Source organism: Mustela putorius, unplaced genomic scaffold (genome assembly GCF_011764305.1).
Source record: "Mustela putorius furo isolate JIRA1106 unplaced genomic scaffold, ASM1176430v1.1 tig00000430_pilon_pilon_pilon, whole genome shotgun sequence".
NCBI lineage: Eukaryota > Metazoa > Chordata > Mammalia > Carnivora > Mustelidae > Mustela > Mustela putorius.
This window is the reverse complement of record NW_025421377.1, coordinates 18,425,121-18,547,016: the sequence shown is the minus strand read 5'-3', so window position 1 is coordinate 18,547,016 and position 121,896 is coordinate 18,425,121. Positions and strand designations below refer to the sequence as shown.

The window sequence follows — 121,896 nt, the reverse complement described above, 5'->3', positions numbered from 1 at the left end:
TAATTTGGTAACATTTTCATTTTTGACTTTTGCAGAATTTTTTTTTTGCAAAAATTCTGGAAACACGTGCAATTTTATTAATGCCATTTTGCCCTATCATTTTACTATGAAAAGTTTCAAACATACACGGAAGCTAAAAGAGCAGTATTAATAAACACCTACACGTACCATGTAGTTTCAGCAATTGTTAATGTTTTGCCATGTTTGCTTTAACTATATCTCTATTTTATTTATTTTTTATTTTAAGAAAAGATTTTGTTTATTCATTTGACAGACATAGATCACAAGTAGGCAGAGAGGCAGGCAGAGAGAGGGAGCAGCAGGCCTTCGGTTCCAAGGAGCCCAATGCGGGGCTTGATCCCAGGACTCTGGGATCATGACCGGACCTGAAGGCAGAGGCCTTAACCCACTGAGCCACCCAGGTGCCCCTCTATCTACTTTTTAAATATATATATTTAAAGATTTTATTTATTCATTTTACAGACAAGAGATCACAAGTAGGCAGAGAAGCAGGCAGAGAGAGAGGAGGAAGCAGGCTCCCTGCTGAGCAGAGAGCCCGATGTGGGGCTTGATCCCAGGATCCTGAGACCATGACCTGAGCTGAAGGCAGAGGCTTTAACACACTGAGCCACCCAGGCGCCCCATGTCCTTAATTTTTTTAAGTAAAGTTTGTTGAGGTATGATTTACAGCAAAAGTCGTCCTTTCTGAGAGTTTTGATACAGTTCTGAGAGTTCTGACAAAAATACCAGAGTATTACAACCACCATTATAATTGAGATATAGACCATTTTTACCATCTTAAAAGTTCCTTCATGGCCTTTGTTGTCAGCATCTTTAATCCCCAACTTCATCTCTGGGCAACTACTGGTCTAATTTCTATTTGTACAGTTTTATGTAGTCACATATATGGAATCATACAGGAGGTTGTCTTCGATGTCTGGCCTCTTTTACTTAGTATAAGGCTTTTCAGATTCATCTGAGTTGTTGCATGTATCAGTAGTTTGTTTTTATAGCTGAGGAATATTCTGCTGTATGGATGTACTACAATTTGTTTGTTTACTAGTTGATGGCATATAACTGGCTTGGGTTTATTATGAATAAAGAAAATTTTTGATTTTAATATCAATTGTGTTATAATCTCTAAAACAAATTCATTTTTAGAGTGCCATTTTTAATAAAGATATGCTTTAAAATTATTTTAACAATTGCCAATTTAAAATTATCTACATAAAATCCTAAGTAACTAAATGTGACTAGTACCCTTTCAAGTTAAATTTCTGAATACTTTATTTCCCATATACCCATCTGATATACATACTTCCATAGACTGATACACACACACACACACACACACGTATACAACACTCCTTATCTAGTTTAAGTAGTTGTGATAGAAAACTTCAAGATTTAGTCAGTTGCCATAGAAGTTCATAAGGAGCCATCTGGATGTATTCTGGGGGGCAGAGGGCCCATAATGACAAATCCGAGTTTTATAAACATTAGTTAATTAATGAGCAACCCTATTTTTAGATGGTAAAAACTACTAAATAGTGGTGGAGCTATTAAATAGTAGGACAGATGCCTAGAGAACTAAAAAATTTTGTTTGGGAATGGTGGAGTCTCCATAACTTTGGTTTTCATAAAGGTGCTGCTCCCTTTTCTCTGTAGAACAGACCAGTTCATCACCAACAGCATTTTACACCATGTCAAGTTTCTCAAAATACCTCTGAGAGTCACTGTCTCCAGTGGAATCATTTTACATGTGGAAATTTTACACATGTGATCGTGCTTGCTAAAATATCCACTGAGAGGTAGAAAGTGTATAGTGATTATGTGCTCAGTTCTAGAGTCAGAAAGCCAGGGTTCATCCCCAGTTCTGTTCTTTAATTGCAGTGTGATTTGGGGCAGTTTCCTTAAACACTGTCCCAGTTCTGTTGTCAGTAAAATGGGGATATTAGTCATCTTTTCTTAACAGGAATGTTCTAAGAATTAAATAAGTTACTGCAGGGAGAGAATTAAGAAAAAAAAAAAACACTTGGCATGCAGTATGAACTAAATAAATGATAGTTATTATAATCTATTCCAAATGTGACAGTATCAAATTATATTATGTAGTCTGATTGGCAAAACTTCTGCTAGATCAAGTAGAAAACTCCATAATAATACCAAGCATTACTTATTGAATTCTTAGTATGTTCCAGGCATTTCACCTAGATATTAAAAGGAATTAACCCAATAGCTCAGCAGTTTTACAGACATTTTACAGACAAGGGACTTGAGAAAGAAATAGTTTAATTAACTTGCCCACTATGATAGAATTTGTGGAGCAGAATGGAATCCAGCCTGATTGCAGAGTTAATATATAGCCTCTTTTCCCTACCAAAAATAAATTAAAAAACCCTTAGCAGGAGATAAAATTTGCTAAATCATGACAAGTTTTAAAAGTTTATTAGCTCAACTCTTGATTAATGGATTGATTCAGTATTTTGTTTAAACTTCTCACGCAAATTTTTATTAAGTCACAAAAAATAGAACGGTTTCATCGAATCATAAAATGGACAAGTTTTCAGAGCATCTAATTTAGCTCTCCCATTCTATAACTATGTTAAGGAAACACCCAGAATGGTGCCACAAGTTTTCCTAGATGACATTGCTAATGGCTGAGTAGATTTCAAGACACCTGATTAGGACTCCTTTCAGGACATTATACTTAAATGACATATATTCACCTTGGTCATTTTGTTGGCAATGCTTCATGAAAATATTACCCACATATGTGAAAAAAGAATACATCATCATCATATTATTATTTTTACTTTCAGAGTTGATGCATAGATGGGCTACAGGTGGCTGACAAGTCTGCACAGTAAAATATTCCTCTTCAAACAACTTCTGCAATTTCAACCTCTTATCCACTCGAGTATTATTTTTTTACTCTATAATAGAACCGTCGACACGTCTTACACTGGGTTCAAGGGCAAAGGCCGCTCTCCAGACGGCGTCTAGCTAAGTAAAACTCGTTTGAAGCTCAGTCTCCGCTTGGCTGGGGAGCAAAGGAGGATCAAGCGTTAGGAGAAATGGTGGGCGGGGCTACGGGAAAGACGGGGCGGGGCTACGGTGGGCGCTGCGAAGGGCGGGACTGCCGGAGCGTCCCGGGAAGGAGAGAGCCCGAAACGGCTCTCTATTGGGTCGCTCGTCTCGTTTTGCGCATGTGCAGACCGTTTCAAACCGCGGAGTTTGCTGGGCGCGGTGCCTGTGGGGCCGAGCCAATGGCTGAGGAGCGGTGGTAGCTCGCTTTCCGGCTCGCAGGTCCCTCGATTTTGCCGCTCTCCCACCTCAGGCTCCTGAGGCGCAGTCTAACCGCTCCTCCCGCGACTCTGGGCAGCGCCTGGCTTCTTCGGAGCCACGGCCCGCGAGGACTTCCGCGCCAGACGCCCGGGGCCGGGTGGGAACATGGCTGCGTCGGGTCTGGTAAGTGCAGGCTCCGGCCGTTCTGGTGAGCGGGAGCTCGGCCTCCCCGTGCCCCGGCGCTCGGGGCGGAGGAGAATGAAATGTTTCTTTAGCCTGTGCTGTGGCTTCGTGGAGAGTTCAGCGGGAAAGCCCGCGAATTCTTTGAGACGAACACTGATCGAATGCCGATAGCCAGAGTTCATTTTCGTGTTGTTTCCTCAAGGGTTCCTTCAATTTTGGTTGCGATGGCATCTTTCTCTTTAGAGAATCTTGTGATTTAAACTTTTTTTTTTGGCCTAACTTTACGTCTTAGTCCTTCAAATCATTTTCTGTCTGTAGACGTGTTGGGACGCCTTCAAAGTCTGGACGTGACGGTCTGGAGAAGCAGATTATTTGTACTTACGGATCTGCTGTTGGTAAAGTTTCCCAGAGGGCGGCTGTTAAGTAAAAGGCGCTTAAGGTGGGAAGGACTCAGGGGGGGCGGGCACTCGTTTTTTGTTTCCGTCTCTGGGCTCCCTTGATGGTCACCATTCGGTATTTCACACTTCGCTTAGGGTTCCTGTGTCGTTTACAACCCGCATCAGTCCCTGTCCTAGTGTATTTCCTACTTTCTCTCTCCCCCTTTAAGAAAATCTTGCTCAGGGATCTGCCCTTTATGTAAAGTTATACATGTGGGCTTGTGCGCCTGGCGATGTGTGAAAGGATGCTGGAGAGCGGACTTTTTAGGTGAGCACGCCCACTGTTTCCATTGTGTAGAATTTAAAAAAAAAAAAAGAGAGAGAGAATAAGGCCATTTTCATTGGAGGGAGAGGAGGGGAATAAAATTTACCAAATGTCCACAGTTCCTTTTAAAAAAAGACTTCTGGGACGCCTGGGTGGCTCAGTGGGTTAAGCAGCTGCCTTCGGCTCAGGTCATGATCCCAGCGTCCTGGGATCGAGTCCCACATCGGGCTCCTTGCTCCGCAGGGAGCCTGCTTCTCCCTCTGACTCTGCCTTCCACTCTGTCTGCCTGTGCTCGCTCCCACTCGCTCTCTCTCTGACAAATAAATAAATAAAATCTATTAAAAAAAAAAAAAAAGGACTTTTTTTTTTTTTTTAAGTCTTAGGTTCTTCTCAAGATTAAGCAGGAAGTTACAGAGATTTCCCATACGCCCTTACTCCCGCCCATGCATAGCCACCCCTGTTGTCAAGTATCCCCCACCAGCGTGGTGCATCTGTTACACGGGATGAACCTATACTGACACATCGTTATTGCTCAAAGTCCATAATGTACCATGGGGTTCACTCCTGGTGGTGTCCATTCTGTCCGTTTGGACAAAAATGTAATGTGGTGTCCTATAGCCAGGATTTTCACAGCCCCGATATCCTTTGTGTTCTGTCCATTTACCCCTTTCTCCCCACGCAGCTCTTGGAACCATTCATCTTTTTACCATCTTCATAGTTTTTGCTTTTTCCAGAATGTCATCGAGTTGGAATCACACATACATAGCCTTTTCAGATTGACTTTCATTTGACATTACACCGTATCTTTTCATGGCTTGATAGTTCTTTCCTTTTAGTGCTGAATGATAGTCCGTGGTCTGGATATACCACAGTTTACCCGTTCACCTGACATCTGGTTGCTTTCAAGTTTGGCAGTTAGAAGTAGAGTTGCTCTAAACATCTGCGTGCAGATTGTTGTGTGGACAGCTGTGTGGACAACTCCCTTGGGTAAATACCAAGCAGTATGATAGCTAAGTCATGGTAAGAGTCTCTTTAGTTTTGTGAAAACCACCAAACTCTTCCAAAGTGGCTGTACGTTTGGAATTTTTACATTCAAAAATAAATGAGGGGCGCCTGGGTGGCTCAGTGGTTAAGCCGCTGCCTTCGGCTCAGGTCATAATCTCAGAGTCCTGGGATCGAGTCCCGCATCGGGCTCTCTGCTCGGCCGAGAGCCTGCTTCCCTCTCTCTCTCTCTCTGGCTGCCTCTCTGTCTACTTGTGATTTCTCTCTGTCAAATTAATAAATAAAAAAAATCTTAAAAAAAAAATAAATGAGAGTTTCTGTTGCGCATTTGAAGTTGTTGGGTGTTCTAGATTTTGGTCATTCTAATAGGTAGAGTGATACCTCATTGTTTTAATTTGCTTTTGATGAAATATGATGTGAAACATCTTTTCATATGCTTATTTCCCATCTGTAAGGTCCATGAAGTGTAAGGTCCATTTATTTATTTATCTTTTAAAAAGATTTTATTTATTTATTTGACAGAGAGACGTCACAGGTAGGCAGAGAGAGAGAGAGAGAGAGGAGGAAGCAGGTTCCCTGCTGAGCAGAGAGCGTGATGCAGGGCTCCATTCCAGGACCCTGAGATCACGACCGGAGCGGAAGGCAGCCGCTTAACCCACTGAGCCACCCAGGTGCCCCAAGTCCATTTATTTTTTAATTGGGTTGTTCGTTTGTTTTCTTACTGTTGACTTTTAAGCATTGTTTCTATATTTTGGATAATAGTCCTTACCAGATATGTCTTCTGCAAATATTTTCTTCCAGCCTGTTTCTTGTCCTCTCATTCTCCTTTTAAATTTTTTTTTAAACCATGATCAGGGTTTTATTTGGATAAATGTTGGCATGGATTTAAAATCTGCAATTAATAATATTATCAATCATGTTAATAAACTCTTTTCTCATCCTGATCTCTGCCTTTCTTTTATGAATTTCTTCTTTCTTGAGAAGGTTGCTGTTCAGAATTTGGGAAGCTTAGACTGGTTGAAATTAGTCTCAGTTCTCATACTGACTGAATTTCTTGTTTTTCATGACCGCAGTCAGTCTTCAATAATCATTACCCTTGTATATTTCACCTTCTTTAAAGACAAACATTTTTAATCTGAGTTTGTGGTCTCACTTAGTATATGAAAAACATAAGAAAATGGTGTTTGTGTGGTGTATAATACACTAGACAAGGCTCTGGGAAGAATATAGATAGCTTATCATGAAGTCTCTGCTCTCAAGTTTTTAAAAATCAAATAGAGGTCTTCAAGTTTTTAAAAATCAAATAAGAGATCTTCATCTTGTTGAATAATTGAGTCGAAAATCCTTTAGGTGGGGTCAGGCAAGGTAGGAGATCCTTATGGGTGGGAAACTACAATGGCCCAGAGACCTGTGTTGGAGCCTGAGTACAGTCAGGAGGGTGGTTCAGTTCAGGATGTCAGAGCATGAGTGGGGTAAAGAGAGTGTTTATATGTGGTGGGGTCATTTATAGCCCATTGGGCCAAGTGAAAATGAGGATCAATAAATATTTGGTATTCATAGTATTTTTTAAAGCATGCTGTTTATCCTGTTACTACCCAGTTTTCAACTGGATTGATTTAATGATTAAAGATAGAACCCTAAGTATCTCAAATATCCTCTCGGTTTCCAAAATCAGCATGTCTCTGTGTTTTATTTTTCCTGTTGTTCCCAGTGATGAGGCTGTTTCCTAGTTGGAGTTAATGACTTTTTTCTTTGTGGAAGCATCCTAGCATTTCTTAGTCTCACCTAGGTATGGATTCTCTTAAATTCATCATGCTGGCTTATGCTCTACAGATTTAGGGAATTTGATTGTGTATTTTCTCAGAGTAGATCTCTTTTCTTTTTCTTTGTTCTTTGTGGAATAACAATTGGTCAGAAGTTGGACCCCCTGAGTTTTGGAACTTCTTTGTTTCTCCCATTTTCTACTTCCTCTTCATTTTTTTGTCTTTTTTTCCCCCTCTCAGACATATCTTAGCTTTTTCATAATTACTGCTTTTTAAATTTTAGGCAAAAATGTTTTAAATTATTAAGAATTTTTCTTGGGCTCAGCGTAGTATACCACTTTTGTTTTATGAGTCCAGTATTTCAAATCTCTTTTCCATGTACTAATTAGAGTTTTGTTTTTTGTTTTTACATTCTCTCTCTCTCTCTCTTTTTTTCTCTTTCATAGAAGCCTAGCCTGGGTGGCTCAGTTAGTTAAGTATCTGCCTCCTGCTCCGGTCAGGATCCCAAGGTTCTGGGATGGAGTCCCTCGTTGTGCTCCTTGCTCTGCAGGGGCTTTGTTTGACCCTCCGCAGGGTTTCTTGACACTCAATGTTACATTACTTTCAAATGTACAACATAAAAATTTGATGTGTTTATATGTTGGGTTATGCTCTTCTTTCTCATTCTTGAATTCATTTTTCTCTTGGGCCTTTTTCTTTTCCATTTTTAAAATTCGTCTTGATTTTCCTGTTTTGTTTAAATGTCTGGTGATCTATAGATGCTGGTGGTATTTAAGACTGAAACAATAGAATACAGTTTTTTAGCTCTGTATTCTTTAAATTCAGTTAGTTAGCTCTGTGTTGATGGGGTGGGGATGTGGGAGTCTTTTATCCTGTTCATTCCCTTTCTCACTCTTTCCTCCTTCATATTTCTAGTTTTCCTAGTTCTGCATTGTTACGGCTTTTTCCTGGGCAGATTAGCTTTACGACCCATCAAAAACTGGATCCTCTGAGCTTATTTTTGGCTGCTACCGCTTTTATCAATTATACCGCTTTTATCAAATATACCGCTTTCATCAATTAACATAATCCATTTTTTTCAATCTTTTAGAAATTTGTTAAATTTTTTTGTTAATAGGTGGTCCTCTCTTCCACCCTCTTTTTCATTGTTGTTTTATGTCATTTTAGTGCTTAACTATTATTCTACAGGGATCTGCCTGCAAGTAAAGGAGATAAGTAGATATTGCGAGTCAACCAATTTGAATTATTAGAAGCACAGATAGTTGGAATTTTGATGGAAAAGGTATGGAGGCAGGGTAGAGGAAAAGGAGAAAGATGGAATAAATCCCAGGGTGAGCAAATAGTATAAGCAAAGATTTTGAAACAGTAGATATGAGGCAAGTTCTCTTTAACTTGATCCAGATGAATTCCTCTTTATAATATTATAATGGCCAATTATCAAAACTTGCTGAATGAATAAATGAGGAACTTAAATGTTCACCAGTTCGATGATTTATTTTTCTTTTAGGATCATCTCAAAAATGACTACAGAAGAAGATTTTGCCGACCTTGCAGGTGAGTTATTTATTTAAGCTTTTTAAGTCATTTTTATTTCTATCTTCAGAAAGTGATTTTTAAATGAAGAAGGGAAAGTTACTTCTAACAATGATTTCTGTGCCCACTGATTAAGTATAGTCTACTTAGTGATTTTATATTAACGGAAATATTAATGCAATCACTGTAGTGACTTAGCAGTAGTGAGAAAAGAAATTTAGCTAATAAATTATGGTTCAGGAAGAATCAGTCTTAGTTCTGACTGACAGCCATGGGGAAAGCACTCTATAGAGTGGATTGAATGGTAATATTACAAAGATGCAGCATATTTGTTGGGGCTAAAAGAAAACATAGGTGTAGGTTATAAAGAGGCAATATAGGATCTTTGTAGTATGGAACTGTTCAGTATCTTGACTGTGGTGGTGATATCTGAACCTACAGATGTCATAAATTGCACAGAACTAGGTATTGACGTAAACTCGCAAATGAGTACAGTTGACCCTTGAACATCTTGGGGGTTAGGGTTGCTGACCACTAAAGTTGGAAAAGTTGAAAATCCTTACATAATTTTTAACTCCCCCAAAACTTCTACTAACAGCCTACTATTGCCTGGAAGCCTTACCAATAACATAAATAATCAACACATACTTTGTATACTCTATATTATATACTGTATTCTACAATAAAATAATCTAAAGAATAGAAAATGTTATTAAGAAAATCATAAGGAAACACAATTACAGTACTGTACTGTATTGGTAACAGTAAGTTTTTGTTGCCTGTTTACAAGAATTGTCTGTTATTACCTATATTAATATAGTCTTATAAAAACACTGTAGATGTTATATATATTACTAGCACTAGACATCAGACATGAAAATATGTGGGAAAGAAATTCATATTTATTTACAAATATAACAGGTATTGATAGAGAAGCAGTAATATGATTGCTTTATGGTAGCCTGGTGTGATCAATGATTGTTTTATGGTAGCCTAGTCTATACACTACTGAATGAATTGTAAAATTTTTATAGCGTACAGCATATGGTACAATATTTATTATATTCATAATATAGTTTGGAAACATTGTTACTCTTTTATTAAACCACTTACCTGTGAGGAGAGACATATTATATGGTAGTATAATTCTTTGAAAGGAAAGTTAAAGACAGCGAGATAACACATTATTAATTTTATATTAAATATCACTCACCTTATGCCCATGTAAAGATAGGCTATCTACTTCCGTCAGGTTTTGCACAAGATGTTCTCACAATGAATCATTAGGTGATGATGATGACAATGACACACAAATGTTTCATACGTTTTTTGCTATACAGTTAATAGATTTTCACATGTGCACACACACATACATAGTTCATTAATGATATGGCGTGCTGATTACTGTTCATTAAGTGGAAGTGGGTCATCACAAAGATCTCCATCCTCATCGTCTTCACATTGAACAGGCTGAAGAGGAGGAGAAAGAGCTGAGGTGATTGATTTCAGGTGTGATGGAGGCAGAAGAGGTGGGGAGGTAAAAGGGGAGGCAGGAGAGGCAGGCATGCTTGGTACAACTTTATACAATTAGACCATAATTTTTGTCTGATGTTTGCTTTTTCATTTCTCTAAAATTGATTTTATATGGTACCAGTGGTACCAATCCTTCTGCTGTTTACCTTATTTTCACTGTCTGTTATGACAGTTAGAAGGTCCATGTCATAAAAGAGGCCAAAAACAGTCTGGAGTAATTGGAAGCCTCTATCAGATTATCTAATGTCAATTTGTTTTCTTTTTCTTTCTTTTTTTTTTTTTTTTAAAGATTTTATTTATTTATTTGACAGAGAAAGATCACAAGTAGGCAGAGAGGCAGGCAGAGAGAGAGAGAGAAGGAAGCAGGCTCCCTGCTGAGCAGAGAGCCCGATGTGGGACTCGATCCCAGGACCCTGAGATTATGACCTGAGCCGAAGGCAGCGGCTTAACCCACTGAGCCACCCAGGCGCCCATCAGTTTGTTTTCTGATAGTGCTTCTGTATCTCCTACCTTGTCTGGTACTGATTTAGAAGTGCTCATCTCCAGATAGTCATCTTCTGTTAATTCCTCCGGTATTGATGTCTATTAGCTCTTTAATTTCTCCAAGATCCTTATTTTAAAACCCTGTACCCCAACCTTTTTTGCCATATCCACAAGCTTTTTTTTGACTTTTCTTGTTTGGCTCCATTATAAATCCTGTGAAGTCATGTATTACATCTGCACATAGTTTGCTCCAGCAGGATTTTATTGCTTTGGGCTTAATGGTTTTCATAGCTTTTTCTCCTAACAATAATGGTATCTTCAATGCTGTAATCCTTCCAGACTTTCATGTTGTTTTCTCTGTTACATATTCCTTAGCATAGAGAACCATGTGTAATGAGTCTTTACAGTCCTTATGATTCTCTATTCTGGAGGCTGAATTTGAGAAGTTGTGTTGGGGGCAGTTATACCGTTTTGACTCCTTCAGTGTTGAACTCTTGGGGTTTTGGGTGGCCAGTGGCATTTTTAATATCAGAAGAACTTTTAAAGACAGATAGATCCTTACTGGTAGGATACCTCTTGAATTCAGGGACAAAGCACTGGTAGAACCAGTTCAGAAGAAGGATTCTCATTGCCTAGCTTTCTTGGTATCGTACAGCCCCAAATCTGGCAGCTGGTGTTCTATCTTTTTCCTTCAAAGCTGGGGTTTAGCAGTTTTGTAGATAAGTCGGTCCTGATTATTATTATTTGCACAAAACAGTAGAGTTAGCCTATCCTTTGCTTGCTTCTCTTCCTTAATAATAAATGTCCTCTATGGCATGTTTTTTCTAGAATAGGACAATTTTGTCTGCTTTAAAATATGTTTATACAGAGATCCTTTTTACTCAGTGATTAACTTTTTCTGCCTTTTTTTTTTCTTTTTTGGGAAAAGTAGCTTTATTTATTTGAGAGAGAGAGAGAGAGAGAGCATGTGTATAAGCAGGGGGAGGGGCAGAGAGAGTGGGAGACAAGCAGACTCCTTTTTGTGAGGGGAGCTCGGTGAGGGGCTTGATCCCAGGATCCTGAGCCAAAACCAAGAGTTGGATAATTAACTGACTGAGCCCCCCCCTTTTTTTTTGAGAGAGGAGTGTGGGAGCAGGCATGCAAGCAGGAGGGAGGGGCAGAGGGACAGGGAGAGAGATAATCTTAAGCAGGCTCCATGCTTGATGGAGGGCATGGAACCCGATGTAGGGCATATTCTCATGGCCCTGAGATCATGATCTGAGCTGAAATCAAAAGTCGGATGCCCAACTGACTGAGCCGGTTTTATTTTTTATTATTATTATTATTATTATTTTGAGAGGGTGTGCACAAGCAGCGGGGACAGTGGATGGGCAGAGAGAGAAGGGAGAACACTTTAAGCAGACTGCACCGAGTGGGGAGCTCCGTCTCCTGATCCTGAGATCATGACTTGACCTGCAGCATCTGGGAACTTGTATGCTGCCTTTTTTTTTTTTTTTTTAAGATATTATTTATTTGAGTGAGAGAGAGCGTGATAGGAGAGATCAGAGGGAAAAGCAGACTCCCTGCAGAGCTGGGAATCTGATGTGGGATTCCATCCTGGGACTCTGGGATCCGGACTTGAGCTGAAGGCAGTGCCTTAACCAACTGAGCCACCCAGGTGCCCCTGTATACTGCCTTTTGTTTAACAGAAGAGTCTTATGTTATCTTGACTTTTTAAAAATTAACATATAATGTGTTATTTGTTTCAGGGGTTCAGGTCTGTGATTCATCAATCTTACACACTTCACAGCACTTACCATAGCACACACCCTCCCCAGTGTCCATCATCCCGCCACTCCATCCTTTCCACCCCCTTGCACTCCAGCAACCCTCTGTTTTCTTTTCTTTTTTTAAATTTTTATTTATTTATTTGACAGAGAGAGATCACAAGTAGGCAGAGAGGCAGGCAGAGAGAGAGAGAGGAGGAAGCAGACTCCCCGCTGAGCAGAGAGCCCGATGCGGGACTCGATCCCAGGACCCTGAGATCATGACCCGAGCCGAAGGCAGCGGCTTAACCCACTGAGCCACCCAGGCGCCCAACCCTTTGTTTTCTGAGACCAAGAATCTCTTAAGGTTTGCCTCCCTCTCTGGTTTCGTCTTGTTTCATTTTTCCCTTCCTTCCCCTATGATCCTCTGTCTTGTTTCTCAAATTCCTCAAATCTGTGAGATCGTATGATAATTGTCCCTTTCTTTTTTTTTTTTTTTTTTTAAAGATTTATTTATTTATTTGACAGACAGAGGTCACAAGTAGGCAGAGAGGCAGGCAGAGAGGAAGGAGGAAGCGGGCTCTCTGCTGAGCAGAGAGCCCGATGCGGGGCTCGATCCCAGGACCCCGGAATCATGACCTGAGCCGAAGGCAGAGGCTTTAACCCACTGAGCCACCCAGGCGCCCCTAATTGTCCCTTTCTGATTGACTTATTTTGCTTAGCATAATACCCTCTAGTTCTGCCCATGTGGCAGATGGTAAGATTTCGGTTTCTCCTTTTTGATGGCTGCAGAATTATTCCACTGTGTATATATACCACATCTTTTTTTTTTTTTTTTTTAATATTTTCTTTATTTATTTGACAGACAGAGATTACAAGTAGGCAGAGAGGCAGACAGAGAGAGAGAGGCGGAGGGAAGCAGGCTCCCCGCTGAGCAGAGAGCCTGATGCGGGGCTCAATCCCAGGACCCTGAGATCATGAGCTGAACTGAAGGCAGAGGCCCAACACACTGAGCCACCCAGGTGCCCCTATACCACATCTTCTTTATCCCTTCTCTGTTGATGGACATATAGGCTCTTTCCATAGTTTGGCTATTGTGGACATTGCTTTTTTTTTTTTTTTTTTTTTCATTTATTTATTTGAGAGAGAGACAGTGAGAGAGAGCATGAGCGAGGAGAAGGTCAGAGGGAGAAGCAGACTCCCCGTGGAGCTGGGAGCCTGATGCGGGACTCGATCCCGGGACTCCGGGATCATGACCCGAGCCGAAAGCAGTTGTCCAACCAACTGAGCCACCCAGGCGTCCCTGGACATTGCTTTTATAAACATTGGGGTATATGTGACTCTTCAGATCACTACACTTTTATCTTTGGGTTAAATACCCAGTAGTGCAGTTGTTAGGTTGTAGGGTAGCTCTATTTTCAACTGTTTGAGGAACCTCTATACTATTTTCCATAGTGACTACACCAGTTTGCATTCTCACCAGCAGTGTAGGAGGGTTCCCCTTTCTCCACATCCTCACCAACACCTGTTGTTCCCTGACTTAAAATTTTAAACCATTCTGACTGGTGTGAGGTGGTATCTCACTGTGGTTTTGATTTGTATTTCCCTGATTCCGAATGATGTGGAGCACTTTTTCATGTGTCTGTTGGCCATTTGGATGTCTTCTTTGCAAAAATGTCTGTTCTAGTCTTCCGCCCATTTCTTGATTGGATTATTTTTTCTTTGGGTGTTGAGTTTGATAAGGTCTTTATAGATTTTAGATACTAGCCCTTTATCTGATACGTCATTTTCAAATATCTTCTCCCATTCTGTCAGTTGTCTTTTGGTTTTTTTGACTGTTTCCATTGTTGTGCAAAAGCTTTTGATCTTGATACTTTGATGAAGGCCCAAAAGTTCACTTTTGCCCTTGCTTCCCTTGCCTTTAGTGATGTATCTAGGAAGAAGTTGCTGTGGCTGTATTCTCCGCAAGGATTTTGATGGATTCCTATTTCACATTGAGGTCTTTCATCCGTTTTGAGTCTATTTTTTGTGCATGGTGAAAGAAAGTAGTCCAGTTTCATTTTTCTGCATGTGGCTGTTTTCCCAACTCTCTTTGTTGAAGAGACTTTTTTCCCATTGGACCTTTTTTTCCTGCTTTATTGAAGATTAGTTGACCATAGAGTTGAGGGGTCCATTTCTGGGCACTCTAATCTGTTCCGTTGATCTGTGTGTCTGTTTTTGTGCCAGTTACCATACTGTCACTGATTACAGCTTTGTAATAGAGCTTGAAGTCTGGAAATGTGATGCCACCAACTTTGGTTTTCTTTTTCAACATTCTTCGGGCTATTTGGGGTCTTTTCTGGTTCCATATAAATTTTAGGATTATTTTTTCCAGTTTGTTGAAAAAAATGGATGGTATTTTGATAGGGATTGCATTAAATGTGTGGATTGCTTTAGGTAGCGTAGATGTTTTCACAATTTTCGTTCTTCCAATCCATGAGCATGGAATGTTTTTCCATTTCTTTGTGTCTTCCTCAATTTCTTTAATGAGTATTCTATAGTTTTCTGAGTATAAATTCTTTGCTTCTTTGGTTAGCTTTATTGCTAGGTATCTTATGGTTTTTGGTGCTACTTTGAATGGGATTGACTCCTTAATTTCTCTTTCTTCTGTGTTGTTGGTGTATAGAAATGCAACTGATTTCTGTGCATTGATTTTACATCCTGACACTTTACTGAATTCCTGTATGAGTTCTAGCAGTTTTGGGGTGGAGTCTTCTGGGTTTCCACGTAAAGTGTCATATCATCTGCAAAGAGTGAGAGTTTGACTTCTTCTTTGATGATTTGGATGTATTTCTTTTTGTTGTCTGCTTGCTAAGGCTAGGACTTCTAGTAGTATGTTGAATAGCAGTGGTGATAGTGGACATCCCTGCTGTGTTCCTGATCTTAGGGGAAAAGCTGTCAGTTTTTCCCCATTGAGACTGATATTTGCCGTAGGTTTTTCATAGATGGCTTTGATGGTATTGAGGTATATGCCCTCTATCCCTACACTTTGAAGGCTTTGATCAAGAAAGGATGCTATACTTTGTCAAATGCTTTTTCAGCATCTGTTGAGAGTATCATATGGTTCTTGTTATTTCTTTTATTAATGTATTGTATCACATTGATTGATTTGCAGATGTTGAACCATCCATGCAGCCCAGGAATAAATCCCACTTGTTTGTGGTGAATAATCCTTTTAATGTACTGTTGGATCCTATTGGCTAGTATTTTGGCAAGAATTTTTGCGTCCATGTTCATCAGGGATATTGGTCTGTAATTCTCTTTTTTGATGGGATCTTTGGTATTTGAATCAAGGTAGTGCAGCCCTCACAAAATGAGTTTGGAAGTTTTCTTTCCATTTCTATTTTTTAGAAGAGTTGGAGGAGAATAGGTATTAATTCTTCTTTAAATGTTTAGTACAATTCCCCTGGGAAGCCATCTGGCCCTGGGCTCTTGTTGGGAGATTTTTGATGACTGCTTCAATTTCCTTACTGGTTATGGGTCTGTTCAGGTTTTCTGTTTGTTCCTGGTTCCGTTTTGGTAGTTTATACATCTCTAGGAATGCCTCCATTTCTTCCAGATTGTCTAATTTGCTGACATATTATTGCTCATAATATGTTCTTATACTTGTTTGTATTTCTTTTGTGTTGGTTGTGATTTTTCCTCTTTCATTCATGATTTTATTAATTTGGGTCCTTTTCTCTTTTCTTTTTAATAAGTCTGGCCAGGGGTTTATCAGTCTATTAATTCTTTCAAAAAACCAGCTCCTAGTTTTGTTGATTTGTTCAATTGTTCTTTTGTTTTCTATTTCATTGATTTTTGCTCTGATTTTTTTTTAAATTTTATTTATTTATTTGACAGACAAGTAGGCAGAGAGGCAGGCAGAGACAGAGAGAGGAGGAAGCAGGCTCCCTGCTGAGCAGAGAGCCCGATGTGGGGCTCAATCCCAGGACCCTGGGATCATGACCTGAGCCGAAGGCAGAGGCTTTAACCCGCTGAGCCACCCAGGTGCCCCTCTGCTCTGATCTTTATGATTTCTCTTCTCCTGTTGGGTTTAGGCTTTCTTTGCTATTCTTTCTCCAGCTCCTTTAGGTGTAGGGTTAGGTTGTGTATTGGAGTCATTTGTTGAGAAAGTCTCGTAATGCGATATACTTTCCTATTAGGACAGCCTCTGATGCATCCCAATGATTTTGAACAGTTGTGTTTTCATTATCATTTGTTTCCATGAATTTAAAAAATTTTTAATTTCCTGATTGACCCATTCATTCTTTAGTAGGATGCTCTTTAGCCTCCATGTATTTGAGTACTTTTCACCTTTCCTCTTGTGATTGAGTTCTAACTTATGAAAATATACAGGGAGTGATCCCAGTCTTTTGGTACTGGTTGAGACTGATTTGTGACCGAGAATGTGATCTATTCTGGAGAATGTTCCATGTGCACTAGAGAAGAATGTGTATTCGTTTGTTTTGGGATAGAATGTTCTGAATATATCTGTGATGTCATCTGGTCCAGTGTGTCATTTAAGGCCTTTATTTCCTTTGCTTGGATGATCTGTCCATTTCAATGAGGGGGGATGTTAAAGTCCTCTACTATTTATTATTGTTGATGTGTTTCTTTGGTTTTTTTACTAATTGGTTTATATAATTGGCTTCTCCCATGTTAGGGGCATAGATATTTAAAATTGTTAGGTCTTCTTGTTGGATAGACCCTTTAAGTATGACATAGTGTCCTCATCTCTTATTATATAGTCTTTGGTTTAAAATCTAATTTGCCTGATCTAAGGATTGCCACCCCAGCTTTCTTTTGATGTCCATTAGCATGGTAAATTTTTTTCCACCCCCTCACTTTAAATCTGGAGGTGTCTTTGGGTCTAAAATGAGTCTCCTGCAGACAGCATATCGATTGGGCTTGTTTTTTTTTTTTTAAGATTTTATTTATTTGACAGAGATCACAAGTAGGCAGGGAGGCAGGCAGAGAGAGGAGGAAGCAGGCTCCCTGCTGAGCAGAGAGCCAGATGTGGGGCTTGATTCCAGGCCCCTGAGATCATGACCTGATCAGAAGGCAGAGGCCTTAACCCATTATAGGGCTTGTGTTAATCCATTCTGTAACCCTTTGTCTTTTGATTGGGGTATTTAGCATATTTAGTTTCCCGGTAAGTATTGAAAGATACGAATTTAGTGCCATTATATTGCCTGTAAGGTGACTGTTACTGTGTATTGTCTCTGTTCCTTTCTCATCTATGTTACTTTTAGGCTCTCTCTTTGCTTAGAGGACCCCTTTTAGTATTTCCTATAGAGCTGGTTTGGTGTTTGCAAATTCTTTTAGTTTTTGTCTGTCCTGGAAGCTTTTATTTTTTTATTTTTAATTAATTATTTTAATTAAGATATAATGTATTATTTGCCCCAGGGGTACAGGTGTGTGAATTGTCAGGCTTACACAGGTCTCAGCACTCCCCATATCACATACGCTCCCTAATATCCATAACCCAACCACCCCCTTCATACCCCCTCCCGCCAGCAACCCTCAGTTTGTTTTGTGAGATTAAGAGTTTCTTATGGTTTGTCTCCCTCTTGATCCCATCTTGCTTCATTTTTTTGTTCCCTACCTCCCACTCTGCCTCTCAAATTCCTCATATCAGGGAGATAATATGATAATTGTCTTTCTCTGATTTATTTCGCTCAGCATAATACCCTCTAGTTCCATCCATGTCATTGCAAATGGCAAGATTTCATTTCTTTTGATGGCTGCATAGTATTCCATTGTATATGTATACACCACATCTTCTTTATCCATTCATCTGTTGATGGACATCTAGGTTCTTTCCATAGTTTGGCTCTTGTGGACATTGCTTCTATAAACATTCAGGTGCATCTGTCCCTTCAGATCACTACATTTGTATCTTTAGGGTAAATACCCAGTAGTGCCATTGCTGGGTTGTAGGGTAGCTCTATTTTCAACTTTTTGAGGAACCTCCGTGCTGTTTTTGTCCTGGAAGCTTTTTATCTTAACTTCTTTTTCCAGGGACAGTGTAGTTAGATATACTATTCTTTTTTTTTTTTTTTTTTAATATTTTATTTATTTATTTGTCAGAGAGAGAGAGTGAGCGAGCACAGGCAGACAGAGTGGCAGACAGAGGCAGAGGGAGAAGCAGGCTTCCCGCTGAGCAAGGAGCCTGATGTGGGACTCGATTCATGACCTGAGCTGAAGGCAGCTGCTTAACCAACTGAGCCACCCAGGTGTCCCGGATATACTATTCTTGACTGCATGTTTTTCTCCTTTAGTGCTCTGAATATATCATGCCAGTCCTTTCCAGCCTGGCAGATCTCTGTGGATAGATTTCCTGCCAATCTAATATTTCTACCATTGTATGTTATAGACCTTTCGTCCTGAGCTGCCTTTAGGATTTTTTCTTTGTCTTAGGGACTTCTAAGTTTTATTATTAGATGATGGGTTGTTGACTTATTTTTATTGATTTTGAGGGTGGTGGTTGTCTATGCCTCCTGAATTCTGGTTCCTGTGTTCTTCCCCAAATTAGGGAAGCTCTGTGCTATAATTTGCACCAGTATACCTTCTTCCCCCTCTCCTTCTTCTGGGATCCAAATTATTCTAATATTGTTTCATCTGACAGTATCACTTATCTCCTAAATTCTCCCCTCATGATCCATTAGCTGTTTATCTCTTTTTCTCAGCTTCTTTATTCTTTATCATTTGGTCTTCTATATCACTAATTCTCTCTTCCACCTCATTTGTCTTAGAATTAAGAGCCTCCATTTTTTTTTTAAATTTTTTATTTATTTGAGAGACAGAGATCACAAGTTGGCAGAGAGGCAGGCAGAGAGAGAGAGAGGAGGAAGCAGGCTCCCTGCTGAGCAGAGAGCCCGATGCGGGACCCTGAGATCATGACCTGAGCCGAAGGCAGAGGCTTTAACCCACTGAGCCACCCAGGCGCCCAAGAGCCTCCATTTTTGATTCTATATCATTAATAGCCTTTTTTATTTCATTTTGGTTAGATTTTAGTTCTTTTACTTCTCTGGAAAACGATTCTCTAGTATCTTCTTTTTTTTTTTAAGATTTTATTTATTTATTTGACAGAGATTACAAGTATACAGTGAGGCAGACAGAGAGAGAGAGAGAGAGAGAGAGAGAGAGAAGCAGGCTCCCTGCTGAGCAGAGAGCCCGATGCGGGACTCGATCCCAGGACCCTGAGATCCTGACCTGAGCCGAAGGCAGCAGCTTAACCCACTGAGCCACCCAGGCGCCCTCTTTCTAGTATCTTCTAAGCTTTTTTCAAGCTCAGCTGTTATGTTTCTAATCTTACTAATGTCCGTATTGATTAGGTCCCTTGTGGTTGGTACTGCCTCTTGTTCTTTTTTTTGAGATGAGTTTTTCCATTTTTGTCATTTTGTCCAGAGAAGAATAGATGAATGAGAGAACAAAATGCCAATAGGGTAACAATGACCTCAGAAAAATATACACTAAATGAATCAGAAGAGACCTGTAATTGAGGGCAAAACAAAGGAGGGAGAAAAAAGAAAGAATATCATCAGGCTGGTGAATAGAACAGAGCCGCACTTTAGATTTTGGGTGTATTTTGATCTGTTAGAAAAAACTGCCTCCCAGGACACCTGGGTGGCTCAGTGGGTTAAAGCCTCTGCCTTCGGCTCAGGTCATGATCCCAGGGCCCTGGGATTGAGTCCTGCATCAGGTGCTGTGCTCAACAGGGAGCCTGCTTCCCTTCCTATCTCTGCCTGCCTCTCTGCCTGCTTATGATATCTGTCTTCCAAATAAATAAATAAAATCTTTTAGGGCGCCTGGGTGGCTCAGTGGTTAGGCCGCTGCCTTCGGCTCAGGTCATGATCTCAGGGTCCTGGGATCGAGTCCTGCATCGGGCTCCCTGCTCAGCAGGGAGCCTGCTTCCTCCTCTCTCTCTCTCTGCCTGCCTCTCTGCCTACTTGTGATTTCTCTCTGTCAAATAAATAAATAAAATCTTTAAAAAAAAAAAAATAAAAAAATAAAATCTTTTAAAAAAATAAAAAAAAAAAAGAAGAAACTGCCTCCCAAAATTTTAAAGAAAGAAAATCATGTATATGTATATATACCCTCCCCACACACAAATAATGGTAAATGTGATGAAGAGAGGGAATATGACTGTAAAGATGGAAATTAAAAAAGATTTCTAAAAAGTAATTGATAAGAGAAAAGTTGATTGAAAAAAGAAAGAAAAAAATTAAAAAAAAAAAAAAGGAAGAGAAACATCCTCAGGCTGGAGACTAGAAGAAAGCCATACACTAGATTTAGGATATAAGTCTGTTAGAAGAAAGTATATCCCAAAATTTTAAAGAAAGAATAACATACACACACACACACACACACACACCCCAACACACATATATATACAAAAAATAAAGTTAAATACAATGAAGGAACAAAAAATGAATGTAAAAATTAAAATTAAAAGAGTTTAAAAAAGGTATTGATAAAATAAGATTAAAATAAGAAAGAGGAAAAATTAAAGAAAAAGAAAAAATAAAATTAAAAAAAATTTAAGTTTGAAAGACTAAAGAATCATGGGAAAAAAGCCATGAATTCCATTTGCTGTATTCCCCTGGTGCTGGAGTTTTGCTGTTCTTATTGATTGGTAAAATTGGTCCTGGCTGGATGTTCTTGCTGATCTTCTGGGGGAGGGGCCTGTTGCAGTGATTCTCAAGTGTCTTTGCCCCAGGCGGAATTGACAGCACCCTTACCAGGGGCCAGGCTGAGTACTCTGTTCAGGTTTGCTCTTGGTGCTTTTGTTCCCTGACAACTTTCTGCACAGCTTTGGTGGATGAGAATGAAAATGGCAGCCTCTCAGTCTCCAGGCTGGAGGAGACAAGAGCTTGGAGGCCCACTCCCCAGTGAGCCTTCAGAGAAAAGCTGTCAAACACGCCTGTCTCCCTGGTCTCCAGCTGCACTCTGTGCTCACCTGGCCTGTGCCTGTTTGGGGTCTCCAAACCCAGCAGATTCTTGCAGTGCACTCCCGCGCTGCCCTTCCTGGTGGAGGAAGGGGGGGGTCTCCCCGATTTGCCACTTGTAGGGTCCTTGCCTGAAAACCAGTAGCCTGGCTGTGCCAGGGATCATGGTTTATGGCAACCCTGAGCCGAGAACGCACTCCTTAGCTCCGTCTTTGCGGCTGGCTTCCCTGCTCTGATACCTGGGAGTTGTGCCGCACTCAGGCAACCTCAGTCTTTCTGTGACTCTGAGGCTCCTGAGACCACACTGTCTCAGTGGGAGCTCCACCCCCTCCCCTGGCCTGTCCTTAGCCACTGGACCTACATCCCTCAGTGGAGCAGACTTCTCCAAGTTCTGATTTTGTGCTCTGCTGCTCTGTCACTTGCCAGGAGCTGGCTGATGGAGGCCTTCTCTCCTCCCCCACCAACCCACCGCGGTCTGTATTTCTGTATATCGCCTTGTGTTTACTTTCCCGAAAGCCTTACCTTTCAGAAAGTGGTCATTTTTCTGTTCATAGAATTGCTATTATTTTCTTTGATCTTTTGAGTCTGTAGGTGTTCAGAATGGTTTGTTAGCTATCTAGCTGAATTCCTGGGACTAGAAGGAATTTAGGTTTCCTAGTGCTCTGCCTCTTGCTCCTAATCTTGACTTTTTTAAAAAGCCAAGTCTCTTTCTAAATTGTCAGACCATCCTTTCCTGGCATGAAATTCTCTAGCTTTAGATCCTTCACTTCCTTTGCTTTAAGATGTCTTATAGTAACCTTGGTTTTTTTCAAGCCATATTAGTATCTCTATTTATGCCTTTCTCGTAAGAGGTCCTGCAAGCCACATAAAAGCTGCATTTTCAGTACAAGATAAAAAGCTATTTAGCAAAATGCAAGGTTTTGTATCTGCTGGCACAGCAGCAAAGACAGCTTCACTAATTTCTTTTTTCACAGTAGTCCTTATGCTGCATTTATTTATCTTGAAATAGCAGGCAACCACAGAGGCAGAGTTCAGTCTATGGTATATATAAAGTAATTCAACTTTTTCTTGTAATGTCATGACGGTCTCTCTGTTTCTTGGTGGCATTTCCAGCATCACTAGTGGTACCTTGTTGGGTCCCCTGGTGTTATTTGGGGTTTACAGTATTGCACTAAACATAATGAAAAATGGGGGAACTGTGAGAGATCACTTTTTACTGCCAATTCGCAGTTTACTGGAGAAGATGAACTGCTCACTCAGAGATGATTAGTGTTAGATGGCATTTTAAGGGGATACTCACTAATACTTGAGCTCAGCACAACAGCAGCAGAGTGACTGTAAAATTATTACAGTTGTACAGCATGCACTACAGTTTTATGCCATTATGATTTAACTGCATCTTTACATTTCTTCACATCTCTTGACTACAAATAGCACCATGTATTGTATGTATAAGTTTTGATAAATTTTAACTTCTAAAAATAGATTTGTCTGTATTTTATGGTAGTAAATGGTAAAATAGACTAGTATCTACATGTATTTTATGCATTCATGACATACTTAACTTTTTGTTAATTTCTTTTTATATTTCTGGGCTATGTGGTTTGTCTAAGTTTTTTCAAATTTTTGCAGATCTCCAAAAAATTTTCCAGTATGTTTACTGAAAAAAAATCTGTATGAGTGGATGAAAAAAAAAAATCTGTGTATGAGTTCAAACCCATATTGTTCAGGGGTCAACTGTATGTGTAGAAATGGAGAAATCAGAAAAGATTAGTGGATTGTGTTGATATCAGTATCCTGGTTGTGGTAATATAGTATAGTTTTACAAAATGTTACCATTGGGGGAAACTAGATAAAAGTGAACAAGGGATTTTCTCTCTTTTATTTCTTACAACTGCATGTGAAACTACAATGAAAATTTTATACTGATTCATAAGCTGCTATTAAGGTTAATAATATTAAATAAAAATGCATTGGAGAACTTGAAGGGAAGACTGTTACTTGGAGCTATTAGTACTGTGACCATGAGTTTTTATTAAAGAAGTGTTTTAGTATGGATTAGATTTGTTCAAAACCATTTATATTGTTGTTTAGATATACCAGTAGTCTAAAATGGCTTTAGATGTGGCTCTTCAATCAAGGAATGTAATTGTTAATGTAGATAACAGTATACTGCTTCAGATACTTTTCTGGAAACTCTTGGACTCTCAAGTACTTGTTTTGTCCTGAGATAGTAAAAGTGATATTTTCCCCATTAAGTAAAATAGCATTTTATAATGAGATATTAAATTTTCAAAGTAGATTGTAACTTAAAATAGCAAATATCTTCTGGAAATGATATGTGACATTTTCCCTTCCTTCTTATTAGAGCACCTGACATTAAGACGAAGCAAGGCCAGAACATACTGGAAATCTTGCAAGACTGTTTTGAAGAAAATAGTAAGACATCTTAAAGGTGGACTTTGATGGTTGGGTTGGATGAAAATGTAAATTTGTCATATTATTAAATTATTAATATTAAATTCAGTAAATACATTCTGACATTTAAATATATATAAAATATCTTCCCAGAATGTTGAGTACATGTGTAATCCTTTATGTATTTCCTGATACACTGAGGATGATAGTAGCAAAAAAGAGAATAATTAATCATTTCCTTTAGTTCATACTAGATTCTTATACTCTGGGAGTCCATAAATAATTATCATACACAGGAGAAGGTATTTCATATAGTGGGAGTAAATGTGCGGAATACTTAGGATCTCTAAGAGGTAATGTTTGGTGATACGCAGTTCTTTTTATAGAAATGGTGAGTTAGGGCAAAAACTTCTCTAAGTGCTTGTCAGCATTAGAAGCCATTGAAATAAGAGAATAGGCTAACCAAAGAAACAATGGAAAAATATTTCTTCTATATAAGCACTGAAAGAAGAGCTGTTATATTATTTCTTCAGGAATCTTGTTTGCCTTTTTCAGTTCCTGATGCCGACTAGGAACATTTGAATGTTGAAGTGATGTTTGTACTTAATTTTAAACTAATTGTTTTTAAAGAGTTGTCAAACTTCTTCACATTTCATGTAGGGCTTCTTTTAATTGTAACCAAAAGATTTTATATCGTGTTTATTTATTTATTTACTGCTTTTTTTAAGGTTTGGCCAATGATTTTAGCACAAATTCTACAAAATCATTGCTTTATTCAACACCTAAAACAGGAGACATTTGTATTCAGTCACCAAGCAAAGAGGTAGGTCAAAAAGAAGAGCTGGTATAGCTTTAACAGTTTAATGATGAAACATTACACAATATACTTATATTTATTCTAGTTTTTTTTACGTCTTATTCTTAAAAGGGAATCCTATATTCCCATTCTTTTTATCATTTAGAGGTGTTTTGTGACAATTTTGACTAGATGTTTCAAGTGTTTGAAATTGGAGGTCTGGGTGTAGAATTATTATATTGCTGCACAATCATTTTTCACCTCTCCTAAAATAATAATTGAATTAGGTTTTTAGGAAAGTGGGCGGCTGCTGAAGTTCCTAATCCAGGTTGGCAAATTTGGTTATATTCTGAAAACCAAAGTTAATCTATTACTATAAGGAGAATCAGTCTTTTTTAAAGATTATATCGTTTTTTTTTTTAAATTTAATTTTTTATTTCTTATAAACATATATTTTTATCCCCAGGGGTACAGGTCTGTGAATCACCAGGTTTACACACTTCACAGCACTCACCAAAGCACATACCCTCCCCAATGTCCATAATCCCACCCCCTTCTCCCAAGCCCCCTCCCCCCAGCAACCCTCAGTTTGTTTTGTGAGATTAAGAGTCACTTATGGTTTGTCTCTCTCCCAGTCCCATCTTGTTTCATTGATTCTTCTCCTACCCACTTAAGCCCCCATGTTGCATCACCACTTCCTCATATCAGGGAGATCATATGATAGTTGTCTTTCTCCGCTTGACTTATTTCGCTAAGCATGATACGCTCTAGTTCCATCCACGTTGTCGCAAATGGCAAGATTTCATTTCTTTGGATGGCTGCATAGTATTCCATTGTGTATATATACCACATCTTCTTGATCCATTCATCTGTTGATGGACATCTAGGTTCTTTCCATAGTTTGGCTATTGTGGACATTGCTGCTATAAACATTCGGGTGCACGTGCCCCTTTGGATCACTACGTTTGTATCTTTAGGGTAAATACCCAGTAGTGCAATTGCTGGGTCATAGGGCAGTTCTATTTTCAACATTTTGAGGAACCTCCATGCTGTTTTCCAGAGTGGCTGCACCAGCTTGCATTCCCACCAACAGTGTAGGAGGGTTCCCCTTTCTCCGCATCCTCGCCAGCATCTGTCATTTCTTGACTTGTTGATTTTAGCCATTCTGACTGGTGTGAGGTGATACCTCATTGTGGTTTTGATTTGTATTTCCCTGATGCCGAGTGATATGGAGCACTTTTTCATGTGTCTGTTGGCCATCTGGATGTCTTCTTTGCAGAAATGTCTGTTCATGTCCTCTGCCCATTTCTTGATTGGATTATTTGTTCTTTGGGTGTTGAGTTTGCTAAGTTCTTTATAGATTTTGGACACTAGTCCTTTATCTGATACGTCGTTTGCAAATATCTTCTCCCATTCTGTCAGTTGTCTTTTGATTTTGTGAACTGTTTCCTTTGCTGTGCAAAAGCTTTTGATCTTGATGAAATCCCAATAGTTCATTTTTGCCCTTGCTTCCCTTGCCTTTGGCGTTGTTCCTAGGAAGATGTTGCTGCGGCTGAGGTCGAAGAGGTTGCTGCCTGTGCTCTCCTCAAGGATTTTGATGGATTCCTTTCGCACATTAAGGTCCTTCATCCATTTTGAGTCTATTTTCATGTGTGGTGTAAAGAAATGGTCCAATTTCATTTTTCTGCATGTGGCTGTCCAATTTTCCCAACACCATTTATTGAAGAGGCTGTCTTTTTTCCATTGGACATTCTTTCCTGCTTTGTCGAAGATTAGTTGACCATAGAGTTGAGGGTCTATTTCTGGGCTCTCTATTCTGTTCCATTGATCTATGTGTCTGTTTTTGTGCCAGTACCATGCTGTCTTGATGATGACAGCTTTGTAATAGAGCTTGAAGTCCGGAATTGTGATGCCCACCAACGTTGGCTTTCTTTTTCAATATCCCTTTGGCTATTCGAGGTCTTTTCTGGTTCCATATAAATTTTAGAATTATTTGTTCCATTTCTTTGAAAAAGATGGATGGTACTTTGATAGGAATTGCATTAAATGTGTAGATTGCTTTAGGTAGCATAGACATTTTCACAATGTTTATTCTTCCAATCCAGGAGCATGGAACATTTTTCCATTTCTTTGTGTCTTGCTCAATTTCTTTCATGAGTACTTTCATGAGTTTTCTGAGTATAGATTCTGTGCCTCTTTGGTTAGGTTTATTCCTAGGTATCTTATGGTTTTGGGTGTAATTGTAAATGGGATTGACTCCTTCATTTCTCTTTCTTCTGTCTTGTTGTTGGTGTAGAGAAATGCAACTGATTTCTGTGCATTGATTTTATATCCTGACACTTTACTGAATTCCTGTATAAGTTCTAGCAGTTTTGGAGTGGAGTATTTTGGGTTTTCCACATATAGTATCATATCATCTGCGAAGAGTGATTATTTGACTTCTTCTTTGCCGATTTGGATGCCTTTAATTTCCTTTTGTTGTCTGATTGCTGAGGCTAGCACCTCTAGTACTATGTTGAATAGCAGTGGTGATAATGGACATCCCTGCCGTGTTCCTGACCTTAGCGGAAAAGCTTTCAGTTTTTCTCCATTGAGAATGATATTTGCGGTGGGTTTTTCATAGATGATGATATTGAGGTATGTGCCCTCTATCCCTACACTTTGAAGAGTTTTGATCAGGAAGGGATGCTGGACTTTATCAAATGCTTTTTCAGCATCTATTGAGAGTATCATATGGTTCTTGTTCTTTCTTTTATTGATGTGTTGTATCACATTGACTGATTTGTGGATGTTGAACCAACCTTGCAGCCCTGGAATAAATCCCACTTGGTCGTGGCGAATAATCCTTTTAATGTACTGTTGAATACTATTGGCTAGTATTTTGTTGAGTATTTTCGCATCTGTGTTCATGAAGGATATTGGTCTATAGCTCTCTTTTTTGATGGGATCCTTGTCTGGTTTTGGGATCAAGGTGATGCTGGCTTCATAAAATGAGTTTGGAAGTTTTCCGTCCATTTCTATTTTTTGGAACAGTTTCAGGAGAGAATAGGAATTAGTTCTTCTTTAAATGTTTGGTAGAATTCTCCCGGGAAGCCGTCTGGCCCTGGGCTTTTGTTTGTTTGTATATTTTTAATGACTGTTTCAATCTCTTTACTGGTTATGGGTCTGTTCAGGCTTTCTATTTCTACCTGGTTCAGTTGTGTTAGTTTATATGTTTCTAGGAATGCATCCATTTCTTCCAGATTGTCAAATTTATTGGCGTAGAGTTGCTCATAGTATGTTCTTATAATAGTTTGTGTTTCTTTGGTGTTAGTTGTGATCTCTCCTCTTTCGTTCATGATTTTATTTATTTGGGTTCTTTCTCTTTTCTTTTTGATAAGTCAGGCCAGGGATTTATCAATTTTATTAATTCTTTCAAAGAACCAGCTCCTAGTTTCGTTGATTTGTTCTATTGTTTTTTTGGTTTCTATTTCATTGATTTCTGCTCTGATCTTTATGATTTCTCTTCTCCTGCTGGGCTTAGGGTTTCTTTCTTGTTCTTTCTCCAGCTCCTTTAGGTGTAGGGTTAGGTTGTGTACCTGAGACCTTTCTTGTTTCTTGAGAAAGGCTTGAACTGCTATATATTTTCCTCTCAGGACTGCCTTTGTTGTGTCCCACAGATTTTGAACCGTTGTATTTTCATTATCATTTGTTTCCATGATTTTTTTCAATTCTTTAATTTCCCGGTTGACCCATTCATTCTTTAGAATGATGCTGTTTAGTCTCCATGTATTTGGGTTCTTTTCAAACTTCCTTTTGTGGTTGAGTTCTAGCTTTAGAGCATTGTGGTCTGAAAATATGCAGGGAATGATCCCAGTCTTTTGATACCGGTTGAGTCTTGATTTAGGACCGAGGATGTGATCTATTCTGGAGAATGTTCCATGTGCACTAGAGAAGAATGTGTATTCTGTTGCTTTGGGATGAAATGTTCTGAATATATCTGTGATGTCCATCTGGTCCAGTGTGTCGTTTAAGGCCTTTATTTCCTTGCTGATCTTTTGCTTGGATGACTGTCCATTTCAGTGAGGGGAGTGTTAAAGTCCCCTACTATTATTGTATTATTGTTGATGTGTTTCTTTGATTTTGTTATTAATTGGTTTATATAGTTGTCTGCTCCCACGTTGGGGGCATAGATATTTAAAATTGTTAAATCTTCTTGTTGGACAGACCCTTTGAGTATGATATAGTGTCCTTCCTCATCTCTTATTATAGTCTTTGGCTTAAAATCTAATTGATCTGATAAAAGGATTGCCACTCCTGCTTTCTTCTGATGTCCATTAGCATGGTAAATTCTTTTCCACCCCCTCACTTTAAATCTGGAGGTGTCCTCGGACTTAAAATGAGTTTCTTGGAGGCAACATATAGATGGGTTTTGTTTTTTTATCCATTCTGATACCCTGTGTCTTTTGACAGGGGCATTTAGCCCATTAACATTCAGGGTAACTATTGAGAGATATGAATTTAGTGCCATTGTATTGCCTGTAAGGTGACTGTTACTGTATATGGTCTCTGTTCCTTTCTGATCTACCACTTGTAGGCTCTCTCTTTGCTTAGAGGACCCCTTTCAATATTTCCTGTAGAGCTGGTTTGGTGTTTGCAAATTCTTTCAGTTGTTGTTTGTCCTGGAAGCTTTTAATCTCTCCTTCTATTTTCAATGATAGCCTAGCTGGATATAGTATTCTTGGCTGCATGTTTTTCTCGTTTAGTGCTCTGAAAATATCATGCCAGCTCTTTCTGGCCTGCCAGGTCTCTGTGGATAAGTCAGCTGCCAATCTAATATTTTTACCATTGTATGTTACAGACTTCTTTTCCCGGGCTGCTTTCAGGATTTTCTCTTTGTCACTGAGACTTGTAAATTTTACTATTAGGTGACGGGGTGTGGGCCTATTCTTATTGATTTTGAGGGGTGTTCTCTGAACCTCCTGAATTTTGATGCTCGTTCCCTTTGGCATATTGGGGAAATTCTCCCCAATAATTCTCTCCAGTATACCTTCTGCTCCCCTCTCTCTTTCTTCTTCTTCTGGAATCCCAATTATTCTGATGTTGTTTCGTCTTATGGTGTCACTTATCTCTTGAATTCTCCCCTCATGGTCCAGTAGCTGTTTGTCCCTCTTGCTCAGCTTCTTTATTCTCTGTCATTTGGTCTTCTATATCACTAATTCTTTCTTCTGCCTCATTTATCCTAGCAGTGAGAGCCTCCATTTTTGATTGCACCTCATTAATAGCTTTTTTGATTTCTACTTGGTTAGATTTTAGTTCTTTTATTTCTCCAGAAAGGGCTTTTATATCTCTCGAGAGGGTTTCTCTAATATCTTCCATGCCTTTTTCGAGCCCGGCTAGAACCTTGAGAATTGTCATTCTGAACTCTAGATCTGACATATTACCAATGTCTGTATTGATTAGGTCCCTAGCCTTCGGTACTGCCTCTTGTTCTTTTTTTTGTGTTGAATTTTTCCGTCTTGTCATTTTGTCCAGATAAGAGTATATGAAGGAGCAAGTAAAATACTAAAAGGGTGGCAACAACCCTAGGAAAATGGGCTTTAACCACATTAGAAGAGAGATCCCAAATCGTGAGGGGGGAGAAAGGGGATAAAAAGAGGTTCAAAAAGGAAGAAAGAAAAAAAAAGAAAAAAAAAAAAAGAAAAGAATTAAAAAAAAGAAAACAAATAAGAAAAATATAAAAAAGAAAAAATATATATAGGATAAACTAGTTAAAGAACGTTAAAAAAGAAAAAGGTAAAAGTTAAAAAAAATTTACCAGAAGGCGAGAAAAAAAACAAAATATGAAAAAGAAAAAAATTAAATTAACTGCAAGACTAAAAAAAATCACAGCGAAAAAGCCATGCTTTGCTTTCTCCTCCTCTGGAATTCTGCTGCTCTCCTTGGTATTGAAACTGCACTCCTTGGTAGGTGAACTTGGTCTCGGCTGGATTTCTTGTTGATCTTCTGGGGGAGGGCCCTGTTGTAGTGATTCTCAAGTGTCTTTGCCCCAGGCGGAAATGCACCGCCCTTACCCGGGGCCGGGGTGAGTAATCAGCTCGCGTTTGCTTTCAGGAGCTTTTGTTCCCTGAGCGCTTTCCGTAGAGTCCCGGAGGACGGGAATACAAATGGCGGCCTCCTGGTCTCCGGCCCGGAGGAGCCGAGAGCCCAGGGCCGCACTCCTCAGTGCGCCCTCAGAGAACAGCGCCAGTTACTCCCGTCTGCCTGACCTCCGGCCCCGCTCCGAGCTCACCGAGCCTGCGACCGGTTCAAGGTCACACCGAGCTGCGAGCTCACTGTCGGCTCTGTCTCTGTAGCCGGCTTTCCCGTTCCAATACCCGCAAGCTCTGCGACACTCAGACACCCCCGATCCTTCTGTGACCCTGCGGGACCTGAGGCCACGCTGACTCCGCTTGGGCTTCGCTCCGGTTTAGCCTCTGGAGCGATGTCCCTCAGCGGAACAGACTTTTAAAAGTCCTGATTTTGTGCGCCGTTGCTCCGCCGCTTGCTGGGAGCCGGCCCCTCCCCCCGGGGTCTATCTTCCCGTCGCTTTGGATTCACTTCTCCGCCGGTCCTACCTTTCAGAAAGTGGTTGTTTTTCTGTTTCCAGAATTGCTGCTCTTCTTCTCTTCGATCTGCCGATGGATTTTCAGGTGTTTGCAATCTTTAGATAAGCTATCTAGCTTCTCCGGCTAGCTGAAGTAGTCTCGGCCTGCTACTTCTCCGCCATCTTGACTCCTCCCTAAAGATTATATCTTAAGAGGTTAGGTTGACCTAACTACAAAATAGCAAACTTTCAAATAGAATTTGTGAAGCTAATGAATAAAGACAAGTTATTCAAAAGTACAATACAAATTGGAGAGAAAAATTACGTAGTACTAGAAATAACATCGATTAGAAATTTGTATAAATACCTAATTATATAGGTATTTATGAACAATGAAGAGGTTAGGCTTGTGGACCCACCCTTGCAGCTGAAAATCCACTTACAATTTTGGCTTCCCAAACACTTTATTAATAGCCTACTGTTGACTAGAAGCCTTACTGATAACATGAACAGTTGATTAACACATATTTTGTATATGTATTAAATAGCTGATTAACACATAATTTTGTATATGTATTATATACTATATTCTTATAATTAAGTAAGTTAGAGGGTCGCCTTGATGGTGCAGTTAGTTAATCATCTGGCTCATGGTTTTGGCTCAGGTTGTGATCTCAGGGTTGTGAGATTGAGCCCCATGTCAGGCTCTGAACTCAGCACGGAGTCTGCTTGAGACTGTTCCTCTCTCTAAAAAAAATTTAAAAAGCTAGAGAAAAGAGAGTGTTAAGAAAGTTATAAGGAAGCGAAAATACACTTATGGTACTGTATTTATTGCAAAAAATTGTGAATAAGTGGACCCTCGCAGTTCAAACCCTTGTTCAGGGATCAGGTATATATAGCTTTTTGGTTCCAAAGACTGAAAACAGATCCAGAATTAGAGGGATTCTCTTTAATGTGGTAAATTATATAGTACTGGTGTTTGAAAGTTAAATTAACCTTAAGTTTTCTGAGATAAATTTGACTTGGTCATAAAGTATTAACCTTTTTAAATTAATTTGCTAGTATATGAAGCATTTGCATCTATGTTCATGAACAGTATTGTCTTTTCTTTCTTTTTGCAAAATGTTTTTATAGGGCTTTGGTATCAAAGTTATGCTAGGGCTTTCACTCCTCGGTAGGAAGGGACAGACTGCAGTAGGCCAACATTTCTGCTGTTAAAGCTAAAAAGAATGAAATGCAAACAAATTCTAATTTTAGAGACATGGGGAGCTGTGGTAAGAACACAGGCTGGATAAAATTCCAAAGAGAGAAGAATCTTGAGATGAGTTGATGATTATTAATCTTTTTCTTTCCTTAGAAGGGTGTTAGCTTATTTGGTGCAAAAGCTGAGGGCTTTAGGCCTACCCACACAGAGAGAGTCTATGTGGGAAAGCGTAGTTTTTGTCAGCTGTGCTGAGATGGCATGAGAGACTGGATTCCAGGGATGTTCCAAATGGGTAGGCACTTTCCTTAAAGAACATTTGTAAGTTCTGGGCCTGGCACAGAATCCTGAGCCAGTTAGGTGGAGTGACATATATAGTCTTGCTATGCCAGGAAGGCAATTGCCAGATATTGAAGCAGTCTGAGGCAAGAGGCTAAAAAGTTGAATAGAAACCTTCACAGGACAGAACTGATGTCTCCCAATATTTAAGGGCTAAGGTGACTTACCTGGCTCTCAGTTTCCCAGGAGACCTCATTCTGAAGAACAGGGTAGTCTAGGAATGGATTGGTCTCATTAAAATTTCATCTTAGACTGACCCATCTTAATCCATGAGAGAGTGAGGATCTGTTCATTTCAGTCCAATCTGCCTAAAAAGAGATAAGATTTCTTTCTACTCTATAGAAAGATTTGGGAACTCTACTAACTTATTTTGCTAATTAAGCTTTTTGTATTGAGATAATTATAAATTAACAAGCAGCTATAAGGAATTGAGTGCAAGCCTTTACCTGGTTTCCTCTATGGGTAACATCTTGTAAAACTGTACTTGCAGAATTACAACCAGGATATTGACATACAGGCTTGAGGTTCGATTTCACAATTCTGATATTGTGACCTGAGCTGAAATCAAGAGTCAGACTCTCAACCGACTTAACCACCCAGGTGTCCCTCCTTTTAGTGATTAGAAATTTCATGATATTCCTTGATGTTAGATTCCTCTAACTCTTCTTTTTTTTTTTATTTAAAAAATTAAAAAAAAAGATTTTATTTATTTATTTGACAGATCATAAGTAGGCAGAGAGGCAGGCAGAGAGAGGAGGAAGCAGGCTCCCTGCTTAGCGGAGAGCCTGATATGGGGCTCCATCCCAGGACCATGAGATCATGACCTGAGCCGAAGGCAGAGGCTTAACACACTTAGCCACCCAGGCACCCCTCCTCTAACTCCTCTCATTAAGATTTCTTTTTACAGTTTCTGTTTCTTGCAAATTCCTTGCCTTTTTGTACTAGAGCCTTTTGTCGTATGTCCAGTGAATCTTAGTGGTCTCTTCATATTTGAATGGAAAATTAAAATGGTGATTGAAAGTTCTATTTATGCAGTAAAATTTGTGCCTTGGTAGATTTTACTGTGCTATGATCTGTCTGGGCCATGTCACTGTGGATGTCCAGGTGTTACTATCTACAGGTTTTTTTTTAAAAACTTGGCTTGGTACGTTTTTCTGACACATGTGTCCTGCTTGGGAGTCTGATTCTAACTACAAATGTTCTCAGCCATGTGGGGCAGAGGGAAGGTACAATTGGATGCTTCCACTTAATATCTCTGTTTCTACTGTATTACTTTTACTTTCGGCTATGTCTGAGTCTATAGTTTCTCTGATTCTGGAACTCAGGAGAGTAAACATCTAATATGACAGGGTTGGAAGAGGAGAGGCTCCGTGACTCTGACTGCTTCTTGTACCTACTTTTAGCAACTCTTCTATTCCTCGACCTCACTTGGAACCCGTCTTTTAGAGGTGCCTTGCACATCTAATTACTGATCTTACTGGTTTCTCCATAAGTATTAATCTGTCTCCTTCTGTGCTTTCTCAGCATGTTTCACCTCTCTCTGGACTGATTAGTTGCTGCTGATCTGCTTTCCAATTTAAGAAAAGTTTGTTGACATCTGCCATCTGTTCCCTTGTCTTTCTCCTCATACTTCTGGGTTTATACATTTTAAAAAATCCTAATGAGGTTTTAAGAGGAACAGAATATAGTGAAAACTTGCTTTTGTTTCTTTATATAATTGAGTTTCATAGTGTATTCACTGAACAACAGTGCAGTGGCTTCCTTATTTATATATTCCCCAACTGGTAGATTTGTTTCCATCTATTCATTATTACACTCATGTACACTGATGTGCACCTTTGTCCATGCCTCTTTGCGCACCTGTTGTAAACTGTATTTCTGTAGGATATGCACATTTCAAATGAAATTGTTAAATATTGTCAATTTTTTCTGCAAGATGATTTTACCAGTTTTCTTTGCCACTTGTAATGTATGAATGAGATTTCCCTTTTCTAGATTTTTAAAATTTATGACTTGGTATATTTCAAATTTACAGAAGAAAAGATATTATGTAACGTTATTAAAAATAATATAAATGAGCACTTATGTACCCATCCCTCTGTGTAAGAAATATACATTCTTCTGCAGCATCAGTGTATCCTGCTGTGTGGTTTATTGTTTTTTTTTTTTTTTTAAAGATTTTATTTATTTATTTGACAGAGAGAAATCACAAGTAGATGGAGAGGCAGGCAGAGAGAGAGAGAGGGAAGCAGGCTCCCTGCTGAGCAGAGAGCCTGATGCGGGACTCGATCCCAGGACCCCGAGATCATGACCTGAGCCAAAGGCAGCGGCTTAACCCACTGAGCCACCCAGGCGCCCTGGTTTATTGTTTTTAAATACTTTTTTTTCCAATTTAAAAACAATTGTATTTAATCAGAATTACTAATTTTTAATTGCTCTAATGTTATATATCTTTTAGGCTGAATGCCAGAAATCTCATCTGAATTCAGTTCCAGTTTCTTTAAGGAAGAAAGAAGCCTCTGTTCCAAGTGAAGTTGACAGCAGATCAGGTTGGTGGCATCCCCATGGATATTATTTACTTAGACATATTTAAAAGGAGGTGCTGAAAGTGTTGCATGTGTTGGCTTGGGTGACAAATTCATGGGTTAGCCTAGGCAAAGTAGGTAGTGTTTGTTTTTTTTTTCACATGAATAATAAACTTTATTTGAATATTTGTTTCTTTGTTTTAGTGGTAAGAACACTGATTATTAGGATACAGTAAGAGACATTAAGAATTATTATAGGGCTATAGTTTTAAGAATTTTCAAATAGATTTGGCTTTTTTTTTTTAACAAATAATAAATATTATCTCACATAATTTCTGTGGATCAGGAATTGAGAAGCAGCTTAGTAATTGGATGGTTTTTGTTTGCAGTCTTTCATGAGGTGGTGGTCAAGATGTTGGCCAGTGTTGCAGTCATCTGAGGGCTTGAGGGGTTAAGGATATAGTTCCAAGATGACTCACATGGGGCTGGATGTGAGCAGGAAGCCTTAATTGCTTTTCACATGGCCCTCCATGGGCTTCATCCCCCCACGCCAAGATTTTATTTATTTGACAAAGAGAGATCACAAGTAGGCAGAGAGGCAGGCAGAGAGAGAGGGAAGCAGGCTCCCCACTGAGCAAAGAGCCTGATGAGGGGGCTCGATCCCAGGACCCTGAGATAATGACCTGAGCCAAAGGCAGAGGCTTAACCCACTGAACCACCCAGGCACCCCTCTCCATGGGCTTCGTGAGCATTTTTTTTAAACTGAGGTATAAATGACTTGTAACATTATGTTAGCTTCAAGTATACAACATGATTTCAATGTTTGTATACACATAGGTAGTGTTCTTTTCCTCTCTTTTTTTGTTCATTTCCTTTAATTAGTCATATGTGCTGTTACTTTGAAAAGTTTATTTACATTTTTAAAATTTAATTTTTATTTTGTTATGTTAGTCACTATACAGTACATCATTAGCTTTTGATGTTGTGTTCCATTATTCATTGTTCTTGTAAAATACCCAGTGCTCCATGAAATATGTGCCCTCCTTAATAATACCCATCACTGAGCTAACCCATCCACCTTCCCTCTCCCCTCTAAAACTTTCAGTTTGTTTCCCAGAGTCCCATCTCTCATGTTTTGTCTCCCCCTCTGATTTCCTTCCTTTCATTTTTCCCTTCCTTCTCCTAATGTCTTCTGTGGTACTCCTTATGTTCCACAGATAAGTGAAACCATATGATAATTGACTTTCTCTGCTTGACTTATTTCACTCAACATAATCTCCTCTAGTCCCATCCATGTTGATGCAAAAGTTGCTATCTGTCCTTTCTGATGGCTGAGTAATATTCCATTGTATATATGGACCACATCTTTATCCATTTATTTGTTGAAGGGCATCTCAGCTCTTTCTGTAGTTTAGCTACTGGGGACATTGCCCCTATGAACATTGGGGTGCATATGACCCTTCTTTTCCCTACATCTGTATCTTTGGGGTAAATTCCCAGTAGTGCAATTGCTGGGTCATAGGGTAGCTCTATTTTTAACTTTTTGAGGCATCTCCACACATTTTCCAAAGGGGCTCTACCAACTTGCATTCCTTTCAACAGTGTAGGAGGGGGTCCCCTTTCTCCACAGCCTCTCGTTTCTTGCCGTGTCAATTTTTGCTATTCTGACTGGTGTAAGGTAGTATCTCTGTGTGTTTTTTTTTTTTTAAATTTTATTTATTTACTTATTTATTTAAATTTTTTATTTTTTATAAACATATATTTTTATCTCCAGGGGTACAGGTCTGTGAATTGCCAAGTTTACACACTTCACAGCACTCACCAAAGCACATGCCCTCCCCAATGTCCATAACCCCACCCCCCTTCTCCCAACACCCCTCCCCCCAGCAACCCTCAGTTTGTTTTGTGAGATTAAGAGTCACTTATGGTTTGTCTCCCTCCCAATCCCATCTTGTTTCATTGATTCTTCTCCTACCCACTTAAGCCCCCATGTTGCATCACCACTTCCTCATATCAGGGAGATCATATGATAGTTGTCTTTCTCTGCTTGACTTATTTCGCTAAGCATGATACGCTCTGGTTCCATCCACGTTGTCGCAAATGGCAAGATTTCATTTCTTTGGATGGCTGCATAGTATTCCATTGTGTATATATACCACATCTTCTTGATCCATTCATCTGTTGAAGGACATCTAGGTTCTTTCCATAGTTTGGCTATTGTGGACATTGCTGCTATAAACATTCGGGTGCACGTGCCCCTTTGGATCACCACGTTTGTATCTTTAGGGTAAATACCCAGTAGTGCAATTGCTGGGTCATAGGGCAGTTCTATTTTCAACATTTTGAGGAACCTCCATGCTGTTTTCCAGAGTGGCTGCACCAGCTTGCATTCCCACCAACAGTGTAGGAGGGTTCCCCTTTCTCCGCATCCTCGCCAGCATCTGTCATTTCTTGACTTGTTGATTTTAGCCATTCTGACTGGTGTGAGGTGATACCTCATTGTGGTTTTGATTTGTATTTCCCTGATGCCGAGTGATATGGAGCACTTTTTCATGTGTCTGTTGGCCATCTGGATGTCTTCTTTGCAGAAATGTCTGTTCATGTCCTCTGCCCATTTCTTGATTGGATTATTTGTTCTTTGGGTGTTGAGTTTGCTAAGTTCTTTATAGATTTTGGACACTAGTCCTTTATCTGATACGTCGTTTGCAAATATCTTCTCCCATTCTGTCAGTTGTCTTTTGATTTTGTGAACTGTTTCCTTTGCTGTGCAAAAGCTTTTGATCTTGATGAAATCCCAATAGTTCATTTTTGCCCTTGCTTCCCTTGCCTTTGGCGTTGTTCCTAGGAAGATGTTGCTGCGGCTGAGGTCGAAGAGGTTGCTGCCTGTGCTCTCCTCAAGGATTTTGATGGATTCCTTTCGCACATTAAGGTCCTTCATCCATTTTGAGTCTATTTTCATGTGTGGTGTAAAGAAATGGTCCAATTTCATTTTTCTGCATGTGGCTGTCCAATTTTCCCAACACCATTTATTGAAGAGGCTGTCTTTTTTCCATTGGACATTCTTTCCTGCTTTGTCGAAGATTAGTTGACCATAGAGTTGAGGGTCTATTTCTGGGCTCTCTATTCTGTTCCATTGATCTATGTGTCTGTTTTTGTGCCAGTACCATGCTGTCTTGATGATGACAGCTTTGTAATAGAGCTTGAAGTCCGGAATTGTGATGCCACCAACGTTGGCTTTCTTTTTCAATATCCCTTTGGCTATTCGAGGTCTTTTCTGGTTCCATATAAATTTTAGAATTATTTGTTCCATTTCTTTGAAAAAGATGGATGGTACTTTGATAGGAATTGCATTAAATGTGTAGATTGCTTTAGGTAGCATAGACATTTTCACAATGTTTATTCTTCCAATCCAGGAGCATGAAACATTTTTCCATTTCTTTGTGTCTTGCTCAATTTCTTTCATGAGTACTTTCATGAGTTTTCTGAGTATAGATTCTGTGCCTCTTTGGTTAGGTTTATTCCTAGGTATCTTATGGTTTTGGGTGTAATTGTAAATGGGATTGACTCCTTCATTTCTCTTTCTTCTGTCTTGTTGTTGGTGTAGAGAAATGCAACTGATTTCTGTGCATTGATTTTATATCCTGACACTTTACTGAATTCCTGTACAAGTTCTAGCAGTTTTGGAGTGCCCTTCGCAGATGATATGATACTATATGTGGAAAACCCAAAAGTCTCAGTGTGGTTTTGATTTTAATTTCCCTGATGGCTAATGATGATGAATGTTTTTTCATGTGTCTGTTAGCCATTTGTATGTCTTCTCTGGAGAACTTACTGTTCATGTCTTCTGCCCATTTTTTGACTTGATCATTTGTATTTTAGGTGTTGAGTTTGAGAAGTTCTTTATAGATCTTTGATGTCAGCCCTTTGTCTATAGTGTCATTTGCAAATATCTTCTCCCGTTCCATGGGTTTCCTCTTAGTTTTGTTGACAGTTTCCTTTGCTGTGCAGAAACTTTTTATCTTGATGAAGTCCCAAAAGTTCATTTTCGCTTTTGTTTCCCTTGCCTTTGGAGATGTGTCTTAACAGAAGTTGCTATGGCCAATGTTGAAGAGGTTACTGCCTTTGTTCTTCTCTAGGATTTGATGGATTCGTGTCTCATCTTGAGGTCTTTGATCCATTTAGAGTTTATCTTTGTGTATGGTATAGGAAAATGTCGAGTTTCATTCTTCGTATATCGCTATCCCATTTTCCCATCACCATTTATTTATTTATTTATTTTTTTAAAAGATTTTATTTATTTACTTGTCAGAGATAGAGCACGAGCGAAAGCGAGCACAGGCAGACAGAGTGGAAGGCAGAGTCAGAGGGAGAAGCAGGCTCCCCGTGGAGCAAGGAGCCCGATGTGGGACTCGATCCCAGGACGCTGGGATCATGACCTGAGCCGAAGGCAGCTGCTTAACCAACTGAGCCACCCAGGCGTCCCTCCCATCACCATTTATTGAAGAGACTTTTTTGCCTTGGATATTTTTTCCTGCCTTTTCAAAGAGTAGTTGACCATAGAGTTGAGGGTTCATATCTGTAGTCTGTATTTTGTTCCATTGGTTTCTGTGTCTGTTTTTGTGCCAGTAGACTGTCTTGATGATTACAGCTTTGTAATACAGCTTGAAGTCAGGCAACATGATTCCTCCAGCTTTGTGTTTCTTTTCAACATTTCCTTGGCTATTTGGAGTCTTTTCTGGTTCCATACAAATTTTAGGATTTTGGTTCCAGCACTTTGAAAAATGCCATTGGTATTTTGATCAGGATGGGGTTGAAAGTATAGATTGCTCTGGGCAGCATAGACATTTTAACAATGTTCATTCTTCCAATCCATGAGCATGGAATGTTTCTCCGTTTTTTGTTTTTATGCCTTCTTCGATTTCTTTCATGAATGTTCTGTAGTTCCTAAAGTATAGATCCTTTACTTCTTTTTTTTTTTTTTAAGATTTTATTTATTTATTTGACAGAGAGAGATCTGCAGTAGAGAGAGAGAGGGAAGCAGGCTCCCTGCTGAGCAGAGAGCCCGATGCGGGACTCGATTCCAGGACCCCGAGATCATGACCTGAGCCGAAGGCAGCGGCTTAACCCACTGAGCTACCCAGGAACCCCTAGATCCTTTACTTCTTTGGTTAGGTTTATTCCAAGGTATCTTACGGTTTTTTGTGCTATAATAAATAGAATCAGTTCTCTAATTTCTCTTTTTACAGTTACATTGTTAGTGTATAAGAAAGTAACTGATGATTTCTGTGCATTGGTGTTTTATGCTGCCACATTACAGAATTGCTTTGGTCTAGTAATTTGGGAGTGGAGTCTTTCAGGTTTTCCACAGAAAGTATGTCATCTGTGAAGAGAGAGAGTTTTACTTCTTCTTTGCATTTGAATACCTTTTATTTATTTTTGTTGTCTGACTAGTTGTTAGGACTTCTAGTGCTTTGTTGAACAGTAGTGACGAGAATGGGAATCCTTGTCACGTTCCTGATCTTAAGGGAAAGGCTCTCAACATTTCCCTATTGAGAGTGATATTCGCTGTGGGTTTTTCATAGATGTATTTTATAAAACTGAGGAATGTTCCCTTTTTCCCTATACTGTGAAGAGTTTTAATCAGGAAAGGATGCTGTATTTTGCAAATGCTTTTTCTGCATAAGTTGAGAGGACCATGTGGTTCTTTTCTCTTATTTATGTATTCTCTCACATTGATTGATTCACAATGTTCAGCCACCCTTGCATCCCAGGGGTAAATCCTTCCTGGTTGTGTGGTGCATAATCATTTTAATGTACAGTTGGATCCTATTAGTTAGGATCTTGCTGATGATTTTGGCATCCATATTCATGAGGGATATTGGTCTGAAATTCTCTATTTTGATGGGGTCTTTGCCTGCTTTTGGGATCAAGGTAATGCTGGCCTCATAGAAAGAGTCTGGAAGCTTTCCTTCTGTTTCTATTTTTTTTTTTTGAAACAGCTTCAGGAGAACAGGTATTATTTCTTCTTTGAATGTTTGGTAGAATTCCTCAGGGAATCCGTGAGGTCATGGACTCTTGTTCTTTGGGAGGGTTTTGATCACTGTTTTAATCCCGTTACTGGTTATTGGTCTATTCAGGTTGTCAATTTCTGTTTCAGTCTTGGTAGTTTATAGGTTTCTAGGAATGCATCCATTTCAGGTTGCTTAATTTATTGGCATATAGCTGTTGATAATAATTTCTGATAATTGTTTCTGTTTCCTTCGTGTTAGTTGTGATCTCTCCCCTTTCATTCATAATTTTATTAATTTGACTCCTTTTCTCTTTTCTTTTAGATTAAGTGTGGCCAGTGGTTTTATTGATCTCATTAATTCTTTCAAAGAACCAGCTTCTAGTTTCTGTGTTTTACTGTATTTCTGGCTTCTAATTCATTGGTCTCTGCTCTAATCTTAATTATTTCCCTTCTTGTGTGTAGGTAGGCTTAATTTGTTGTTGATTCTCCTGCTCTTTAAGGTGTAAAGAGAGTTCATGTATTTAGGATTTTCTTGTTTTTTTTTTTTTTTTTTTGAGTGAGTCTTGGATGGCTATATATTTCCCCCTTTGGAATGCCTCTGCCATATTCCATAGGTTTTGGACCAATGTGTTTTCCATGGTTTCCATGGAATTGTTTAAGTTCTTCTTTGATTTCCTGATTGACGCAAACATTTCAAGCAGGATGGTCTTTAGCTTCTAAGTGTTTGAATTTTTTCCAAACTTTTTCTTGTGATTGAGTTCCAGTCTCAGAGCACTGTGGTCTGAGAATATGCAAGGAATAATTTCAGTCTCTCAGTCTTTTGGTATGGGTTGATACCTGATTTGTGACTCAGAATGTGGTCTCTTCTGGAGAAAGTTGCCTGTGTGCTCAAGAAGAGTGAGTATTCTGTTGTTTTAGGGTGGAAGGTTCTGTATATGTCTGTGAGGGCCATTTGGCCCGGTGTGTCATTTAAAGCACTTTGTTGATTTTCTGCTTAGATGATCTGTCTATTGCTGAGAAATGGACTGTTGAGTGCTCCTATAATTAATGTATTATTATCAATATGTCTCTATTTTGGTTAACAGTTGGCTACTCCCATGTTGGGGGCATAGATATTTACAATTGTTAGATCTTTTTGCTGGATATACCATTTAAGAATGATATAGTGTCTTTCTGTATCTCTAACCACGGTCTTTAGCTTAAAATCTAATTTGTCTGATATGAGAGTTGCCACCCCAGCTTTATTTTGAAGCCCGCTGGCATGAAAGATGCTTCTGTATCCCTTCACTTTCAGTCTGGATGTATCTTTAAGTTCAAAATGAGTCTTCTTTAGACAGCATATGGATGGGTCCTGTCTTTTTATCCAGTGTGCGACCCTGTACCATTTTATGGGAGTATTTACGTCATTCACGTTGAGAGTGATTATTGAAAGATACGATTTTATTGTCATTGTTTTTTTTTTTTTTTTTTTTTTTTTTTTAAAGATTTTATTTATTTACTTGAGAGAGAGACAGTGAGAGAGAGCATTAATGAGGAGAAGGTCAGAGAGAGAAGCAGACTCCCCATGGAGCTGGGAGCCCGATGTGGGACTCGATCCCGGGACTCCAGGATCATGACCTGGGCCGAAGGCAGTCGTCCAACCAACTGAGCCACCCAGGCGTCCCGATTTTATTGTCATTGTTAAGCTGGTGAAGTCCTTGTTTCTATAGCTTGTCTCTGTAAATTTCTGTATCATTCTTGGGGTCTTACTCCTTTCATATGAACCCCCCCTTAACTTAATAATCCTTGAAAATCTCCCCCCCCTTAATATTTCTTACAGCTCTAGCTTACTGGTTACATATTCTTTCAGTTTCTGCCAATCTTGGAAGCTCTTATCTCTCCATCCATTCTAAATGACAGCCTTGCTGGATCAAGTATTCTTGGCTGCATGTTCTTCTCATTTAGTACCCTGAGTATGCCTTGCCAGCCCTTTCTGGGTTGCCAGGTCTCCATGGACAGGTCTGACGTTATTCTGATGTTCCTCCCTCTGTACGTAAGGAATCTCTCCCCTAACTCCCCTTAAGATGGCCTTGAGATTCCTTGACACTGGAATGTTTCATGGCTTTATTTATTTGTCTAATTCTGTTTTCAATGTTTTCATGGATTTTAAGCTGTTTGTTCCAGGCCTCCTCCTGTTCCTTCTTTTCTATCAGTTAGTCTTCTAGATCATTAATTTGTTCTTCTGCCTGGTTTACCCTGACTGTTAGAGTATCTAGATTAGATTGGATCTCATTGATAGCATTTTTAAGTTCTGCCAAATCAGCTCTCATTTCTGCCCTTAGAGAATTAGTCGTTTTCTCCATTGTAGTTATTGTCTGCATAACTGTTACCCTGAAGTCTATTTCCGACATCTTGCTCATATCCATATCAGTTAGTTCTGTGGCAGAGGTCACAGTCCCTGAATTTTTCCTGTGTTGGGGGTTTCTTCTCTTAGTCATTCTTTTGAGGCGTGGTTGAGGGAATGTACAGAGTCCAGACTATTGATCACAACCAAAGCAAGATGCACCTGTTTTATAGGGACCTTAGGGTTGTTAGCCTCTTGTTCTTCTAGCCTGTCTCCTGAGGGAGGGGCCTGCCACACTGTTACTCAGGCAACCGTGTTTGGGCAGAGTTGCCCTGCCTCCAGTGGGCAGGGGGGGATGCTCAGTGAAGACTAGGTTTTTGGGGCTTTTGTTTGCTGGGCGCTTTCACTAGCGGCTTTCTGTGTCTCTTCCAAGAATCAGAGCAGAAGTGACTGTATCCAGTCTTTTGACTCAGACCAGAGAGATCGCAGTCTCTTCTCTAGAGAGCCCTCCAGGTCACACTGACTCTGTTTTTGTCTGTGCTGCTAAAAACCAGAGCGTTCTGGGTTGTATGCCCCACAGCAGTATTACCAGTCTTTACTTCCAGGTTCAGGCATGTCTCTGCCCTTTGTGCTTCTGAAACTGCCAGCTGCCCTCAGTTTGCACTTGCCCCCCTGCAGCTCCAGGTTTCGGTTTGGGGGCTGCCCCCAAACCCTCTCCCTGCAGTTTGCTACCAGTCTGTGAGTCTCTGCCTGGTCCCCCGTGCAGGAGGCTTTTGTGCTCAGCAGCTCAGGATCCCAGAGGCTCCCTCCACCTTCTGTTTATCTTCCGATATCTGCTCACAGAATCACGGCTCCCTGCTTCATACCTCAAAACCAACCGCTGGACATACTCTGTAGAGATCTGGATATATCTTCTTACATTTTTGGGCTGATTTCGTGGGTGTTCAAATGATCCCTTGTCTTCTACAGATTTTGTTTATGGTATCTTTAACCATATGATGAGTAAGATTTTTTATTTTAATTGTCAGATGTGTGACTTTTATATTTTTTGACCTTGTTTTGGTTAAAAAGTCCGTCTTATCCTAATGGTAAATGTAGAATCTTAGCTTTTCATCTTTTTTAAAGAAGTTTTTATTTAACTTCCGGTTTGTTAACATACCATCTAATACTAGTTTCAGGTGTAGAATGTAGTGACTCAGCACTTCCATAGAACACGCGGTGCTCCTCACAGGTGCCCTCCTTAGTCCCCATCACCTGTTTCCCCCATCCTCCCACCCACTTCCACTCTGGTCACCATCAGTTTGTTCACTGTAGTTAAGAGTCTGTTTTTGGGGCGCCTGGGTGGCTCAGTTGGTTAAGTGACTGCCTTCGGCTCAGGTCATGATCTCAGGGTCCTGGGATTGAGCCCCATATTGGGCTCTCTGCTCAGTAGGGAGCCTGCTTCTCCCCTGCCTTTCACTCCCCCTACTTGTGTTTGCTCTTGTGTTTCCACTTTTAGTCTATTATGAATAATGCTGCTGTGAATGGGAGTGTATAGATATCTCTTGCGGTCTCTGCTTTCAATTCTTTTGGATACATACCCCAAAAAGAAATTATTGGATTGCATGGCAATTGTATATTTAATTTTTTGAGGCACCACTAGGCTGTTCCTTGTAGTGGCTGTGTAATTTTACATTCCTACCAACATTGCATAAGGGTTCCAGTTGCTCCTCATCTTCACCAATACTTGTTACTTTCGGTGCATGTGTGTGTTTTGTGATAATAGCCATCCTAATGGGTGTGAAGTAGTAATCTCATTGTGGCTTGATTGTTCATCATTGTCATTAGGAAATTTTAAATTAAAATAATAATTAGATCCACTGCACACTGAAAAGAATGGGCTAAAATCCAAAAAACTGATTTTCCTTTGTAACTCGTTTCTTTGAGAGTTTGTCTTTTCATTTGTTTCAGGAGAAACAAATGAAAGTCAGTTCATAATTGTTAAAATATTTTTTATGATGTATACTTTAAAATTCTTATTAAATAATTTCAACATTTGATTCATCTTGTCTATTTGTGTCCATTGATCATATTGTTCTTATTCAGGTTGTATATTTCTGGTTTTTGGTATAAGCAGTCATTTTTATTGTATTCTTGACATTTTGGTAATTATTTTTGGAAACTCTTGATTGTATTTAATTGTATTTGTATTTAAATTGTTTATTATAACATATAGTTTCCTCATCTTGGTTTAATGTGTAGGTTCTTGCTCACTTTTGTGGATTTTATTTCCAGTGACAGTTAAGTGTTAGAGTCCTAGCAGTGGTATTTTGTTCTGTTTTGTTTCCTAATGCTGCTGAGATCCCTCCTTAGTTCTTGCTGGTGCTGTGTCAGGTGAATGGAAGGTGCTTCCTGAGTACCCCATGTCCTCATTCATTCAAATGAGGGTTGGGGTCAGAAGCTGTTGGGATTGGATCTTCTTAAATCACTGGGTAGAGGACAGGGGGATGGGGGTGTAGTGTTCTTTTATGTTCTTCCTGCTTTAGATTAGACTGCTCACTGGTACCCTCATTGTTGTCAGTACTAACCGTGTTTCACAGTGTCACCTGTGAGGCAGTGGCTGGGGACCTCAGAGGCTTCACTACTTTGCAGCTTTTGTGGATCATATGGTCTGCTGTCCTTGATTGTTAAAGTGGGGACAGTGTTGGTTGAGGGACAAGGTTACTCTAGGACTTTGCTCCTCTGCTACTACTATAACTTAGAACTTATGGAGTGGGTCCTGGCATGGTTGAAGGCTTTGCTCCTCTTATAGCGCCACTGCAGAATGGAGTATTTAGTGGCTCAGCTTGTGGAATGGGGGTTGGGGTTCCCCATTATGTCTCTGTTGTGTTTCCTTTCTCCAGGTCTTTTGGATGGAGAATGCAGGGTTTTTTATCCCCCTGTTTGTGGTTCAGGGTTGCACACCTCTCTAGAACCCAGTCTAGGGATTCGTGGGAGATAAAGGGAAGGTACTGTCTTTTGTTGCTCAAGACTTGAGGTTCCTAGCAAATATGCCTCTTTCCTTCTAGCTCTTAGAGTTCTCTTATTGTTATTTGATGGATATGTACTATTAGCTTACTTGTATTTGGTGGGAAAAACAGAGAAAACTGAGTATACTCTCTTGTTCTATAACCTTCACAAGCTCCTTTTTGATTGTATTTAAAATTTTTAATCTTTGCTTTTTTTTTTTTTTTTTAAACATTTGGGAATATCTCCTTCCCATGGTGGAGGAGCATCTTTTTTTTTAATTTTTATTTTTTTTAAAGATTTTATTTATTTGACAGAGAGAAATCACAAGTAGGCAGAGAGGCAGGCAGAGAGAGAGAGGAGGAAGCAGACTCCCTGCTGAGCAGAGAGCCCCATGTGGGACTCGATCCCAGGACCCTGAGATCATGACCCGAGCCGAAGGCAGCGGCTTAACCCACTGAGCCACCCAGGCGCCCCTAATCTTTGCTTTTTTAAAAAATTTTTTATTATTTGAGAGAGGTTGAGTGCATGGGAGTTCGGGGAAAGGGACAGAGGGAGAAAGAAACCCATGCTGACTCTGTGCTGTGTGTGGAGTCCAACGTGGGGCTCAATCTCACCGCCCTGAAATCATGACCTGAGCTGCAATCAAGAGTTGGATGCTTAACTGATACTGAGCCACTCAGGTGCTCCTAATCTTTGCTTTTTCAGAGTATGAATCAATATAAATACTTCCCAACAGTTCTACTTTTTCTTTGATATTTGAGGGTATAAGCCTAAGAGAGTATGTATATTCTTTATTTATTTATATATATGTGTGTATATATATATATAAATGTACATGTGTATATGTGTATGTATATAAACTTTTATGTATAAAGAATATTTTTATATGTATATCTTTACATATATACACATATACAAATCTTTTATATATCTCTATACATATCTGTTATGTCTCTGTATATGTATGTATGTGTATAAATATGTGGTCATCTGGCTGCCTTAGATCTAAAGATCTAGTCTTTAGATTAGATTTTAAAGATTGAATCTCATGATTTCTCTAAAATTACTTCTTTATTTTAGCTGTATATAGATTTATTCAAATCTTGGGTAAATTGACTATCTGTAGAATTGTGAGTTTTCTGTTTGGAATTTTATTTCAAAACTTCAGAGCATGGACAAAATACATCTTTATATTCATTAATTTCATGAATCATAACTTTTAAAGGCCTTATATAATTTATTTATTTATTTTTAAGATTTTTATTTATTTATTTGACAGAGAGATAGCACAATTAAGCAGAGCAGCAGACAAAGGGAAAGAGAAAAGCAGGCTCTCTGCTAAGCAGGGTGCCCGATTTGGGGCTTAATCCCAGGATCCTGGAAACATGACCTGAGCCTAAGGCAGCTGCTTAACCAGCTGAACCATCCAGTCGCCCCTTATTTATTTTTTTAAAAATATTTTATTTATTTGACAGAGAGAGATACAGTGAGAGAGGGAACACAAGCAGGGGGAGTGGGAGAGGGAGAAGCAGGCCTCCCGCTGAGCAGGGAGCCCGGTGGTGGGGCCCGATCGCGGGGCCCGATCGCAGGACCCTGGAATCACCGCCTGAGCTGAAGGCAGCTGCTCAACAACTGAGCCACCCAGGCACCCTGCCTTTATGTATTTTAGTCATAGATCTTTGATTATAAACTAAATGAACTGTGAGTCTTCTGAAAACTATTTCTAGTTATTGCTGCTGAATTTTAAAAAGCACATTTGATTCTAATAGTATTATTTTAAAAGTTTCTAATGTCTTCATATAATTTTCTTCCAGGTCAGGACCATGAAGTTCATCAGCAAATTTTGACAGCTGGTATTGGTTCTAAAAGTACACCTGGCTCGAGAAAAATGTCGAGTAAAAAATTAAAAGATTGTCACAGTGAGGCTGATAAGGAATTACACTTACCAGTTGGTTCACCTTTTGTTCTTTTGGATGCAAAAGCTTCTGTATCACAAAATGTGATTTCATCCATTGCCCAAAAAAAAAATTCAGTAAATACATTGTCTTCAAGTATGGAGATTTCTCTTAAAACCAGGAAAAGGTGAATTTTTATTTACTGAAATAATATCAATCTGCTTAAAAATTTTAAAGTTATTTATTAATTAATTTTTAAATTTATTTTTAATGTATTTTATAATAAGTATTGAGGAATATTAACATGAGAAGAGCATAACATGGTTCAGTTTATATAATAAGGAAGGCTTAAAGTATACTTCAGAGAAGTTTGTGGGTAAACATTTCTGTAGTTTATGGAAAAAAGTGTTTTCTTCTGATAATATGTTTTCTGTGTCTTCCTAAGAGTGTTTTCTCTATGTCATTTGTAATTACAGTGGTAGGTATATATTGGCTCATTTCTAGGGTAGCAAAGGATAAGTATTTTGAAGATAAGTTGTGGTGAATTATTGTCTATTTCTTGGGGCTCATTTTGGCCTTTAAGAAGCAAAGTAGATCATTCAAAGTCCTTTGCTACTGGGGACTTCTGCGGTGAGTGTAATTAATGTCTGTCTAGTGTCTTGTGTAATTCTTGGAGCCAAGGAGTTAAATACATTCTAAGATTTTGCTATTCAAAATGTGGTATGCAGTTCAGGATCAAGAGCAATGCATTATCTGGCAGCTTGTTAGAAATATAGAATCTCAAACCCTATTCTAGACCTACTAACTCAGAATCTACATTTTAATAAGATTATTCAGATGATTGAAAATCTTACTAAATGTTTGAGAACGAGTCCTTTAAGCTACAGAGTTTCTTGGTCTTTTCTCTTTTTTTCTCACTGACAAATAAGAAATGTAATTTTCCTGAGCAATTGCCTTGTGTATTTTAAAAGATTACAAATCAGAATTTTTAGACATTAAATAAAGGGCTTGTGAAAAATTTTGTATTTGGTCTGTATTGTTACTGAGGGGAGTTCAGGAGAACTCCAAACTCAGCAAATTGTGAGAGTATTTATTCAGCTTGCCTTCCTTTCAACTTTTTAGGTTAAACTTTGAAGATAAAATTGCTTTGAAGGAAGTAGAAATAGCAAATAAAATACCAGAAATAGAGGATAAAGGATCAGAAGAACCACAAGAGAGGAAATTGTCAAGAGCATCTCAGAAAAGAGTACCAGATTTAGAAGATGAAATTCATCCACAAACTAAAAAGAGTTTTTCAACATTGTTTTTAGAAACTGTAAAAAGAAAAAGTGAATCCAGGTAAGTTATTAAGAAACTATCCTTTGAGTCATTTTTTTCTTTATATTCTGTAAACAATATCAAGGATTCTTAATGCTGTTTAACTAAAAGTTAATCTTAATTGGTGCAAGTTTTAACTGAAATTAATGCCTAACCCTAAGGAGAGTGTAGTTTCTTACCAGCAAATCACCCCCAAAGCCATCATTAGGTACTTAGTAAATTAAATGTGAAAGACAGTAAGTTTATTCATAATTCATTGCTTTCATTGCTTATTCAGTGCTTTTGCTCCTTAGCACTTTCTAGTCTGTATGCTATCAAAGAATGAAGGCAGTATTTAGAGACAGAATTACGTTGTGGTGTATTTCACTGTTAAGAGCTTTAATCTTCTTTCCTTTTCTTCTTCTTGAGTTAATAAAAGTGTGATCCTAGAAGAAATTTTAATCTGTTCTTGCCTACTAAAAAACCTTCAGAGGTTCTTTAGTGTCCACACTGTGATTCTTAACTATGGCTGCACATTGCAGTTAACTAGAATTAATGGCAGTTAGAGATGGGAACCCCTGACCTAGAGAAACTTCAGATTTTTTTGGCTGGTATTTATGGCCTTCATTCTCCCTAGTTAACTCTTTCTGCCAACTTGCTCGTACACATTTCCATTTGTCCCCGTTTTGGCATACCATTTTCCCTTGTCATATGCCAATCTCCTTTTTCCTTTCTGGTGACATCGGCTTCTTGGTTCGTTGATGGCTATCTTCTTGCCATAACCTCACATGGCAGAGGTGGTAAGGGGGTTTTCTGCGGCTTCTTTGATGAGGGTATTAATTCTGTTCATGAGTGTTCCACACTCATGACTTAATCACCTCGTAAAGGCCCCACCCCCAAATACTATCCCATTGGGGATTCGGTTTCAGCTTATGAATTTTGGAAGTATACAGATATTTAGTCTGAAGCAGGTGTCAACATTGTTTCCTAAGGATATTATCATCAGTTAGAATAATCTTGATGTTATGGAAGTCCCTTGAAGTAAAATAGAGGAGCAGAGTTAGAGAATTCTTTTATTTATTTATGTATTATTTATTTGACAGAGAGAGAGAGAGCGCACGCTCATGGAAGCACAAACGGGGAGTGGCAGGGAAAGGGAGTAAGGGGCTTTCCGATGTGGGGCTCCCAGGACCCTGGGATCATGCCTGACCTGAGCGGAAGGCAGATGCCTAACTGACTCAACCACCTGGGCACCCTTAGAAAATTCTTATTGGCTGGTTTAGGAAGGCTTAATTTTTAAATTCTTAGCATTACTTTCTTATGTATAAAAGTAACAGATAACTGTGAGTTATATACAGTAAAGCAAATTAAATCTATTTTTAACAGATTGGCTATTTCTTTAAATGTTGAAAAGTAACATTTCTGTATAAACATTGATTCATTATGGTTTTCTGTTTGTATTGACTTTGTTTTTCATTAGACTTTCTAGTTTTCTAATTACATAAACTTGCAAAACTCTACCTATTAGAAGAAAGTATATTTCTTAGCATATATACACACATACATACATTTTTTTTTAAGATTTTATTTATTTATTTGACAGACAGATCACAAGTAGGCAGAGAGGCAGGCAGAGAGAGAGAGGAGGAAGCAGGCGCCTTGCTGAGCAGAGAGCCTGATGTGGGGCTCGATCCCAGGACCCTGGGATCATGACCTGAGCCAACAGAGGCTTTAACCCACTGAGCCACCCAGGTGCCCCCACACATACATATAATTTAACTAAAAGTTAATCTTAATTGATGCAAATTTTAATTGAAATTATGCGTAACTGTAAGGAGAGTATAGTTTCTTACCAGCAACACAACACGTGTGTATGTGTATGTATGTATACTGTTCTACATTATAAGAATTATGAGGGGCTTGAGATTAGGTAAATAGGGAAGGTGTTTTCAATTTGTAATTTTTGGGGTATATTTTATTAGTGAAAACATAGAAAAAGCAGACACAATGATGGTTAAGCTTGCATACTCAGGTGGGAAAGGTAGAAACAGGAGTGCATATGCTAGCTTCAGAGTTTGGTTGTTTACCCTAAGGTTTTATTTATGCATATCTCACTTCAATATGTGGTTTGCCTGAGGCTGTTATAAAAAGGAAGGAAATAGAAAAGAGTCCATCAGATTACTATCCTTTAAATAATTTTTCCTTCTCTAGAAAGCTTTCCCAACTAATTGGAAGAGATGCTGTTTAATCCCAATTTGCCTGCCTTTCTAGATACTTTCCATTTATTTCTATACCATGATTACAGTATTAAAACTTATTTGAAAAGTATGTGAATTATTCAAACTTGGAATCATTTTTACATAATATAATTTATTGCATAATTTAGTAGTGTTTTCTTAGAATATTAGACTTGAAGATGTCTTGGAAATAATCTTGTCTTGAATGTGAAGACCTCTGGCCCCCAAGAGACAGCTATACATCCATTCATACATAAAATTAGGGTAACATTATATGTAATAACGGCATGCATTTTTGGACTGTCTGTCAATGTGTCTGGGCTTTGTTTAACACATTTCTGAGTTTTTTTTTTTTTTTTTTTGGTAGATTATTTATTTATTTATTTGACAGACAAAGATCACAAGTAGGCAGAGAAGGGGGGAAGCAGGCTCCCTACCGAGCAGAGAGCCCAATGTGGGGCGCGATCCCAGGACCCTGGGGTCATGACCTGAGCCAAAGGCAGAGGCTTAACCCACTGAGCCCCCAGGCGCCCCACACATTTCTGAGTTTTAACTGTTCAGTATATAAAATGGGTTGGGGAGAGCATTAAATTAGATGATGTCTAGGCTTCCAGCTCTAAATTTAAATTGAGATTCAATTCAGATTTCATTAGTGTTATAAATGAGTGTAATCAGGTATTACAGAAGTGTAAAAGAAGAGGAGGATTTTCAAGGGTAAGGGAAAATTGAGGTGTGCTTCGTTCTTTAAAATATACATAGGGGGGAGAGGGAGCTGAGGGAAATTGGAAGGGGAGATGAACCATGAGAGACTATGGACTCTGAAAAACAATCTGAGGGTTTTGAAGGGGTGGGGAGGGTTGGGGGAGTCAGCTGGTGGGTATTATGGGGGGCACATATTGCATGGAGCACTGGGTGTGGTCCATAAATAATGAATTCTGTTATGCTGAAAAGAAATTTAAAAATAAATATATATATACACAGAGGGGCACCCAGGTGGCTCAATCATAAGTGACTGCTTTCAACTCAAGTCGTGATCCTAGCATCCTGGGATCAAGCCCTGCAGGAAGCAGGAAGCCTGCTTCTCCCTCTCCAGCTTCCTCATGTTTGTGTTCCCTCTCTCGTTATCTCTCTCTGTTGAATAAATAAAATCTTAAAAAATAAAAAAAAAAGATACATAGATTTTATTTCCTGTATAGATTATGGTCTTCACAAAGCAAAGGTAAAAACTTAATTTTTTGAGCTATTGTTTATTTTAACATCCTGTTTTAGTCCTGTTGTTAGGCATATAGCAACTGCTCCCCTTCACTCATCTCCTTCAAATGACGTGAATTTGTTAGAGGATGAATTTATAATCGAGGAATCCGAAAGAAGTTTTGCCAGTCAATCTTGGATTACTATACCGAGAAAAGCTGGGCCTCTGAAACAATGCACAGTAAACCCTGCAGAGAACTCTGCACTCCTTCAAAGTAAGAAGTCAAGAGAAAAACATCACCGTGTACCACCTGCAAATATGACAAGTGACAGACATTGTGACACAGCTTACCCAGTAGAGAAATCTCAGCCTTCTAAACAAAAACGACTGGGTAAGGGGTGTGCTTTGGCAAATGAACTGGAAAATCACTGTGGATCTACAAAATATGAAATGTATAATGAGAATGCAGAAAAATCATCTGGAAAGAAAAAGACTATAAAACAAAAACAGAGAAGAAAATATAAGGGCAATGTACTTGAAGAACAGGTTGATGTGGCTCAGTCTAAAGAAAAAAATACAAATATGTCACATATCACCCAAGGTAAGTTACAGAGATATTCAGACTGAAATATGGAAGAGTGTGAAGAGATGATAAATACTGATATTTCCCAAAAAACAGATGCTGCCTGTGGGTAAGTTTTTTACATTAAGTATACCTGTGAACATTATCCTACCACTTCATGTTCTTTTAATATTTCTATTTAGCTTTGGGAAGTAGGCAAAGTAAACCTATATCTATAAGCTCTTTTCTAGTATCTCTGTTTTACATGTAATTTAATTCTGAGTCACTTGACTTTTGTGTAGCTTCTAAGATGGCAGCATATATAAAGGAAAAAGTGAAGGGAAAAGGCTTATAAAGCAGATGGTTACCAGAATATGAATAAGACAACATCATATATTCTTTGAGTTTTATTAAAATATAAACAGGGGGAAGAAAACCCTAAGATAGTATGGAGCTATTTCTTCTAGAATAAAACTTCATATTCTTCTTTTCTATCATTTACTTATTTATCTAACATTCAGTAAATTGCCATACACTGTATTGGGCACTGAAATTACAAAGAGAACTAAAACAGTTATCACCATTAAAAAAAAAAAATCAATGTAGGGGCGTCTGGGTGGCTCAGTGGGTTAAGCCGCTGCCTTCAGCTCTGGTTATGATCTCAGGGTCCTGGGATCGAGTCCCGCATCAGGCTCTCTGCTCAGCAGGGAGCCTGCTTCTCTCTCTCTCTCTCTCTCTCTGCCTGCCTCTCTGTCTACTTGTGATCTCTGCCTGTCAAATAAATAGATAAAATCTTAAAAAAAAAAAATCAATGTAGTAGTGTCTGTAGACAAGGAGATATACACATATATTCACAGGATGATAATAGAATTACAGAGAACAGTTATCCAAGTAGTATCTCAATAGATCTTTTTATCTTGGACCACTATAGTATTTATCATCCAAACTGGGACTCTTGAGAATGAGAGGGGGTGTCAGGATAGGAAGCATAAATTGGGATTGTCTCAGACAAACTTGGAGTGTGGCTGCCCTCTTTATGTAATCATTTTGTAGTGATTGAGGTTTGTAATGATGACACTGTCATGAAGAAAAGATTCATTTATGTTTTTTGTACCACTTTTTTTGAAGTAATAGAAGAAGTAGTTACTCTTACAGAATTTCTTTAGAATAGTTAATGGAGTAGAAAACACTAAACAAATGTATTAGACACTTTATGTGTACGAAATACAATTTAATCCTTCTTGACAGCCCTATAAGTTAGGCGATAATACTCAAGGTTAGAAAATATTGGCTCAGGATCTGTCCCCTCATTAGAGCCTATATTTCTTCAGCACTGTCAAGAAGTTTTGAAATAAGTGAAAATGTTTTCGATGCTGATTTGAAAAAGCTATTAGCTACCCAGAAAACTCTCTTCACCAGAATTGTATTGTATTGGAGGTCCTAGATGACTATACTATACTATATTATTGCTGATACAGAAGGGAGAAAGAGTATATATTAAAGCACAGTATTTAAGCTAGTTTTTATGAAAGGAAATTCTACTTTAAGTATTGTTCAATTATTTTAGCTTTCTTTTTTTATAATCTAAACATAGACTTTATATCACCTTAAATAATAGTTGTCAGATTTCAGTTTTGTCTGTTTGTACCTTTGTGTATCCACCTTTTCTGTTTTGCAGACCTCTCTTGTAAATGTCTGACATATCCCATATTATTTTTTTTTAAAAAGATTTTTCTGTATTTGAAAGAGAGAGAGTACAAGTGGGGTGGGGGACAGAGGGAAAGAGATACGCAGATTCCTCACTGAGCAGGGAGCCTGGCAGGGCTGAACTTGATCCCAGGACTCTGGGATCATGACCTGAGCAGAAAGCAGATACTTAAACAACTAAGCCACCCAGGTGCCCCCCCCCCATATTATTTTTATTGAATTTCTTTCTCTCTCTCTTTCTTCTTTTTTTCTCTCTTTCTCTCAACTTCCTTCACTTTCTCATTAGTGGCTGGCTATTTTAAGAAATATAAAGAATCTGACTAAACTGAAGTTATAGGGAAGTTTTTTTTATTAGTCCTTTACGTAGAATATTAATTCACAAAATTTGAAGGTACAAAATTTTGATTTGTCTTCTTAGGAAAAAACATATCAAGAAATTATAGGGGCGCCTGGGTGGGTAAGTGGATAAAAGTCTCTGCCTTTGGCTCAGGTCATGATCCCAGGGTCCTGGGATCGAGCATTGGGCTCTCTGCTCAGCGGGAAGCCTGCTTCCTCCTCTCTCTCTGCCTGCTTCTCTGCCTAACTGTTATCTCTGTCAAATAATAAATAAAATCTTAAAAAAAAAAAGTATTCTTGAAGGATACGGTTTAATTATAAATGTTAAACATTTATTAAGTACCTGTCAGATTCTTCACATTGATACTCAGATAAATTCTTTATGTAGATTGGTTAGTGAATGTAATGTCTGATTAATTACCAATTTTATTAATTTTTCCATCACTGTTATAACAGATTACCACATACTTAGTGACTTAAAACAACATACATTTATTGTCTTACAGTTCTGTGGGTCACAAGTCTGAAATAGATCTTGTTGAGCTAAAATCAATATATTGACAAGGTTGCTTTTCTTTCTGGTGATTCTAGGAGAGAATATGTTTCCTTATCTTTTCCAGCCTCTTGAAGTTGTTTATATCCTTGAATCATGGTTTCCTTCTTTCATCTTCAAAGCCAGCAATACCAGGTTTCTTAGATTTCCAAATTCTTTTGCCTCTTCTTCCTTTGTCCTATCATTCTGACCACCACTTTTTTTTTTTTTAACATTTTTTTTAATCTTTTTTGACAGACAGAGATCACAAGTAGGCAGAGAAGCAGGCAGAGAGAGAGGGAGGAGGAAGCAGACTCCCCGCCGAGCAGAGAGCCCGATGCGGGGCTCGATCCCAGGACCCCGAGATCATGACCCGAGCTGAAGGCAGAGGCTTTAACCCACTGAGCCACCCAGGCGCCCCCTGACCACCACTTTTAAGAACACATATAATTAGATTGGACCAGCCTAAATAACCCAGGGTAATCTCCCAGTTTTGAGGTTTATTTAGTCACATATGCAAAGTCTCTTGCCATATAAGATAACATTTTCACAGATTTTGTGGATTAGGGTGAGTACATTTTTGGAAGGATATTATTCTACTAACCATCTCAGTTCAAAGACTAATAATAGGAAAATAACTTAATTCCAAGGATATTCTTACTTTGAAGATATTTTTTCTTTTTTAAAAGGCACTTGACAAATTTGTAATGCCTAAGCTAATGATTGGTGTTGAAGCAGTAGACTTTTCCACTTCTATCTCTTAGGCTTCTCATACTAGATGATTTACGAAACTAATAAATTCTTCCAAACTTGCTCCTTCTTTAGTTTTCCTATCTTTATAAATGGGGCCATAATAAATTTAGTAGCTCAGGAAAGAAACCTGGATCATCTTTGACTCCTCTTTCCTTCAGCAACCTGTATAAAGTTTGACTTCCATTCTTTTACTTCTCTTCTTTCCTCTTGCTATTCTTAGAGTCATTTGTTTCTTAGATTATTTTAGCAGTTTATGCACATGCCCTCTGTCTTCTCTCTGCTCTCCAGGTTCATCTCCTGGGTTACTTTATAATGAATTTCTTCCAGTTCATGAACATACTGTCTCAACTGTGGGCCTTTTAAAGTGCTGTGACTTTTGCCTAGAAAATTTTTCCTAAATGTACTCTGTCCCCTATCAAACTTTGTACTCAGTTTAAATATCATTTTACTTGATTATTATTCCCTATCCCAGTATGTTCCTATATATGCTCCAATAGCATCCTTTTCGTTTTATCAAACATAAAATTACTTGCTAAATTTCCGTCTCTCCTTCTGGCAGTTAGACTGAAAGTTTCATGAGAATAGGAACTGTATCTGTTCTATTCCTAAAGTATCCCTTAGATCTTAGCCTTAGCAGTTATCTTTATGGGTCCTTGGAATACAGAAGTATTACTTTGTTTTGGGTGAATAATTTTGCAGTTTTTTAAAAGATGTCCCACCTTCGGGGCGCCTGGGTGGCTCAGTGGGTTAAGCCTCTGCCTTTGGCTCAGGTCATGATCCCAGGGGCCTGGGATCGAGTCCCGCATTGGGCTCTCTGCTCAGCAGGGAGCCTGCTTCTCCTCATCTCTCTCTCTGTCTGTCTCTCTGCCTATTTGTGATCTCTCTCTCTGTCAAATAAATAAATAAAACCTTAAAAAAAAAAAAAAAAGATGTCCCACCTTCAAAATGATACTCCTTTACATGTAAATATGCAAATTTCCCACAGTATTAGAAATGTATTTTTTTTTTAATAAAGATTTTATTTATTTATTTGGCTGAGAGGCTAGCAGAGAGAGAAGGGAAGCAGGCTCCCTGCTGAGGAGAGGGCCCGATGCAGGGCTTGATCCCAGGACTGTGGGATCATGACCTGAGCTGAAGGCAGAGGCTTTAACCCACTGAGCCACCCAGGCGCCCTAGAAAAGTATCACTTCTAAGTCACCTCTTTTTCTGGCCATTGCTCTACTTAGGACAATATGTCTGCTCAGTTCTGAGTCTGCTCTCTTCACATTACCATCTGTTCATACCTTCTGCATGTGTTCTTGTTTATTAGTTTTGTAAGTTGTCATTCAGTTTTTGATCTTCCCTGATCTGGAATTAGTTTCTAGAATAATTAATTGGTTTGTTTTTGAATTTGTATGATTTCTATGTCGCTGTCTGAATAAGTCTTTCATGATAGTGTTTTCTTCCTCAGATTCTTTTTTTTTTTTTTTTTAAAGATTTTATTTATTTATTTGAGGGAGAATAAGTGAGAGAGCATGAGAGAGGAGAAGGTCAGAGGGAGAAGCAGACTCCCCAAGGAGCTGGGAGCTGGATGCGGGACTCGATCCTGGAAGTCTGGGATCATGACCTGAGCCTAAGGCAGTTGCTCAACCAACTGAGCCACCCAGGCGCCCTCTTCCTCAGATTCTTTTTCCCTAAATCATTGTTCACACTGATTTTTTTTTTTTAAGTTTATTCATGAACATGGGCAATTTATGTCATCATGAGCACCTCTGATTTGTTAGAACAGTTTCTGAGGGGGCACCTGGGTGGCTCAGTTAGTTAAGCTCCTGCCTTCGGCTCAAGTCATGGACCTGGGGTCCTGGGATTAAGTGCCACATGGAGCTCCTTGCCCAGTGGGGAACCTGCTTTTCCCTCTCTCTCTGCTGATCCCCGTGTTCTCTCTCTCAAATAAATAAATAAATAAATAAATAAATAAATAAAATCTTTATTAAAAAAAACAGTAGTTCCTAAGGATACTTTTGATCAGAGGAAAGAAAAAGGGGGAAATAGAGGAAAAGGAGTTGGAGAAGAGACACAGGGTGGACATATAGGAGGCCTGAAGATGCTGCGCACTGGTGAGGATTCTTGCAGGAATCACTGGTGATTCCTTAAACCCACTCATCAGTAGCAACCATGTTGAAAGTTCTCTGTCTTTGCTTTAGTGTTTTGTAAACTGACCCTTTATTATCTCCTATATCCATTCCCTCAGATATGTTCTTCACTGTCAAGATTTTGCTATCTGTTGTGTCTCTTCTAATATCTCCCATTCTTATCTCTTCTAGCATATTGATTGATTCTTGTATTAAGCACAGTATTGGTAAAGTATATTCTTTCCTTTTTCATCAACTTTTTTTGTGCCTGGTTCAGATCATTAAGGCTAATATTTTTCTTTTACTCCTTTTATAAGCATATATCATTCTCTTTGTCTCAGATTCAGAGTTGCCAAATCCTGTAGCTTATTGTCAAACTGGACTCAGAGAGTTATACTGCTGTAAGGGATCTTGACATAATTTGGCTCATTTTCTATCTCTCTACTTCTCAATCACATTTGATTGGGAGAATGGCTAAAACAGCAGAACAGTGCTTTTCAAACTTGCATATGCGTTTGAATTCCCTGATGATTTTCTTAACATTTTGATTCATAAACTGGGTTAGTAGATCTCAGATGGGACCCAAGATTCTTTCTTGCATTCTTTTTTTTTTTTTTTTTTTTTTTTTTTTTTTAAGATTATTTGAAAGAGAGAAATAGAGGAAGCAGAGAGAGGGGGAGGGACAAGCAGACTCCCCGCTGAGCATGGGCCTGATGCTGGGTTTGAGCTCATGATCCTGAGATCATGACCTAAGCTGAAATTGAGAGTTGGGATGTTTAACCAACTGAACCACCTAGGCACCTCAAGATTCTATATTTCTAAATAGTCTCTCCTAGGTGATGCTGATAATAGATGATCTGTGAAGTGTAGTTGGTGTATCAAAACTTGGAGCCTGTCTAAAATAGCTCATGCTGGAAGTACTTCTGCCAATTCCAGTGCCTGCTGTAACATTGGCTTCACCATGAATTCTTATTTCAAGCATATGTGCCAAACACAATGTTATATACTACATATAGTAAAGATGACAAGATGTAGTTTTCATTAAAGTTCTATATAGTTTCATATTTAATTATGTGATTATATATAATACCTGCTCAGTCTTACATACTGTTATGTAGTTTATTTAGTCCATGAGTATTTCCTATTTGTTATGAGTGCAATTCCTTCTTTGGACTAGCAATCTTTGTCTCAGTTACTTAATAAAATGGTTTCTTGATTTATTTGATGATCAAGAAAATTTTCCATTCTGTCTACTCACACCTAATATTTTAAACTTGTTTCTTTTTTTAAAAAGATTTTATTTATGTATTTGTCAGAGAGAGTGAGCACAGGCAGACAGAGTGGCAGGCAGAGGCAGAGGCAGAGGCAGAGGGAGAAGCAGACTTCCTGCTGAGCAAGGAGCCCGATGTGGGACTTGATCCCAAGACACTGGGATCATGACCTGAGCCGAAGGCAGCCGCCCAACCAACTATGCCACCCAGGCATCCCTAAACCTATTTCTGAGAAAAAGAAATTTTCCATTTTGGTGATTGTGCCCTTCTTAACTGTAATATTTGTATTGAAATATTGTGTATTTCTCTGATTTTTCTGGTTGTCAGCCACAAAAAACAAAACTACAATTGATTTCACCCTTCTGTTAGATTCTTTTCTTACCTATTTTTCCTGGTAGTGAAATGTGGTTACTACTGACACCAAACATTTTCATCAGCTATGTATTACTTGCCATATTTATTGTTTATTTTCATTCTCTTTTCTCTTTTTAAATTCTGTTTACAAAAATAATGTTTTTCCTAAATATAAGAATATCTTTATTGAAACCTCACTTTAAAATCTCCTCCTTCAAAAATTAGATTGACAAAATAATGACTTAATTCAAAACAGAAAAGAAGTAGTTACTTTTCTTTTTAACTTGGGACATTGGTAAGTAGTTTGAAGAAGCCATATATTTTTCCTTTTCAGAGTGTACCATTTTTTTGGCTCAGAAGTGTATAGTATCAAGCAATGTGAAAAGTTTGTATTTAACTGACAGAAACAGATCTTATTGAGAAGATTTGGCTTTAAAAAAAAAAGGATGAAAGAAGCCCACAGAATAAATTTAAGACATAATTGATAGTTTTTTTTAACGTATTGTGATTTTCTGAAAACTCTTTGGTTTCATAGATTGTAAATTGTTTTTTATGGTTTTTTTTAAATTAGGAAGCAAGAAAAACAGCACCAATGTTCCTTATACAGAGAATCAGAAAAAAGATAAGGAATATAAAAAGAAACTTTTTCCCAGTGGGTCCAAAAAGAATAAACTTGTACCTGACGAAGTGACTTCAACTATTACAAGAAGTCGAAGAATTTCTAGGCGTCCATCTAATTGGTGGGTGGTAAAGTCTGATCAGAGTAAGTATTTTATTTAAATGATGTTCATTGAGAGCTCTAAAAAGTCATTCTGTAAGAGGCTTTATGTTTGATTTATGCTCCCATTTTCCACAGAAAATCTAATGAGGATGAAGTTAAATTGGGTTGTTAATAGAAATATCAGATCAGTTAAGTGTCAAGATATTAGCTCTACTCTACACTATAGTCTAGATATAGGGCATATAACTGGGAAAACAAACCCCCTGCTCTCATGGGACTTACATTTGAGTGGAGGAAGACGAGCAATATAAGTGCATAAGTCATGCAGTGATAGGCATTAAGGAAAAATAAAGCAGATAAAAGATAGAGATGAGAAGTAGACGGCAGAAGTAGGCATGGATAAGAAGATAGAACAGTGTTTTTATAAAAGGTAGTGATAAGAGTCCATTTTGATTTTTCATAGCATATATCTCAGAAAAATGAAGATGGGAACCGTACAGATAACATGGTGTGTAACATTTCAGACCAAGAGAATGTTATTTGAATATATTTGTAAAGATGCTAATGGAGCATACTTGGCTGTTTGAGGAATTCAGGAAGGCCAGTCTGGCTAAAGATGAGTAAGCCAGGAGAGATCAAGTCAGAGAGGGAGGCTGTGATAGACAGTTTAGATGCAGTGTATTGGAAGACTACTGAAATATTTTAAGTAAGATTTTAATCAAGTCAAAGTGACTTGATTGAGTCCTCTTTTAAAAGAATTATTCTTTTTTTTTTTTTAATATTAAGACATTTTTAAAAAAGATTTTGTTTATTCATTGAGAGAGAGTGAGAGAGATTGCTAGTGGGGTGGGGGTCAGAGGGAGAAGCAGACTCCCCATTGAGCAGGGAGCTTGACACAGGGGCTAGATCCTGAGGCTCCGGGATCATAACCTGAGCCAAAGGCAGATGCTCAACCAATTGATCCACCCAGGCACACTAAAATAATTATTTTTACTGCTAGATAGAGAGGAAACTAGGGCATGGACACTAGTTAAGAGATTGTTGGAGGGAAGAGAAGAAAAGTGGTTGGATTTGGTATTAACAGATTGGAGTTAGAGAGAACCAGGAGTCTAGGATGACTCAGATTTTTTTTTTTCCTGAACAAATAGAATAAGGGAGCTCTACTATTTACTGAGATGAGGGAAAAGTATGAAAGAAGCAGATTTGGGAAGGATGTCAAGATTTCAGGTTGTAAGAAATTAATTAGATATCAAAGTAGGTACATTGAGAAAGTAGCCTGGTAAATGAGTTTAAAGTTAGGGGGAAAGATTTGGGAGGACATATAAATAGGGACTTAACAGTATATGGATGATATTTAAGGACTACCTGAAATCAGGACTACCTAAAATCACCTAGTGATAGACTAAACCTAGAGAAGAAAGAAAGCTCAGGTCTGAGAACTGGGAGACTCCAGTTGTAGGAGTCAAGATGGGAAGGAAGATCCACCAAAAGAAACTAAACAGGAACATTTAGTAAGGTTAAAGAAAATGAAGTGAACTTAGGGTTAGGGAAGCAAAGTAATGAAAGCATTTTAAGGATTGAGTGATGAGCTCATTTAAAATACTGCTGATGGCTTGAGGTAGATGAGAGTTAAGGACTGATAATATAATTTTGGCTACATGGAGGTTGTAGGTCACTTTGATAGAAATGGTTTCTGTGGAATGATCAGATCAAAAGCCTGATTCAAGTGGTTTCAAGAGTAGGAGGTGAGGAAGGAAAGATAATAAGATAAGGGAGGTTAAAGATGGGTCGAGGGTAGGGGGATGTGTGTGTGTGTGTGTGTGTGTGTGATCTACAAGATGTTATATTGGTTTATCTGCTCATTTAAAATAGCTTCATAGAACGTGGAGAGAGAACCCTCTTGTACTATTGTGGGAATGCAAACTGGTGCAGCCAGTATGGAAAACAGTATGGAGGTTCCTCAAAAAGTTAAAAATACTGTGATCCAGCAATTCTACTACTAGGTATTTACCCAGTATAGAAATACTAATTCAGAGGGATACATGCACCCTGATGTTTATAGCAGCATTATCTACAGTAGCCAAGTTATGGCAACAGCCCAAGTCTCCATCAGTGGATGAATGGATAAAGAATATGTGGTATATGTATACACAACAGACTATTACTCAGCCATAAAAAAAAGTGAAATCTTGTCATCTGCAATGACATGGATGGATCTAGAGTGCATTATGTTAGGTGAAATATGTCAGTCGGAAAGACAAATGCCATATGATTTCACTCATACACGGAATTTAAACAAAACAAATGAGCAAAGGGGAAAAACAGAGATAGGCAAACCAAGAAACAGACTCTTAATTATAGAGAACAAACTTACAAGAAGGAAGGTTGGTAGAGAGACAGGTTAAATATGTGATGGGGATTAAGGAGTGCGCCTGTCGTGATGAGCACTGGGTGATGTATGGAAGTGTTGAATCACTATATTGTACACTTGAACTAATATATTGTATATTAACTAACTGGATTTTTAAAATTTTTTTATTTTTTTAAAGATTCCATTTATTTATTTGGGAGTGAGAGAGAGCGCAAGCAGGGGGTAGGGGAAGAGGGAGAAGCAGGCTCCCTGCTGGGCAGGAAGCCCCATCTGGGGCTCTGTCCCAGGACTCTGGGATCATGACCTGCAGTGAAGGCAGGTGCTTAACTGACTGAGCCACCCAGGTGCCCCCTACTAAATAAAAACTTAAAAAAGGCTCTTGAGTGAAAAAAACAAAAACCCCTACCTCCTAGAAAGTTAGAGCATAAATATAGGATGGCAGTCCTTGAAGGAGGACTCCTTACCCTTGAAGGGAGTAAGGAGGGGGCTGTTTTGCAGTACACAGATGGAAGTAGGTTGGTTGAATTGATGGTGAGAAGATGAATATGTACTCTGAGTTTTTTGTTTTCTCAGTGAAGTAGTAAGCAGGACCATCAAGTGACAGTGATGTGAGATCAGTGATAATAGAAGTCTGAAGTTTCTTTACAGCAAGAGGATAGATACAAAGCAAAATCAGAGAAAAAGTACATGGGCAAAGTCTGAAGGAGTCCTCTCTCAAAGGATTCATACCAGAGGCACTTAGTTCTTTTGGCAACAAATACTTAGGATAGATGTATGAAATGTTATCTATTAGGGAAGCTCATTAGAGATTTAGTACCCAAGATTTTTACTGAGGTGGTTACTTAGGCACCTTCTACCTAGCAAGTACTAAAATTCCAGACTCCCTGAAGGAAAGAAAGTATTTGACATAAATCATATTTCTTTCAAAGCAGTTTAGGCACACTAACCCACATTTATCAGTTAGGAAATGATGGGAACCCTCCGAAATTAAAGTTCCCAAATGCTAGCCAAGAACTAACTTTGCAAGCAGGTCTTTCTAAGGATAACATTCTTAGGTCTGCTATGCCAACTTTTTTCTGTACAGTATGAAACATTCATTGTTTTGGAACATTTTTGATCTTTTAAAGGTGGTTAATCATGAAAAGATGGTAGATGATAAGATAACATTTACATATACAGATACTATTGACTTTGAGGTATTTAGGTCAACAAGTGAGAGTAGAACAAACATGGCACTACATATGAGGCCTTGTGAATTTTTGAATCATTGGGATCCTTGATTGATAGTAGAAAGAAATATTATGTTGCAGCCTTCCTTGAATTTGGGACTTAGATCTGAGTTTAAATTATGATTTCTCAACTTTGGGCAAGATATTTTGTTCAGTTTCTTATTCTGTAACGTGATTACAAATCCTTCTACTTCATTATAAGGACTTAGGCATGTAGTTACTATATAAAATATTATCTACTACTGTTACTGCTCTGAGGAACTCACCTTTTTGCTCCAGGTGCCTGAAACTGTACTATAGCAGATGAGTGTGTAAATATACAGGTAAATAAAAATCTTAAAAAGCCTGGATACTTTTTCTAGAACTCTGAGACTTACCAAAAAACTTCTGTAGCAGTTTTAAAACCGATGTTGAGTTTCTAATCAAGTAGGGAGTCACAAAAATGGAAGAATGCTATAGATCTCAAAGTTAAAACAATCCTTCATCTGCTAGAAAAAGAAAGTCTGAGGCTCAAAAAAGCAGCATCACTTGCAACCTAAGGTGATAGACTTTTGTGCTAGAGCTGGAAAACAGTAGAACCCAGGTTTCCTGACTGTTGATGCATTTTTAATTTCCCTAATAAGCAACCATGCTGCCTAAAGTAGATGTTTAGCCTAAACTGCTTTTTCATGTATATTGAGAAACATTTATGGAGTGCCCACTGTGAGGCAGAAATGGTGTTAGGGCCAGTACTAGAGTGAGGCAAGTGAGTAATATAGAATGAGAAATTTGAGGAGGCATTTAGTCTCAGGGTTGTGTGAGTCCAGGTTCAGTCCCTGTATGACTCTCTGAAAGTGAGCACCTTTTCAAATTACCTACCCTAGTTAAATTTTTTTTTTTTAAAGATTTAATTAATTAATTAATTAATTTGACACAGAGAGACACAGCGAGAGAGGGAACACAAACAAGGGGACTAGGAGAGGGAAAGCAGGGAGCTCGATGCGGGGCTCGATCCCAGGTCCCTGGGATTGGGACCTGAGCCAAAGGTAGATGCTTAATGACTGAGCCACCCAGGTGCCCCCATTTGTTGTTTTTTTTTTTTTTTTTAAAGATTTTATTTATTTGACAGACGGAGATCACAAGTAGGCAGAGAGGCAGGCATAGAGAGTGGGGGGGGGGGAGCAGGCTCCCTGCTGAGCAGAGAGCCTGATGTGGGGCTTGATCCCAGAACTCTGGGATCATGACCTGAGCTGAAGGCAGAGGCTTTAACCCACTGAGCCACCCAGGCACCTCATGTTTTGTTTTGTTTTTAGTGGTGAAAACTTTTAAGGTATAGTCTTTGGTATTCATTTTGTAATATCTGCATATATAAAATTATTACATTATGTACCTTCAACTTTCACATTGTTATATTTCAATTATATCTCAGTGGACTGGAAAAAATTGCTTCACCATGGTCCTGGCCCTGGTGTTAGCTATTGAGAATATGAAGATAGGTAAAAGCAATATTGGTCTCAAGGAATTGTCAGTCTGCTAGAAGAGAAAGATAAGTAAACAGTTAGATGGGTGATAAATATTTTTAAAGGGTTGAGAGAGAGCTACTTAATTTAGGTATGGGAATTAGGGAAAGATTCCTGAAGGATGAGTTAGGAATCAACTGAGTGACTGGGTGGGGTGAGGAGGAAGGATGGAATGTTTCTAGTAGAGTAGCATGTACAGAGATCTGGAGCTGAGAGTTTAACCTTTTAAAAATTGTTTTGTCAGGGGCACCTGGGTGGCTCAGTGGGTTAAAGCCTGCCTTCCGCTCAGGTCATGATCCCAGGGTCCTGGGATCAAGGCAGGGTCCTGGGATCAAGACACAAATAGTACTCTCTGCTCAGCGGGGAGCCCGCTTCATTACCACCACCCCCCACTGCCTGCCTCTCTGCCTGCTTGTGATCTTTGTCTGTCAAATAAATAAACTCTTTAAAAAAAAAGTTTTGTCAGAGTTATTTGGAGGTCTTGTTAAAACACAGATTACTGGGCTCTTCTCAGACCTGATTTAGTCTGCCTAAAGCAAAGCCAGAGAATTTGCATTTGAAACAAATTCTCAAGTGATGCTGATCCTTCTGGTCTAAGGACCAATTTTTTAAGAACCAGTTCTTTAGAGACAAGCAGGTAGTTCAGTATTGCTGGGTTTTGGTTTATTTGGAGGAGAATGTTGAAAATTTGAATTAATGAAGTGTAGAAGTAAATTATTGAAAATAGTTATAATCACTAAAAGATTTTAGCAAGGTTGTCATTATTCAACTTGTGTTTTCCTAAGATGATTCTTGAAGCAGTGTGAAGAATGGATTGAAGAACAGCAAAGCTAGAGAAAGGGAGACTAAGAGGAGCTTTAATAACCCAGTTAAATGCTGAAGGTCAGTGATAGGCCGGAGAACTTGAAAGAAGTGGATTTGAGAGGTATTAAGAATGTAGAAATGACAGGATTAGGGGATTTGGTTGTGGATAGGGACAGGAGTCTTGGATGACTCAGATTTCTGATATAGGTATTTGGGTAAATTGTTATACTTTTCATTAAGATAGGAACTAAAACCAAAAGGTCAGGTTTGCGGAAGAGTGGTAGGTGAATATTATGATACTAGCATCTACATAGTAATTAAAGTTCAGAGCAGCAGGGTCCCTCAAAGTAGGGATCCAGAGTGAGAAGCTGGAGCTGGAAGCTTGGGAAATAATAGGATCTTAAGGATGGCCGAAGGAGTAGTGGGGAGAGACACAAAGGGTGGTTTTGGAAGCTTGTGATAAATTTAAAGGGGTTGAAAAGCTGCATTTTATGAATTTAATTTGAAAACAAACATAGCCTTTGAAACTGGCGTGTGTGTTTATGTGTAAATAAATAATGTTGTCAGTGAGCCAGATAATCTGGGTAAACATTATGCTAACTTTAGGTTATCATTGAATCCTTCAGGTCTTCTTTATAGCAATTCTCCAAGAAGAAATGAATTGTCAGTGTGTCACAACAGTAGACGAAAACCTACTGAAAAGTCAAATCAATCAACTAAAAACATTGAGGAAAAAACTATTCCATTTAAAGGGCAGAAGAGTACTACTTCGGGCAGCTCAAGAGCACAGGAGTTTTTAAACGCTAAAGATTCTGGAAGAATTATTGACCATGATGAAATTTCCAGTTGTTCCCAGAATGAGTCATTGGAAAATGATAAGGAAGACCTGGCTAAGAAGAAAAATCTTCTTAGGTATACAATATAGTTAGGTATACAACATAGTTATTTTTGGTGTTCAGCATTTAATAGTTGGTCAGTGTCAATTAATCATTTATGCGGAAACAGTATTAGCATAAAGGGCTCTGCAGTCTGCAAAGGTGGTTGTAAATCCAGACGCAACTGTTAGTTGGAGGATGCCCCAGGGCAAGGTAGTAATCTGAATTTGTTTCCTCATATTAAAATGGGAATAATATAAGGAATGTGGGTGTGAGTGATATATATATATGTATTTTATTAACATATTATTTGCCTGAGGGGTATAGGTCTCTGAATCATCAGGCTTACGCATTTCACAGCAGTGAGTGATGTATTTAATAAATATTATTATCATCACTTAAGAGTTGCTTTTTTTAAAAAAGTGGCAAAAACATAAAATTTACCATTTTAGTCATTTTATTTATTTATTTTTTAAAAGATTTTATTTATTTATTTGACAGAGATCACAAGTAGGCAGAGAGGCAGGCAGAGAGAGAGGAGGAAGCAGGCTCCCTGCTGAGCAGAGAGCCCCATGTGGGACTCAATCCCAGGACCCTGAGATCATGACCTGAGCGGAAGGCAGCGGCTTAACCCACTGAGCCACCCAGGCGCCCTATGTTTTAATTTCAGTATAATTAGCCATCTTAGTCATTTTTAAGAAAAAAAGATTGTATTTATTTATTTGAGAGAGAAGAGACAGCGCATGAGCAGGGGAGAGGAGCAGAGGGAGAGAGAGAAGCAGGAGCAGGCTCCCTGTTGTTCAGGAAGCCCAAGGCAGACCTCAGTCGCTGGACCCTGGGATCATGACCTGAGCTAAAAGCAGAAGCTTAACCAACTGAGCTTGTCAGGCACCTCTTAGTCATTTTTAATGTATAGTTTGATTAGCTTCCTTTTAAGTGAGGTTAATGTGATTTCAATAATTAGGAATACATCTAATACTTCTCTTATCCTGGTGCGCCTGGGTGGCTCAGTGGGTTAAAGCCTCTGCCTTTGGCTCAGGTCATGATCCCAGGGTCCTGGGATCGAGCCCCATGTCAGGCTCTCTGCTCGGCGGGGAGTCTGCTTCCTCCTTTCTCTGCCTGCCTCTCTGCCTATTTGTCACCTCTGTCTGTCAAATCAATTAAATAAAATCTTAAAAAAAAAAAAAACAAAAAACTTCTCTTATCCCTAAGGTGGTAATAGTTAACATACTTTGAGTGCTTATTATGTGCCAAGTATGCTCCAGTATTACTGGGAGCTTTCAATGAATTTTCATCAATCCTAACAACCTAGTGAGTTAAATGTTGTTCTTGCATATTTTTGTTTATTGATGTAGTATTTATTCTTTGATTTACTCAACAAATAATACATGTATGTGAGAAACTGCAAGGAGTTAGGGATGTATGGAAATAAATTATAGTGCCCTAAAATGTAGTAGTGTATGTCATTGTAGTACAGAAAAAAAATCCCATACACATTCTCTTTAACTCTTTCACAGCATTTCCATGCTACTTTCCAGGTTTATAAAATATTTCAGGTTTACAAAAAAAAAAAAAAAAGGAACACCTGATTCCCCCCATGATCTCACTTAAGAAATAAAATATTATAGTGACTATTAAAATCCCATTTGTATGTTTGCTGAGCCCATTCTTTCCCTTGTTAGCGGTAGCCTATATACTGAATTTGGTAGTCACCATTCTCATGGATATTTTTATACTTTTCCTGTGTGTGCATGTATATATGAACAGCATGTGGTATGGTTTTAAAAGTTTATAAAAATGGTTTTTATTGGTATACACATCCTTCTGTGACTTGCTTTTCCCCCCACAGTTCATTTTTGAGATTATTCTTGTTGATAAGTGATTTATTTTTATAAATTATAAATTTATAAATTATTTATTTTTATAAATTATAAAAATTAAATGTATCAGCTTAAATTGTGTTTTCAAAACCTTTACTTAACTTTAAGACTTTAGACTAGTATTAAATTATGTTAATAATTAATCTTTGGCTATATGGACAATGCCTAAGATAAAAAATAAGAAATTGATTCTAAATGTAGTTTTAATTTACCCCGTCTCACACATTTTAATACCATCAGTTAAATAGACTAAAAATAAGCCAATACCTTCAGATGCTAATATATAACGCATGTTAGCTACTATGAAAACAATGTTAAAAGGTTTATGTAATATGTACTTGGGACACAGCAATAGCTATATAGTTCTTGATTACCCACTTTCATATCCCCAATGTCCAAAGGAAACAAAAGCTCAGTACTTAAAGGCTGAAAATACTTTTGTATTTTATGGCTCTGTAAGAATTAATTTTAGGGCGCCTGGGTGGCTCAGTTGGTTGACCCTCTGACTTGTGATTGGGACTTAACGTCATGATCTAGGGGTTGTGGGGTCCAACTCTGCATTGGGCTCTGTGCTCACTGGGGAGTCTGGTTGAGATTCTCTCTCTCCCTCTGCCCCTCTCCCTACTCATGGGCATTCTCTCTCTCTCAATAAACAAAATCTTAAAAAAAAAAAAAGAAAAAGAATTACTTTTTAAAAAAAGATTATTACTGGGGAGCCTGTGTGGCTCAGTTGGTTGAATATCCTGCTAGTGATTTCAGCTCGGGTCATGATCTCATGGAATGTGAAATTGAGCCCCATATGATGAGCTCCCCCTTAGAGGGGAGTCTGCTCTAGATTCTCTCCCTCTTCCCCTCCCTCTTGTTTGTGCTCTCTCTCTAAAACAAGTAAATAAATCTTGAAAAAAGACCCTAACTATATTACCTACTACCATTATTATTTTTTAAATTAGTTGGGCACATAATTTTATATTTTATAGTGTTCAAAGGTATTATTGTCACCATATTAAAACCAGTAGAATAGAGGACTTTGAGGAATTAAAACTATACTTTTTTTTGAGAAAATAAATTTAAACCTTTCAATTCTAGAATATTCTGTGACACACATGCACGTACACATGTACAAACACACAAACACATGCACACATTGAAATCAGGGATGAGATGGATAATAGTATTTAAGCCAAAATCGAATTAATTGGTCTAAGGAGTCTTCCTTTTTTTAAATTTTTTATTTTTAAGGTGTCTTCCTGATTAGAAATGTTACTTGAGTTATTTTTCCTCTCTGCATGTATTTAACAGATAATGAAACTTTTAACTTGTTTAAAAGTGATATTTTTTGCTTTTTTATGACCATGAGCATTAATTAAACTACGTAGCTAACTTCCTTTTTCCCTGTTAAAACCTTTGGGAACAAAATAAACCAAACTTTAAGAGCTAGAGCACTTACAGTGTAAGCAATTTCCACTGAGGTTCTTTCATTCAAATTTATGTAATCACTTAATTTCTATATTATTTCTGTAAGCCTAATAGAACAGAAGCTAATTACAGTAGATTTCTTTTTAAACAGGTTTATGAAGGGTACTTCACATACCATACAATTTACTAATGAAAGGTGTACAATTCAGTGGTTTTATAGTATATTCAGAGATATGTGCAAACCATCAATATAATCATTTATTAGTTTTGATAGCTTTTTAGCATATTTCATAGGATTTTCTGAGTATAAAAGTCATGTCATTTGTGAATAGAAATAGTTCTACCCTTCCTTTCCATTCTATTTTTTATTTGTCTTCTGTTGCCTAATTGCCCTTGCTAAAATCTTTAGTACAGTGTTCAATAGAAGTGGCAACAGCAGACTTCTTGTCTGGTTCCTAAATTTTAGGATGAAAACATCTAGTCTTTCACCATTTAGCATATTGCTAGGTGTAGGTTTTTCATATATACCCTTATCAGGCTGAGGCAGTTCCCTTCTAATCCTACTTTGTTGAGCATTTTTATCATAAAAAGGTGTTGGATTTTGTTAAATGCTCTTTTGTTTGTTATTGATCTGATGTATTATTTAATTGGTTTTTGGGTTGTAGACCAAACTGCATCTCTGGTATAAATCCCATTTGGTCATGATGTATGTATGATTCTATTTATACATTGTTAGATTTCTTTTGCTAATATGTTGTTGAGTTTTTTGGTGTGTAGTTTTCTTGTGATGTCTTTGTCCAGTTTTGGTATCAGGAGATTCCTGGCTTTATAAAGTAAGTTGAGAAGTTCTCCTGTTTTTTGAAAGAGTCTGTGAAGAATTTGTATTCTTTGAATGCTAGGTAGAATTTAGCAGGGAAACCATTTGGGCCTGGGCTTTTCTTTCTGGGTAGTTTTTTGATTACTGATTTATTCTCTTGTTACAGGTCTTTGAGATTATTCCTTCTTGAATCAGTTTTGGTAATTTGTGTGTCTTTAGGAATTTATCCATTTCATCTAGGTTATCTAATTTTTTGACATAATTGTTCATAGTAATCTCTTATAATCCCTTTTATTTCTTCAGATTATGATTATAGCACCGAAATCTGCATGTTTTTTAGTAATGTTGTATGCAAATTATTTTCTCACATATGATAAGAGTAGGTTGATAGACTGAGTCAAGAAACAAATTAAAATATAGGACTTAGAAGAGGAATGTGAGAGAAGAAAAAAATCATACAGTCTGGGAATAGTATATCCTATTTGCATGTATTGGAGATAAACTGATTAGCTGTTAAAGAGATGAGCCTGATTTCCCTCTGAGCACCTTACTGTACCTCAGTAGGCTGACTAGGGGTGTCAAAGAAAGCAATTTCAGTTTCTTGTGGATTTTCAAAAAAAAAAAAAAGATTGATTAAATGTGTAATATACATCATATGCTGCCTGTAGGTGATGTCTCCTTGTGTCCCCTTGTCATCACCTCTATCTTAGGCCAGGTCTGTACCGTTTCAGAATTTTTCTTTTCTTTTTTTTTCTTTAAGATTTATTTATTTATTTATTTGAAAGGCAGAGATCACAAGTAGAGGCAACCAGAGAGAGAGAAGGGGGGAAACAGGCCCCCTGTGGAGCAGAGAGCCTGATGTGGGGCTCAATCCCAGGACCCCGGGATCATGACCTGAGCTGAAGGCAGAGGCTTTAACCCAGTGGGCCACCCAGGTGCCCCTCAAAATTTTTCTTAGTAGTCCTAGAATCAAATTTTTTTCCTAGGTTAGTTGTATGTCCTAGGACCTAAACAGGGTTATCTAATATTTGTTACAGCCAGTATGATATTGTTTACTCATTGTGTATTATCCCTGAAAGAAATATTTTATGGAGAAATGAAAACAACTTTACACTTTACATTTTCACAGAGGTACAAGAAGTACAAAGGATCAAGATAATATGAGTGAACGGAATGTTCATCAGGAGTCTCAGATCAAGGGATTTACACGCAATACACCAGCAGAATCTAACTTCGATTCTAGAGAGCAGAAGATTTCAGTTTTGGAAGGAAGGTATGTATGTGTTCTAAGGATAATTGGGTTTACCTTATATTAGTCACTCATTGCTGTGTAACAAATTACCCCAAACTTTAACAGTGACTTGGAAACATCTGTGGTTTCATAGTTTCTGTGGCCAAGAAGTCTGGGTTAGCTTGCTAGTTCTTACTCAGTGGTTCTAATGAGGTGTAGCATTCAAGATACCTACCTGGTCTGTAGTCCTTTGATGGCTTGACTGTGACTGGAGGATCTACTTATAAGGTAATTTGCTTCCATGGCTGTTAGCTTTATGTGTCTTTGTTATGTGGCCCTCTCCATAAGGGTATTCAACATGACAGCTGGCTTTTTACAAAACAAGTAATCCAAGAGAAAGGGTGACTATGATGGAGGTTAAAATTGTCTCTCTGAAGTTGTGCACTATCACTTCTACTCCATTCTGTTTGTTGGAAACAAGTCATTAAGTCCAGACCACATTTAAGGAATGGGGGATTAGGCTCTCTCTCTCGAAAAGAGGAGTATTTAAAAATTTTGGGTATGTGTTTAAAACAGGTACACTCAGTGAACAAACCAAGTTAACCTACTCTTACAATATCTGAAATCATATACCCCTTTTTAAAATGAAGGAATGGTAAATTATAACAGATTATCAGGACTTTTAAGTGATGGCTAAGATTTCTTTACTATTTGGTAGGTTATGACTACTAGGCCTATCCTGGGTTCATAATGGAAGGAAAGGAATCTAGAACTGGGATAATTATCTCTGAGCAATTTCTGGACTATATTTTAAATTCTACTTGTTTCTGACTATATTTTTTAATTAAGAAAAGCTGATTTATTTCTAAAATTTTTTATAATTTGATTTATCAAGGGATGTTACTTGAGTTGAAATTAAAATTTAGAATTAATTCATGGAGTTTAAAAGGTTATATAAAATTCAGTATTTGTCCTGTTTGACAGTTACAGGATTAAATTTTAGATTCTTTGTTTTATTTGGCATGTAAATATACTTTTGGTGATCTATAACGTCACTCTTAGTTTTATAAGAAGGAAACCTTTTTGGGGAGAAAAATGACCATTGGGGTAGAAAATTAGATATATGTATTATAAAAGCACAAATTTGATGATTTACTTTTTTATCTTAAAGTGGACCTTGCAGGCTCAAGAATTATTTAACACCTGGAAAGAATAATTCTGATGTGGATGACAAGGAAGTTCAGGAAACTTCAAGTAGGTTATTACTTATTGTTTGTTGTCTTGATATTTATGGCATTATGCATGCAGAGTAGGGTGTGCTATGTTTTATATAAATTGTTGCCAGTGGCAAGTGTGTATTGAGTACTTACTCTTAAGAGCCTTAGTATTTTTAAGATACTTAACAAATTTGTAAGATTTGTAAGATCTTATACCTGTGTGATAGAGGCAGGAAGAGAGAGAGAATGACAGAGTGACAGTCCTTTCTTTGAGGTAGAACATAAAGAAGTAATTAACACTTAAAATATCTACTTGAGTATTGAAAAATGTTAAGAGGTGTCTGGGTGGCACTGTTGTTTGGGTGCCCGGTTCTTGATTTCAGCTCAGGTCATGATCTTAGTGTTGTAAGATAGGGCCCAGTGTTGGGCTCATGCTCATGTAGAGTCTACTTGTGACTTTCTCTCCCTCTCTTTTTGCCCACCTTGCAGTTTCTCTCTCTCTTTCTCTCTCTCTGAAATAAATAAATCTTTTTTTAAAAATAAGTATGTTATGCTGTTAAGGGTATAAATGAAGAAAGATTAGCCATGTATACTGTAGCTGTATGATGGGTATATCAGTTTCATTATATTGTTTTTTCTATTTTAAATATATTTGAAACTTCACATAGTACAGTTTTTAAAATGCCTCTTAATAATTTTGTAATTTTTATGCTGCTAAAGAATGTGCTTGGAATTTAATCTGTTATACTGTTTTTTGTTTCCTAAGTCACTAATTCATTTTCCTTTTATTTTTTTATTTTTTAAAATTGGAATCTCTCTCTCTCTCTCTCTCTCTCTTTTTTTTTTTTTTTTTTTTTGAGAGAAAGCACACACAGGTGCGCCCATGAGCAGGCCTGGCCATGGTGGGGTGGGGTGGCCAGAGGGAAAGGGAGGGAATCTTAAGCAGACTCCTTGCTGAGCTCAGAGCTCATCTCACAACCCTGAGATCATGATCTGAGCCAAAATCAAGAGTTGGACACTCAGCTAACTGAGCCGTCCAGCACCCGTCTTTTTCCTTTTGATTTGCATCTCTTGAAATACTAGGAATGTGGAATTTGTTTTTTTAAAGATTCTGGTTTTAAGGGATCTCTATGCTTAGAGATAAGCATCCCCATCTCTTGGGGCTTGAAACTGCAATGCTGATAACAAGAGTTGCAGGCTCTATCAACCAAGCCAGCCATGTGCCCCCTTTTAAATTGTGTTTTTTCTCTCTGTGTTGAGAATTATTATTTTTCTCCTCTAAGTTGAATGCTTTCTTATTATTTTTCTATAATAAAAATTTTTTTATTTGAAAAAACAATAAATTTTCCCGACTACAGCTTTAGCTTAATTTTACAGCTTTTTATTTATTTATTTTTAAAATCTTTGAAAAGATTTTATTTATTTGTTTATTTATTTGTAGTGTGAGCAGGGTTGGGGCAGAGCAAGAAGGAGAGAGAGAATCTGAACCAGATTCTGTGCTGAGTGTGGAGCCCCACCTGGGGCTTGATCTCATGACCCAGAGATCAGGACCTGAGCCAAAATCAAGACTCTCAACCGACTGAACTACCCACGTGCCCCAGTTTTACAGCTTTTTAAATATTGTGTTCTTTTTTCCTTTTTAAAGATTTATTCTTTTATTTTAGAAAGAGAAAGAAGAGCACAAGCCGGGGAAGGTTAGGAGGAGGGGCATAGGGAGAGAGAATCTCCAGCATTCCCTGTGAGTGCAGAGCCTGACATAGGACTCGGTCCCACAACCCTGAGTTCATGGCCTAAGCTGAAATCAAGAGTTAGATAGTAGACCAACTGAGCCACCCAGATCACTCTTAATGTTGTATTCTTACTGTAGTATACCCTAAATTACAGTGATTTTTCTTTGACCCAGGAGTCTTTTAAGGATATATTAGTCCAACAGCTTGGCCCCCAGAGTCTCTTGGTAGAGTCGAACTCTACCAATTATTTACTATGTTATTTTGAGTAAAAAATTTCATTGCTCTTACCTTCAGCATACTTATCTGTAAAATTGGAATATCATTTCTAATCCCTTAGCTTTCTTATTTAGTTTAATATCTGGTTTATGTTAAAACATTATTATGTTGACTGTTATTCTGAAGTGTTTTGTTCTTTGTTAACAATTTCTAATTTCATTTCATTGTTCTAGGGAATTTTGGCTTGTATTATTTATTTTTTGAATTTATTAAGGTTTTCTTTATGATCTGTAGTATGCTTAGAACATAAAAAATTCATGGGTTCTCCTATGGGTGCTTGAAAAGAACACTATTCTTTTGTGTACATGTATGGATATAGAAATATATATCCACTTATTTTATTGATATAAGTGTATATATATTTTTGAATATTTTGAATATTTATGGAACTCAAATATTTTTAATTTTTAAAGATTTTTATTTACTTGAGAGAAGGTGAGTGGGCATTTGAGAGGAAGAGGGATAAACAGATTCCCTGTTGAGCAGGGAGCCCGACACAGGACTTGATCCCAGAACTCTGACATCATGACCTGAGCTGAAGGCAAATGTTTACACCCAGGTGCCCCCGAACTCTTTAATATTTATAGAATATTATGGAATATTTACTATGTATCCTTCTAGAGGCTGCAGATGTGGTAGTGAACAAAAGTGACAAAAACTTCTGTCCCCCTGGATCCTACTTTCTGGGGGAACCAGCATAGAAGACAATAAAAAATGAGAGCAAAATTTAGGATTTGCTGGATTGAGAGTAGAGTAATAAAGCAGGGATTTTGTGGTGGGAAATGGTGGTTACATGCTTAGGTAGATGGGCAGAAAAGGCATTACTGAGGACGTGATCATCTGAGGAAAAAATGAGGAAGCAAATCCTGTAGCTGTATCAGGAAATACCTCAAGTCAGGGAAGAACAAGGCCAGTTTTGATATGATAATGGGTCTGATGGCAGGAAACACTCAGGAGACTGGGCGGAGCAAAGAGAGAGGTATTAGGAGATGATGACACAGAGATAACGAGAATGAAAGATCACATAGGATGTTAAAGGCTATTTTAAGGATTTTTTGCAAAAGCTTTTCCTAAGAGAGTTGATAAGACATTGGAGGGTTTTGAACAGAGGAGAGACATGATGGACCTATAAACAGAATGACTGGCTGCTGTGTTAGGGAAGGCTGGTGAGTTTTAGGGGGCTGGCATTAAAGTTGGAGGCAGGGAGACTGGTTGGTGAGACATTAGTAATCCCCCTGAGAGTTTGCTTAGACTAGGGTGGTAGCAGTGGAAGGTGGACAACAGTAGTAGGATTTTGAATAGATTTGAAGATAAAATCAATAGCATTTCCTGATGGATGGGATGTGGGATGTAAGAAAGAGATATCAGGGATAACTTGAAGGCTGTAGGCTTGAGCACCTAAAAGAATTATGTTGTCATTACTTGATTTGAAAACTGTTAGGGAAGGAGCATATTTGGGGGAAAAGAACAGGATATTAGAATTGAACATATTACATTAGATATTAATTTGATCCTTTATATCCTTGCTTGTGATTTGTGAAACCTGCTGAAGACTGCCAGAGTTGAAGTAAAGTGTTTCCACTACAATAGTCTGCTTTTTTCTCCTTATATTTTCTGCAGTGTTTGCTCTGTACATTTCAGTGCTGTTAGTAAGCATGTAAACCTTTATATGGAATGTACCTGCTTTGGTCAAATTCATCTTCTTCTTCTTTTTTTTTTTTTTAAAAGATGTTATTTATTTATTTCACAGAGAAAGAGAGGGATCACAAGTAGGAAGGAGGCAGGTAGAGAGAGAGGGAAGCAAGCTCCCTGCTTGAGCAGAGAGCTGGATTTGGGGCTTCATCCCAGGACCTCAGGATCATAACCCGAGCTGAAGGCAGAGGCTTAACCCGCTGAGCCACCCAGGTGCCCCCAAATTTATCTTCTTGATCTTTTTACAGTGCTTTTACCTTGTAGTCTGTTTTGTCTAATATTAATATTATGACCCTAGTTTCTTTTGGCTCATTGTTCTTTTTTATATTTTTATTTATCTTTTTACTTAACCTTTCTTACAGACCTAAAACAAAGTGGTTTAGAAACAGTACATGAGGGGCACCTGGGTGGCTCAGTGGGTTAAGCCTCTGCCTTCGGCTCAGGTCATGATCTCGGGGTCCTGGGATCAAGCCCTGCATTGGGCTCTCTGCTCAGCGGGGAGCCTGCTTTCCCCTCTTTCTCTGCCTGCCTCTCTGCCTATTTGTGATCTCTCTCTCTCTCTCAAATAAATAAATAAAATCTTAAAAAAAAAAAGCAGTACATGATTGAATTTTTATTTTTAACTTTCTGTCAGTATTTTTTCCTTTAATAAATGTTTAACACATTTATGCTTACTGTCAGAACAGATAGCCTTGTTACTTCCTTGTAAGTTGGTAGACATTCTCACATATAACAGCAAGAACTCAGGAAATTTTTTTTTTTTTTGTACAACTAGTTGAATAGTAAAAATAATCTTTGAGTCATAATCCTTTTTCCTTTAAACTAGCTGGCTATTGACCTTTTGTCTCGAAATAGCTAATGCTTAGGAGTAGAAATTTAAAGGCAGACCTATTTCTTGTTTTCTTTGTAGGGAACCTGTTTTCTTCTATCTCCATGCTTACTAGAATTCTTTAATGTTTGAAATGCAGGAGTTCTCTCTTCATTGCTGTTTTTTTAAAATAATTTTTTGGAAATTACTAAATTTATTAAAATACTAACTTTTAGAAATTATTAATTTTAAACATTCTGAATTCCCATATCTGCTTCACCCAGATTCCACAGTTGTCAGTATTTTACAACATTTGTTCCATCTCTCTCTGTGCCTCCACTACATATATGTTCATACACATTTCTTGTCATTAGCCTTTAAAAAAATTTTTTTTTTTATGTAGGCTCCACACCCAACATGGAGCCCAACATGGGGCCTGAACTCAACACCCCAAGGTCAAGACCTGAGCTGAGATCAAAAGACAGACAACTCAACTGACTGAGCCACCTACGTGCCCCTTAAAAAATGTGTTTTTTTATTGAAGTATGATTAACATACAGTGTTACATTAGTTTTAGGTATAAAGTATAATGATTTAGCGTTTTTATACTTTATTTAGTGTTCATTATAAGTAAAGTCTTAAACTCCTTTATCTATGTCACTCATCCCTCACCCACCTTTCCTCTGGCAACTGCCAGTATGTGCTCTGTATTTAAGAGTCTGTTTTTTTGTTTGTTTGTTTATTGTTTTCTTTGTTCATTTGTTTTGTTTCTTAAATTCCACATTTGAGTGGGTTGTCTGGGTGGCTCAGTTGGTAAAGTGTCTGCCTTCGGCTCAGGTCATGATCCCAGAGTCCTGGCATCGAGTCCTACCTCGGGCTCTCTGCTCAGTGGGGAGCCTGCTTCTCCCTCTCCCTCTGCCTCTCCCCGCTGCTTGTGCTCTTTCTCTCTCTCGTGGTCTCCCTCTTTCTCTTAAATCAATAAATACAGTCTTAAAAAAAAAAATAACTTATGAGTGAGATCATACAGTATTTGTCTTTCTGTGACTGACTTGTTTCACTTAGCATTATATTCTCTATCCGTGTAGTTGCAAATGGCAAGATGTCAGTTTTTATGCCCAAGTATTATTCCACTGTGTATGTGTGGTGTGTATACATACCACATCATTTTTATCCATTCATCTATGGATGGACATTTGAGTTGTTTCTATATCTTGACTATTACAAATAATGCTGCAGTAAACACAAGGGTGCAATATACCTTTTTAAATTAGTGGTTTTTTTTTGTTTTCTTTGGGTAAACATTGAGTAGTAGAATTAATGGATCAGGGGCGCCTGGGTGGCTCAGTGGGTTAAGCTGCTGCCTTTGGCTCAGGTCATGATCTCAGGGTCCTGGGATCGAGTCCCACATCGGGCTCTCTGCTCAGCAGGGAGCCTGCTTCTCTCTCTCTCTCTCTCTCTCTCTCTCTGCCTGCCTCTCCATCTACTTGTGATTTCTCTCTGTCAAATAAATAAATAAAATCTTTGAAAAAAAAATGTGCTACTCCCTGTTTAAAAAAAAAAAAAAAGAATTACTGGATCATATGATAATTCTATTTTTAATTTTTTGAGTAACTTCCATGCTGTTTTCCACAGCATACCAACATGCATGAAGTTTCATTTTTCTTCACATCATCGCCAGCATGTTTCTTACCTTTTTGATTCTAGCCATTCTGCCAGATATGAGGTGGTAGATCATTGTGGTTTTGATTTGCATTTCCCTGATGATGAGTGATGTTGAGCTTCACCCATCTGGATGTCATTTCTGGGAAAAATGTCTATTCAGGTCCTCTGCTCATTGTTAAATCAGATTATTTGATTTTTTGGTGTTACGTTGAGTTTTTTACATATTTTGAATATTAACCCATTATTGAATATATCATTTGTGGGTGCCTGGGTGACTCAGTGGGTTAAGCCTCTGCCTTTGGCTCAGGTCATGATCCTGGGGTCCTGGGATCGAGCCCCGCATCGGGCTCTCTGCTCAGCAGGGAACCTGCTTCCCCTCTCTCTCTGCCTGCCTCTCTGCCTACTTGAGATCTCTCTCTCTGTCAAATAAATAAATAAAATATTAAAAAAAATATATATATATATAATTTGAAAATAATTTTCTCCCATTCAGTAGGTTGCCTTTTCATTTTGTTTTTGGTTTTCTTTGCTATGCAAAAGTTTTTTTTTTTTTTTAATTTTTTATTTTTGATAAACATATATTTTTATCCCCAGGGGTAAAAAGTTTTTTATTTTGATGTAGTCCTAATAGTTTATTTTTGCTTTTGTTTCCCTTGCCTGAGGAGACATATCTAGAAAAACGTTGCTATAGACAATGTCAGTGAGATTACTGCCTCTCTTTTCTCCTAGGAGTTTTATGGTTTCAGGTCTTACTTTCAGTTAGGTAATCCATTTTGAGTTTATTTTTGTGTAAAGTGTAAGAAAGTGTGGTCCTGTTACATTTTTTTTTTTTTACATGTAGCTCTCCATTTTTTCCAACATCATTGGTTGAATATGCTGTCTTTTTCCTGTTGTATATTCTTGCCTCCTTTGTCATAGATTAATTGATTATATAAGCATGAGTTTATAGCTGGGTTCTCACTTTTATTCTATTGATCTATGTGTCTCTTTTTGTGTTGGTATCATACTGTTTTGATATACTACAGCTTTGTAGTATATCTTGGTCTGGTATTGTGATATCTCCAGTTTTGTTCTTTCTCAAGATTGCTTTGGCATTATTATTAGCCTTTTCTGTACTATTTGAAAAGAAGTTGCAGACATAGTACTGTGTATAAATGTATGCAGATACGATGTAAGACAAGAACATAATCACATTATAACCATCCACGTCAGGAAATCAACATTAATATTAACACTAGTATTCCTTCATTGATTCCTGCAGATTTCACCAGCAGTTCCGTTAGTGTTCTGGTTCAGGATCCAATTCAGGATCATAGATTGCATTTAGCTCTCATGTCCGTTAAGTTTCCTTCAGCAAGGAACAGTTCAACAGGCACTTTCTAACTTTCCTGAGCTTTACATTTTTTGAGAGAGTGCAACTTTTTATTCTTTAGAATGACGTTCTACCTGAGTCTTTTTGATGTTTCCTCATGATCAGATGCCAGCCATGCACAGGTGACAGAAGTAGTACAGAAATGATGCTATGTTCTTTGTGCATCACATTAGGAGACACAGTGTTTGTCCATCTCCTGCTGGTGATGTTAATCTTGATCACTTGTTCAAGTTATTATCTCTACTCTAAAGATATGGTTGTTCTCTTTTATAATTGGTAAGTATTTTGCAGTGTGATATTCTGATGCTATTATCTAACATGTTTCTTTTCAAACCTTCACACCAATCTTAGCATCTATCCAAGACCCCCACTCAAATCATCAGCCACTAAGGATGATTCCAAATTGTGCTGTTCTATTTTCCCAATTCCTGTCTTTTAATTAGTGGCATTCTGTAAGAAATAGTTTTTCTTACCACTTCTCTTGATTTGTTTATCTATGTAATTATGGGCTGCTATTGGATTCCTATTTTATTTGATGGTTGTAATCTCTTTCATTTATTCTGATACTCAAATTGTGTCCGATTTGGTCGGTAGGCATCCTTTCAAACTGGTCCTTTTGTCCTTTGATTATGTTTCTGTCATTTTTCAAATACTCTTCTTCTTCTTTTTTTTTTTTTTTTTTTTTTTTGGCTTAAGATGTTCTGGCCTACTTCCCTTGTCTCAGCTCTGGAATCGCTTATTTCTCCTTGGGAAACTGGTTCTTTTTAGTGGAGAATGACATTTAGAAACTCAGATCTAGGTACTTGGTATGCTCACTGTTACTGGGATATCATTACTTTCAGGCTCTGTCAGTGGACGTCCTCAGTATATTTACTTATTTGCTTCATTCCTTCTTTGATCCCATCAACTGCTTCCCTCAGCTCACTGCTATTTTAAGAATTTTCAGTGACTAGCTTCTATTTTTTCCAGTGGGGATTGCTGAAAATTAGATTTTTTTTTTTTTTTTGGTAACAGCTTTATTAAGATGTATATTGAGATAGTCAACATACCATATAATTTACCCATTTATGGGATATAATTCAATGGAATGTAACCATCACCACAGTAAATTTTAGAACATTTTATCATCCCCAGAAGAAACCCCATATTCTCTATCTCTAGCAGGCACCTTTCATTCCCTCACCTCTCCCTACCTTTTAAGCCTGTGGCATCCACTAATCTACTTTTATTTTCTATAGATCTCTATAGATTTGCCAGTGCTGGACAGGGAAATTAGATTTTATGATCACTAGATCATTAGATTTTTATGATTTTAGCCCGCAAGTTTATAAGGTAACTAATTCAGTCATTTAATTTTAACTTTTTTTTTTTTTAGAGTGAGTGTACATGCATGTGTGAGTGGGATGGGGAAGGGCAAAGGGAGAGGGAGAGAGAAAATCTAAAGCTGGTTCCATGCTCAGCATGGTACCCAACTTGGCATTCGATTTCATAACCCAGAGATCATGATCTGAGCTAAAATCAAGAGTCAGATGCTTAAATGATTGCCGCCACCCAGGTGCCCCAGTTCAGTCATTTTAAACAGTCTTTTTGTATCGTGGACTCATTTGAGAATATAATGAAAGCTTAGACTTATTTTTCAGGAAATGCATATTACATATAAAATTGTATCAAAAGTTTTAGGTCATTCATAGACATTAAGTGTCCTAGTTACATGTTGCTCCATAACAAACACACACAACTTAGTAGCTTAGTACAACAATTGATTTTTATCTCTCAGTGTTCTTGGGTTGACTTGGCTTACTTGGGCAGTTCTTGAACTTGGGCTTTCTCATGAATTCATACTTAAAATGCAAGCTGCTGGGCCTGGAGTCCTTTGAAAGCTCAACTGGGTTGGAAGTCCAGGGTGACTTTTTTCATTTAGATATTTAGCACTTAGGGGCGCCTGGGTGGCTCAGTGGGTTGAGGCCTCTGCCTTCGGCTCGGGTCATGATCCCAGGGTTCTGGGATCATGCCTTGCATTGGGCTCTCTGCTCTGTGGGGAGCCTGCTTCCTCCTCTCTCTCTGCCTGCTTCTCTGCCTGCTTGTGATCTCCATCTGTCAAATAAATAAATAAAATCTTCAAAAAAAAAAAGTCTTTAACAACAACAAAAATACTTAGCACTTAACTGGTGTGGCTGGAACAGTTGAGGGCTGGCCACATGTATCTTTTTTCTCCGCATGTTCTTTCCATGTGCTTAGCTTGGGTTTCCTCACAGCATGGCAGTGTTGGGGTGGTCAGACTTCACATAAGGTGTCTTTCTCCAAAGTGAAGTTCTAAGAGACCCAGGTGGAACTTGAATATCTTCTTAGGACTTACCTTTGAGGTCCCAGAATATCATTTCTGCTGTGTTCTGTTGGTCAAGCAGGTCGTTAAGATCAGCAGAGATTCAGGGAATTAGGGAATTCAGGGAAAAGGGAATTAGACTGCTTCTTGGTAAGGAATGACATTTGTGCATAGGAAGAGAAAGAATTAATGGCAGCTATGTTTAGATGCTATTTCAATACTAAAGTTGAAAATTCTGGCCTAATTGGCACACTGCTAAATTTAGTATACTTGTACTATTTTAGAGCTTGAAAGATCATATATTACATTATTAGCATTTGATCGTTCTTTATTACACCCTACATTTTAATGTACTAAGTTGCTTATTTTACCTCAAGTCTAGAAAACTTATTTTTTGTTATGTTTATTATTAGGCTCTTTAGATATACATTATAGCAAAATCTAAAGAAATGTCACACTGTTTTTCATTAGTCTTTATTCCTCAGCAGTAAAAAGTAAAAGAAGTAATACCATGATTGTCAAGTTAAATTTAATGAAAATACTTATATTGAAATTTACAACTAACACAGTTGAATTCAACATGGAATTAGCAGCCTTTGCTCACGAGATTATCATTTGCATTTTGCAGGTGACTCAAGAGTAAAAATATCTACAGTGATACCACAGGATAAAATACATCACAAGTTAGGTAAGATTATTTCTGTCTTTTAATATCTTCATATTATAAAACCTCTGTTACTAAATGGGTCTTAATTCTTCTCACACAGAGAAAGGAAGTATTTGGATTAACTGGCAGATAAATTGAAACTATTTGTTTAGTTTTTATGAATTTCACAATAAGTCATCATAGGCCAATGATGATCTTTATTAAATCTTGTGTCCCTCTCACTCTTTGCCCCATATTAAGGAACATGATTTTGCCTAGGCTAAGAAGTTAGGGTGGAGAATTCTGTAAATAATAACTGCTAGGTAGATGACATTTGACAACTCCCATTTTTATCCACCTCATTTGCAAACAAAGCAGTAGCTGGCATAGGTAGGCAAAGGTGGGAGCTGGGGAACTCATGGAGAGGCCATGGAGGATTAAAATTCTTCAGTTCCCAATAGTATATTTGCCAGTGAGGACTCATGAGATCTCTTGCACTTGTATCTAAGGAAACCACTAGAACTGAAGCTTCTTCAAATTGCTTCAACCAAAAACTCACATTTTGTCAATATTTTGTGGGCCCATGTGAAGACTGTTTTACCTCTTAGTGTTTAATACTTTCTTGAAAATTGGAATGATAACTAGTCAGGAGTAGGTAAACAGAGATAAAAATGTTTCTGAGCAAGGGCTTTAGCAACTAGAGAGAGGAAAATCTAGTATCATGCATAAGAAAGTAGACAACTGCTGGTGAGCTAGAATTTTTGTTAGTAGATGCATAACAGTTTCAACAATAAAAGAAATAATGAGGATTTTCAGAGATTCCATTATAGCATAGAAAACTTTCTGGGACTGAAAAACTCAATTTTTTTAAATTTAAAAAGTTATTAGATGGGGGCACCTGGGTGGCTCAGTGGGTTAAAGCCTCTGCTTTCGGCTCACGTCATGGTCCCGGGGTCCTGGGATCGAGCCTCGCATCGGGCTCTCTGCTCAGCGGGGATCCTGCTTCCCTCTCTCTCTGCCTGCCTCTCTGCCTACTTGTGATCTCTGTCTGTTAAATAAATAAAATCTTAAAAAAAAAAGTCAGTAGATGAAGTGAAACTAAAGGGTAGTCACTGTTGCTGAGAACTGAATTAGTAACTGGTGTTGACATGGAAGAAATTTATCAGAGACAAAATACGAAAAGATGGAAAACATGAGGAAAAAAGGTGGAAATAATATGGAGATAGTTGAGAAAACTTGTAAACAATAGGATTTCCAGAAAAGAGAAACAGGTGGAGGAAGGAAAAAAGTTAAAAGAAGTATGTTAAAGAAAACTTACCTAAATTAAAGATGGCTTAAATCTGCAATTTGAATGAGTTTGCCAAATGCCAGTCAAAATTATTGAAATAGATATACTTCTAGACATCAATGAATAAATTTCAAGACTACAGGAAGCTTCTAGACAGAAAAATATATATATATAAGGGAGAAAAAATGATGAGTAATGTTGATCTGTATAACATTGGAAGAATAAAATAACATCTATAGCCTATTTTAAGAAATATATTACAAGAATAAAATAACATCTATAGCCCATTTTAAGAAATATATTACAATCTAGTAATCTTACACCTAGCCAAGATATTTTCCTTTCTGATAAGTGAATTTACTTTGCAGATAATACAAAGATTGAGTTGACTCTAAATCCTCTGATAAAATACTCGTGTATTTTAACTAAGTATATAAATCAAAACTGACTCCAAAGAAAGGAAATAGTGGTGAGGAGTAATTCTTGTAATATATGTGCTTAAATTTAAGTAATGTGTATTTGTTTTCTGTTGCTATGTACTAAATTACCACAATTTAGTGGCTTAGACAACACACATTTATTTATTATCTGTATTTTCTTTTGGTCAGAAGCCCAGATGCATATTAGCTGGGTCCTCTGTTTAGGAGTCAGGTTGCAGTCAAAAGTGTCAGCCCGGGTTGTGGTCTCATCTGAGGTTTGAGATCCTGTTCCAAGCTCATGTGGCTGTTAGATTTCAGTTCATCTGAGGTTTGAGGTCCTGTTCAAGCTCATGTGGCTTTTAGATTTCAGTTCCTTGAAACTGGGGCTGAGGTTACCTGTTTTTTTTTTGCAGGCTGTCAGCCATGGGCCATTACTTTCAACTTCTAAAGGCTGCCTGCAGTTCTTGCCACTTGACCCTTTCCATAGGCCCCTTCATAGTATGGCCCCTTGGATCTTCAGAGTCAGCAAGGCAGAATTTTTGCTTCTGCTCAATGGTGTCTTATATGTATGATATCATATATTTGTCACATATATAACCATAACATAATCAGAGTGATTCCCTGTCACTATTGCCATATTCTGCAGATGAGAAGAAAGTCACAGTTCCCACATACATCTTAGGGGAGGGGATTATTACACAAGGATGTTGAATCATTCATTGCTGGTACCTTAGGGTGTGACTACTACCTAATGTTAATGTGAATGGGGATTTATTAGTGTTAAATAATGACATTTATAATAATACTTTGAAATCCGTACTATCTTTAATTAAAACTTAATGTGGGGGGGCACCTGGGTGGCTCAGTGGTTGAAGCCTCTGCTTTCGGCTCAAGTCATGGTCCTGGGGTCCTGGGATCGAGCCCCACATCGGGCTCTCTGCTGAGTGGGGTGCCTGCTTCCCCCTCTCTCTCTGCCTGCCTCTCAGCCTACTTGTGACCTCTCTCTGTCAAATAAATAAATAAAATCTTAAAAAAAAAAACAAAAATAAAACTTAATGTGGTAAGGAAGAGAATAGGAGCAGAACAGCAGTAGTAAAAGTAGTCAAAATGTTTTATTTTACTGAATGAGAAAAAGAGAAGATCGTGTATGTTGGTAAGGGTTATAGTTTTTAATCATGGAGAAATGAGAATTTGATTTTTGAGTGCCAAGAATGGGAAGGTGATCAATATTAGAGGGAAAAAAGCACAGTAAAACTTTAAAATGACTAAGGGAGGGGAGTAAAAAGATATGGTCATTTGCTCAAATCAATAAAAATGAGAAAGAAGCATCAATGCAAAATAACTAGTTAAATATAAATAGTAACATGGAAGGAATAAAAAGAAACATGGTACTTGTTAACACTAAATAATGGATTGAATTCTTCTAAAAAGGTAGGGACTCTCAGATTTGAAAAACAGAATAAAGAAGGACAGATAATGATAAAAAATTAATGAAGAAGGTAGAAAAATCAAATGCTTATGCACCAAACAACTTATCAAATAAAATATATAAAGAAAATGTTTTTAAAAAACTCCAATTTTTACTTAAACATTATAGTTAGACTGGGAGATTCTAATAAACTTCTTTCAATTCATTGGAAACTTCTAGCAAGCAAAGTAGGTAAAAGCATAGGAATTTGATTATATACCCAACAAAGTCAGCTTAGTTGCATTGTTCAGATAAAATTAGTGGATTTATGTGTATACACACAAACACATGCATATATAACTCTCCTGATTTATAAGTTTTCTGTTGTGGAGCATTTAGATGGTGTTCAGTTTGGTTTTTGTTTTCTAAATATAAATAGTACTACCATGAATGTTCTTACAAATACAGCTTTACCCATTTTTTTAAAAAACGGTAATAGCAGAATGCCTGGCTAGTTCAGTCAGAAGAACATGTGACTCTTGCTTTTGGGGTCATGAGTTTGAGCCCCATGTTGGGTGTAGAGACTACTTAAATAAGTAAGTAAGTAAATAAAGTTAAAAAAAACAGTAATAGCTAATGTTCAATGAATTGCTATATGTCAGGCATTTTATACCATTAAACAAATGGTATAAAACTCCATCTCACAAAACTCCATAAGGTAGGTTCTGTTATTTATCTGTTATTTATATTATTAGGCAGATGGAGGAAGCTACAGTTTACATAAGAGAGGTTGAGTGGCTGTAACATCTGGGATGTTTCAAAATTAGTTCATAATAAAGTTAGTATGTAAGTTTGACTCCAAAATACTTCCAACAGAAAATTGGCTAGATGGTTAAGGTAAATTTTAACAGCCAAAGTTGTAATGATTATGAGAATTTCAGTTTATTAATACTGCCTTTTTTTTTCCTGCTGTTGCTTTTTAAAAAAATGTTTGTTTTTCTTTATTTTTAAAATTTAATTGTATCAATATATAGTGTTTTATTAGTTTCAGAGGTAGAGTTCAGTGATTCATTAGTCTTTTTAAAAAATTTTTTTATTTAAATTCACTTAACATATAATGTATTATTGGTTTCAAAGGTAGAGGTCAGTGATTCCTCAGTTTTGTATAATACCCAGTGTTTATTCCATCACCGTCCTTAATGCCCATCACCCGTTTCCCTATCGCCCACTACCCCAGCAACCCTCGTTTGTTTCCTGTGATTAAGAGTCTCCTCTGGTTTATCTGTCTCTCTGATTTTGTCTTGTTTTATTTTCCCCTCCTTTCTCCTATGAATCCTGTTTTGTTTCTTAAATTCCACACATGAGTAAAATCATATAGTTGTCTTTTTGATTAACTTATTTTGCTTAGTGTAATGTCCTTTAGTTCCATCTACGTTGTTGCAAAAGCCAAGATTTCGGGTTTTTTGCTGGCTGAGTAATATTCCATTGTATATACCTACCACACTTTCTTTATCCATTCCTCTGTTCATGGACATTTAGGCTCTTTCCATAGTTTGGCTATTATGGACATTGCTTCTATAAACATTGGTGTGCCTGTGCCCTTCAGATCACTATGTTTGTGTCCTTTGGGTGAATACCTAATAGTATAATTGCTGGGTTGTAAAGTAGCTCTTAGTTTTAACTTTTTGAGGAGCCTCTATCCTGTTTTCCAGAGTGGCTGCAGCATCTTGCATTCCCAGCAGTGTAAGAGAGTTCCCTTTTCCCCACATCCTTGCCAACATGTCATTTCCTGACTTACTAATTTTAGCCATTCTGACTGGTGTGAGGTGGTATTTCATTGTAGTTTTGATTTGTATTTCCCTGATGCTGAGTGATGTTGAGCATTTTTTCATGTGTCTGTTGGCTGTATGGATGCCTTCTTTGGAGAAGTGTCTGTTCATGTCTTCTGCCCATTTCTTGACTGGATTATTTGTTCTTTAGGTATTGAGTTTGGTAAGTTCTTTATAGATTTTAGATATTAGCCCTTTATCTGATATGTCATTTGCAAATATCTTCTCCCAATCTGTTGGTTGTCTTTTGGTTTTGTTAACTGTTCCTTTGCTGTGCAAAAGCTTTTTATCTTGATGAAGGCCCAGTAGTTTGTTTTTACCTTTGGTTCCCTTGCCTTCAGAGATGTGTCTAGCAAGAAGTTGATGTAGCTGAGGTCAAAGAGGTTGCTGTTGCCTATGTTCTCCTCTAGGATTTTATTGGATTCCTATCTCACATGTTGGTCTTTCATCCATTTTGAAAAGCTTGTTTTTGTGTCTGGTATAAGAGAATAGTCCAGTTTTAGACTTCTGCCTGTGGCTATCCAATTTTCTCAACACCATTTGTTGAAGAGACTGTCTTTTTTTCCATTAGATATTCTTTACTGCTTTGTCGAAGATTAGTTGATTGTTGAGTTGAGGGTTCATTTCCAAGTTCTTTCTTCTTTTCTATTGATCTATGTCTTTTTTGTGCCCGTACCTGCTGTCTTGATGATTCTGAAGCCAGCTTGAAGTCTGAAATTGTGTTGCTGCTAGCTTTGGTTTTCTTTTTCAAGATTCCATTGGCTGTTTGGGGTCTTTTGTAGTTCCATACAAATTTGAGAATTATTTGTTCCAGTTCTGTGATAAAAGTTGATGGTATATTAATAGGGATTGCATTGAATGTGTAGATTGCTCTAGGTAGCATAGACATTTTCACAATATTTGTTGTTCATTGCTCTAGATAGCATAGACATTTTCACAATATTTGTTGTTCCGATCCATGAGTATGGAATGTTTTTCCATTACTTTATGTCTTCCTCGATTTGTTTCATGAGTGTTCTATAGTTTTCGGAGTACAGATCCTTTGCTGCTTTGGTTAGATTTATTCCTAGGTGTCTAATGGTTTTTGGTGCAATTGTAAATAGGATCAACTCTTTAATTTCTCCTTCTTCCGTCTCATTGTTAGTGTATAGAAATGCAACTGATTTCTGTGCATTGATATTATATCATATCACTTTCCTGAATTCCTATATGAATTCTGGCAATTTTGTGGTGGAATCTTTTGCATTTTCCACATAGAGTATCATGTCATCTGTGAAGACAATTCTTTTTTTTTTTTTTTTTTTAAGATTTCTTTATATTAGAGAGCACACACACAGGTAGGGGAAGGGGCAGAGGGAAAGGGAGAAGCAGACTCCCCACTGAGTAGGGAGCCTGACATGGGGTTTGATCCAAGGACTCTGATCATGATCTAAGCCAAAGACAGATGCTTAACTCAGTGAGCCAGCCAGGTACCCCTGAAGTCTACTGCTGTTGTACTACTGTCAGTTTATCCCTTTGTGTCTGTTAGTATTTACTTTATATATTTAAGTGTTCCTGTGTTCATATATACTTACAACTGTTAAATCCTCTTGTTGGATTGATCCTGCATAATTATGTAATTCCCTTCTTTGTCTCTTGTAGTCTTTATTTATTTCTAAGATTTTATTTATTTATTTGACAGATCATAAGTAGAGAAGCAGGCAGAGGGGTGTGGGGGAAGCAGGCTCCCTTCTGAGCAGAGAGCCCCATGCGGGGCTCGATCCCAGAATCCTGAGATTATGACCTGAGCAGCAGGCAAGAGGCTTAACCCACTGAGCCACCCAGGAGCCCCAAATCAGTTGATATCTTTATGGGTTTTCCCTTGTACGTAACTGTCTGCTTTTCTCTTGCTGCTTTTTAAAAAGATTTCTGCTTTATCTTAACTTTTGATATTTTAATTATCATGTGTGTTGGTGTGGACCTCATTGGAACCTCCTTGCTCTCTGTTCTTCCTGAACTTGGATGTCTCTTTCCTTTCCCAAATTAGGGAAGTTTTCAGTTATTACTTCTTCAGTTAATTTTTCTGCCCTTCTGTCTCTGTTTTCTTCTTCTTCTTCTTCTTCTTCTTCTTCTTCTTCAACCCCTGTTGGTACTACTGTTATTACACTTGATGTTGTCCCGGGGTTCCCTTGACCTATCCTCATTAAAAATGTTTTTTTTTTTTCTTTTTGCTTTTCAACATAGGTGCTTTTTTACTACCCATCTCACTGATCCATTCTTCTATATCCTCTACTTTGCTGTCAGTTCCTATAGTCTGTTTTTCCTTTCACTTTTGTATTGTTTAGCTCTGGTTCTTTTTTATATTTTTTTATCTCTTTATTGAAGTTCTCACTGAGTTCATCCATTCTTCTCTCAAGTTTGGTGAGCATTTTTATGATCATTACTTTGAACTCTAAGGTGGATTGTTTACTTGTGTTTTGTTTAGGGTTTTTTGTTGTTGTTGTTGAGTTTTATCTTAGTCTTTCATTTGGAACATGAGCATGAATATGTCTCCTTATTTTGTGTAATGTTCTATTTGTATCTAAGAATAAATTGGACAGTTACTGTTCTTGGTCTTGAAGAAATGGACTTGTGTAAGAATATCCCCTATGTAGACTCTGTGTATTGGTGGTTTTGGGTGGCCGGCTAGACCTGGAGTGTGCTTGGGCTGTTGTCACCCTGGTGTGATGAGGCAAGGCAGATGGGGTGCTACCCTACGGGGGTGGTTGGAGCTTGGGTCCTGGGTCTTGCTATGGTAGCCCTAGCAGGCCAGCTGGAGCACCTGAATTTTGATTCCATCTGCGTTATCACGGTTAAGGAATGTAAACAGTGGTGCTTGCCAGCACCTGTTGACCTGGAGAGAGTTCCAGTAGCTGTGCCTCTTTTTGACAGATGCTCTAAGGTTAGAAAATGGCTTTTCTTCACTTACTGTCTAGTTACCTTTTAAACCACTGGTATTTTGTTCGTTTGTTTGTTTTGTGCCTCAGGGCAGGTGAGTCTGTGTACCTCTCAGTGACATCCTTCTGCAGGTCATCAGAGGGAGTGGAGTTTCAGATACTACTTTGTATTTTCCTCTCCTCCCTTTCTCTCCGTGGTCTCTCTGTCCTTTGTTGAGCAGAAATTCTTAAGTCAGTTTTCAGTTCTTCAGAAGAAATTGGTCTATATTTAGGTGAGGTTCAGTATGTCCATGGAAGTTGTGAGCTCACGGTCTTCCCTATGTTACTGTCTTAGACCACCTCTAGTGTTCCCTCTTTTTGTGAGTATTTTTGCAGATTAATTTTATGTAAGTTAAATTCTAAATCAAGTTATGGCTAAGTTGCTTTCAATTCAGTTTACATTTCTACTTAACAGTATGTTTGAGTTTCTCTAACATCATTCACCCTGGGTGTCATTAAGTTTTTTAATCTTTGACAATCTAGCAACTTATTTTTTCATTGATATTTCTTTAACTATTAACACAAATATATTGTGAAATTTTTTTTGTTTTGTCTAGAAACATGAGTGTTCTACAGGGTAATATCAATCTTTCTGCTACAAAGACCATCCAATTAAACATTTATGTTCATACCTTTTTTGTGTGATATCTTTTTACAGTATTGCCTTCCAACACACCAAATGTTCGCAGGACCAAGAGAACACGATTGAAACCTTTGGAGTATTGGCGGGGAGAGCGAATAGATTATCATGGAAGGCCATCAGGTAGATTCCAGTTTACATTTTAATATCTGGCAAATAATAATTAGAATATAACAGTTTATTATGTGCAAAGCACTATTTTACATATGTACATGAATTACCTCATTTTATCATTATCCTTCAAAAATGAGGTCAGAATAGATTCAAGTACAGATCTATCAGATTACTATGGAAATGCTTATCTTTTTCTCTCTTTGGTAGCAATTTGAGGTGAGTTTGTGGCTTGAGAGTATTTTTATTCCATAGTATTGCACAAGGTTTTTAATTGCAAGAAATAAGTCATTAGATCAGAACATGAGAAAATAGTAAGTGGCAAAGATTAGTATTCCCTTTTACTATTCTCATCCCATTTGCTCGTCATATTTCTCTATACAAATATAGATAGTGGGCCAGAAAATTATTTCCTTTCTGTGATGGATATAACTAAGTCAAAGAACTAAACTCACATGTGCATTATTATAAATATTTCATTGCTGGCTTTTGTGTTGTTTTTCAAACTGACTTGATTTCAAGCAACAGAGATCATTCTATCATGTTTCATCAGTGCATCTGGATTTAGGATGGTAGAAACATAAGTGAAATTGGTATTTGTGTTGTTTGAGTTACTAACTGTAAAGTATAATAGTAATACATTCTTTGATAGTCTGAAAGAAAATATGCTATAGTAATTTAAATTTTGGTTCAATATTTTTACTTTCTCTTGTATGATATTTACGTTTTTTGTCATTAACTTTCAGGAGGATTTGTGATTGGTGGAATACTGTCCCCAGACACAGTATCATCTAAAAGGAAGTCAAAAGGAAACACTGGAAAAGTCAATAAAATGGTTGCTAGGAAAAGGATCTGTCTTGATAATGAGGAAAGAAGTATGAGCTTATTCCTGAAAGTAACCTTTAGATTTTATTTTAAATAATAGTGCTCTGAGAAGTAGCTCTTTACAAATTCTGTAATTTATTTGTAAAAATGTTAGATGTGATAGTTTAGGGTGAATTCACCTTTTTTTCTTTATTTTCTTATTAAGTTTTTAAATTTTAATTCCAGTGTAGTTAATGTACAGTGTTCTATTAGTTTCAGGTGTACAGTATAGTAATTTAACAATTCTGAACATCATTACTCAGTACTCATCATGATAAGTATACTCTTATCCCCTTCACCTACTTCACCCTTCCACACACCTCCCTTCTGATATGCTTTATTTTAAATAAGTACCCTCAGTGAGAGTTACTTTTTTTTCAACAAGAACATTTTTAACTCAAAACATACTTCAGAATACATGGTTCCAAAAATACATATAACACATTCCACCCAAGAAAAGTAGAATACACATTTCTTCAAATACACACAGAAGAATCAATCATCTGGTTAAACCACATAAAAAGAGACATAACAAATACTGCAAATTTAAGAAGACTGAAATCATACCAAAACATTTTCTAACCACAGTGGTACAAAACTAAAGATAAACAATAAAACAAAGCTGGAAAATCTATAGTATAAACTATTAAATATTTAGTATGTAAATATTAAACAATACACTACTGCACAGACAAGCATTGGGCCAAATAAGAAATCAAATGGTAAAACTGCTCATTACTTTCAATGTTATGTTAGTGTTTCTTCTGGTCTCTATTTTATTTATTTCTGATTTTTCTTTGTTACTTCCTTCCTCTACTAAATTTCAGCTAAGTCTTTTTCTAGTTCTTGTGTAATGTTGTTTCTTTGAACTTTATTTCTTAATACAAACGTTAATAACAAATTTCACTCTTAACACCTGCTTTTGCTGCATCCTATTGGTTTTGGAGTATCTTGTTTTCTTTATTATTGTTTTGAATTCACTTTTTAAAAAAATTTATTTATTTTTTAATTTTTTAAATTTTTAAAAAGATTTTATTTATTTATTTGACAGTCAGAGATCACAAGCAGGCAGAGAGGCAGGCAGAGAGAGAGGTGGAAGCCAGCTCCCTGCTGAGCAGAGAGCCCAACTCAGGGCTCGATCCCAGGACTTTGGGATCATGACCTGAGCCGAATGCAGAGGCTTTAACCCACTGAGCCACCTAGATGCCCCCCTTGAATTCACATTTCCCCCAAATTCTGAAAATAAACAGATTTTTACTTAAAAAAAAAATCATTAATAGCATAATATAAAAAAACACTTCCTCGTGAGTAAATTACCCTGTCATTGAAGCTAACTTTTCCCATGTCAAATTATGATTAAAGTTGACATTTTTAATGAATTTTTTTCTGAAATGTATTTTATACTTCTCGCTCTCTGAGAGAATATTCTAAATTTTCTTGATGATGCAAGAGTATCCATAACAGGTTTGCAGAAAATAGTTTAGTATGTTTGCTTCTGTATTAAATCATTGTGGTTTTTGAATTTTTGTTTGTCAAAGTGGTCATTTATAAATAGGAAAATAGGAAGAGATTGTTATGCCTGTGGCAGTCTTTTTTTTTTTTTTCCAACTTATTCATAGCTGTATTTAATATCAGACTTCTTTTTAATTGGGAAGAATTTTAAGTAGCTTTATTACAGTGGTATTTCTTTTGCAGAGAATAAATTCATGATAAATCTGAGTATACCTCTGGGAGATCCATTGAAGCCAACAAGGGTAAAGGACCCAGAAACAAGAGAGATTATTCCCATGGGTAAGATTAGGGATAATGAAAATGCTTAATTTAATAATTAGTAAGGAAAGATTGCTGGCTTGGTGACTATCTATCTATAGGTGACTACCTATCTACTTTCTCTTTTACTTCCTAGCTCTTTTAGAGCCCAGATCCATAGAGTATCTAATTCCAGTAAGCAGCCTTTGAGGATTACTCTGGAGGAGCTCTGATAGCAAACAATGTCTAGGGACACATAGCACAAGGCATTTATCCTCTAGGGTTCAGGTGCTATCATCAGGAGTGTTGCCTCCTGCAGTAGGGCCCAGGGGGAGGCAACCAAGATGACACATGGGAACAGGGGTTTTTTATGGGTAGTTGTTGCAATTTAGCTGGTAGATCCTAGAATAATTAATAGCATAATATAAAAAAACACTGTGAGTCCAGACAGGGATTGTGGACAGGATTTGGACAGCTTTCTGCACCATGGGATGCCAGTAATAGTACCTGGGAGATCAGACCTTTAGAGTGATGACGAGCAGGGACATTGAGCGGCATACCATAAATGCCATGGTTAACCTAAGGCCAGCAGAGGGGTTCTAGAGGCCTACCGTCGTGTCTAATAGGCCTTAAAAGTACCTTGTCTGTGAGACCATGACTGGTTCCAAAAGATGAACTATAGTGTGGTGAGGGCAAATAGGGAACACTTAGCTATCTACCAACAGGCGGAATTTACATATAGGAAATAGTTAAAGGTTTTAGCTGTTTTGACTATACCAGTGAGTACTCAGGACTAATTTCTCCTAATCAGAGGACAAATAGGTGCAACCAGAGAGGCAGTAATCGCATTCCCAATGAAAATTTTGGCTGTGAAATAGGTTCCATTTGACATCTTAAGTAGTATTAAGTATTTTTATAATCGGATTATTTATTTAGCAACAGAGGTAGAAGTACAGAAAATTTTGTTTAGTGTAACGTTCTTAACCAAAAACATTGCTATATTGTATCAGGTTAGAGAGTTGTCAGGAGTTCATAACTTTTTGTCTGTTTCTTGAGTCTGTATATTTTCTATCTACAATCTGTGAGATTACTAACATTCCTAAATACCCAAGGAAACAGAAGTTGATTGCAGAAGAATATATTAACTATATATTTGGAAAGGTTTATAAGTAAAAGGGGACTTCAGAATTAAGATAGTGATTTGTGAGCAATAGTAAGTACTCTGGCTTTACTTGATAAAAATCTTGCTGTTTAATAATCAGTCAAGCAAGCACAAAATAATCTATTACAATGATACATTTGTTAATTGTGGGCCATGTTAAACTTTATAAAGATGTGGAAATCTTGTTTCTTAGCTAATTATGTTCTCTGAGCTATAATAGAAATAATAATAATTTTACCATTTTTTTATTAATAGCTAAGACTTACCTAATGCTTATTAATTGTGCCAGACAGTATTTTAAATACTTTATACACATTTATTCATTTTTTTTTAAAGATTTTATTTATTTATTTGACAGAGAGAGATCACAAACAGGCAGAGAGGCAGGCAGAGAGAGAGGAGGAAGCAGGCTCCCTGCTGAGCAGAGAGCCCGATGCGGGGCTCGATCCCAGGACCCTGGGATCATGACCTGAGCCGAAGGCAGTGGCTTAACCCACTGAGCCACCCAGGCGCCCCCATTTATTCATTTGATATTCACAATTCTAACATAGATGAACTATTATTGTCCCATTTTAGAGAAAAGAAAACAGAGGCATAGAGAAGTAACTTGCCTGGTCACACAACTTGTGAGATAGACAAAATTTGACCTCTACCATTCTAGCTCAAGTAAATGACCTTAATCACTTCTGTCATTGTAAGCCAGGTTTATATCTAGGAATAATGCTATTATATATGTGTGTATATATGTTATATCATTGAGCATTATTATTGCTATTGCTCTATATTTATATTAGTGTTTTTCCCTTAGATCTTTTAAGGCCACGAGATACATATCAATTTTGTGTTGAGCATCATGAGTTGAAAGTGTATAAAACACTGGATACACCTATTTTTTCTACTGGAAAATTGATATTGGGACCACATCAAGAAAAGGGAAAGCAGCATGTTGGCTCAGATATATTGGTGAGTGTATTTCTCCATATCTTTATGTTTCTCTATTGGCATAACTCTGATTTATTGGACTTGATGAGGCATTAAAAATGCTGTTTTCTCAGAAATGATATTATTGTGGTGCATAGAGAATTTTTCTGTTAAATCTGTTTAGAGTCAATCAGGCAATGGTTCTTTAATAAGTACCTGTTCTCTGCATAGCCATGTAACCTTGAAATTTAAAAGTTTAAGGAATGTTCTTTACTTTGAGGAATGGTAGAATATAGATTTGCAAACAAATCATTAGAGCTGGTGAAAATTAAGTCTAAATTTCATTTCACTGATCATGTAGTTTAGGAATAATGAGGTTTTAAAAGTCTTTCTCAGAATCATGTAATTAGCAGTAGACTAAGGAGTAGGAGCTAGTTACTTCAATAAATACTAAATAATGTATTACTGTATGTGGCAGCATTACTGGCTGAAATTATAATGAGTTTCAAGGTGAGTCCATCTTTGTTCTCTCATTGGAGACACACACCTTTGCACCATTAATGTGAAGTATATATATGTTATATTTGTACATTTTGAATTTGAAAATTGCAGAATTTGAATATCACCAAATTTTAATAATATTTACTGTTTTAGGGATGCCTGGGTGGCTCAGTTGGTTGAGCATGTCTTTGGTTCAGGTCATGATCCTAGGGTCCTGGGATTAAAGTCCCACATCCAGCTCCTTACTGGGCAGGGAGCCTGCTTCTCCCTCTGCCTGCTGTTCCTCTGCTTTTGCTCTCTCTTTCTGACAAATAAATCAATCAAATCTTTAAGAAATATATATATTTACTGTTTTACTGCCATTTAAAAATACTTAGTCTAAGGCACATTTTTCAGTATGTAACATTTCAAGAACCTGTGGTATCATGGGTTACTGGAGTATTGCATTCAAAACAATTAATTTTACTCAAGAAAGAAAAAGAGAAGGAACACTAGGACCCTTGGGTTTATATTATCAAAGAAGGGCAAATTGAGGCAAGAAAAAAAGGCACACATGAAAGAGTAACTCATTAATACCTTAGTATGACTAGAATTAGTAAATACTTTAATCCAATCTTAAAATGATAAAGATCTCCAGGTGCTATTAAAAGAGTAAAAAACACATTTAACTAACTAAAGTAATGATGATTTCTGCATAATAATTAAGGAACAGTTAATAAGACAAGCATTATGAAATATCATCATTGAAATAATACCAGTTACCCATTAAACTGTGATGCCTTTATTAGACAAAAGAAAATTTATTTTATTTATTTATTTATTTATTTTTTAAAGATTTTATTTATTTATTTGACAGAGAGAGATTACAAGTAGGCAGAGAGGCAGGCAGAGAGAGAGGAGGAAGCAGGCTCCCCGCTGAGCAGAGAGCCCGATGCGGGACTCGATCCCAGGACCCTGAAATCATGACCTGAGCCGAAGGCAGCGGCTTAACCCACTGAGCCACCCAGGCGCCCCTCAAACATCTTCTATTTAAATTTACTATTTAAATTTTCTTTTGTCGGGCGCCTGGGTGGCTCAGTGGGTTAAGCCTCTGCCTTCGGCTCAGGTCATGATCTCAGGGTCCTGGGATCGAGTCCCGCATCGGGCTCTCTACTCAGCAGGGAGCCTGCTTCCCTCTCTCTCTCTCTCTCTGCCTGCCTCTCCATCTACTTGTGATTTCTCCCTGTCAAATAAATAAATAAAATCTTTAAAAAAAAAAAAAAAAAGAAGGTGTTTGAAAGTATTTAATCTGGCTACTATTCTAAGGAATGTACATTAAAAAACATTAAAAACAAGAATATTTTATATTTACTGAGCTAGTAGAAATTATTGGGAAAATATCTGTACCCTTTGATTTATGACTCTTATTTCAGTATATTTTCCTCAGAAAATAATTTAAAGGGTAGGGAAACTGAACATATATAGGTATTTTTTGTAACATTGATAGTAATTGCAAAAATTAGAAACTATTGAAAAGTTGCAGAAAGAAATGGTTATATTTTATATTTTGACTTTATAATAAGATGTCATTATATGATAATAAGCAGTTATATAGCCCTTAGATGTTCCAGATACTGTAATAAGTATTTTTATATCAGTTTAAGCATATAGTTTTGAAGAATAGCCATATAAGAAGAACTTTAGGATAAATATTTAAGCAAACGTATGGAAAATAGAAAACTGTTTTATTCTGACCAAAATTTAAAAATGAAAATTGAAGGAACTATAGAAAAATAACGTTATCAGGTGATCATAGTTTATTTTTATTTCTTCTAAATATTGCCTTTAACTTTTTAGAATGAAAATCAGAGTTATTCTTTTTTTTAATATGAGAGTATTTTAAAATTTTTTAAAACATGAAGGACACTTTTAAATATATGCTTTTGAAAAACAAAAGGGACCAGAGAGAGAACTAGCATAGACTGTTAACTCTTTCCTTCAAACTCAATGTTAAAAAGTCTGTATGAGAGGGAGATAGTAGCAGTAGTAGATTTGTTAAAATCAAACCACAAAAGAATTAACAGATTACTATGGGATTTGGTTGTGGAGCTCTCCCAAAAGATGAGATTTAGAAATGGAAATATAAAATATATATTTTATTATATTATATAAATATAAAATATATAATATAAATATAAAAAATTATGTAATATAAAATAAAAAAGTGAAGTGATGTGAAAAACAGGAAAAGAAAACAGAAGAGAGGAAATAAAACCAAATGAGTGAAGGGATGGAAATATTTGAAAAATTAGACAATAAATGTTCCAGAACTAAAAAACAAAAAGTTAGAGCAACATACTTTAAAGAACCAGAGCTCCTTAGAGAAATGTCTGAATGGAGGCCTGGAGCTGAGCTTGAAATATGTATTTTTAAAGATTTATTTATTTATTTTAGAAAGAGAATGTGGGGAGGATTCGGAGAGGTTAAGTGAGAGGATCTCAAGCACACTCTGCGCTGAGCGTGGAGTGTGACACAGGGCTCAATCCCACAATCCTGAGACCATGACCTGAGCTGAAACCAAGAGTTGGAGGCCTAGTGGACTGTATCACCCAGGTACCCCTGATCTTGAAGTGTTTTGAGTAAATAAGAATAACTTAAGTGGATTGATACATATCTACTATATATAAATTCATGAATTTGAAAGACTGATACTAAAAGAAAACCTAATTCACCACTCTTGGAGAATACTTATATTGACAACAAAGGATAAATAAAGGGAAATAATCGAATATTTTTTCTGCCCTTTTCTTATAAAGTGTACTATTACGTAACCAAATAAAAATGAGGTGAAGTTTGTTTTTGTTAGAAATATTTCATTTAGGGGTGCCTGGGTGGCTCAGTGGATTAAACCGCTGCCTTCGGCTCAGGTCATGATCTCAGGGTCCTGGGATTGAATCCCACGTCGGGCTCTCTGCTCGGCAGGGAGCCTGCTTCCCTTCCTCTCTCTCTCTGCCTGCCTCTCTGCCTACTTGTGATCTCTCTCTCTGTCTCTGTCAAATAAATAAATAAATAAATAAATAAATCTTAAAAAAAAATAATATAAAAAAAAAAAGAAATATTTCATTTAGGGGTGCCTGGGTGGCTCAATTGGTTAAGCATCTGTCTTTGATTCAGGTCATGATCCCATGTTCCTGGGATCGAGCCCCTCATCAGACTCCCTGCTCAGTGGGGAGCCTGCTTCTCCCTCTCCCTCTGATGTACCCCCTGCTTGTACTCTCACTCTCTCAAATAAATAAATAAAATCTTTAAAAAGAAATTCCAATTAATAAATGAAAAAGAAATAGTAGAGTAAAATATTGTCATTTTGTAATCCTTGATAAACTGTTGGATCTGTCTAGGCATTGAGTATCAATGTCTGCTAATATCTAAAAAAGAAGACAACCCTGAAAGTTGAAAATAGAGCTACCGTATGACCTAGTGATTGCACTACTAGGGATTTACCCCAAAGATACAAATGTAGTGATCTGAAGGGACACTTGCACCCCAGTGTTAATAGCAGCAATGTCCACAATAGCCAAACTATGGAAAGAGCCCAGATGTACACTGACAGATGAATGGATAAAGAAGATGTGTGTGTGTGTGTGTGTGTGTGTACATACACAATATTCCATGTACACGTAATGGAATATTACTCAGCCATCAAAAAATGGAATCTTGTCTTTTGCAATGATGTGGATGGAACTAGAGGGTATTATACTAAATGAAGTCAGTCAGTCAGAGAAAGAATTACCAAATGAGCTCACTCATGTGGAATTTAAGAAACAAAACAGGAAAAAAAAAGAACAGGATCACAGGGGAAGAGAGGAAAAAATAAGACAAAACAAAATCAGGGAGACAAACCTTAGAGACGCTTATTTATAGGAAACAAACTGAGGGTTGGTGGAGGGAAGGAGAGTGGGAGGAGGGGTAAAAATAATTAATTATAAAAGTAAATTAGGGGCGCCTGGGTGGCTCAGTGGGTTAAAGCCTCTGCCTTCAGCTCAGGTCGTGATCCCAGGGTCCTGGGATTGAGCCCCACTTCGGGTTCTCTGCTCAGTGGGGAGCCTGCTTCCTCCTCTCTCTGCCTGCCTTTCTGCCTACTCGTGATCTCTGTCAGATAAAGAAATAAAATCTTAAAAAAAAAAAAAGTAAATTTAAAAAATAGGAGAAAAAAAATAAAAAGAAGATAACCAGACATTATGTGCCTCCTGATGGAAGAGTACAACATTGTATGAAATAGTCTTGCCTCTTCCATCTCCTTTAAAAACAAGCAAACAGAAAAAACCTATAAAGCAAACAACAAAAATACCCAAATTTGATCAAACTCTAATATCTAACCACCAATTTATAGGAAATAAAGAATAGATGACCTTTCATATGATACTCAGGTGTTGGTAATCAGCAAAATTCAGCTATGCAAAGATTTTTACAGCAAACTTTGCTGCTTGATTTCTTTAATAAATAAGTTGCAAGCAATAAAAACCAAGTAGAACCCATAGATCACTGTTTCTCAACCATGGCACTATTGACATTTTAGTTTAGATAATGCTTTGTCGTAGAGGGGCTTCCTATGCATTGTGGGATGTTTGGTAGCATCCCTGGCCTCTGCCAAGTAGATTCTAGCTGTACTCCTCTAGTTGTAAGAATCAGAAATGTCCCCAGACATTGCCTGTTGTCTCCTGAAATTGAGAAAGCACCCCCAAATTGAGAACCACTATAGATTGAGCAATTTAAGAGGATGAACAACTTCTTAAACAATACATTTAAGAGGGGCGCCTGAGTGGCTCAGTGGGTTAAAGCCTCTGTTTTCAGCTCAGGTCATGATCCCAGAGTCCTGGGATCGAGCCCCGCATTGGGCTCTCTGCTCAGTGGGGAGCCTGCTTCCCTTCCTCTCTCTCTGCCTGCCTCTGCCTACTTGTGATCTCTCTCTGTCAAATAAATAAAATCTTAAAAAAAAAAAAATACATTTAAGAAAAAATTGGAAATTTAATACTGACTGGGTATTTGATATTAAATATTCATTTATGTTTAGTTGTGATAAAACTGTTATAGTTGTGTTTTTAAAAAGCACCTTGAGGTGTGCCTGGCTGGTTCTATTGGTAGAACATGTGACTCTTTATTTTGGGATCCTGAGTTCAAGCCACATGCTGAGTATGGAGATAACTAATAATAATAATAATAATAAACCAAACTTTAAAAAATAAAAAATTAAAAACACCTTGACTTTTTTAGTACACACTGAAATATTTGCAGATGATTTATGATGCTGGGGTATTATTGCAAGATAACATGGAATGGGGGAAGTAACGAGATGGAACGGGGGAAAGCTGTTGGTGTTGGGTATTCATGGGAGTTCGTCCTTCTGTATCTGTGTACTTCAGAAGCCTTCCAGTTTTAGTATGTGCTGCCGAAGCAAGCACTTTCAAAAACCTTCCTACCAAGATGTTTGCAGAAGTGGAAAGAGGTGTACATAGCTAAGCTGAATAGATAAAGCAAAAAAAAAAAAAAACCACCTAGAAATATATGCTTGACCTTCTGGGTAGTATGTTTGTTACCTTTTTGTCTTCTCAATTAATGCAAAATTATTTTAAGATATAATAAAATTTTTTAAAAGTAAATTATAAGGTACCGTACTTTGGAACCATTTGAAGAGTTTTTTCCCTATTTAGGGAGGCAGCATTTCATAGTGGTTAAGAGCATGAATTCTGGAATCAAAGTGCCTGAGTTCAAATCTCGTTTCTGCCTTTTACATTGTGAACTTGGAAAATTACCCCAGTCTGTTGCCTTATTTTCTTCATTTGTATAAAACTATTAAAATAGTACCTGTCTCACTGCCACTTACATACATAAAATGAATGTAAATTAGGTGCTCAGAATAGTGACTGGCAAGGAGTAAGTGCTATATAAGTGCTAGCTGCTATCGTTTTTCTGGTATTTAAGGCTCATTTTACAAAGTTAAAAAAAAAATAAGAGAAGGGGGTGGAAGAGGAGGAGTAATTCTCTGAGGCAAAATATTTTTGATGGCTGAATCTCAAAATTTGAATCTGAATGTTGGAAGGCTTTCGGTTTTTCTAGTTGTCCCAAAACCAAATCATCACTTGGGTGCTACCTATGTATAAAATGTAAAATTTGCCGTGACTATGAATATGGAAGTCTTTATGATTGAGAATTAGATTTATTCTCTTTTACTTTCTTGTTGATATTTGCTTAAATGTACCATTTATTTGTTTTACTTTTTGTCCTCTCTTTGGTCGGGTGATTGAATTACTTGTCCCAACCATGTAACCTTTGAAGAGGTGTATATAAGACCAAGCTATTTTGTAGTTTAGCTGCTAAGTGATATTATTTACAGTGGTTCTGAATTTTCATAAGCTGTTAAATAATAAGAACAAAAGAAATTTCTTCCAGTGTTTGTTTTCTGTTGCTGTTTTAACAAATTACTATAAATTCATTGACTTAAAACAAGACCTATTTATTATCTCACAGTTATATTGATTAGAATCCTGGTAAGCTTGGCCGAGTCTTCTGTTTAGAGTACCAAAGGGCTGGAATCAAGATGTTGGGAGCTCTGTATCCCTCTCTGGAGACTCTTAGGATGAATCTGCTTTCAGGTTTATTCAGGTTGTTGGCAGAATTCAGTTCCATATTGTAGGGCTGAGGCTCCCATTTCCTTGCTGGCTGTTGGCCAGAGTTCATTCTCAGCTTCTAGAAATAGCCTGTATTTCTTGACCCATGGCCCTATTATCTTCAGTGCTAGCAACAGTCTGTCCTTTTCATGTTTTGAATTTCTCTGGTTTTCCTCTGCTTCATCTCTCTTCTGCTTCCAGGAGAAACTCTCCACTTTTAACGGTTTGCGTGATTAGAATAGGCCCAACTATATAATCCAGACTTAACCTATCTCCCAGTCTCTAGGTCCCTTTTGTCATGTAACAAAATAAATTCTGGAGATTAGAGTGTGGACATCTTTGGAGGGTTGTGATTCTGCTTACTGCATTCCTTTAAGTTTTTTTGTACCATGTTGTGGTGGTGGTTCGATTTGAAATGAGATTTTAATTTTTAATTTTACAGGTTTTTTATGTTAACTTTGGTGACCTTTTATGTACCTTACATGAAACACCTTATATAATAACAACTGGGGATTCGTTCTATGTTCCTTCAGGTAAGGAAAATAAAGACAATCTTCTTTCATATAGTTAAAATATTTATATAGTTGCTCGTGAGTACCATGCAAATGGAAGCCACACGGGTCAAAATAAAATGTCATGTGATTCATGACAATGCATATTTTGATTTTGTCTTTAGGTAAGTATGTTAGTATATGGGTATGTGAAAATTGGATAAGAATTGCTTATTGCAAAGTGTATAAAGATTTAGTTGTGTCTAGGGTAGGAGGAAAATTATTTCTGCTATATTATCTATAAGACATTATGTAGTCAAGCAATTTTTAGTAGATTATTTTAAACATACAGAATAGTGTTTTTCATCAGCTATTAAAGAGCACAAGCCTCTGGAAAGAGAACTTTTAATTTGTTCATTTATTTATTCATCATTCGACAGAGAATCTGTTAAGCACTGCTCTCAGAGTATAGGATACATAAGTGAGCAAAATAGAGGAAAACTCCCTGTCCTTACGGAGCTTACATTCCAATGAAAGAAGATAATAATAATAATAATAGCAATGTTTATATAGTCCTTAGCATGTACCAGAACTGTTGTGAACACATTTTATTTATTGTAACTCAGTTAATCTTAGCATGTATTAGTTTGAATATACAGAAATTTTCTCTTCTTCACCCTCGTCTAATTCACCTTTGCATTCATTATCAGAATGATGTGAGATTTTCATTTCTTTCAAACCTTGTCTGGATCACAGGTGATGGTTAACTCTTGGATTTTTTAGTTCATGGAGTTGAATAAAACTTACTTTAGGTTAGATGAACTGATTTAAGAAAAAATTTGGTACTATATATTGTAACTGCCTTAGTGATAGCTAAATATTTAGTCAAAAGGAAATGATGTCTATGGAAATAATTTTTTTTTCTTACCACTTTCCTTCTAGGTAATTATTACAACATCAAAAATCTCCTGAATGAGGAAAGTGTGCTTCTTTTTACTCAGATAAAAAGATGAAAGATGAAGCAAAGTTTAAATACTTGTGTGTGTATATATATTGTGTGTGTATATATGTGGACACATATATATACACATACATGTAAATATATAAAAGTTTGTGCAGTTGAAACATCTTTATAATTATTTGTGATACATTTTAAAATAAAAATTTTATTCAGTTTTGTGTGTTCTTTGATAAACATTTCAAACTCCCATGTGTCTTCTGATTTTTCTACAAATGTACACATAGTCTGTAGTGATGCCCATATTCATAGTATTTTAATAACAGGAAAAGAATCAGCTCTCACAGTGAAATATAGGAGATTTCTTTTTTAGGAGAGATTTAATTAATATGTTCATTCATTTAATCTTTTCTAAATGTTTTTAAGTCACTAATGAAATAATGCAATAATGAGAATTGTGATATATATAAATAGTACATTTGTATTACTTTCTTAGGGCTTCGTAACAAAATAGTACAAATTGGTGGCTTAAAAATAAAAATTTATTGTCTCACTGTCCTGAAATCAAAATGTTGGCAGGACCAAGTTCTCTCTGAAACCTTCAGGTTTCACAATGATGCTTCTGCTTAGCACTCATCTTTCTATTAGAGGGAAAGTCAGTGTGAAAGATCATTTAAAAATAACTCTGGCTTTCTTCTTAATATGACCAGATGCACTGAAAATATGTAGATTTGGGGGAGAAAAATGGCTAAATGTCACAAATTGCTAGCAGCTATTTTTGAAGTCATTTTAATAGGTATTTTCATATTGAAAATCTTAGTTTCATTTGTCATGTAATTTAACAGTATGTGTTCACTGTTGCTTTTATTAAAAAAAATCGTGCACATTCATTTTTTTTTTTGAGGCTTGCTAAGACATTGTCTATTAACTTCTCAGTGTCTCTGTAAGAAGTTGCAGAATTTAGTATATGAATAAACTTCTATCACTAGAGAAACTGGTTATATTTGCTTTCCTAAGTCAAGAGTTATAGGACTAGATGTGTCTCAATCTTTACCTGGACTGGCCAGATTTTTGGTCAGTTATCTGCAATGGCTTGATTATTTTTTTAAGTGAAGCATTTATTTTATAGATGTAACTTACAAATGGTCAGATGCATAGTACATCTTAATGGTCAGATGGCAAGTACATCTTAAACTAAGTAACCCACAAAACTTCTGCCACTTCAGGAAGTTCCTGTTCTGTCCAATTCAATTCCTGCTAACCTGACTTGGACCCTGGGCCACTGTTCTTCTTTATCATGGTGGAGAGGTTTTGCTTATTCTAGAACTTGATATAAATGACTCATAAAATATACTTTCATTCAACACAGTGTCTAAGTTTCTTCCACCATAGTATGTATATCAGTTCATTCATGTTTTATTTCTGAGTAGTAGTCTCTGTGAACACTGTTCCTTTTTTAAAATTTTTTTTTTTTAAAGATTTTTTATTTATTTATTTGAGAGAGAGAGACAGTGAGAGCATGAGCGAGGAGAAGGTCAGAGGGAGAAGCAGACTCCCCATGGAGCTGGGAGCCCGATGCGGGACTCGATCCCGGGACTCCGGGATCACGACCCAAGCCGAAGGCAGTCGTCCAACCAACTGAGCCACCCAGGTGTCCCTAAATTTTTTTTAAAGATTGTATTTATTTATTTGAGAGAGAGAGAATGAGAGAGAGCATGAGGGGGGAGGGTTAGAGGGAGAAGCTAAGCAGGGAGTCTGATGTGGGATCTGTGCTGGGATACCAGGATCAGGACCTGAGCCAAAGGCAGCGGCTTAACCAACTGAGCTACCCAGGCATTTGCTGTTTCTTTTTGTAATCCTTGGAAGGGTTTTAAGAGATTGGTAACATTTCCTTCTTAAGTGTTACAAAGGATTAACAGTAAAACCGTCCAGGTCTGGGGTTTTCTTTGTGGGGAAATTTTTAATTATGGCTTTAACTTCTTTAATAAGTACCAGAATATCCAGATTTCTTATCTCTTTAGTTTTGGTAGGTTTATTTTTTAAAGAATTTGCATATCTCTAAAGTTTTACCTTGATTTGTGTGAAATTTTATATTTTCTCTCTCAAAAGCTTTTTTGAGATTTGACATAAAATAATCTTAAAATACTCATTAATATAAAAATAGTACAGTATCTGAAGCACAAATTTTGCTGTGTAATTACATTTTTTCCCTTTTTCTTTTTTTGGTCATTTTTTGCTAAGCTTTTACCGGTTGTTCTTTTAAAATAATTAACTTTTGGGGCACCTGGGTGGCTCAGTGGGTTAAAGCCTCTGCCTTTGGCCTAGGTCATGATCTCAGGGTCCTGGGGTCGAGCCCCGGGTCAGACTCTCTACTCAGGGGGAGCCTGCTTCCCCTTCCCCCTCTGCCTGCCTCTCTGCCTACTTGTGATTTCTCTTTCTCTGTTAAATAAATAAATCAAATTTAAAAAAAATTAACTTCGTTTAATTGATTTTTCTCTCTTTGTATTTCTGTTCAATTCATTTTTGATCTGCTCTTTATAATTTAGTGCATTCTGGGGCACTTGGGTGACTTAATAAGTGTAGTGTTGGGAGTCTTGGTTTCAGCTCATGATCTTGGAGTTGTAGATTGAGCGCCTCATTGAGGTGTGCTCCGTGCTCAACGAGACATCTGCTTCTCTCCTTCTCCCTGTCCATCTTCCTTTCTCGCTCTTATGAAAAAATAAATAAATGAATAAAGAAAGAAAGAAAGAATCTTTATGATTTACTGTATTCTACTTTGGGTTTGATTTGCCCTTTTTTCCCTAGCTGCTTAAGGTGAATGTTTAGATTCTTTAATTTAGAATTTTCTTCCTTCCTGTTTCAACCATTGAAAGCTTCATTTGATATGTCATTGAATTCAAGGTACTTTAAAATTTTTTCTTGTGAGGCCCTCACTTACCAGTGAGTTATTTGGAAGTGTTTCTTGTAAATTGAATATTTGGAAGTTCTCCAGATTTGTTTTTTCTAAACCAACTCAAGTTTTAACTTTTGCAGCCGTATGGTTGATACTGCAACAACTCAGTTCTGCCCCTGAAACATGAAAGCATCATAGACAATAAATAAATGAATAGGTATGGTTATGTTGCAATAAAACTTCATATACAAAATGCAGTCAGTGATCTGTATTTAGCCTGTAAGTGGGATTTGTTGGCCTCTGATGTATGCGGAAAACATCATTTGTACACTTTTCAGTCTTTTAACATTTATTGATGATATTTTATGGTCAACAATATGGTCTGTCTTTGAGAATTTTCCTTGTGTTAGAAGCTAATGTGTGTTCTGTTGCTGTTGGGTGGGGTATTCTCTGTCTTTTGGTTGATAGTGTTGTGTAAGTCTTCCGTATATTTCCTGATTTTTGTGTAGTTTTTCTTTCTATTACTGATAAAGGAGTATTGATACCTCTGATTCTGCCTATTAAATATGTTTCTTTTATATCTGTCAATTTTTCCTTCATCTATTTTGATCCTTTTGTTAGGTTCATATTCAAAATTTATCATTGTTTTACTGCTGTATTGAACTGTTTATCATTATGAAGTATCTTTTAGTAATTTTTTTTATCTTAAAGTTTATTTTGTTTGATGTTAATATAGCTACTTCAACTGTCTTATGTATACCATTCATCTGATGTATCTTTTTCTGTCCTTTTAACATTAATTTATTATGTCTTAATTTAAGATGTGTCTCTTATGGAAAGCACATAGTTGGATCTTGAGTTTTTAAAATCTAGTGTAAGGGATGCCTGGGTGGCTCAGTTAGTTAAGTGGCTGCCTTCAGCTCAGGTCATGATCCTAGAGTCCTGGGATCGAGTTCCACATCAGGCTCCTTGCTCAGCAGGGAGCCTGCTTCTCCCTCTGCCTCTGCTGCTACTCTGCCTGCCTGTGCTTGCTTGCTCGCTCGCTCGCTCGCTCACTCTGGCAAATAAATAAATAAAATCTTAAAAAAAAATCCAGTGTAATAGGCTCTGCCTTTTGATTGGAATATGTAATCTACTTATTTAATGTAAATATTGGTAAGATTGAATTTATATGTGCTCTTTTGTTTTCTATATGTCTTAAGGAGTTTTGCTTGGGGGAGGGGGGCTGGGAGAAGGGGGGTGGGGTTATGGACATAGGGGAGGAGTTTTTTGTTTTTATTATAAATAACTGTTTCTTCTTGCTTTATTTGGGTTAGCAGTCTTTATACTGTACCATTTTAAATCCACTGAATATATATGTTGAGGTATTTTATTGGTTGCTATAGAGATGTCTATATCTTTAAGTTTATCTTGGTCAGATTAAGTTTATCTTAAGCAGGTTACTACTGACTTCATTTCAGTAAAACTTAGCAATTTTGCATTTTCTTAGCTTCATTTCTTTTTTCTTTTAATTTATACTATTTCATTGTTTAATATGCATATATCTGACTATGTGTATTTATATAGTTCAATAATTTTGTGTCATAATTTTTATTTTGAATTATTTTTTTTTTAATTAAGAAAAGAGAAAAAACATAAACAGTCTTTTATATTGACTGTCTTTGGTATTCTTCATTCCTTCCTGTACATCTAACTTACCTGGCATTATTCCTTCCAGCCTGACGAACTTTAGTACCTTTTATAGGGTAAATCTATTAGCAACATATTCTTTTAATTTTTGTGTATCTGGGAATGCTTTTATTTTGACTTCATTTCTGAATGATAGTTTTACTTGTTAGATCATTTTGGGTTTATGGTTTTTGTTGTTGTTCGAGCATATTGACTTTGTTTTTCCATTACCTATGTCCTCCTTCATTTCTAATAAGTCCATTCTTAATTACATTGTTCTGTGTGATGAGTCCTGTTTTTCTGGCTCCTTTGAAGATTTTTTTGCCTTTCATCATTTTGACTCTGGTATAGATTCTAGATTCTCTTTGTATTTATTCTCCTAGGAATTTGGTGAGCTGTTTGCATCTGAATGTTAATGTTTTTGATCAAATTTGGGAACTTTTGGGCTATTACTCAGAAGTTTTTTTCTCCTTTTTCTTTCCTCCTCTGACTCACTACACATATGTTGATTTCTGATGTTCTATTCCTTTTTTAAATCTTTTTTCTTTTAATTCTTTGGATACTTTCTATTGATAACGTCTCGAAATCAGTGATTCTCTGCTATCGCATATTTGCTGTTTGAGCTCATGTAATGATTTTTATTTTTAATGTCAGTAATTATGCTTTTTTAACTCTAGAATTTAAATTTGGTTCTTTTTATAGTTTATGTAGATTTCCAATTTTGTTGATTCATTTTTAACATACTTCCCTTTAATTATATAAATGTGTTTAATACCCTATTGTAGTCTTTGTTAATCTAACACCTAGGTTCATACAGACTCAGTTATCATTAGTGACTGCCTTTTTCCCTTTGGTATGTTTCATACTTGTCTGTTTTTTGCATGTCTAATAATTTTTGGTTGAAAATTAGACCTTTTAGGTATTGTAGCAATTCTTGGTTATGTTTTATGTCTGGGGTTTCTTTTTTTTCTTAATTTATGATCTCTCCTGGACTCAAACTATGGAATCTGTTGCCCCTGTGGTATTTCTGCTCAGTTTTTAAAATTCTTTATTTAAGTGTTTAATCCTGGCTCCCTAGGGATAGCCTCTATTTTTATATAGTTTAGTAGTTGGCTGATGATTAAACAGAGGTTGACATATTGACACTTTGAGTCTGTAGACTTTCTACCTTCTGCTAATTGCTCCCTGTGTGGGATGGGGGGGGGGGAGATACATTCAGTATTGTTCTTAAATCTTCCTTGGCTTTTACTTTTTACTTTTTGCCATCCTCTTTCGCATCTCCCCTGTGTTTGCTTCATTTCTGAGTTAGATAGTATGTGTACAGATCTATCTTAGCTCTTATGTGTCTGTCTTGTTTCCAGGATCATCTAAGTAAATCTCTGGCAGCTCTGATAACTTTCTAAGAACTGGGACTGTAACTTTTAGCTAGTAACTACAGGTTCCATGGCCATTCCTGACTGATTTCCTGCACATTAACTGACAAAGCTATAGATTTACACCACAGCACTGAATCAAGTCCATTCCCTTTTAGGGCAGAGTTGTTGGTTTTTGTAGTCAGCCATAGCCTGTTAAAGATATAATCCTTACTGACCAACTTGGGTAGAATGAAAACCTCACTCAAGAATCCCATAGGCATGGGATTCCTGGGTGGCTCAGTCGGTTAAGCCACTGCCTTTGGCTCAGGTCATGATCCCAGGGTTCTGGGAATGAGTCCTGCATCAGGCTCCTTGCTTGGCAGGGAGCCTGCTTCTCTCTCTACCTCTGACCGCTTGTGCGCTTGTGCTTGCTCTCGCTTGCTCGCTCGCTCTCTCTGACAAATAAATAAATAAAAATCTTAAAAAAAAAAAAAAAAGAATCCCATAGGCTCCAGCTTTTTTTTTTTTTTACTTTCCCCCAAAGCTTTAGCTGTTTTTTCAGGAATAAATGTTCTTAACCTAGTATTTACCCCAGGTTGGTTTCTGGTGCCTTGAAATGATAACTTTTGACCATTTTGTCTAGCTTTATACTTTTTTTAAAGTAGGGAAATTGTTGACCTCTTAATACATGTATTACTGGAAATAAACTTTATTATTGAGGTTTTTTTTTTCCCCTCTAAAGAATTTTATTTAAGGGGTTACTTTATTATTGATCAGCGTGATCCTGTTGAGAATTTGTTTTGGTCTGTAGGATAGTTTCAGATTGGCTGTTACTCTAGAGAGTGATTCTCATCTAGGGTGATTTTATGATTCAGTAAACATCTGGCAATGTCTAGAAATGGTTCTGTTTTTTCTTTCTTTTTTTTTTTTTTAATATTCAGTTTATTTTTTGGCAGACAGAGATCACAAGTAGGCCAAGAGGCAGGCAGAGAGAGAAGAAAGGAAGCAGGCTCCCTGCTGGGCAGAGAGCCCAATGTGGGGCTCGATCCCAGAACTCTGGGATCATGACCTGAGCCGAAGGCAGAGGCTTTAGTCCACTGAGCCACCCAGGTGCCCCTCTTTTTAAGATCTTATTTATTTGTTTGAGAGAGAGAGAGAGAGACAGAATGAATTGGGGGGGGGGGTAGGGACAGAGGGAGAAAAGAATCTTAAGCAGACTCCATACTGAGTGCAGAGCCTGATGCAGGGCTTAATCCCAGGACCCTGAGATCATGACGTGAGCTGAAACCAAGAATCAGATGCTTAACTGGCTAGCCACCCAGATGCCCCTGGAAACAATTTTGATCGTTATAGTGAGAATTTGTGTGGGTGCTACTGGCACTACTGTAGAGGCCAGGAAGGCTGGTAAACCTTGTACAGTGAACAGACACTCCCACTTCCAACATTGCATGCCAGATAATTACCCGTTAAAATGTGTCAGTAATGCCGAGGTTGACAAACCATTTCTAAATGTAGAGTAGCTTTTCCTCAAGTGTGGACTTTCTGTGTCTAAAGTAAAAGCCTGTGTGGTTCAACAAGGGCTCTCGAGTTCGTGAGAAATGTATCTACATTTTGCCATTCTTTCAGCTCACAGCTTTTGGTAATTCTTTCAGGCCTCACAAAGTTTTTTTTGTTTGCTTTTTTAATTTAATTTAATTTAATTTATTTATTTGACAGATCACAAGTAGGCAGAGAGGTAGGTGCGGGGGGAGGGGGAGCAGGCTCCCCGCTGAGCAGAGAACCCAATGCAGGGCTCCATCCCAGGATCCTGAGATCATGACCTGAGCCGAAGGAAGAGGCTTAACCTCCTGAGCCACCCAGGTGCCCCTTTTTGTTTGCTTTTAATAAAAATTGTGTATCTTTAAAGTATGTAACAGGGTGTTTTGATATACATAGTAAAACCATTACTGCAGTCAAACTAGTTAGCACATGTGTCTCCTTAATTTCCATTTCATGTATGTTCTCAGGTGTGACGAGCACCTAGAATCTGCTGTCAGCAAATTTCCAGCATATAATACTGTATTAACTGTAGTCATCATACTGCACATTAGATCTCCGAAACTTACTCATCCTACATAGCTACAACTTTGTACCCTTTCAACAGCCATCTCCTGATTTCCTCCACTTCCCTGCCCCCAGGAACTACTGTTCTACTCTGCTTTTAGGAGTTCAACTTTTCTAGATTCAACCTGTAAGTGAGATAATTTTCCAGAGAAAACATAAAAATGACCAACCAGATGCATGAAAAGATGTTCAACATCACTAATCAGGGAAATGCAGATCAAAATCACAGAGTTATCATCTCACATGTTAGGATGGCTGTTATCAAAAGGATAAAAGATAAGTGTAGATGTGATTGGAGAAGAGAGAACCCTGTTAGTAGGAATGTAGAGTCGTACAGCCTTTATGGAAAACAGTATAGAGGTTCCTCAAAAAATTAAAAATAGGGGCACCTGGGTGGCTGAGTTAAGCCTCTGCTTTTGGCTCAGGTCATGATCTCAGGGTCCTTGGATGGAGCCCCGCATTGGGAGCCTGCTTTCTTCTCTCTCTCTGTCTGCCTCTCTGCCTACTTGTGATCTCTCTGTCAAATAAATAAATAAAAATTTTTTTTTAAAAGATTTTATTTATTTGACAGAGAGAGATCACAAGTAGGCAGAGGCAGGCAGAGAGAGAGGAGGAAGCAAACTCCCTGCTGAGCAGAGAGCCCGACGCGGGACTCGATCCCAGGACCCTGAGATCATGGCCTGAGCCGAAGGCAGCGGCTCAACCCACTGAGCCACCCAGGAGCCCAAATAAATAAAATCTTAAAAAAAAAAAATTTAAAAATAGAACTACCATGCAATTGGGTAATCATTCTTCTGGGTATATATCCAGAGGAGAAGAAATCAGAGCTATTTGAATACTCCTGTATTCATTTCAGCATAATTCACAACAGTCCAGATAGAGAAACAAACTGCCAACAAATGAATGGATAAATTGTGGCATATATCTGCACAATAGATATAGTTTTTAAAAAGGAGGTCATTCCATTCGCAACAACATGGATCAATCTGGACTGTATTATGCTAAGGGAAATAAGCCAGATACAGAAAGACCTCATTGAATTTTGCCCTGCATTTTAAATTTGCAATTTATTCAGCCAAACTCTAGGGCAAACCGCATGTTGTAGCTATTTAAATTTAAACAAAATATTAGTTCCTTACTTGCACTTGCCACAGTTCAAGTGCTCAGTAGCCATATGATAGTGGTGCTGTCATACTGGACAGCACATTAAATATTTCCATCTTTGCAAAAAATACATATTTCCATCATTACAGAAAGTTCTATTGCACAACACTGTTCTTGGGCACCATGCAGGCTTCTGGAGCTCTGTTTTCAATGCAGCTCCGTCTTTGATATCTCTCTGCAATTCCAGCTCTCTCAACAGTAGCCCATATTACAGTCTGTTTTCACTGCCCCATGAGACTGCTGCTCTGTTTGAATTCCACTCCCTGTGCTCAGTTTTGCAAAGTGCTCTAAAGCATGTGGAGCTAACCTTATGCCTTTCAAGAATTGGAGCCCTGCACTGTTGTCCAATGCCTCCACATAATTATGTTTAACATTTTGCTAGTACATAGTGCAGAGAGAATAAATTCAATATCCATTAATCCATCATGGACATCTCCCACAAAAACCTGTGAGGCTTGTAATTATTTTTATTGTTTAATAGTATTCCAGTTTTTTTATCCATTCACTTGATGAATGGATGTACCATTCATTCAGTTGTCCCTAATCGTTACATATTATATACTATAGTACAATGTCCAAAACATAATTTGGATGAGAATAATGTGTATGATTCCATGTTACTTTATCACATGTAACCACCACTGCAACCAAGATCGCCACAAAGCTCTTCTTTATGCTCCCTCTTAATACTCCTATCAGCTCACCGCTTTCCATCACCTGGCCTTCCAGTCTTTTTTTTTTTTTTTCCCAAGCCTTCTAGTCTTAAGTTCTGGCAACTACTCACTTATTTTCATCACTATAATATTGTCACCTACAGATTGTTATATCAATGGAATCTTATAGAATATATGACCTTTGGCTTTTCTCACTCAGCATAATGTCCTTGGGAACCACCGAAGTTGTTAGATAGACCAATAGTTCATTTATTTCTGTCGGGAGTAGTGTTCTTTGGTATCACTGTGCTGAAAGTATAGTATTGTGTACCTGTTTTTATGTAAATTTAAGTTTTTATTTCACTGGAATAAATGTGCAGAAATACATATGGTAACTTTTTTTAAAGAAATTGCTAAACTTATTTTCGAGTGGCTGTACTGTTTCACATTACCACTATCAGTATGAGAACCAGTTTTGTCACATCAGCAGCAGCATTTGCTATTTTCACCTTTTTAAAATCTGTTTGAATAGGTAGTGTTATCTCATAATTTTATTTGTATTTTCTAATGATGTTGAATATCTCTTCATATGTTTATTTGTCATCCATAGATCTTTGTCAGTGCAATATCTCTTCATGTTTTTTGACCATTTTCTATTTGGATTTTTTTTTAAATGTTGATTTTTTTATCATTTAAAAAATTACATACGGCTAGGGATGCCTGGGTGGCTCAGTCAGTTAAGCTTCTGCCTTAGCTCAGGTCATGATCTCAGGGTCCTGGGATCGAGCCCTGCATCAGCTCCCTGCTCAGCGGAGAGTCTGCTTCTCCCTCTGCCCCCCCCCCCACGCTTGTGCTCTCTCTCTGTCCCTCTCTCCCCTAAATAAATAAAATCATTATTATATATATATATTATACATAATATATACAATCTTAAAATATATAAATATATATAAAATATATAATCTAGAACTATTAAAATACATGTCAATTATATCTCAGTAAAGCTATAAATAAAAAATGTATTTTATTATTTCTAAAAATGTTTTTTTAAAGATTTTGTTTTTTTAAGTAATCTCTACACCTAACGTGGAGCTCAGACTTAAAACCCCAAGGTCAAGAGTCTGACTGGACCAGGCAGGCACCCCTGGAAAAATTTATTTTATTTTATTTTTTTAAAGATTTTATTTATTTATTTGACAGAGAGAGATTACAAGTAGGTAGAGAGGCAGGCAGAGAGAGAGAGGAGGAAGCAGGCTCCCTGCTGAGCAGAGAGCCCGATGCGGGACTCGATCCCAGGACCCTGAGATCATGACCTGAGCCGAAGGCAGCGGCTTAACCCATTGAGCCACCCAGGCACCCTGGAAAAATTTATTTTAGATAGGAGTCATATTTTGGGTATGTGGTTTGGAATATTTTTTCCTAGTCTTTGGTATCCTTTTCATCATCTTAATGGGGTCTTTTTAAGAGTGAAGTTTTAAATTTTGATGAAGTCTAATTTTTGATTTTTTTCTTTCATAGATCATGCTTTTAGTATGAAGTACATCATTTTATTATTAAGGTATACAACTTGATAATTTAACATGTATACATTGGGAAGCAATTACCACACAAGTTAGCACATTCATTTCCTCACATAGTTACCAATTTTTTTTTTTGGATGTATGGTAAGAACACTTAAGATCTACTCTCTTAGTAAATATCAAGTGCACTATGCAATATTACTAACTCTAATCATGTTGTATGTTAGATCTTTAGATCTTATTAATCTTATAACTGACTTTTTGTATCATTTGACCAACAGCTCCTCCTTCCCTGCCCCCCCAACCCGACTACAACCATTCTACTCTTAGAGTTTGTCTTTTTTAGATTCTACATATAAATGAATCATACAGTATTTTTTTTTCCCCCCTGTGTCTGATTTATTTCACTTTGCACAATTTTCTCCAAGTTCATGTTGCTGCAGATGTGCCAGGATCTCCTTTTTTTAATGCCTGAATGATACTCCATTAGTGTGGATGTTTGTAGGTGTATATATACCATAATTTTTTTGTCCATCAGTGGATGTTTAGATTAAGTATTTTAGCTACTGTGAATTAAGCTGCAATGAACATGGGAGTGCAGATACTGCTTTAAAATCCTGATTTTAGGGACGCCTGGGTGGCTCAGTTGGTTGGACAACTGCCTTCAGCTCAGGTCATGATCCTGGAGTCCTGGGATCGAGTCCCGCATCGGACTCCCAGCTCCATGGGGAGTCTGCTTCTTTCTCTGACCTTCTCCTCATTTATGCTCTCTCTCACTGTCTCTCTCTCAAGTAAATAAATAAAATCTTTAAAAAAAAAAAATCCTGATTTTATTTCCTTCGGCTATTTACCCAGAAGAGGGATTATTGAATTTTATGGTAGTTTTATTTTTATTTCTTTGGGAATCCCCATGCTGTTTTCCATAAAAGCTGTACAATTTTATATTCTTACCAACAGTATAAAAGGATTTCCTTTCCTTCACATCCTTGTCAACACTTGGCAATTTCTTGTCTTTTAGTAACAGTAGTCCTAACAGATGTGAAGTGATAACTGGTTTTGATTTGCATTTCTCTGATGATGCGTGATATTGAGAGCTTTTTCATATACCTGTTTACCATTTGTAGTCCTTTTAGAAAATGTCTCTTTAGGTTTTAGCCCATTTTTAAATTGTATTTTTTTTCAGTTTTGCTATTGAGTTATATGAGGTCTTTTTTTTTTTTTTTTTTTTTTTTTTATTTTATTTTTATTTTTTTTTTATTTTTTTTAAAGATTTTATTTATTTATTTGTCATAGAGAGAGAAGCGAGAGCAAGCACAGGCAGACAGAGTGGCAGGCAGAGGCAGAGGGAGAAGCAGGCTCCCCGCCAAGCAAGGAGCCTGATGTGGGACTCGATCCCAGGACGCTGGGATCATGACCTGAGCCGAAGGCAGCCGCTTAACCAACTGAGCCACCCAGGCGTCCCATATGAGGTCTTTTTGAATACTTTTCCTGTAAGTTGCTTTTAATTTTGTTGACTTTTTCCTCTGCTGTGCAGAAGTTTTTTTATTTTTATTTTATTTTTAAAGATATTTATTTATTTATTTGACAGACAGATTCCCAAGTAGGCAGAGAGGCAGGCAGAGAGAGAGGAAGGGAAGCAGGCTCCCTGCTGAGCAGAGAGCCTGATGCGGGGCTCGATCCCAGGACCCTGGGCTGAAGGCAGAGGCTTTAACCCACTGACCCAGGTGCCCCCAGAAGCTTTGTAGGCTGATGTAGCCCTATTTGTTTATTTGGTGTCAAATCCCCCCCCCCAAATAAATAAATAAATAAATAAATTAAATAAATTGCTGAGACTAATGTAATGTCAAGGTTTTCCCTGTTTTCTTCTAGAAGTTACAGAGTTTCAAGTCTTATGTTTTAGACTTTATTTTGAGTTAGTTTTTGTATATAGTGTAAAACATGGTTTTAACTTTATTATTTTGCATGTGGCTATCCAGTTGTCCCAGCACCATTTATTGACAAGGTCAGTGTTTTCCCATTCGGTATTCTTGGTACCCTTGTTAAAGATTAGTTGAGTTCATATGCATGGGTTTATTTCTTGGCTCTCCATTCTGTTGCATTGGATTATGAGTATTTTTATGCCAACACCATACCGTTTTGATACTATATCTTTTTAAGACAACTTGAAATCAGTTTGAGGCCTCCAATTTTGTTCTTTCTCAGGATTGTTTTGGCTATCTGAGGTCTTTTGTAGTTCCATAGGACTTTTAGGGTTATTGTTCCTATTTCTGTGAAGGTTGCCACTGGAATTTTGATAGGGATTGCATTGAATCTAAAGATGGTTTTGGGTAGTATGGTCATTTCAACAATATTAATTCCAATCCATGAATAGAGAATATCTTTCCATTTCCTTGAGTCTTCCTCAATTACTTTCATCCCGTGCTTAAGAGAGGCTGTAGCTAGGTTACAGCACTCTTTGGATCTGCAAGTGGACTGAATTTGGAAGTGTATGCATGTGTCTGTGTCTTTTTTTTCTCTTTTATACTTTTGTTTAGGTTTTATATTAAATGCTTTGGCCAGAATTATCAGAACAAAGTTTCATCCTTGATTATAAAAGTAATGTATCTAGTTTATCCTTGATTATAAAAGTAATGTATACTAGTTTAAGGTAGTTATTCTTAATATTCTTTGCAGTGTTAAGGAATATTCTTCTGTTACGCTTTTTAAAGATTTATGAGGGAACTGGGGCTAAACCTTATATCATGTCAAGGTTTTTACCTTATATTAAGAAGTTAATGGGTAAAAACTTACTGCCTAACAACATTAGATTAGTAGTCAGCGTATGAAGTTGACAAACTCATTTCCTTCCTACCAAATCTTTCTGGGTTCCTTTGCCAAGGTTATGACGGATGAAGATGAGAATAATCTCTAGGTCTGCTGGAGTGGGCTTCTTTATGCCCACTTTTATACTTCAGTCTTCCCAGGCTTCATATTATTCTGATATTCCTTGCTCTTCTGGAACTCATAGGTAGTTCTTTTTTGGACATCCTGATTATTTTGTAATCAGGCCATGACATACAGAACATACATGAAAAGAAAAGAATGATAATTTCCTTATTTTACTATTGCTATATATTTTTCTCTAGTGGTCTCTTGAGTATGGGCCACAACATAGCAAAAGTCTTTTCCTCAGGAATCAAGATAGGGACCCTCTTCCCACTTGCTAGATAAATTTTGTAAGAGTTAAGGGCTTTAGATAAGTAGTAGTAACAACAGGGTTAGACTCTGAATCTCTGAGATGCCATTGCAGTTGGATTTCAACCCAATGAAAGATCAGCTTTTAGATCAGTCTCTATGGAGTGAATACTTTTTGTTTTCCCTCAGAGAATCCTGCATATGGAAGTAGAAAATGCTAGCTACAAACCACTGATGCTATTTATG

General features: G+C 37.4%; 1 protein-coding gene across 2 annotated transcripts; it reads left to right on the top strand.

Moving 5' to 3' along the window:
- The first annotated feature begins 3,199 nt into the window (after positions 1-3,199).
- Positions 3,200-108,114, top strand: CENPC (centromere protein C). Of its 2 annotated transcripts, none has more exons than XM_013062367.2 (19): positions 3,200-3,471; positions 8,446-8,492; positions 23,570-23,656; positions 24,348-24,442; positions 34,979-35,069; positions 48,181-48,448; positions 49,384-49,599; positions 53,064-53,587; positions 61,184-61,375; positions 67,863-68,148; positions 73,354-73,497; positions 74,627-74,709; positions 85,164-85,223; positions 93,738-93,842; positions 94,577-94,705; positions 96,390-96,485; positions 98,414-98,568; positions 106,114-106,204; positions 107,105-108,114. In XM_013062367.2, exons 2-19 carry the CDS (start codon positions 8,459-8,461, stop codon positions 107,173-107,175), a joined length of 2,727 nt encoding a protein of 908 aa, XP_012917821.1. In that variant the 5' UTR covers positions 3,200-3,471; positions 8,446-8,458; the 3' UTR covers positions 107,176-108,114. The 2 variants fall into 2 exon arrangements, with proteins under 2 accessions (XP_012917821.1, XP_012917820.1); XM_013062366.2 differs by having other exon boundaries at positions 3,201-3,471; positions 23,570-23,640.
- Positions 108,115-121,896: the final 13,782 nt, after the last annotated feature.

Coding starts and splice junctions, on each gene's coding strand:
- CENPC (XM_013062366.2), top strand. Junction 74,710..85,163: donor GGAAGTTCAGGAAACTTCAA/GTAGGTTATTAC, acceptor TGCATTTTGCAG/GTGACTCAAGAGTAAAAATA. Junction 94,706..96,389: donor TCTTGATAATGAGGAAAGAA/GTATGAGCTTAT, acceptor TTTCTTTTGCAG/AGAATAAATTCATGATAAAT.